Source organism: Thunnus thynnus, chromosome 6 (assembly GCF_963924715.1).
Source record: "Thunnus thynnus chromosome 6, fThuThy2.1, whole genome shotgun sequence".
Classification (NCBI taxonomy): domain Eukaryota; kingdom Metazoa; phylum Chordata; class Actinopteri; order Scombriformes; family Scombridae; genus Thunnus; species Thunnus thynnus.
This window is the reverse complement of record NC_089522.1, coordinates 1444345-1588523: the sequence shown is the minus strand read 5'-3', so window position 1 is coordinate 1588523 and position 144179 is coordinate 1444345. Positions and strand designations below refer to the sequence as shown.

The window sequence follows — 144179 nt, the reverse complement described above, 5'->3', positions numbered from 1 at the left end:
ACATAAAAGCTCTTTGTGCATCTTTGAAACAGAGCTTAAGCACGTTTTCCTCCACTACTGGAGCAGTGGAGTGTTGCTCTGCTGCATTCCCTGAGGGTCTGTGTTTGTTCATTGAGTCAGTAGCCTGGAGTAAGACTGGAGTATTAACCTTGTGATTCATACAGACCTATAATAGTCTGTTGCAAGACGGACACAGCCAATTACTCCTGTCAAACACACTCTGCTAGACTGTATATCAAATGTATGTAACTTACAGCCTGCACATGCAACGGTACCCTCAAATCCCCAATTCCTCCCAGTTCACTGCCGAGGTTTTGGGATTCACAGTTCACAATTAAGTTGGAAAAGTTGTAGAGGACATTATCAGCTGGGTGGGCCTTACTGTGTGAAGTTTGCATGTTCTTCCTGGACCTCACAAAACTTAAAAAAATCACAACATTTTAACTGTTGGGGATACAATACTGAAAAAATTCACACATCAACTTGCTTTTCTTGTGTGTATTGTAAAATATTTTGGTGAAATTTGTTCAAAAATGAAATGAAATAGAAAATGTGTTTACAGTAAAAATTACTGCAATATTACTGCTGATTCACCATTTGACCGATCTGAACACCATTTGAAACACTTGATATTTACCATCCAAAGAATGTCTGTGTCAATTTTTGTACCATATGAATGAAGACTTATGGAGATATAGATGTTAATTGATTTTGCATATTTTGAAAAATAAAGAGTGACAGACTTCAGAATTGACCATAGGTTGCAGTGAGGAAAATCTTTGTCAGTATTCAATGGATGTGCTGAAAAAAATTTCAGCTCTGTAGGAGATATAGGTGATTTATTTTGATTTTTTGAAGTTTCGAATGTGAAGTGTCTGGAAATGTAGATTTGTTGTAGTAAGCCAAGCCAAACAGAGACATGCTAACCGAATTTTGTATGAGTCCATGTGGCCAATTACGACATATGAACTTTTCGTATTTGTGGCACCCCCTAGTGGCAGAATATACCAAGACTGGGTAGAGAAGCACGGACCTAGAATCTGAACATGTGCACCAAATTTGGTTAGAATCGCTTAAGCCAATTTATATTTATGAGTGTTTATGTAAAATTGAACTTACCTGATCCTGATGAAGTTTCAGGATGATTGGCTCAACGGTTTCTGATGAGTTGTTAAAAATGGGATTTTGAGTCACAAAGTTGGACATTTTTAGAGCAGAAGACCCTTTGAACAAAGATGCAGATCAATTGAGTGATGATTGATTATAATGATGAATGAATTTTGACCCTAAGCCAAGCCATTTTCAAGATAATTGCAAAAATGTAAACTTGGTTGTTACAGCGCCACCTTGAGGTCAGTGAGTGATTTTAGATGCCTGAGTAAGTAAGTGCGTGGAACTTGCAACCCACCTGCCACTTTTGGTTTTACGGTTCTTGCTGTACAAACATGCTGCACAAGCTGTACAAGCTTTGCTGATTGGACTGGAATGATTGAAACATCTTTATAAGTTAAGTGTTGTGATATAGGGGAATTTGCAGGGATACAATAATTTGTGACTTGAAAAGAATGTGAGAGGAGAATAAAGTTGGGGGGGTAGCTCCTTGGACCCCCTATCAGGTGCCCTTGAACATGAGCAGTGGCCATGGAGAAAAACAAAAGATATATAATAGCTGAGGGGCAGCAATGTCCTGGTCTTGGCCTGTAGTGGAGGCAGGATATTGGGGTCAGGAGGTCTAATAGGCTGTTCCTCTTCAAGACTGCTGTGAACTGTGTCCGCATCGAGTTTTCTACAATGGGAGAGAAAGACAGATATATAGATTCAGAGAGACAGAGAAGTGTGTGTGTTTGCTGGCATGCAGCACCTGTCAGGCATCTCTTTATTCTGCTCGACTGAAGTCATACAGGCAGAATGTATAAGTAGGAGACTGATACTGTTTCACCTCAGTTGGTCGAACTCATGCACTCATACACACACGTAGCACATTGTATGAAATGCACACACACACACGTAGCACACAAATACCTATTCCCTCAGACCATGTCAGGGAAATTCATACTTTGATTCCCTTACAAAGCAGGTATCAATAGGACAGCGGGCTTTGAGGACAGATTAGATCCTGGAGCGAGAGTCCTTGAAAAAAATGCAAACTGAATATTTTTCTCAGATCTGTGTGATCTTTAGCCGCTGATGTTCTATTAGCATTCAGCAGTGAGGACAGTTTGTACAGCCTCGGCTTTGTGGAGTGGTGGAGAATAGACCTTCACATAATGTTAGATAATGATAATGAGAGTCTGGCTTTTAGCCTGCAAATACAACAACTGAGGTTATGAATTATGTGCAAGAATTATTTGAGGATATAAATCACTCATAATTCAAGTCATAATTCAAAACAATAACTGAGTGTAAACACACATAATTGACAGAGAATTTTATAGATGCTAAAAGAAATTCAAGCTCTTATCCTGCAACTATACACACATATCTTACCTAACACTGAAGTGGTATTTTTGTACCTTCTCTCTGAGCTGGTTTGAGCAGAAAACTCGTACCAAAACAACACCTGAGCACCTACGTTAATTCTAAAGTTGAGATACTGAGTAAGAAGTTATGGTGCTAATTTTGGTGATGATTTTACAGACTTTAGCTGCCAACATCATATGCCAACTTTGTGTTTGCAGAGTGGATATGTGTGAGAACTCAGACTCTGGCTGATCTTCTTTCTGTCCTTTTTATTCTTGTTATAGTCATAAAGCCACAGGATTATGGCAGTTGGATAGTGCCAATTTAAGGATTACTAGGAGGAGGAGAAGGAGCAGGTGAGTGCATGGAAGGAACGTCTACCGGGCGGTGACGTGACCGCAGCATATATCAAAAATTCCCATAAAATATACGCCTACTAAGTACATCTGAACTCGTTTCGTCACCTTAAAACTGTGTTACACACACATCGTCTCCATGTATGTCGCCTTAAAACACGCCTACTAAGTACGTCGCCACCTGTGGGCCATTGCCAATGTGACTTTTTTTTCCAACTTTAAGTGAATTCAATTCATTCAATACATGTTTTATATGTTTATTCATTTTTGTGTACAGTGGGAACTACAGAGTACCTAGCCTGTAATAGGCTCATTGTTTAGATTTAAGTTTAGATGCTGTATCAGATTTTGTTCTCTTGACATTAAAATCAGCTCCAGTTCCAGTGAGGAAGCTCTCCTGTGTTTTAACTTACCCACAACCTGAAAATAGTTTTACTGTAGTAACTATCAAGTTAATTATTAAAGCTATAAGTGACCACATTACATTGTGTTTCATGTGTGTAAAGTTTACATTGGTAAATGTATTTGTTATATTGCTTTTATTCAGTTATTTCCCAGTCAAGTGGCAACAATGCAGTTTTAAATGTATCAACTTGTGTATAATAATTTTGAGTTTATTTTATGTATTTGCTAACTTTCTGGTGCTAACAAGTTACTAATTAATATAATGCTAATGGAGTTTTGATTTATTATTTTGCCTTCCGTCTGAACTTTTCTGTTTAGCACTTACATTGGTATCGAAGTGCAAGACAGCAAATTAAACATCGTCAGACCATCAGTGACGGATTTCATTTTTTGTCTGGATGCTACGCTAAGAGAAACCAGCGTTATAACAGTGTATATACACTGTTATAACATGAGACAAAAGTCATGAGGTATTTGTCCTCAACTTATTTTATCACTCTACATAGCCTATTGTTATTGCACATCATATTAACCTTAACCCTGTGATTCTATACCATTAAATGCACAACAACAGATAAATGCACAGTAGGGGTCACTTAGACTATAAAACAATTGTTAGACTTCTAAAACAACATTGAAGGCGGTATCACATGAGTAAACATGTAGCCTAGATGTTGATCTATTTTCAATATTGAAAAAACAGTGTGTTGACGACACAAAGGGAAGAATGAAAGCAACATTTGGAATATACATTAGTAAAGAAATAAAGTCAACATTACACAAGTTAACCAAATAAAGATGGGAGGCTAGGAAATAAAGTTGCCCTTGAGATATCTTCTACAATAATATAGCATAACCTCATTGTCTAGGTGTAGCTATACGCAAAACATTAACACAAATAGGTGTAAAAACAAACTCACTGCAATATTTAAATATATAGACCCCACAATTCATTGTGTTTGTGCTGCTTATAAAGGCAAATCAGATTTTTTTTATATAGTCTAGCTAAGTCAAAATCAAAAGATCCAGGTCCTTATTTATTTAATTGATGATTGCAACGTTGCAAAGTTGGACGAGTTTGGGTTGTTAGCGACTGACAGTTTAAGCACTTCTATGGCTTGTGATGGTAGAAGTGGTGTGATGGTGTTCTAGTTGAAGATTAGGCTAAAACTTTAAGTTGAAATATTTCCAACTTGCACGGACTTAACCTCATCTCAGTTTTCCTCCACTTGCATCTTTGCATTGATAGAGAATTCTGATGTTTTTTTCTCAGCGATCTCAGTCGTCAACTTTTTGGTTTTCTGTCTGGCTACATGTGTTACCTACAGAATGAGCTTTGGCTCTAGTTAGAAGAGCTCGTTGATGCCAAAGAGGTGCTGCTAGTGCCTTGTGACAGGTGTTTTTACCTGGGCAGTTTTTATATGTTTAGAGTATGACCTGATGAACATCTGAGGACTGAAATATTATTAACACAGTTAATAAAGCCAAGATTCTTTGCATTTTTTCACAGCGTGATGCACATGTCAGTAAGACTTTCTGGTGTAACCCCTCTGACTTTCCTCCATATTCTGTTTTTTTTCCCACAACTTTTTTCCACAATTGTTTTAGATTATTCTCAGAACTCATGTTTCCATGTGGCCCTAATACTCCTCCATATTTGTATTTATATTAAATGTTGCCACAGCATTTGGTAGTTTGATTAAATTTGTTTTGCAGGCAGCTGGAGAAAAACTGCAATGTGATTGTGTACCTGAAACTGACATTACAGCTTTAGTGAAAGGCTACAATTACTGAGCTGTTATTGAATAGAGCTCCGCACTCTCATAAAGGCTCATTTTATCCATCTCCCTTCCTCTAATTGAATTTCCTGCAATATGAAGCACCGCCCAAACACTCATTCCTTCACCACCTCTCCTCACTCACTTGTGCACACACACACACACACACACACACACACACACACACACACACATACACACACACACACACAGGTTTACTTAAGTCACTTTTGATGTATTTACAGACACTTACATTCATTTCCTGGAGACCTACCCTAACCCTAACCTGAACCACCTACCCAAAAATCAGCTTTTTAACAACTGGGGACATGCCCCCCCCCTCAGTAAACACACACACACACACACACACACACATACACACACTCACAGAGAGGCATCCATTAACAGACTAATGCTGTCTATCATAATTAATAATTAGCAGGACACGGCTGCAGCCCTTAGTGGAATCAGTTGCTAATCTGTTCCCATTGACTGAGCTGAGAAAGCAAATTAAGCAGCTAATGAGCACCATGACATCATCCAAATGACTGTGATCAGTCCTCACAGAACAACAGCAGTCAGCACGCTGCCCACTCATACACATTCACACATTTCTCTATAAATGTACATCTTGCATAAGGGACCGTATGAAACTTGTATGCTTAAGAGAGCGTAAGGACATTTTTTGACAGCCCACAAGCCTTTTTCCCATGATTTATATTTAATTTCATCCTCCCCTTGAAAAGTTGTTTGTAGTTTCCCAGTCGGAAAGCAGTCATAAGGCTGGTGTTTTTCTATAGTTTTTTCATTGTCAGCAAATCCTATGAATAGACCAAAACCAGTAATGTGTGACTCCATCTTTCAACAACCTCTCAGTTAATCAGTTCATTGAATTAAACTGAGTATTGGTCATGTCTGCAGTGCTAGAAGAAAGCCATAGAGAGGTACATATGGAGAGAGTTTGTAATACTGATAACAACTCTCATACATCACTGATTGCCCTACTTGTATAAGCCGAGCTATTACCATTAATAGGAATGTCTGTATGTGAGCCCAGAGGAGCAGTTCACCTCCTAAAGCAACTCTAAGAAAGGAAATATATATGTTGTTTGCTATACATAATTGTTTTATGTTTAAAGTACTGAATAATCACATTTTTGGCAATCAAAACAATAAAGTTTCACTGCGTTAACCTCAGGTGTGTGCCCGAATACAAATATGTTATTCGGCAAAGCACAAATAGTGTTTTTTTTTTTTTTGTTTGTTTGTTTTTTACAAATATTTGTTTCATACAAATATTTGATTATTATTATCACCACATTACATACTGAATAACATAATTGACTGCATCTCACTGTCAGTGAGGTTATTTGTTCTCCCGATAATTTGTATAGTCAGGTACATGTGTGCTGAGAGCTGAGCTGATGGTGTAAAGAACACTGCTGTTCCACTTGCAAATGATTGTATGTGTCCTCCCGTCCTCAAGAGATTAGACTTTCGTTGAACTTAAGTTGAACTTAAGTTGAACTTAAATTGAACTGAAGACTTCCGAGTTACTGTGCTGAGTGACTGTTGTTCAGAAAATACCATGTAAGTGCTAAAATACAAATTTAAATTTAATTCTAATTTGTACATTTCTATTTCTGCACAATTTAAATAAACATAAAATTTATACAGTCAGTTCTGGAATAGTTGCAAAGGCGTATTTTTAAGTAGGTTAGTTCATACTGCAGAGAAGTCAATACAGTTCAGACCAAGAACATTTCTTTTCACACATGAGAGGATCTCAGCTTTCATATAATGAGCACACTACACACACACTGTGATCATGACGATGTTTGGAACTGAAACAAGTGATTGTAACATTACATTAGAAAATGAGTGTGACGTTTTATTAAAAACTGCAGAATAATACCACAGATATACTTTAATATAACTGTTAGTTTGAATGGTTATTGGGATTTCATACACACACACACACACACACACACATACAAGGAATTTTCCTTGGTGTTGTGGTGCGTAATAGTCAAAAATATACACAAAATTAAGTAATCCTAAATAACATTGTAAAAAAAAAAGAGAAAGAATTTACAATTTTAAAAAAATGTAATAAATATTGTAAGTGAGAAGAGCTGCTACAGAGAATGAAATGTAATGTACAAAATATTGACCAGGAGTAAACAGTATATACAGTGTGCAATTACTATCATAATAATAATAATAATACAAGTTTGCATTATTGTAATGTGCCATGCATACATGAACCAGAAAAAAACAAAAAGCTAGAGAAGAAGAAGACAATCAGTTCCTGGAAATAATGAGTAAGCTCCTTTTTGTAACTTGTTTCTTTTCCATTTGATTGTATCTTGCACACTCACAGTTAAATGTGAATTGCTTTAACTATGTCAAGCTGAGTGTGCAGCTGAGAGCTAATGTCTGGGTGTTACAAACCTCTGCTGTTTGGGCTAATGTCATAATTACACAGTGGAGACTGGAGCCTGTGAAAGTGGGTCTCTGGGCCATGTGAGGTTAATGACTTCAGAGAGCTTCTGTCAGTCCGCTGTAAAGCCAAGCACTGATGACATTTACATTTCAAAGCTGACTGAGTTAGAAGATTTGCAAATGGGGGGCAGAAAATCCATCCACTCATCCAAATGCACGATGCAGGAGAAGAGTCTGCTCCGCTACTTAGGCTACTTTCTGACTTTTAACCATAAAACCAGTGATGACATCACCAAATATTTATTTGAAATGACTGCCTGGCTTTGGAAAATGCCTCCTGCTTTATTGATATTTAATTGATGGAAATAAAAGACAGTAGTTGGAGTTTGGATAGCGTTTCTCCTGCTCTCACTATGCGTGTAGGTGAACAGCTGTGCAGCAAACTAAACACACTCTCAGTAAAGGTTGTTAAATTACATCCTCATGCCAGGGAAGAAACATCAATCATCGGTTCCCCCAACTCCACAAATCAACTCTAATACTTTTGTTTTTTCTATGAGCCCATGAGTCTCTTGTGCATAAATCTTTGTCCCACTATATTCCAGGGATTAGCACGTTTGTTTTGTTTTGATTTGTTTTTTTTCATTCTGTTCTGTCTGTAAAATACATCATTACATAACTTTAGTGTTTCATCTTTTTGTAACTATTTTCATGTTTCTTTTGCCAATTTAGAAGTGCTAATATAACATGAGATTATCTTATATTAGCACTTCTAAATTGGCAGTGCTAATTGATATCTTTATAAAGTTCCAAAAGTCTTTTTGAAACTAGTAAGATCATATTTTTCATCAGTATGCTGTAATTCAGACAGACAGACATCAGTCTCCTCTAGATGCTCAAATATTTTGAAAACTATAGATTCCTCACTATGAGGTGCTTTACTCTTTATTCCCCAGATACATCGATCTCATTGTTCATCTAAAGAAACAAACACATTATCATAACAGTGCAGAGCTATGCTTCAGTTTTAGGAGCTCTTATGTAAGTGGTAACATGGGAAGAAAAACCTTGAAATCAGCTATTTAGGAAATGAAATACTGTTTGAGTTTTCAGTCTTTATAGTGTCAGATGTCAGACAAACAGAGTGAGTGTGAGAGCTGAGGACTTTCTGGGACAATGTCAAATAAAGTCTGTCCCTGGAGAGAACAGATTCATTATTTCCTCCAGAATTACCTCTAGATTAAATCACATGCATGACCACAGTTCACTGCCATACTCATTCTCATTGTGTGTGTGTGCGTGTGTTTGTGTGTGTGTGTGTGTGTGTGTGTGTGTGTGTGTGTGTGTTTGTGTGTTTGTGTGTGTGCGTGTGTGCGTGTGTTTGTGTGTGTGCGTGTGTGTGTGTGTGTTTGTGTTTGTATGTGTGTGTGTGTGTGTGTTTGTGTGTGTGTGTGGTCCAGGTTTTCCTCATGTTCAACTCCCTTATGAGGACAAAAAACAAGACCCCTTAACATAAAACATTCATTTTAGGCTGAAGACTTGGTTTAAAGGTGCAGTGTATAGAATTTAGTGGCATCTAGTGGAACAGACTTGGCAGAAATGAAATATAATATTCATATGAAAATAGGAATTGTTGTGTTTTTGTTAGCTTAGAATGAGCCCTTTATATCTACATAGGGAGGGAGGCTGCCATGTTGTACCACCATGTTTCTACAGTAGCCCAGAACAGACAAACCAGACACTGGCTCTAGAGAGGTCCTTTCACATTTTTCGTGAGTTTCGCAGCCACCGTAGGTTCTCCTACACGCTTGGAAGAGGGGGGGTTCAATTTGTTGCAATCTGCAACCTCACCACTAGATTCTACTAAATCTTACACACTGTACCTTTAAAGTTATAATATGTAACTATTCTGCATTAAAATGTCTAAAAATGACTAGACCTATGTTATATATTCTGTTCAGTTGTGTACTTACATTATTCCAAATGTTTCCAACAATTTTCAAACCCAGAGAAATCCGTAATTTTAAGGTAAAAGTCTGTTTTATTTGGTTGCCTGTCGATGGCATTATACCCCCTCTACCAAAGAATATAGGCACACAAGATGCATGCGTCGACATTGTGGTTGTCCAATGACAATGGCATCTACCAAAGAGTATACGCATACAAGAAAACATATCAGCGTTGTGCTTGTCCATCACAATGGCGTCCACCAGATAGTGCTCGCAAACAAGATTATACATTGGCGTTGTGGTTATCCACCAGAAACTGTCATAAATTGACTTTTCTTCGGTTTCAAACAACATTTTTGTGATAAACTTCTTAGATCTTGGTCGTTTTAACTATATCTTTTAACCGGATGAAGGATTTTAGTCACAGGACATCTGGATCTTAATTTATCAGAGAAACAAATATTAGCAGCAGCTCAGCTTACACAGAGCCCCTTATAAAGTAAGAAAAAATAAATCCCATTGAAGCCTTGAAATAAACACATTTCTTACACTACCAACAATTAAAAAACAACATATACAAAATAAAAAAACTGCAGATCATGAAGTGATTTACTTCTTCAAAGACTGCCTTAAAAAGATGCGTTATGTGTTGTCAGTGTGTTCTGATTGACACATGAGTAGGATTTGCTTTTGTGTGTAAAATGAACTGCTTGTACTCAGCAGTGTGTTTGCAGAGTTGACTGTGTAAAGAGTTCTGAAGATTTGGACTCAGTATTGAACCGTGCATGTCAAAAAAAAAAATGAAAAAAAAATGTAATAAAAACCACAAAAAAATAAAACTGAGCTCAAAACTAAAAATGCTACTGAAATTATACAATAGGATTTACATGTTAAAGTTGTGAACAACGGGGTAAAACTACAATTCAAACTTTCACTGTGATATATGACCAAATTGATGTAACTTATTTCTGAAAGGTATCTTTAACAAATCCAAAGCCACCAAAAGTCACCAAAATCATTATGATTCATACTCTGGGGATCATAAATATCTACAGTAACTGATAGAAATCCATTTGTTTTAGTATTAATTGACATTTTGACTAAATGAAAATACATATCATACAGGTCTTGGCAGTCCTTAGTAGTCATCCTCTAGGGAACAGGAATATTCACATCACATCTCTTGACAATCAGTAGAAGTACATTTTAAGTTTTTTACTTAAAGTTACATTAATTGATATGACTTATTATCACCCAATAATAATAATAATAATGTAGTATATAATAATAATAATAATAATAATAATAATAATAATAATAATAATAATAATAATAATAATGTAGTATACAATAATAATAATAATAATAATAATGTAGTATATAATAATAATAATAATAATGTAGAATATAATAATAATAGTGTACACAATCTGTAAACTTCCCTTCTCCCAGTGGACACAGACTCACCATTGGTCTTGATTAACCAGAATAAGCCTCTGTCAGCTTACCCCAGAATGTCCTCCCACAGGTTTAACCTCACTGTGGGTCTTATCTGTGTCAGGTGCAACCCGAAGCTGCCCCAGAAAAAAATTCTCTTAGCGGTGCTGTGGGGATTAAAAACACACCCCACAGTCCTTTTCTCAAACCAACCCACCACTGACTTCAGCACCAAGATAGAAAATAAAAACCCACCTTATAATAATAATAAACAAGATTATTTTAGGAGTAGTTTCAGTGCTGTGGTTTGTTCTAAAGCCTGATTGAAACTCCTCCAGGATATTGTTTTATTTAAGAAAGGAGTTTATTTGCACTGAAACTATCTTTTGAAGTATCTTATTAATGAATGGAAGGTTGGATATCGGCCTATAGCTGGTCAGTGCATTACCATTACCAGGTTGGGTCTCTTTAGTAAGGGTTAAACAACTGGAACATCTGGAAGGATGCCTTCAAATCCATCATCTCTTCAAACACAACATATGTTATGTTGTTTTTGAAGAGATGTATTTATAATGTTCAAGACATGACTTGAAACACTGTCCAACACCTGCTTAAAACATGCTGTAGGTACAAAGTCAAAACATGAGGTGGAGGAGTTCAGTTACAGTCTTGCAAAGCTCAGTTAATGTAATAAAGGTGAATTTTCCCAAAGTTACATCATTTTTATATGCTGAGATCATCTGTATTTACATCAGCAGCAATACTGGCTCTAATTGATGTTATTTTGTTATGAAAGAACAATGCGAGTTCTTCACATTTTGATGCAGAGAACCACAGAGGATGGGGGCAGTGTTGAGTAGCTGGTCAATAGCAGAGAATAAGTTCCCAGCATTCTCTGTAACCAGACGTATTGCTTTGTTATAGACAGTCATGGCTTCTTGAACTGTGAGTCTAGTTTTCCTCCATTTTCTTTCAGCTGCCTGACAGATTCTCTTGATCTCATTAATACTCTTATTGTTTAACCACGGGCAGATTCTGTCAGTTGACCTCTTTTTAACTTTTAGTGCAGCGACAAAATTTAAAGCAGATGACAATGCATTGTTGAAATTTCCAACCCTGTCATTTAAAGAGCAGTCACAGCTGTGTGGCTCAAATGATCTCATAATATTAGAAAACATTGTTTCAGTCTTGTCATCTAGGAATCTCTTTTGAACCAAAAAATTCCTTTTAGTCTTTGTTGAGGTTACACACAATGATGGTCAGAAATAGGTCATTCAAATGAGAGCTTATCAGTGTTTAACCCTGTTGTTATTATCCAGTCTAGAGTGTTACCATAGTGATGAATGGCTTCCTTTATGTTGGGTGAGTTCAAAACTGTCTAATAAATTCATGAGCTCCATAGCTTTGGAGTCATTCTTTTTATCAATATGAATATTCAGGTCTCCATTCAGGATTGACCTATCATGTGTAGTGATACCAAGTGATGTAACGATGCACTGATAACTCTGCTTTAAGCTCAATAAAGTGACCTCATGGCAAACAGAGTCGTGTTTCTAGCCGTCCAACATTCACTCTCCTTAACATAAGTTAACATAACTCCGGGTAAATGTTAGAGAGCTACATGGCAGTAAGCAGTTACTCCACAGTTTCAGCAGTTTTCCTTTCATTTCCGTACAGCAGTTTTCTGACAGTCTCCACTTGAGCTGCAGAGTAAATGAAGGCAAACTGTCCATAGAAAAGATGGATAACATGCCATTGAAGCAATATAAAGAAAAACACAGCCTGCTTTATGACAGAATCTGTCAGCTGCTGCATTTTGCCTTCACAGCGCTGCACAGATGTGTGCTTGTGCAGACATATGAGTCTTTCCACATGGAGAGCTATTGGATTAAAGAATGGCTGTTTAGGCAGGTCGACTCTGGAGAAAACGGGTTAGAAAAGCAAGACTGTTAGGTTGCTCTCCAGTAGACCCAGAGCATCATGGGAGATAAAAACTGTTCATGATTATGATTGGGGGGAAGGTGTAGTAGTGATTGTAACAGTAAGACAGAATGCCATATATAGAGAGTAATTGGCTTAATTTACCACTAACATTATAAATTAATAATAATTTTATTTAATTCATGTCTCATTAAGGTAATAAAGGTTTCCTTCATATCTTTTTGAGGCATTAGCATTATTGTAGATGGATCACCAGTTTTAATCACCTGATGTGCAACTAGGCAACAGTCATGAAAGTTGACGCTGAATCCATATTATATATTATATATATATTATATATTATTTGTAATGTTGAATCCTCACTCAACCTTTACAAGCTGACTTACAAAACAGAATAGTCACATATAATATAATACAATACATTATGACAAGATAAGATTAAATAAAATACATGTTTGTTTTTTTTTTACTGTGTTTTATTATGACTTATTCATAGTAAACCCCAAAGAGTTACCTTTTGGAAGACACCAAAATCATTATTGTAATCAAAAGGCTTCAAAAACAGTAACTGCTTCATCCTGGAAACATTTCTGTGTTGATGTTTATTAAGTCTTAAAGCTTTGACATGCCACTTATTAATGGAGTAACGCTACACATACTATAGCCTGGTATTAAAACTGAAAACACAGAGTTAGAACCTGTTATGATTCTCAAACTTTTGATTGATGGTCTTAATACTGGAAGTAATGTCAGGGTCAGATATATATTAGGGTTTCATGGTCAATTTCACAATGGAAGGATTCTCCCAGGCCAACCATCACAAGGCAGGAAATACATAATCAGAGGACACAATTCCCTTGCTCTGGTTCCTGGATGTGGTTGTTATGCCTGCCTATAGCCTGCTTATTTATGTCAAGACATAGAAACACTCCAGACAAAACAGGAACCGCCATTCATTCCCTTTTACAGTCCAGTTCATGCATTAAATCATTATCTCCAGGGCCGTACTTTTTCTACTTTCTCTGTTGTTTCTTCAAACTCTTATGTACTGGCAATAGCAAAAAAAACAGATGATGTTTAAGTCATGATGTAACAAAATAACAAGCAATAATGCATCAAAAGACATCTGCTTTCTCAGCTGCCAGTTACTTCAGTTGTCACTTCTACAAACACTAACCTACAGCAAGCAGCAGCCTACAGATTCACAAATTACCATCCGAGTCGATGTTAGCAGCCCACATGTGCTTTACACAAGACATACCGTTAGGGGCACAATATGTTTAGCTAGCTGTCCAAACATATTAGAAAAGAAAATGCAGCTGTCAAATTTCTGGCACCGCACGCATGAAATGAATTTGAGTTTTGCTTATCAGCCAGTTATCAGGCCTGGGTAGCCACACACACACACACACACACACACACACACACTCCAGCACATGAACACTTAAAGGGGGAGAAACGGTTTGTTCTTCATGGCCCTGAGGTCATATTCTATCAAAACTGGTGACTGATTTTCCAGGGCACTCATATGAGCGTACGCCCACATGTACACAGGAAGGGATGCAAACGGATGGCACTACTAGTAAATCATATTTATCTGGCATTGTTTTCAAAGATCCTCAAAGTGCTCTAATATTATATTACATAAATGAAAATGTTACATATAATTGTAATAGTAAAGAAATTTCACACAGACACCTGGATTATGGCAAATTGATGGCTTCTTTCCAGGGCAGTATCTAGCTTTTCTACTGTTGTCTTTGCTGCTGTGAGCAAGTGTCTTACATTTAAGTCACATGCAAGGAAATCCATCAGTTCTGAGTGTAGACATGTACTAAAAGTGTTGAGGTGTTTAGCTCTGTGTTAAACATGGCTCATTTGAGAAAATACATTCCTCTTACAGTTATTGGGATTTGTATGTCCCACAAAATAGGTGGAAAAGCTGAAAGCTTGGTGACATAAAGTGCATTTTCATCCACCTGTTTTTTAATTTGTGCATTAAAAAAAACAGAGTGGAAATGCCTGAAATTTTAAAAAAAGATGTTGTTAATCAGTTAATCATGATCATAATCATAAATCATGAAGAACATGAAGCTTGTAACTATTGTCACTCAAGTTTCCACTAAAGAGATGAAAACATCAGATCTGTGTGGATTGATGAGGAGACTGTAATGTTCCTCAAATTAATACATGAAACAGTCAGAAATGTATTTCCATCATGTTTTCCACATGGTTTTCAGCTTTCAGCATCTTTTCAGCTTAGACAGCATTCTTTTAATGATGTCATCTCTTTTCTCCCTCTTCTTCTGAAGTAGTTTAATGGCACTGACTGGAGAATTAGCACAATTAGCTGTTTATCTTGGTGCCCCAAACTCCCAGTGTTCATATAACAGCAGTGGATGGAAATGTGCATTATTTCACCTTTTTGTTTTGCTGCTTTTCAGGAAATTTGGGACAAATTGGTGCTACATTTGGAAAGAAACTTGTCTATAGTGACTAATTCTGCTCTCAGTCACAACCAGACAATAAGTTAACAAATACACTTACGAGACATATCTATGTCATCCAGACTGCAACGTCTCTTTTGTGGAGCCGTTCATACTCTGATGTACTACATGTAGCAAATCCACTCATTGCAGCAATACCACTGAAATTAATTGTTTTGGATGAAATTGATTTTGATTTTATAAACATGTTGGTCTGTGAAATGTAATGTAATCCTTGAATGCAGGCGTGATGATAGGTAAGACAAGTGGCCCCGCCAGCCAATCAGACGTAAGATGAGTCAGGCGCTTAGACCCCGCCCTTTAAGGCCGTCCAAAAAAAAATAGATTTTCTATTTTCTATTTTTCTATCGAACATTCCACAAATAGAAAATCAGAAGAACGACTCCAAAATCTTAATACAGTGATCTGATGAACGAAAAATACAATTCTAGAAAACTGAATTCAATTTTTCATTTTTTATATGGAAAGTTGAATATATACATTTCATACGCTGAATCTCTACATTTCAATGTTGGCCATTATCAGTTAAATAATGTTGTTTTATGGTGTGACAACACTGTGGTTAAGGTCTGGTTAGGTTTATGCACAAAAAAACACTTGACTTGGGTTCGGGAAAGATCATGGTTTGGGTTAAAATAAAAAAATAAAGAAAATAAAAACAGCTGAAACAGAAGTGGGCAGTGGTCTTGAGGTGGTCACCAATAGTGCTCTCTGCTGCTTTGATCCTTTTCTTCTCTTTCTTCTCTTTCTTTCTTCTACTTTCTTCTCCTGTCTTCCATCAAACTATCTGGCCAACCACCCGACCCCTCCTCCTCCTAATAAGAAAGTCAGCTCATATAGATGTCATCTGAACTATGTCACTTTAGAAATGTTGATAACATATATATTGTTGAAATGTTGATGTGCTATGTATCAAACATATTGAAACGTAGAAATTCAATGTATCCGTTGTTTGCAGAAATGTACAACATTTTATTCTGGTGACCAGGCTGTCACACTGACCATTAAGATCAATCATCCTATCAACCATGCAGGAGCAGTAAAAATCTCACTTACTGCATCATTAAGCCAACCAGGAGGCAGAATGATGTTTTGAGTTGTTCCTGGGGGGTAATCTTTGCTTCTTGCATCAGAATTCCTAACAAAGTGCAACATAAAGCCACATGATATACAGCACCTCAATTGTATGTATGTTTTTATGGTCTTATTTTTAACTTTTATTCCTGTGAAGCACTATCTGCTATTTGTGTCTCATTGCTTGTCAGTGTTTATATCTCTCACAGCACAAATTCAATCGCCTGACATTATATCCTTAATGAAAGTGTTTGTGTTTGAACTCTGTGACCCTCACTCCAACCCTGGATAGTTTAGAAAATGCGTTTTTCCTTTTGCCATTTGCTCCTGGCCACCTTCACTTCACAAACACACATGCACGATTACACACACATTTGATAAGAAATCCACGAAGGGCGCAGCTGGCCCTCCGCTCATCCAGCTGAGGTTATTAACTTCAACCCTCTCCTCCATCCTCACTCATCACATGTAAGGAATAGTCTGCTGAGCACGTCAAAGCTTTTTCTAAAAGACGGATATATTTTAGTCCATGAAGCTTCAAGGTGGGTCAACATTCAAGAACTTTTTATGCAAATTAAAATGTAGGCCGGCGCAGGATCAGAGAGACTTAATGGAAATGGCAAAGTTCACTGAAATTACCTTGACATTGCCAAAATAATTTCACGCTTGCTTAAGATTAATAAAGACAGAGGTTTAATGCTGCTATATGATCAGATCCGATGTTATCATTAATAGTTTCATTTCACTCCAAAAACCCACTTACATTTCATTTGACTCTTAAATGCCAATGTTGTCACCAGAGGCATTTTCAGTTTGTGTGGGATTCTTTTGTTCCCACCACGAAGCCTGACCTTCCCTTGTCAGTGAGTCAATCTGTCAACATGTCGCTTGGTTTCACTCGTAGAAGCTGAGAAAGTGGACTCAAGGAACAGAAAACAGGCTCTCTGGTGACCTTAACAGCATGGATGGACAAGGTGGCACAAGTGACCTAAAAATGACACAAAGTGTCACCATGAGGCTCACTGGACCACATTGATTGGTTCCAACCTTTCTTGTTCCTTCACATGAAGGCGTATCAGTATTTCCACACATTTCAAATAGCAGCACTGATCTCCTGCTGCTGGAAAATGATCCAAACTGAAAGAAAGGTATTAAAAATGAAATCATAACCTTAGCTTTTGTACAAAATATCACCCTCAAAAGGCCAGAGCATGCAGAATGTGTATCACCTGCTGTTCACACCATCAGAAATCCCTGCAATTCCTGTGCTGAAGAGAAGTGATGGTTGGATGTATAAAGCACAGAGCTTTGACCTCGGAGATCTGAGTTCTTGTCTTGTATCTCACATGTTGTTTGGCTTAGACAGGCTACTAAAACAAAAAAGAAGATCATGATCATTTTCTGAGCTTAGCCAAGTGCTTTGAGTTGCCTAAACCTAAACCATGAAAACATTATGAATGCTTTGGTTGCCAGGACTGGATGTTATAGGAAAACCAATGAAATATGTTGAAGGTGAACATATAAAACTCGAGCTTGCTAGACAGAGTTGTTGGGTACCAACACCTATCAATCTCTACCAACCAAACGTTTTACTTGATTAAGGGTAGAGTCATAGTTGAAGTTAGCTTACTTGGGTCCTTGAAAGTGTACATATCTAACACCCCTGCCATGTTCTTAGTCTTTCTGTCCAGTAGAGGTGTAAATAACAAATTACTTCAGTTCAAAGAGTTGTTGTCTCTGACTTTATAGTTTACTCACCTTTTTTTCTAAGCTAAGCATTCAAATCACAGTTCAAATACACTTTGGTACATACAACAGTGAGTAGATGAGTCACTGTTCAAATGCACTTCAGTCTGTACAACGGTAGGCTAAGTGAATGTGTCACCCTTTAAGAGTACTTCTTTTAAGTGTTCATACAACAGTGAGTAAATGGAGTACCGTTCATACTGCATTGTTGTTTTATGCTGATTCAGACTGTCTTCAGTTCAGTAGTACATTCAGTTTGTTGTTGGCTCAAAACTTCCACATTGCTGATAGTTTAGCAGCCATTTTTCATGACAGTAATCAAATTAAGATTAATTCTGTGAGTTTCTTTGTTTTTTTTATGAACTTTTAACCAGGAAGTGACATACTGTGTATCACTGTGGAGCTCTACTGCTAAAAGCTGCGGGTGATTCAGTCAGTGACAATGGTGATTCAATAGATGCAGTTGACTTCTGAACATCTCTACACTCCAGCATCATTTAGGGCTTATTCTGCCATTATTAGCATCTCCTATTTCAACAAAAGAGGCAGTCTGTTTGCAGTTTAAGGAGACTGTCTTCACCAGATAAACCATCGCATCAGTGATTGGACAAAGTGCTTAAAATGTCAATGATGTTTTCCTTCAAGCAAAGGTGACAGTATGGCATTATCTTAGATGGTGGATGGTCTACCAACAGTCAAGTCCTTTTCCCTAACCTTAACCAAGTAGTGTTAGTTGCCTAAAGTTAAACTTAACCTTAACCACTGATCAGAAAACTCTGTTTTGTAACAATCATACGGGTCATTTTAAAAGGCTTTGACAAAAATAAAAAATAAAAATAATTTACTATGTACTTATGAGGACTAGTTGACTTAAGAGGAAAGTCCAGCTGGAAGGCTCAACTCAGGGCAAGTCCCCACATTTCTTTTCGTATACTTTTGCCATATTTCAGTGTATTCTATAGATTCTATAGATTTCTTATTATCGACATATCCCATGTGTGATGAATTGATCCTGCTAACAAGTATTGACTGAGTGTCCAAAGCCTGATATATCTTATTCCTCTGCACCTCCATTATTGTGCGAACACTATTAATGAGAGCCTACAGCCTTATGAGCAACTCCATGAGGCTAATGGGTGCACAGCAGTGCCTTTAGCAAAATGCTAATGTCAGCATGCTAACAAGCCCTCAATGACAGCATTAACATACTGATGTTTAGCAGGTATGTTTCACTACTGATATGATAATATGATTAAATATGGACTGATCAGTGCTGCTCTGTGGGCTTCATGTGTGAAAAACTCTTATAAGTGCAAGATTCATTTTATCTCTACACACATCTTGGCAGATAATTCCCAGATGATATTGACACTGATTCAACATGTACTCCTGATTCCTATTCCATAGCTATGGTCATATTTTAAATAATGTAGCTGTTCTGTTTATATGATAGTGAACGCTCTATGGTTCACCCCCCAGGCCCAGACTAGAGCTCTTTAACATCCCCCAGGGCCTTAATGTCCAACCCCACCACCAAGCCAAACACATGCATACACACTTAAGAGACCATCACACTAGTCCTTATGGACTGCTGCCATGCTTGTACAGTAGCTAACTTCTAGATGTGTCGCTATGTGAAACAGGTCCCGTTGCTGTACTATAGTGTGACTTAGTGGACAGCTACTGTAGCGAGCCCAAAGATCATTCGAGCAGCAGGAGGTGTTGTACACTAATGTACAAAGATGACACCGGTAGATAAATGATGCTTGACTTTGGGTTGATGCTGGGGTGCTGGATTATGACTGTGTGGAGGCTGAAGAGCAACATAGAGCCTTTGAAAATACATGTACAAAAGAGCAGAGGTTTGTCATTCCTGCCTCATGAAACATGCATGAGGTGAGACAATTTACAATGTGTGTTATTCATGGAATAGCTGAAAGTTGCTGAAAATAATGTAAATTGTGTTCTGTGTTGGATGGTGATCTACCATGACTTTAAACAGCTCAGCCCCTGCAAAGATCACCAGGTGCATTCATAAATCAGCTCACTATGTTTGACACTAACAGGCCCTACCATTAGATCTCTACTTAATGAAACATCCATTTTGTCTGTACTGTTGCCACAGCACTACTACATGGTTCAATAGTGGGTCAATGAAGCCCAATATCAAGAGATTCATACCGAAGCTGCTGACAATAGATATTCTGTGCCAAACACACTTTTGACAATAACAATACAAGTTTTCAATATTTCCATCAGATCTACATTCCTGTTAAGACAGAAAAGCCTTTGAAATTGTTTTAAAATATAGAAAATCTCTATTAAAACTCGTATGATTTAGTGTTGAATTTCCATGAGGGACTTGTGAGAGACAAGAATGGTCAAAATTGAAGCTGTAAACTTCAGGATAACGTTCTCTAAAACCATCCTAAAAATGTTTGGTGACAACTTAATATTTAGTGATAACATTATGCCCTAACATTATCAAAACATTTTCCAAATGTTGCAGTGAGAATGTTCTTCCTCTGTTATCATTTAACATTGTGTGTTGGAATTGTAATGTTTTATAAAAGATCATTCTATAATATGATACCTCATAATGTCCTTAAAACATCCTCAGAAGAGCAGCTAAAGAACGTTGTCATTTAACCTTATAGGAACATTATTTCAAATAATAAACATCCTTAAAACTTTCTTTGAACATTACATTGAAACGTTTTCCTAAAAACATTAACAGAACTCGTAGGTATCGTTAGCCAATGTTGTGGGAACGTTCCCTTCTAGCTGTATGAATTGAATATGTAAATTTTGTGAATGCTAGCTTTAAAGGTATTTAAAGGTAACATATAAATTTTCGCACTAATTTTTTAGCAATATGATTATTCACATTCAAGACACCATGATTTTATAGCTGTGCTATGACATCAGATGGGCTTATTCTACATGTTTTGTACGTCAGTGTACTCTTTTTTCATAAAACGTATGTATGTTTATATCGTACTGTGGAACTGCATAATGATTGATAGGTGTATTTTTATAGACTTTTTCTTTTTTTTACTGGCTCACAAAAATACAAACAGAAAAACTGAAAATACTAAAAATTCTGACAATTAATTAAAAAATAAGTGAGTCCTATCATTTATAACCCTCCCAAACCCTAAAACAATACCAGTCATACATTAGATAGTTATTATTATCCTTCAGTTCTCACTATCTTATAGACATGACATTATTGACATCAGTGTTTTTATCTGACTATTGAATAAAACATGTTTTCTTTTAATAAATGTTACTACTGTTTATTGCTCACTGTGAAGCTTTTGCACAGGTGTATTTAAAAAGACATTATTTCATTTATTGTTGCTGAGGTAAATTTGACATTTAATCAGGTTTGTATTTCAGCCGTATTCTACAGGCAGCAGAAGTTTGTTGTAGTTCTACACTTTTATCAGGAGTTTAAGGCAGCTGACTCTACTGCTGGCATTATACCCAAATCATAGAAATGAAGAGGAGTTCATCTCCATCCATCCCTCTCTTCTTTGTGTTTTTCCCCCATCTGGCTCTCCCTTTCTTGGCCGACTGCTGGGACAAACCCATCCATGCCTGGCTGGTCCTCTCTCTCGGCAGCTCTGTGTTGAATAAAACATGCACGCCACATGCTGCTGCTCTTCGCTACTTGCGAGTCACAGCCACCTTGCCTCCTTCGCGCCTCTCGCATCCCTCTTTCTCTTCACTCTCCTCCCCTTTATCTCAGCAGATGCCTTTCAGTCCATTTCCTCTCTCCGCTTTTCTCCTCCTGCTCCTCCTCCCTTTCAGTGTTCCCTCCTCCCTTTCCTCTCTCTTCTTCTCCCACTTCTCCCGCCCTCCTTCTTCCATCTAATAGCACTCGTTCTCCCAGGTGATCGGCGTTGAACCGAGTGCTTCCCCCTCTCGTACAAGAGCCGTGAGTGGTTGACTGCGCTGAGTGCGCTCCCAAAGCTCTCCAGGCAACATCCCCCCCTCTCTCCAGTCTGTACAGTAGAAGCAGAAGAAGAAGAAGTGTGCAAGACCACACTATTGTCTTTGCTGCTACCGCCAAAATAGCACATAGAGAAGGAGACAATGGGCTTTCATGAAGACAGAATGCGAGTAGAAAGGAAAGACTGTGCAAGAAAGGTAGAATAGAAAGAAGAAAGGATAGGTAAGTTTCTCCTGAAAGCATTTTCTGTCACATCTCGGATGATGACACCCACGGGGCGAGGCATGCCTGTGACGGTAGCAGCCCTCCAGATGGTAGTTAGGGTGAAGCCAGCCCCTCCATCCTTGTTTTAGCAGCACATGGAGCTCTGTCTCTTTTGGGAATACACCAATGGACGATTCCAGCAATATTCGCGGCCTGAGCCCAGAGAAAGGTAAGATAAGCGAGCAGTCCAGAATTCACACTTTACTTGCATGCGTCTTTTGAGAAGTAGGCCAGCTGAGGATGAGGAGCTGCTCATGCTCATCAGAAGTGAAAGAAGAGGAGAGTAGTTTCTACTGACCTCCCAACTCCTTTCCTTCATCTCTCATGACAACAAATTCATTCACTTTTACTTCAGCTCTGTCTTTCGCTTCTGTTCATCTCAGTTGATCTCAGTTTTTGGCAGACCTGCATCGCTACCTTCTTGGCTTTCTCGCACGCAACACAGGCTGAATATTCACTGCTCACCACAGCGCCGGCAAATAAATCTTTCAAAAGAGGCTCCTGCTGAAATTTCCAGGTGGCTTGTGTGTCTGAACACTGGAGTTCTGGCATAGATGTGACTCGGAAATTAAATGTCTATTTGTTTTTTTCTTTGTGGGGCTTAAGCACTTACCAAGACATCACCAGCCCAACGTTTAAAGGTGAGCACCTGGGGGAGAGCCGCTAACAAGCTCCCACCAAAGTACAGTTGCCAAAGTTGCATTATGGCTTTGTCAGCCGTAGCAGCAGAGACAGAATCAGAGACAGCAAGAAGGGAGAACAAATGAAAGGAAAATGTAATCTTTGACAACTCCCCATCAGGGCTTACAAACTCCTCCTCCCCTTTCTCCTCCTCCTCCCTCCCGCACTCGCCAGCATTCCCACAAGCCCCAGTAACCATAGAGTGGGTCATTAGTGGTGGATCACCTCGGCTCGCAGGAGCAGAGCAGCCTGAGATGCAGTGGAGAGCTCTATAATCAGGCTTTCACAAAGCTATACAATGGAGCTCTAATGTTCACACTGCCGCTCCATGGTGAAGTGTGCAGGGTTACAGTGGTGTCAGCTTGTTATCAGCAGTGGTCAGTGAATGTATTTGCATTCTATATAGTAGTTTTCATTGTTACTAGTTTAATCCACCTTTCCTGCGTGCCCATGCATAAGGGAGTCACAGATGTTGATGATGGCCAGATGTGGAAGACAAAAGCAGGTGCATGTGCACAATGCAAGTAATGCAGAAGACAACATCTGATCTTTTAACCATGTTGGATAGTATTTTCGAATGTCTGCGCTGTAAACGTATACATGAGTTGCTCAAGGCATGTTTGCTGCCCGCAGCAGTTGACACACAAAATGTGCATCCTAAAATAAAGTGGATCGATCATATTGGGCTTATATCGTTTATTTTCTGTGTCCTCGGTTCAGATTTGAGTGGGTATGTTTGCTCAAAAGATTTGTGTTTTGTCTCATAGTGGTGCTTCACAATCGCCACGGTCTCGGAACATATGAGACAAACTGGTTTTGAAGTGCCTGTGGGAAGAATGAACATGGAAGCGTCTGTCCATTCTTGATTAAGAGCTGTTTTTGCTGTCTGCTTTTCTCTTTTTAGAACATGACATGTGAGATTACTTTTCTCTGACTCACTTCTTTCTCCGACTGTAGTCTCTCATCTAGTCTCTCCCCTGTGTGTGTGTGTGTGTGTGTGTGTGTGTGTGTATCTCACTCAGTCGCAATGCTTATTCGAATGCACAGATGTGACTGGCTGAGTAGCATCATGTGAGATGATTTACAGCACATGCAATTAGTTTGTGGGATTCCTGGGCTGCTAAACCAGTGTCGTAAAGGCTTGAAAAGCTGCGCCAGTTAAAATAGAAATGTTTTGTCGAAATTTAATAATTCTCAATAATTTATCGGTTATAATGAGCTCACACTCAACGCTGCACTGCCCTGGGTCCTCAGCAATACACCCACCAAGTGTGAAGTTGATCAGAAATGACTGATGAATCTAATTGGCTGTTGCATGTTGCAGCTGTGCGTCTGCACTAACCACCATATTGGAGAGGTCAAGATCCACTAAATGTTCTCTTGTAATGATGTTTTTAACATTTCAGCAAATAAACAAGGACTGAAATCTTAAGGGTTATATATTTAAATACTGGCATTATTCTATATTTTCTTATTGTCAAATCTCACAAAAAAAGGGTTGGTCCATCATCAGTGTTCTCTGACTCCTCTAACCTGTCTGTGACACTCAGCCTAAACCCATTGGTAGACATAAATCTTTAAAAACAGGTCACAAACATATGGTTTCATGTCTTGTTAAGTAAAAATATAAAGTATTTCTACTGATGCATTATTAGTGGAGTAAATGAGCCAGTATCATTACAGGAAGGAGCAATTGGTGAACCTAACCCTCCTGCCTGATTTTATGAGGAACGACCTCGACAGGTTACTTGCCTGCAGGAATATTGGTGAAAATTCACTTCCCACCTTCCCTCCATAGCCTCATTATACCCTTAAGTACCATTACATTTATTGCTAAACCACCTTAGCAGAGTATATAGCCATGACGCAAATTGTAAACTGTGTTACAGATCATAAAGAAGATATTAAGTGCTCTATCGTACTGACAGACAACGTGGGATACTGCCGGCATATGATGAACGCTTTTTCCTGCCATTCGTCAGTCAGTGCCTGTTGCCTCTGGCATGAATGTAATTCTGCAGTCTCTTTAATGAGGCTCAGGTTGCAGGATGAGGCTTTTTGACAGGAATGATAATGACTTTTTTGGATTCATCAGAGGGATTTTGCCAAAAGGCCCCAGGGGCAGGATCACCTGCCACTGTCAAGGAAATCTGCAGCCGTTTGATTTTAACGCTACAGTAGAGGTTGTGGGTAAAAAAACGTGTCAGCCTGATATCACTGGGAATTGGCTGCATAATATTCTGATTCATGTTTCAGTGTTCTGAGTTAGAGGTCGATGGATGTTGGTTTTTCAAGGTCCATACCTGCCATCGGTCGATATATTCATTAGGTGATTTGTGTGCTGACAAATTATGACACAATATTCTTGTCAGGATATGCATCAAAAGTAGCATTGAGACTATCTTTGAAATTTGTAGATTACCCCAGTTGTATCAAATAGGACAGTCTGGCAGACAGCAATGCACATCACAAAGTCATTCAAATCAAAGGGGTTTATCACCATACCAGCAATAATGTGTTGACCAAATTTGACAACAACCTGTCTGGAAGATTTTAAAAAAAAACCTCTGTGCAAACAATTGTTCAATTGAGTGTCCACAATGGAGAGGGTTCATCCTCTGGTGAGCATGCATGTGCTCAGTAAACTTCATACCAACTATTGTCTACAAGTGGAGATTTTGGCCTGGAGCTACACAATATGTGAAGAGGTCAGCAGTTTTTGAGCTTTCTTGTCTTGGGCCAAAGTGTTGATCAAAAGGAATGTTCAGCCCTACAGAAAAGGATGGGGGACATCACCATAATCATTAGGAATCAGCCTCTGGGGACCGTCCGAGGAAATGTAGCCAGTAGTTGTCAACACATCTTGCTCTGGGCTTAAGTGTTGGACCAGACTCCCAAGAAAAGTGACAGCATCAGTCATGTATTCAAATGATACCATGTTTACAGTTAACTGACAAGGACCTCACAATGAGGAGGTTGGGTCAACAAAGGTTCTCTAACCTTAAAGGCAATCTTGACAGCAGCCTGATTAGCAGCATTAGATTGTCATCTCTGGTCAAAAGTTTGAAACCTCTAACCACAGTCCTGAGGTACACCTGGACATCACTGCAGCAAGGTGGGAAGTTAAACCACTGGAGGTCAGTTTTCAGGGGTTTTAAGTCACTCTTTAAAGAGGTATTTGTTTTTATCCTCAAACCACAATCTTTCCCTCACCCTAACCAAGTATATTTTGTGGATAAATCTCATCAAACTTTAGCAATGGTAAATCAGTTAATGATCATATCAATATTTTTGTGACAGTGATTTGTAACTGTTTTGTAAGGCACTGACAAACTATGTTGTCCTGTGCAAGGGGTGCAAAATCAGAAATCTTGTTTTGGACTTGTTTTGTTGGTCAGATGGACAGAAAGATGGACAGATCGAGGACTGACAACCATTTTTATTATTTAAAATGTTTGAATTAATCAGTCAAATGGCAAGAAGAGACAGCAAGAAATCTCAATCATATCAGAGCTGGATGACATTAATGAAAAGCCAGAATCCAAAAGGCAGTACCCACATCTAACTTTCTGTCACTGCAGTCATACTGGACTTTGGCATTATGCCAGAAAAAGAGAGTATAAATGGGCCCAATCACCTCTAGCTCAAAGCATCCTCTGTTATTTTGTGTTTTATACTGAGAATAAAAGAATGTTGTGTCTAGCCTTGTCTTATCCTCCTCTCTCCCTCTATCCACAGATGAGAGACTGCTTTTAGTTTGGGTCACTAACATTAAGAAGCCCTTCCTGACCTAAGGTCCAAATTATTAAAAGGAACACATCAGTCTGAATGCATCCTTATGAAACGTGAACTGGAGAGGAAGGATACATAAGGTTTTGCTAATAGCTTTACTCAGAAGATTTTTAAGTAGAGTTAACAATATAGCTGGAGAAAATCATATTAAATTAAATAATGGTTGTGGAGGTGGGTGTGGTCGGTGTTTAGCTGCAGGAGAGAGAGGTGTGGAGATGGCTCAGGAGAGCAGTGCCAGGTGAGTTAATTGGCACAGCTGGTGCTTGTTAACTAATTGTACTCTGCAGTAGCATGCTGGACCTCAGAGTACTGCTGCACACCACAAAGACAGACAGGCTGGCTGTCAGGATTGTTTGGCAAGGGCCAAAACTATTATTTGGTGAGACTGAGGGACTCCAGAGACAACAGCAGGCGCATGGTGGCTTTATGTTTAATGTTTAGACTGTGTGTATATGCAGCAGAGAATAAAAGGAGGTCTCTGTAACTGATCTGTCGTGTTGGTGTTATATGCCGAGGGAACTCATGGTAGACTTACTACAATGGTATTTGTGTTAAGAAATCTTTGTTCTTAATGCATATTTAGTAGGATTATTTCCTCTGGGAACCATAATCTGGAGGTTTATTGTGTTTGACAACAGATTTACTTTGCAAATGACAATGAGAAGTGACAGATTCTTTTGTGATGCCAAATGAATAGTAGTTATCACCTCTGCTGACTGTCATATCACAGGCGCACAGTTCAGTATGTTTACCAGTGCTACAAACCAACATTTATGTGGCAATCCTCAAAATCCTCTCATTGGCTCACTAGCAACATGAAGTACAGTATGGAGATGCTGGTCATCACTTCAGTCCAGAGTAAGATGACTCCACAACCGCTGCACAGATAACCATGAAATTTGCTGTATATTTGACTGGACTACTGAACAAAATTTTTTGCTCAGAAGTAATTTTACACAAAATATCAGTAAATTTATTGAGCTCATACATACTCCCCAGAGGATGAATGCTTTTCATCTAATTTAGGTCATTTTTCAGCGTGAACTTCAGACTGAATTGCCATTTCATTCCACTTAATTCACCTGATATCATGTTAGCTGATACCTGTTTGGGATATGGGATTACTATATCTTGTTTCACCTAATCGATCAGTGTGAGTGACCTATCAGTTCAACATCGGCAACATTTTAAGTCGTCATAGCAACTGAAGAGCAGCTATTAATAGCAAATAACTTAACATATTTCATTGGTTGAAGAAACATGTTGATTTAAGAGTTGTTTCTGAAAGTTGACTTACAACAACCTGAATACTTGTGTTAATCTTTTCAATTACTTTTTATTGGTGTAGCTAGGGTGCTAGCTATTTGTGTGGGAAGATGACGTCTCCATTCTTACTCCTGTCTACAAAGCTCTGACTGGTGAATAGTTTTTCCTGCCAGAGGAAACGGCTGTCAGTATGGAATTAGGGTACTTTTGTTAGTTTTGAGCAAGAATGAAAAAAGTTGGTATGTAATGAATATTGCAATGTCTAGTTTCTAGCAAAACTAATTTAGGCTTAGGTGGCCCTGTGGGCATTAAATTTTTAAGCCTAGTTCAATTAGTGTCACGCAGCGCTAGTGCAAACAGCGACGTGAGAGTTTGACTTAATATATTCATGAATATGTATGTGAAAGAATCCATTTATGCTTCGGGCTTCAGGATGAAACAAAATCCACATGACGTCCTTTGAAAAGTGTAACATCACTGTTTCCATTTATTGATATTGTCTTTTCATTAAGAAAGGGAACTGCAGTCACTGTGGTCCATCTCAGATATGATCAATACCAGTAATGTGTTAGTTACATATTTACTGGATATTTATCAATACCACTCTGCTATCTATGGGAAACCTTTAACCTCAAATGCTTCTAATTAAATATCAATCAGTAGAGATGAGTGAATTAAGCAAAAGAATTGTTTATTATACAGATGATATTGATGATATATGATCAATCCTGAGCAGCAGCAAGATAAATCCCCCCATGGAGTCCAGACAATGGTGGTGGTGGTGGCTGATGACTTCTACTGAGACTAATAAGGTTGAAGTGATGCACTGATGAATCTGTGAGGACTGGGTGGTGATGGGGAGGTGGTGGGGTGCGCATAACGGCAGTGTGAAAGCACTAAGGCGGAGAGGGAGAAATCATCTCTAAAAAGACGGCGGCAATATGATAGGCTGACGATGAAGGTGTGTCACCGTGCTATTCGTTAGATGAGACCAGCTGACATGAACAGCTGATGTCTTAATTGACTCCCGGGGGAATGACAGCCAGGAAATTATGAGTGAGCATGCATGACGGACGGGAATGACAGATGGGTTGAGAAATAAAACCACAGACCTGAGTATGCAAAAGATCTGAAGTTTCACTAAAGCTCCATGTGATGTACTGTAGATCAGTGTTTACACAAGGATTTGTGTTTATTAAGTTATTTCAATGCTCTGTTGTTGTAAACATTTGTTTTTAAGAATTTGTAAACAAAATGATCAATGATTAATGATAATGAATTATGGCACAAAGTTTCAGCTTCAGTTCAAATAAACGAGGACTGACATTCAAAATCCCATGACAGTTGAACTCGGTGACCCATTTATGTGTGCAGTCATGTGTGTTTCCATCTGTCTTTGTATTTATGTGTGTGTGTGTGTGTGTGTGTGTTTACTGCATTTTGCCATTGTGAAAATGTCACATTAGATCTTGGGTCAGAAGGCAGAAGTGCCAGCGGGCACCTCTGAACAAGAAGCAATGCAGCGTTTTATTGACGTACTTGTCTTTCAATGTTACATCTTGTTTCCCTCATTGTTACATTTGAAAAGGCAGAGATGCTGACACAATATACACACTACAGGTCTACCGGGATGGGTTTGTCAGTACAGATATTGATATTCTGGGACTGACGGTATCAAGCACTACTTCAGCCACATTATCCAAACCACATTTTTTGGAGGTAAAAGTGAAAGTGAACGCACCCAAAATTGTTGGTAATGATCCCTCATTGAGAATGACTACAATACTACACAATTACAGTAGATCACAGTAGTCTGTGCACTCTGATAGGTAAGGTTTGGTGTAGTCATTTTACCGTTTGCCTTTGTTTTCTCTTTCACATATGTTTGACTAGCCTGGGGGTTTGTTCACAACCTGTCTTGCGATGTTCACAGGAATATGATGTGTTCACAGTGAAATATACAGTCAGTCAGTGAGACAGATAACTGGGTTAAAGGGTGGGTTTGTTATTTTTTTGTTTTTTTGAGGTTTTTATATCATTCTGTAGGTTCCCAATAAAGTTCCATATATATTCATACCTGAAAATTCAAATTGTGGTCGAAGTACATATGTTTTAGTGTCAAAATGCCATTTTCCAAAGCCCTTCTAAAAGTTTTTTCCCATGTGACGTGACATAGGTTTCTACTACATATACATAAATAACATATACACACATATATATATATAAATAACATATATTTACAACATGAAATGCCCACTTTACTACACAACACACCCCCTGATGTCACCGTAATGGCATGCTACACAACACACCCCCCGACCCCTAACCCTAATCATGGGTAAGTTCCGATACCCATACTACTTTTTAGTACGCCAGAAAAAGATTTAGTATGTCCCAATACATAGTATGTGAAATACAGTATGCCAAAAGTACCAGGATGTCCTACTACATGCTTTTCTGGCTATTCTGACCCATAATCCTCTGCGTAGTGGAAGATACGTCACATCAACTGAGCCGCAGAGACAGAGCACAGACCAATGACAGTGCATTGGTAGTGCACTGATGGAAACCAGTGCAACAACAGAAGCCACAGTGACAGATGAAGTCGTATGTCCCAATTTTATACACGACTCCAAGCCACTAAAAATGTCAGTTCTGCAAGAAGCTCCCTGGCATGCCATTAGTGCCGACTTTTATGGACCATGTCCAACTGGAGAGTACCGGTATGTCATCAATGATTATACAGGCTACTCAGTTGTTGAGGGCGTAAAGTCAACCTAAGCTAACACAGTCATTCTGGCAATGGACAAGTTTTCTCAATGTTTGGGTTCCCCAGAGTTGTGAAAAATGATAATAGTCCCCAATTCAACAGCGACCAGTTCTCACAGTTTGCAGACCATCTAGGATTCCATCACCGCTGGCCTCAAGCTAATGCTAAAGCTGTAAAATACATGCACACACTGGGCAAAGCTGTTTGTGTGGCCGAAACAGGAACAGGAATACCCTGGAAACAACAGCCGAACAAATTCCTACGCGAGTATCAATCCATACCTCAAATCACAACAGAAAGTTCATCTGCGTACACAAAGATTTCCTCACTCACTCATACTGCAAGTAACAGTTCAGTGAGAGAAAGGGACAGCAAGGATGAAGCCGAGATGAAATCTAATGCAGACTCTCATTGTCATGCTGTATCACACACTCTCACTCCAGGTGACGCTGTGCTTCTTTGTCAGCCCAAGCATAACAAGCTCACCACACCATATAACAGTAAACCATACACTGTGACCAAAGTCAAAGGCTCCATGGTTACACCTGCCAGAGATGGACACTTTATTGTTAGGAATTTCTCATCCTTCAAGAAGATCACTGCAGAGCTATTGGACATCCCACCAGATCCTGATGATGATGATGATTTCAGTACTGCACTAGATGAGTATGATGTTAAGTACAGTAAGAAAGTTTAATATGTAGGAGTAAGTCAAGTGTCAGAATGTCAAAACATTATATTTGTAATTGCTTTTAAAAAAGGGCAATGTGACGTTCACAGGAATATGATGTGTTCACAGTGGAACTACGCCACCTGGTGGAGGTACATAACACACAGTCAACAAGACAGCGATAACTGTGTGTGTACAAGCCTCGGTCAATAAATCATGTTGCTGTCCAGTAAACCGTTGTTTGTCTGGTGCACAACGGAAACATTACATGTCTGATAGTGTTTCTTACTCCATCTGACTTCTTTTTACTGATGTCACCGCGCTTCCATATCTCTTCTTCTGTTTCTTCTTCTTTGAGGTTTAATTGTTTATTTGCAGTTGGCAAACAATGAATTGGTGCATTACCGTCACCAGCTTATATCAAGTGTGGATCAGAATGTCTAGAATTCACAATATTTTAAAAAAATATTGAAATAGAATTTGATAACGCTAATTTCTTGAGGTCTTTTGTAGAATATCTATTAGATCAGAGTGTATTATAAGCTTTCTGAGATTTTGACTCAGATTCTTTCTGCCTCATATTTCTGACAGTGTAGCATAATATGCTGTATTGTTTCTTCTCGCCCACAGTATTCACATCTGCCTGTATTATGTTTACCTATTTTGAGTAGTGTACTGTTTAGTCCAATGTGTCCAAATCTAAGTCTTGATATTATTGTCTCATCTCTCCTATTCCTTCCTGCACACCTCATTTCTCCCACTTTCCTTTGAACTCTGTAAAACCATTGTCCATTCCTCTCTTCCTCTCATTGCTTTCGCCACCTTTCCTTCAATCTCTGCTTAATAATGCTCTTGACCTCTGTCTTGCGGAAGCTAACTGCCAAGTCAATGTGTCTATTTTTTATAGCCTCCTTTGCAACCTTATCTGCCATTTCATTTCCTTCCATTTCCCATACAAATATTATTGTAAGACCCATCATTTGAATTCTGTATAATGTTTGTTGTTCCCCACATCCCAGCAATTAACTTCCAGTATTATTTCCAGTAGGACTGATGGCCAAAACCTACACAAATATAACTCTAGGGTCTACAAATATCTGTACAAAATTCACTGGCAATCCATCAGATGCTTGTTGAGATGTTTCAGGCTGAACTAAGGCAGTGGCATGAGTGGCTGACATTGTTTGATGCTACTTTGTCCTTTCTCTCCTCCCTCTCTGTCACAGTTGAAAACATACAATGTACACAAACATTCACTGAACAATTTGTGTGCTTCATCACTCAAGCTTTCAGGGACATTGGCTGCACCTCCTACTTACTTTGTCTTGCTAATCCATCATCAGCCGAAGTCAAGTGTGTTTGCATGCACTTGCACAAAACACATTGATTCACATGTATATGGAAAGCACACAAATGCACATAAATATAGACACAATGCACCTGTCTCTATATCCAGCATCATCATCTGAATCTCTGATCCATCACAAAAAAGAGGCTTAATCATATTAAATATCACATTTGAGGTTGCAGGAATTTCTTCAGGGGGAATGAGTAAGAAAGTTAATCCGGGTGGCAACACATTGGTCTCACCTCACTGAGCAGGCAGGGATGGGTTGATTCCTGGGTGAAATATCTCCGTAAGCCTCTACACACGCTGGTGTTTCATTAGCGGCTATGTGAGAAGAATGCAGCGGCAGAATATGAGACGTCTTTCATGGCCTCGGGTGCGGCCTTGCTGAAAGGGATGATAACAAAGCAACAGCGCAGAGCTATTATTAAAACGTTCCCCTCTCGGTGGGGACTTATGGCAGGTCGGGATGAACGCTGCAGGCAGTGCTCGGAGCTTCTTTTCTGTCCTTGATTAGAGATGTTTACCTGAGACAGTATTGTCTAAGAGTTACAACAAAAGAAACAAGGAAAGCTCAGGATTAGGCAGAATATTTGTTACGGCGTGAAAACACTGTCAATATTGGAAGGATTACAGGATGGCAAACAGCCCTCACTCAGGTACCAGTTAACTGCTTGTTTGAGTGTGTGTGAACATGATTCATTCAAACACTGTCCTCCCAAGAAATTCATATTCTGTCTGCTGGGGCAAATATGGAAGTGGTCGGGGTCAGACTGTCAGTATCTTTTAACAGTAACCACAATTTCACCCAAAGGTGTTGTTATGCTTCCTGGCAAGTGCTTCTTGGATCGCTTTTAAGATGCCCACTTCACACATTGGCCAGATGTGCTGCAGTGCAAAAGTGGACAGGATTTGAACTTCTCTTTCAAGCTCTCTTTTTTCATTTTTCATGCTAACTTCTTCTGTCACTTTTTGTGAGTACAGCTGAGTTTAACACTATGAATGTCCAAAAGTGTGTGCTGTTGTCCCCTTTTTGTATAATTCATGTCTCGCTCCTCTCTACAACAGCATGCTTTTCACTCTGGCTTTGAGTGAAGGTACAAACATTTTTTTTGCCTTTAGACATAGTTAGACACCACTTTGTACAAACTAGTTTGTTTCAAGCATACCCCAGCCTCAACCTTGAACAATAAGGCTGGCTATATGTTTCTTATTGTCAATAAATCTCATGTGCAGAGCCAAAACAACAATAAACGCCCACTCCAACTTACAAGTATTGTGTGTGTATTCAAAGCCTGATATATAGTATCTTATTCCTCTGTGCCATAGACCTCCATTGTTGTCCAAAAACTATTAAAAACACACCAGTGAGCCACATCGCTGCACTGAATGACATGTTCCTTCATCCCTAAAGATAGAGGATGACCATTTCACCTGAAACTACACACTTTTAAGAAATATTACATTAACCTTCAAAAAAATAGACCTATGGCACTACTTTAGTGGCAAAAGCCATTCTATTTTGTGTGGCTATTGCTGGCCACTTGGCACACAAGTTACATGGTTCACATACACAGTAGTAGAAGCTCACTAGCACATCCTCCTCTGCTGTGGCAGAGTAATGGCCCCATACACCTAGACGCAAAACATTAATGCTGTTCATATTCTACAATTACCTAATGATCTATTCCACATGAGTTGGCAGACTGAAATTACCATATGATGTTTAGTTTAGAGGACTTGTTTTATTCGAGACACGTGAGTGAGATGTGTGCAAAGCTAAGTGATGTGTACTTAAATACTCTTGGCACATATTAAAGAGCCACAAAAGAGTATCTACCACTCATAGCATGTAGTAGAGTCAAGAGCTGCTCTTGAGATTCAGTCTGCTTCTCAGATATGAAATTTCCTCAAAAACCCCTAAAGAGTAATTTTAATGATTTAAGAATTGCAGGGTTCTGTAATTTCTACTTAACCCTATAGCTTTGATCAACTATGCAGCCACTCCACTGAAGGAAGCCCATAAATGCAGCTCAGCTACCTAACAGGCACAAAAAGGCATGATTAGAGAGCTCATTTTGACAAAGCAGCATATGGATAATGTATTCTTATAATTAAACCCTTGATCTAGAACACATTTCTAGCGTTTGCACCCTTTGGCCTTATACATTATTGCAAGTTCATTACTTTCCTTGTGTTAAATTGCTACATGCTGCAGGTGAATATGTACAACCAGCTACAAATTAATTTTTCACTCATCAAGAAACCCAACGTGCAGTGTCAAAGCCTTGATGAACTGCTGCTTAACAGCTGTGAGTTTGATCATGTGATGGGTTCTATTCTTGGGATTTGTGCTGGGGAGTTTTAACCACTGGCTATTGGTTGTTATGCTAATATATTTAACGAGCGTTGCACTGATGATGTCGGGGAGTGCGCTGTGAGCACCTTATCTTGCTGATGAGGAGGCTTCATAAGTGCTGCCCACGCTCTCTTAATCTGGAGCACCGCCTCAGCACAAGAGAGCTTCTTCATGGTTGATAGCCATGTTTGTGGGAAATGCAGTCTTGTGTTTGGAGGGTGTCTGAAATGATTCAAATCGTGTGTTTGTGTGTGAAGAGAGAATTAGAGCATGCACACACACTTGAGTGTTTCTTTGTGGATGATGAAAACAGTGGGCTTCAGTAGAATTTAATCACTCCTCACGGGGTTTATTTTTCTAAATCTACCTTATGGATTTTCTTTGTTTAGCCTGAGAGTCAATACAAGTTGTTGAGCCCTAGTGGGAGTTCTTAACAATACCCATGATGCAGGATGCTGCACGGGTTTGGCACGGTATCATCACTGAGAGTAAAGAGAAGAGGATTTTCCATTGTAGTACTCCATCCACATCTGGCATTAAAAAGTATTGTACTTGGATACATTATTTTAATTCAATTCAAAATACTTTATTTGTCCCTCAAGAGGCAATTTGAGGCAAGCAAGTTTGAAAACAAGTACACATATACACATGAAAACAATCTAAAAAATACAAATATGACAATGTTAGAAATAGTTTAAATACACAGGGATTAATGGCAGTGGCTGGTCTGTATCTGGCCAACAATATCCAACACCACAAAGACACATATTATGTCAACGCAAGCACGAGTGCATTTATTAGTATGTACACAAGGTAAACTGAGCATTTCTTTTGCTGTGGCTGTTCACAAGTCTCATGGCTTCCGGAATAAAACCAAACTTATTTCTGATTGTTTCACATACGTTTAAAGTTTAAAGTAGTGATAGAGGACATATGCAAGGTCGTTGATAATATTATATGCTTTCTTGAGGACTTGTTCAGTATTAAGCTATACTAGGGATCTTTGTGTTTTGCCAATGAGGTTAACAACACCTTGAAATCAGTTCTTATCCTTTTGACAAAGGGATGTGAACCGGCAGATACATTAAAATGTTAAAATACTTTCAATAAAAGAGGAATAAAACATTGTCAGTATTCTATGATCTACTCCAAAGGAGTTTAGTTTATGTGGGCAGTCCTTTTTCACAATAGCATCTGTATTATCACTAAATCTCAATCAGTCATCAAACACAGTTTCCAAGTATTTGTAGGTCAACACTTATTGTTGGAATATTGTCTGTGTCTTTTGGTAAGATTACCATTATTTGGAAAAGGAAAAACGCATGTTAATGCAGGTATAAATGCACGTCTGTTCATGGCAGCGCTTCTGTTGCCCTTGTCAGCCAGCCCCGCCTAACTCATTTCCATCTTGACATCCAATCAAAACGTGGACGCAATTTAGATAATGAGAACACATTTTAATACCCGGTGTAAATGCAAAGACCCATGGTTCAGATGGTCATTATCCAGATAATGTATCCATGTACAGATCACATGTTAATGCCAGTTAAATGGGGCCTCGGTGTAACTGTAACAGTGGCAAAGAAGTGTTAAATAGTTGGTGTGTTCTTTTTTATTTCCTTACTAAACCAATATTCTCTAATGCCTTGAGGCAGAAGAAAGCAACGCATTCTTGTAAATTGACTGATGCATTGGTGAATTGAAACTGCCAAGGCACGTCATTAGCCCTGTGTGTGAACGAAAACTATCAGACCACCGGGACACTTCTCACAGATGACTGACTGTTCCCAGCTCCTCACATATCACAGTGGTCTGCTAGACTATTCACTTCCACAGCTCTCTTCTCTCTAATAGGCTCTTCTTCACTTCTCTACAGTTATTGCTTTGCTGTCTGTAGAAACTCCTGATTTATACCAAGCTGTACCTTGTTTAGGAACAAGCTGAAATAAAGCATTTTGACTGCTTGTAGTTTGTAGAATCTACATGAGGTGATACAAAGTGTAACATGGGTGCATATAAATACAGTAGTTTCTTGTAGTAGTCTCTTACCTTATCTTTAGAGCTTTAAATGAGGTCTTTCCATCAGATGACATCTAGGGCTTAACACGTCTGCAGATAATTATGTTTTTAGTTCTTTAGAAATCTGAATCTCCTGTGTGACATATTTGGCCTTTCAGACAACTACAGATCTAAAAACGATGGGTCTATTTCAGAAAGCAGTTTAACAAACTCTGAGTCAAACCCTGAACTCTGAGTTGATGAACCCTGAGTTTGTTCAATCAACTCTGAGTATTTTCACTCTGAGTTAAGCGTGTGTGTGATGAATGAAAACAGCCATCACCAGTGGAGCTCCGATACTACGAGTCACCACGGCAACAGATAAATAAAAGGCAGAGCCTCCATTTTAATCCAGTGGACGTAGAGAAATTAATGCATGTGTATGCAGACGATGCACATCTATCTTTAAATAAAGAGCCTGAGTCAGAGCGGGAAACGTGTCAATAAGTTAACACAATAAAGTTTTATTCATTGTCCATTAATTCATCATTTATCAGATTTACATTTCCTTCATGATGATAAAGTGGAATCTGACTGTGTATCAGGCTGCAGCTACATTACATTTAAATATATTTGTTCAGCTTTAATCTGACAAAACACAGGAAGCAGCAACTGAAGATGAAAAATATAGTTAAAGATGTAAAACATATATAGATCAAAGACACAGAGATGTGACTGTAGCTCACAGTCTGATCAGTAATAATGTGTTTAGTGATTTGCACTTAAAAAAGATATCAAGGTTAAAATACTGAATATTTTAAAGTTTTAGACATCTATTTGTATCTTGGCTCAACAGCATTCAGTGACTTTAACAAATGTAGTAACTGAAATGCTGTTAAAACATGTTCAGACTATGCTCGCTGTTTAAAATCTCACTCAGCATATTATCATGTAATCTGCAAAATTATAGGAATGATATTGCCTCAATGCAGCCAATCACATCATGAGTGATAGAGGTAATTATTCATTGATCCAATGTAAATAAAGTAAATACTGTTTTGTTTTTATTTAAACTGAGATCACACATTATGTGCAATAAAGATTTCAGCACAGGAGCTGCTCTAACAAACTGACAGCTGTCTTGTGCACAGAGTCACAGAGTTAAAACGACATGCAGAGGTTTGATTCTGAGCTGAGGATGAATTCACGCTGTGGGATATTTGACTGTGAAGCCAAAACCTGCTGTTCAAAGAAATGACTGATGCACATAAAAGCGATAACTTTAGAAAGTCCTTGAGTAACTAAACTAATATCCAACAAGGATTTAGATTCTGACAGACAGTAAAACTCCACTAATGAATGCACTTTGATACAGACTGAATGAACGAGGAAATGAAACAGCGTGTCTTAGTCTGTAAGAGGAGACAGAGAGAAACTCAAGGTTTGTTGAAGAAAACCTGCCAGCGAGCACGTTAGCTTCACAGAATCAGTAACCATGGTAACTGACCCCAAGTTTAAATGAGCTCTCTTTCTGGAACTGAAAACCCAGAGTTTCCCTCATCTCAGCATGAACAAACTCAGAGTTTTCACTAAATCCGCTTTCTGACACAGGGCTGATATCTTTAGTTCTGTGGATGACATCTGTCAGACTTGAGACATCTGTAGACCTAAAGATGATGTCTAACCATCTGTAAGTCTACGGATGACATGTTTAGGTTCTTAAATTATGTCTTTTGGAATTTTACATCAATAACCATCTGACCTAAAGATGATGTCTTGAGGTATTTACGTATTTGGGTTTTTATATTACGTCTTTTGGTCCTTAGATAAAATGTTTAGTTCTTCACCTGTAGACCCAAAGTTGACATCTTTTGGCCTTAAGACACCTGTAGACACTAAAGAAACCTCTTTAAGTCTTTAGGTGACGTCTTTGAGTCTTTAGATGATGCAATTAGGTCCATAGATGACATATTTTGGTCTTTAGAAAACTGTAGTTTTATTGTTTCTTATGACTTAGACACCTGCAGATCTGCAGCATCACGGTGACTAAATGGTCTACGGCTAAGACTAAATGAGGTGTTAAAAGGGGGAATTGAAATGTGGATGTGCAAATTTATGACAATGCATCCTATGTTCACCCTTTTACCACTCTCTTACCAGTTGAGAAGCACTAAAAAACAGAAACGCTCAGCTGGATTTCACCGATGTGCTACATTTCAAATGTTTAAGTTTTTTTTTTCTCCTTTGTCGTGCTTCTCAAACATTTGTTGTCCTGTCAGCTGCATCTGAGCCTGTTTTGACTTCTTGTTATTCTCTGACAGATGAACTATTCTTCAGTGTTTGGATAAGTGTTGCTGTGTGACAGTGACAATTGTCCCTTCAACACACTAAACGAGACTCTAGGAGACTGTTTTGTTCTCTGTACAGGAAAGAGCAACACCAAGATTGCTCTCAGGCCAACGTATATATTTAGTTCAGCTGAGCTAAATTCATCTGCATCATAGAAAATAGTGATAACATCCATACTCAGCCAGCCATTTGGCCATTTTCTCCCTAAAAATGATTATGTGACACCAATCAACAGCTCTTTGTGAGCCAGGAGCTAATGGACTCAGTATTAGTTCCAGTAGGTTAGTTCATTGGACAACATAGCAAAAGAGAGACTAGCTGGGCTGCTACACTGAAGCTGCTGCTTATGTCTGCACATATGTGTGGCCAAAATGTCTGTGCTGGCAATCACAGAGTTCAGCTTTAATGTTAGTTAAACATCAGCATTTAGACATAAGATGAAGCCTTTAGGCCTTTAGAGAACTTTATACCCAAAGGTTGCTTATATATGGAGATATGACATGGAGTCACAGTATTGTGTGAAGTTTGTTGCCTTTAGGAAGGTAAGTATTAGAAATCATGCTACTGTGCTGCAAATTATAACCAAGGCACCATTTGTGAAGCTAAAAATATGAATGGAACTGTTATTTAGTCCATTTTTCTTTGTTGTGTCATAATAATGATGGTAATGAGGCAGTCGGACTGAACTGCCTCTGGGCGTTAGCCATGGTTTTTGTTTGAATTAAAATGCTGAATGGAGCCTAGAAACACCAGACAATGAAGAGTATGACTTTCTTTCTGAGAGCGATGTAATGTGTTTTTGGAGTACAGATATAATTGTGCATTGTTGTTTCCTGTTTCATCATTTCATCTCTCAGAGTAGAGTCGATTTCAACACAGTAGTGACAGCATTGGCAGCTGTGAGGTGGGAGGGAAAGCTCTAAAAATAAAAGAAATACAGAGTAAAAGCAAAAAGTAAACTGAAACATAAACTTCAAAGGAGAAATCAGTGGAATTGTAGTTATTTATTCCAACATCTCTTCCCTCTTTTGTTCCTCGCCTCCATCCTCTTCTCTCACCTCTGTCCATGAGCCTTTCCCTCTAAGAAAGTGATCTCTGGCTTTACACAATCCTTCCCCTGAGGAATCTCTAATAGATCTCTTAAATCCTTTTCTCTTTGATAACCCTGCTGCTCTTAGGTTCACCACCTGCTGGATGCTACTCTTGGTGATTTTTTTCTCGCTTGTATTCTCCGTCTGTTCACCTTTCACCTGTGCAGACATGATGCTCTTTGTTGCCCTTCATTTCTTTATTTGGACTTTTTTCTTTCATTGTCAACTGAAAAGCATGGATGCAGACCCAGAATACAACTCACAACTTTATTACTTTATTCATTATTCACTCAATCTGTTGATTATTACACACCTTATACACCTTCCCATTCCCTTAAAGAAAGTGTGTCCAAACTTTTGACTGGTTCTATATATAATATCAGATCTTCAGTCCCAAACTCAAATGATATTCAATTACAGTGCTGTAAAACAAAGAAAAGCAGCACATTTTCATATTTGAGAGAGTTAAAACAAGAGAATGTTTGGCATTTTAGTTTGATAAACTTATCGATTATCAAAAATGTTGTCAAATAAATCTCTGATTTACTGATTTTCTCACTAACTGACAATTTGAGCACTAAACAGGAACCATGGCATGGTCTGAACATAGCCATATATACATTTAAACAGTTGTATAGTTCCTCCTGTCCACACTGGCTGTGAAAAGATCTGTTCTTTTTAATGTAAGTGATGGGGGACAAAATCCACGGTCCCTGATCTGTATAAAAAATGTATCTTAAAGTTCAGCTAAAGCTAATATGAGGCTTCGGCAGTGTGAATTAGTGGAATCCAGTGGGAATCCTCTAAAGTTAAAATCCTTTTAGTGCAAAATTCTCTTGTGTCTCCCCAGAAAGTGTTTCCTTGCTGAGCTATGGATGGTAACACAAAGAGGGAAAGAGGGAAATGTGAACAAGACTGTGACGTTTGAAGATCCCCACTTGACTTGTCTAACACAGACTGCAGACGCCTCATGTTAGCTTGACTAGAGGTTCTTGACTGGTTCTAAAATGGACCACTAGATACCTGAAGCCAATGTATTTTTTGTTTTTGTTTTTTGAAAGAAACCAAATCCATAAAGGACCTGAAGACAATTAGACCTGGACCCAATAGATCCAATGATAATTAGACTTGATACACAATATGGTGGACAGACCCAAATAGAGAGAGAGAAGACCAACACTGGCAGCAGTGGTGATGCTCTACCGATTAACAAGTACCACAAATCATATCTAATAGAGTCTCTTTGGATCCACGCAGGTATTTCATATATTGTACATGAGATCCACAACAATACCCTATCCGATCCAGTTAGACTGATATGATTTGGACTTTGGGTCATAGTGGTTAAAATGGCTAATTGATGGCTGATACTGGTATCCTTAGATTAAAGCTGCCATTAAATTGAACCTCGCAGTAGTTCAGACAGGCATGGAAGTCGTTTCATAGTCACATGTTCCATATATCATCCAATCATGTGTCTGCATCATATCAGTAATGCTATCCATACAAACATTTGGCTCTCATTCCATCTGCAAATGCTGAACCCTGCACATCCTGCACTCTGCAGCTCCCTACACCTCCCCATCCTCCTACTGTATCAGCATGTAGTTGTAAGGGTCTTCAATATGTCTTCATGTTCATTATATATTGTGTATTTCAGGTTTTTCTGAAGGCAGTTGGTATCAGGCTCGCAACTGATTCACTTCAAATGTTAAATATCTTTAAATTTGATCTTTTAATTACTCAAATTTCATTCATCAAAACCAAATACTTACTGTACTATGAATGTTGTTGTCAATCTGTGCTAATATGAAGTTCATATCTGGTTTCCAGTTTGCAGGAGGTTAGCGTAAGTGTCAATTTGGACATGACGATGTGTGTGTGTGTGTGTGTGTGTGTGTGAACAGGATTTCAAAGAGAAACCATCTGTGCGTGTGAGCATGTTTAGCTTGTTGTGTGTTTACGTGCACATGAGGAGGTTTCAAGGGATTCTGCAGGAGCTAATCTTTTGCACTGACTCCACATTCACACACATGCTGCGATAGCTGTTGTCCCCCTGCAGAGCTGAGCAGCAGGCCTCAGCTTCCTCAGTGTCACTATGCCATCTGGCAGCTTCAAATGGCTTGGTAACTCCACACCAGGGTCCTGCTCTTTCATCCGGTGAGACCAAATCAGCTGAACCAATGGAAACAAGTAGTTCACTGAACCCACTGAAAACACATAACTCCCACAGTCCAAATGTAGCCTGGCAGGAACGACTTCTCCTTAAATAGCTTATATGGCCATACAGGAATCTATATATGTTTAATAATGGTCAATATGTATCTACAAATATAAATATGGCAAATAGCGGATGGAAATACTGGTCATAGTGGATGAAAGAAAATGTCTGTTTATCACTCATTCACACACTGATGGCACAGCCTTCAGGACCAATTCGGGTTCAGTGTCTTGCCCAAGGACACTTTGACATCTGGACTGGAGGAGTCGGGGATCGAACCACCGATCTTCTGATTAGTAGACAACCTGCTCTACCTCCTGAGCCTGAGCCACCCCATATGTAAATTATATCTAGTATATGGAAATTTATTAGATTTTTGGATATCCAGATAAGACTCTATGATTTCTCTTGTTAACATCAGCCTCTCGTTTGAGCTGTTTAAACCTGACAAAAATGATGAAAAAGACAGAAAAGTGAAATGTAAATAGAAGATCCTCACTGCTTAGTGAATATCTTGTTTCCTCATTTATATCTGGCAAGGAAGAGAAGATCTAAAGGAGGAGGCAGGGTGGAGCATTTCTCTCTTTTTTTGTTAAAGTGTGGGTAACAGGAGTGTCTACTCTTGTTTTTGTAATGCATTTAGGATTGCAGAGGTCCTAATACATGATGAGGAAATGTAGGTTGAGTGTATACACACAAGCACACACACACTAATACACACACAGTTCTTTGTAGACACTGTGTTTGCTATCCTCTGCTATGCTATTATTATGAACTGTAACTGTATGAAATAGCTGCTAAATTGTATGAATTCTGGACATTTTGGAGTGTGAATGTGTGTGTGTTTGTCATTAACATGTCATATGTCACTCTGAGCTATGAGGAATGTGTATAAAATAATGCACAAGAATATTTCCATTTAATGGAATGGGGCAGCCATGAAAACATGGTATCTTAGATTTGAATGTTGTGGTTTCATAGCTGTGAAACAAACAAGTGTGTTGAAGTCTGCTGGAGAGATGAACAACATTTTTCCAAAAGATAGATATTCCTTCATTAGGTGTTATGATGATGGTGGTGAAGAGTTCTGTGTAACACTTTGCTCCAAACTCTGACTGTGAATGTCATAGCATATGATTCACATAACTTTCATACTTCAAACCATTCAGTGAGCCATTGTGACCTGTATGGAAGACTTTGTATTCTCAATGTTTCTCTACTCATGTATTCAGGTTTTCAGCCATGGTAGCAGCATGACTCTGGGGACGGTTGATTGATCGGCCTTCCGTTCTTGTCCAGACTAGAATATCTCAGTGACTATTTGATAGATTGCCATAAACATTTTTACAGACATTCATGCCCCCTGGAGGATGAATCCTGATAACTAATGTAAAGGTGTTAAGACTAAACACAAAGACATTTTTCATCTGACATATTTAAGCTAGAGTCTTTTTGCATTCCATGTTCATACGCCCCACATAGCACTGACTGTACAGATGTTAGCTGTGGCTAGCAGGCTGTCTAATACACTTACTGCTGCCCTGAGGGTACTCCCAGAAGACTTTTCTCTATCTGTCTATAAACTACAACTAACGCCATGACAAAAATATTCAGCCCACTGAATGAAAAGATTTTTAACCATTTTCCCCAAGTTGCATCTCTGTTTCCAGTTCAAAAAATAAATGGCATCCCGTCGGCTACCTGATTCTTTTTTATTGTGCTGCAGATAGAATATTTTTTTCATCCAGATGGTTAGAAGAGTCTTTGAGGATTCTGACAATATGGCCAGAACAACAGTAAGTGTTTTTAAACAATCTTCTTACAATCTTGAAACAGATCCACACAGCTAAAACCTTCCATGGAATATAATAAGCAGTAATAATGAGTACGTGTACAAGGGCATTATGAACTCCTCAGACTGAGCTAGTCTGCTCCTAATACGCACGTCCAGTGCCCATGCAGAGGTTGATTTAATATCCTGCTCGAGTTATTTATAGCTGCCAAGAGGCAGCTGATTACTCTTTCTTTCTCTCTCTCTCTTTCTTTCTCTTCTTTTTCCGTCGTTGTTTCTCTCTCTCTCTCTCTCATTCACACACACACACATCCATGCACACATGCAGTGTAAACAGTCAGTGTCTTTTTCAGTCTTTCTCTTTTTGCTCCTTTAGGCTGAGAATTTGTATTTTTTAGAGCTAAATCTCATCAGACTATTGGTGAATCTTTCTCTGGGCAGGATTACACCTTGAGTTTGGAATCTCAGCATGAAGTGAGGTTCTTGCCTGGTTCCACCCACATTATATGGAGGACAGTCCTTGCTGGAGTAATCTCTCACAGTAACTGTCGGAAAAAGTGGATTTCTGTCTGTGCCGTATCACTGTGGAATCAAAAGCAGGGTCCTATGTACCATGTAAATGGTCTTTCATTATTACATTTCATTATTTCTTCTCCCTGCTGGTTCTGATATGTAACTTTCCAGTCTACCAGGAATGGATTTCATTAGTCATTTATCCTGCAGGATGCCAAAATCAGGCCAAATGACAGAGCCATTGTAGAGGTAATATACAGTGAAGCATCATTAGGAGACATATTTCCAGGTCTGTATTTTAATCTGGGGCTCTACTGGAGTATCTTTGCATGATCTACAGTTAAAATCTGCATTCATCTCATACTGACCTGTTACACAGCCCCGCAGTTCAGCCTCTGACTGAAACAGGCCGTTTTAGCTCCTGTCTCTTTAAGGCCCGCCTCCTGGGGAGGCCACTCTGTTCTGATTGGCCAACTTGTCAACAAATCATGTAAAAAACTAAAGTAGTAGGATTTCACTACTTTGTATCATTGTTTACTACTCACTGTTAACTTCTCAGATACGTCTATACATGTCTGAACCGGAATCCAATCCGACTGGACAACACAAACAACACATGGAAAAAACCTTGGCAACAACCTAAGCAACCACGGCTATGGAATGGCGGATATTTGTGAACATGTGTGATGAGCCAATGTCAGCTTGTTCGGAACGTAGCAAAAACTGTTGCAAACGAAGCGTTTAGAGCAGGTTGAAGCCCTGGATTTTGACTTGCAGTCAGCATTTCTACAAACGTTAACTTCAAGTTTTAGCACTATGACCATGTTTAGCACCTGACATCATAACAGTATATTAATAACAGAAAATCACAAAAAGTATGATATGTCCCCAATACCAATTCTGATTCTTTGTACATTTGATCAGGTGTAACTCAGACCTCACAGCTTACCTCACTACTGCTCTTGTTGCTGAATGGACTGTACAGAAGGGATGGAGGTTGCGCTGGCCATGGTGCTGAAATGCTCCAATTAGCATAAGGCAGAATCTCACTTACAAAACCAACTTGTTAGAGCATTTCAGCACCAAGGTCAGTGAAATTTCACTAAGCCTAAAGCACAAGTTCATTTTTTTTTGTTATAGAAAACACAGAGATCTCAGGGTTCCTCTGGGAGCATTCCCACTACTCATCAACAGTAATCAGACTTGAAGGTCACCTGTGTGTCAACTTTAATGGTCATGTACGTGTGCCCTCTCGCTGATTGTCTGACTCCAGAGACAGTTACTACTATCACAAACAGGCAACATGATGTAAGGAGACATTTCTCCCAGTAAAATTAGCCACCTGGGCTTTGGCCTACTTTCCAGTGGCCTACTTATACCTAATGAGCATACATTCATGTTGGTTGTGTGGGGTTACGAATTGATTTCCTGTCCTTAGGACACCAGCTGAAAAACTACATACTGTATATCTGTGTCACGTAGGTCAGTGTGTTGCTGTGTTCCTGTAATTAAAAAACAAAACAAGCATTGAAATTAAAACTTGTACATTTTTAAATATTTGCTTTAAACCATCAAGTCAATAGAATGTTGCAGAGTGATTCCAGTGGTTCACTTGTTGGTGTCTTTATGTGAGCTGACTGTTACATTAAGCTGACTGTATTGGTGTGACACACAATTAGTCAACTTGATAATGGGAATCATTTGTTTTAACTAATTCCTGCATGCCTACTTGAAGTTGTCACAAGCACATGACAGACCTGTAGCTACAATCAAGGACACTGAAGACACGTCCTTGTCACTTTTCTGGAGTTTGGTGACATTGGGGGGATTACATTTTACAACTAAAAAAACATATTACAGGATAAGTATTTTACAGGCTGATTCCAGTAGTCTTAGACTCCATGTTTTGGAATTTGCTCTCTTTTAGGCCGACCCCCTAAAAAAGAATAATTGATTTGTAATATTCCTGGCAATTTGGATAAGGACTTTTTGTTAAGTGATCTTTTAAAATGAAGCTATGTTTAATTGGTTGTTCTGACCCTGATCAAGCCCAAAGATGTGTAGAAGCATCCAGTAATTCACCAGAAACAGGCACAATTCAGAAAAAAAGTCAGAAAAATAAACAGAATGTTTTGTAGTAGATTTTTGGGTGGTCTGGTGGTCCTGACTCCCAGGTTGAGAACCATAGGTTTAGTTCTTACTGGGAAATAAAACTGTTAACCGAATAAATAAAATATGAAAATAAATAAATAAGCAAAACATTTTAGGGTCAATAAGTTTAAAATCCTGGCCATGGCCCAGGGACTTGAATGTTACATGAACATTTTTGGTGAAGTTCAGTTGCAACAACATATCCTGAGTCTAGACACAAAAGCACTGTGTCTCATGGGAGTTGTAGTTGATGATTTGAAACAAAGTAATGGTCATTTATTTTTGTTGAAATGACGAGAGACAATGGCAGTATTAGGTTTTTGTTTTTCATTTTTTAAAAAAAAGCTGAAATAAGCACCTAATGATAAATCACACTGTTACTCTAAGCACAGAAAGCTTGTGGAACTGCGGGGGTTTGACTTTCTATGAGTTAATGTTTATATCGGTCTATATCTCCAAACTCAAAATAGCAGTATTCTGTATCCATTTGAAAACGGCTAATTTGTGGTAGGTTTCACATTTCCTATGTTCCTTATGTACCCGAATGCAACACAGGTGTGGTGGTGGTGTGCACGTGCGTGTGAATAATGGCATCCTGCAAAATGTCCCCTCACGGTCTCACTTGTTTACGCTGGCTGCATATAATGATCAAACTTGTGACTCCACTTTAATAATATTGACACATTTGATACTTTTGAAGTAGTTGAAGTGAATCGGAACTCCGCCTGGATTTCAGTGTTTTTAATGAGACTCTAGAGAGTTCAGTTGTTATGCCACAGATTGCTAACTTCCATGACTCAGCTCATCTTTGGTATCTCAATGATAAGTCATCAAAAATTCATATTTATGCGACATGGTCCAAGGTCCGAAAACGACACAGGAAGCCCAACTTACTGTTTGAAAGCATTTCAAAATGTCAACCTGGCAACAATGTTAGAAAAGCCAAACCCCGAGGCCACGGTGAGTTCACTTTTTTATTTATAATTTTTATCTATTTATTTATTTATTACTTTTTCTTGTTGCTTTATCTCCCCAAAAGCTGCCTCTCCTGACTGTGAATGATGATTGTCAGTTTCTGCAGATGATCCAGTATGATATGTTTTGTTCTCCAAACTGCTTTAAAAATTCTGTCAGTTTAATGTTTCGCTGTTTATTGGCTGAGATAAAACGACGCTGTTACGCAATGCAAGTCAGTTTGGGTGTTGAGCGGGCCTTCCCGTAAATTCGGCACTGTGAATTTTCACCAAGTAACATTTATTTTACATACATTTATTTAAAAGAGAAAAAAATATATCTTTATTCTTGGCTCACTCATCACCCGACTGTCTATGCGCTCTACCTGTTATAGAAGATTTGCAGTTAATGTTTACCAGCTATTAAGTCTGATAAATATTTCGAGATATTCTGAATTGAAGAGAGCATCCCAACACGTTAGTTTTTACTGCAGCTGATGACTGCATGGCATCAGAGCAGGGTGTCTGACACAGACTGGATCACCAATATTTAAGTTCAGACACTCTGTTTAATTATAGATAACATAGTAGGAACGTAAAGCCGCACGTCACACTGTAAACCTCAGCAGTGGGCTGATCACATTAGTGTGACTGTGGTGATCTGAGAAGTTCAGGATAAAGGCAACTTTCAGCATTACTGATGTTGCAGGGTGACATTAATAAATGGTGGGACTAGTTTGTAGACTAAATAGCAGTATTGTTATCTTCTTGCACATGAAGGGCAGTTGGTGGTGTATGGAAGTCAGAAGATGCTCGATATTAAAATTAAATCCTTCAGTCAAATTAAAATTTCACTTTTAATTTGTTTGTGAATTATGGACGATACAATTAAAACTATAATTATATCATATTTGAAAATGCATAATTACTGGAAAAATTTAAATAAATGACTCCATTGATAAACACAGCTGTAAAGGTATTAAAATTGAATGTGAAATTTCACCAGAGCCAAACGTCTGGGAGTATCCTGCCATTATGGAAATAATGGCTTTCATCTGAAATAGGGCTGCAACTAACGATTATTTTATTATCAATTAATCTATTGATTATTTTCTTGATTAATTGATTAGTTGTTTGGTCTATAAAATGTCAGAAAATGGTGAAAAATGTCGATCACTGTTTCCCAAAACCCAAGATGAACTCTTCATTATCTTCTTTTGTCCTGACCAACAGTTTATAGTCATAGAGGACTAAAGACACCAGAAAATATTCACAAGCTGGAAGCAGAGAATTTGGACTTTTTTTTCCTTAAAAATGACTTGAAACAATGAATCAATAATTAAAATAGTTGGCGATTAATTCAATAGTTGGCAACTAATTGATTAATAACTGTTGCAGCTCTAATCTGAAACTAGCTCAAATCAGGTTGTAATTCAAATACACTGCAAATTATTCATCAGCTGAGTTTTCATTGTAATTGATGAAAATGTATCAAGCAACAAAAAAAAAACGCATCTTTTGGGTCTTTGGTGGCTCGATAAAAAATGATTTGAATATGAAAATTCGTTTTTTTACATTTTAATTTAGTTTTAATTTAATTTAGATCATACTCACATGAATGAAAAATGAAGTTGATTAATTGATGTCAATAGGGGCGGTCACACACGTTTCAGTCGGTGTCGTCTGCCTGATATGATGTTTATGATGCATTTTGATAGAACATATTTATCGTTCAGTAGTAATATGGAACTGAATTGACCTGTGTTGACTAGTTTACACTAATGTTTGAATGAGTATGTTATATTCCTGCATCAGTGGAGGACTTTACTTTCACATCAAAAGCTTCTCCTCCCACAAGTTGAAGAGGCACTGAATATAGTTTTATTACATTAAAATGGTTGAATTTGAATTATTTAGTGTTGGCTTTCAGCAGTTCTCTGTTTGACACTGTTAGTGTTACACCAGCCCTGAGACCCTCATAAAAGCCCAGTGTTAGTGCAGAATTAGTCTTTCACTCCATCTGGCATGGAAGTGGCTCACCTCTTGGTGAGACTTTCATTTCCCAGATGATAACGGTTCCTGTAGAGCAGAAATTCCTCAGATTGTGATCGGACATGTGTACCCTGCTCTGACTTCTGCTGTTGCCTTGCTTTTAACTTGGAGCTTATCAGAGACCTCGTCTCTCTCTTTCTGGCTCTCTACACACTGTAAAGGGTTTTGAGCGCTTATTTGGTGATATCATGGCTATCACATGTGAATTAGTTGATCTTAATCCTCCTCATACTTGCAAGTCGTCCTGCTGAGGATATGTTGCACTTATTGCCTATTACAGCATAAATCAGCTTCTTTCTGCTTCTTGCTGCTTTGTATGCAGATTTTTGAGACATTGAATCCTTAGAAATGGCGACATTAAGGGCTGAGCTTCCAGAAAGCCTCATATTACTTTGTGTTTATGTCATAGTGAAAGAAATGGGTGAATTATATTCTTCTGTTAAACTCACATTAAACTTGGTTGTGTTGTGTGAATAGAGCTGATCATTTGGTTGTTTTTAAATCAGGTACAACATGCTAATACTGTCCTGTAGTTAATGAAACCAGTTGGTAACAAACATGTGTGACATAAGATATAAAAACAACATCATTGTGTCTGGTGAGGATCGTCAGTTTACTCTGCAGATCAGACCAAGCACACAATATGATCAACTTCCTGCTGTGATGTCATCCACACAACTTGGATTTGCTCTTGTCTGTGTTGAAATGTTGTATTTTACTGCAGCATGGGCTGATGTTTACACAGGGAGGTTCGCTTATAAAAACCTGAAAGGACATGAGCCTTTCATAAAAATATCTGAGCTACTGTAATGTGTCGCCTACAGTCACAGATTTCATTCACTGAACTTGTAGGCTGTTGAGAAATGCATGTGATGATGCTACATGGTGACAAATCAAATAAACTTAATGTCATTCTGAGCAAGTTTATATTCCAGGGCTGTAATTTTAGTGAGTTGTGTTGATTGATTAATTATGGACATATTTGTGTATTATTTTACAGCCTCTCCTACACAGTGTTGTTGACTCTATATCTGGCACCTGTTTGTCAAACAGTTTGCGTGCTGAGGGATCCAGTGTTAGAGGTCTGACTCTGTTTGACGCAGCTCACCGTGCTCAGACTGCTGCATCCCGCTGTCATCCTCAAACTTGACCTGCTTCAGTCAAGAGTTTAACTTTTTCTAGAGGTTGTGTTGTGACGTTTCAGCTGCCAGAACACATCTGATGAAAGTTATGAACATTTATGATATTTGGAGTACAGTGGTAATGACATTCAAATGAGCGCTGCTGTATTTGCTCGGCTATGTATGATTGAATGATTTACATACACGTTTCTGCAAGCAGACGATCTTTGTTGATCTCAGGCAAGCCGCAGTGACAACAGGAAAACATTTTCTGCCTTTTAGTGGCAAGTTCTTCCAAAATGCTGGAAAATAAAGCCAGAGAAGTAGAGTAGAGTAATTGTCTCTTGTGTTGCTGAGCTGTGTGACGTCTGCACACAGGTGTGTGTATAGCAGCTGTCTGTCCCTCAGAGGAAAAACACTTTCTGACATCAAACAGCCTGTAATGTCCTTGAGTGTAAAAGAAGCTACGTATTCATTAGGGGTCATTTATGTCTTTTTCTTTGGGTCATTCCGTTTCACTCCACACGTTGAGCAAATCTCCTAGACCAGGATTACTGCTTCCCAGGGATTTAGGATTTCTGCTTGCCCAACACATGTTGCACAGTTACAGTTTGTGCGTTGCGCTTCCATGTCTTCTCTGCTTCCCATCGCTGCAGCCGTGCTCTCTCTCTTTCATAAGAAGCCAGCAGTTTTTTGGCGCCGCTGATGGATGCTAGCCAGGGGAAGAAATAAAGAAATCATAGCACAGCATGAAGACAAATTGTAGCTTTGAAAACATACTGCTGCATACATACATCTTTTTTGTCTTTGAGACGGAGGAATATTGAAGAGACGCCAGAGCAATAAGAACATTTGCTGTGGCAGGAACATTACAAGATTATTGACCAACTGTTGAATGAGAGGAAATTCTTTCTGTGGGCTTTTTTCTTCGGATTCTGCTTTGAACCTGGGAAGGAAAACACCAGCATGAGTCGATATGTGAGGATATAAAGGAACATTTACTCAAAAGTACTTGGATTAGGTGGGTTTTTTTTACCTAATTTACTCAAACCTGAGTTTTATTCTTAAATGAAATTTCCTCAGGAATACCTCCTTGACATTTAGGCAACAACTCGTAATCTCAGTTATTTTAAATGAGCACATCCAAGAAGAACAGCTTTTTCCCCATTGGGCCTGTGTCTTCAGCCCTGATGCGTTCGACTGCCGTGGCTGCCACCGGAGACATGCCCGGACCCCCAGCTAAAGGGGCTTTCTCCTCAGAGGGAGAGAAGGACAAACAGGAGGCTGAGTGTAAGAGCCAGCAGCAGGCGTCTCTGTCCTGCGTGGTGGAGGAGTTCTTCTGGATAGGCAGCAGCATTGTGGCCTTCTCCAAGTGGAGGCTCGGCTACATGGGTAAGCTTAGTAGACTGGTCGGATGTTACAGATATCAGCCTTGTGTGTAAATACAAATTCAGATGCTAAAGTGCATCATTTGTACACTTCTGTGTGTTCTGATTAGTTTCCTTTCATGCGGCTGGTCAGAAAAGTCTTCAAGCTGTAGCAGCAATGATGATATTTCATTTTATAGGTTGTTGTAAGTTTGACAGTTTGTTTTAATGAACAGCAGTGATTGAGCAGCATTTTTACATGAGAAAAAAGAAGACTGTTACTTTCAGCTTTATCTGATGGCTTTTGTTGTTATGGCAACCTCAGCCTGTGCTGATGACTCACATCATTCACTAAATCGTAGAGTCTCGTAACGTCAATGAAAGCAAACTTTTGGAAGATGCAACACAACTCTGAGCGTGTTTTCCATCACACAAAAGATAAACACAATGGTTTAACTACTGGCTTAGTTTCATGTGACTTTACTTTAGACAACCATGAGACCATAACCATAAACTGATATTTTGATTGGTGACTGTTTATTACCCACAAACAGCCAGTGTACTAATTGTATGGACTTCAGCTGTAGCTAGCTAGCAGTGTATTTATAGTGTGTGTGATGTGTTTGTGTTGCACTCTGTTCTTCTTTCTTGGTGCTTCATGAATCAGAGCTGTAACAACTTGGGATAAACACACATTTTGTTTGTGTTTGTATTGACTATATAATAATAATAATCATAATAATAATACATATAAAGAATGAAAGATGAAACACTGTCTTTTGGGCACTAACTTATTGTCATACAATAATCTTTTGATTATTTTTATGATGAAATGATTTGTTGTTTAGTATAAGAATAAGACAACAGCTTCATATTTGTTATTTTGACAAAAAGTGGAAGATATGAGAAAAGCAGCAAATCTTCACATATTAGAAGCTAAAAGCAGCAGTCGTTCAGTGTTTTGGCTATAAAATGACTTGAATTTGTCAAACTTCATATATTTTCAGCATTAGAAGTGTTGATGTCCAACAGATAGCAGACTACTCTGGTGTTCAGGGTAAATACTTGTTACATGCTTTGCAACACTTCAACACTTTTTAAAAAGCTTCGTTCATGCGAACAAGCAGACTGAGTTGATTGTTTTGCTCATGGGCATCTCAGGTTTAACCTTTACACCACCGCCCTCACAGTCTTTAACTGTGCTGCTTCAACGTCAGCAAATTGACCATCTGCACCATGGAATCACCTGTGTGTGTGTGGCTGTGTGTGGCTGTGTGTGTGTGTGTGTGTGTGTGTGTGTGTGTGTGTGTGTGTGTGTGTGTGTGTGTGTGTGTGTGTGTGTGTGTGTGTGTGAGTGTGTGTGTGTGTGTGTGTGGCTGCAACATATGGCCTCAAGACAATCCCTCTGGGTTTAACCTGGTGGCCTGACAGCAGACAGTAACTAACTCCGCCTGCTTGGTCCATACTGTGACTCTGGCAGCAGGACAGCAGTCACCCCACCACGTCACTGAGGTGACGCCCACTCATCTTACCTGGACTCAGCCTCCGCTCGCTCTGTTTGGGTTAGGGTTAGGCTCTGCCTTCTACTTTAACCCCATTAACAGCAGCTCAGCTGTGGTCTCCAGCAGTACTGTTAATGCCAGTTAAATACTGGAGTATGGATGTAGGTCATTCTATTACATGACTACTTCCAGGAAGCTGGTCAGGAGATGGAGAGGCCTTCGGGTGTGCTGGTGCTGAATGTAACTGGTCTGGTTTAAACCAGCTATACTCCTCATGAAGCATTGTTGAATGTGCTGTTTAAAAGTCCAAATGAAATGGATCTCGCAAGTGATTGTTAGCTCAGAGTGAGAAGTGTGCAAATGCAGATTCGCCAAGTTCAGACTCTGGGGAGACTGAGAATTAACCATCTAGATGATCTAGTACATCAGAACATAGCAGCATGGTGTAAAACAAAGTTTAAAAAGTAGACTGAAGAAGATTTTCTTGCTGCAAAGTGAAAGTATTTCTAAAACAAAATGATTTTAAGGTTTTAAGTCTCTTTTTTTCTATACAAGATTATCAACATGAGTATGGAAAGTCAATTGATCATTCAGCCACATCCTGAGATATTTGTACAAAGAAACATTTTATTGTTATCCACTCTTTGTTGCAGAGTGGGCATGATTTATTGTTATACATTTGGTTTCTTTTGTGCATATTAGGGTCATTTTATTTGGTAAAAATCAGTAATAATTTAGTTTAGGATGTAAAAGGCAACTAATGATGCTTTTCATCAAAGGACATATATTCTGCACATTTCCAGGTTTATATTTTTGTTCTGGGGGTCTGTTGGAATATATTTGCATGATTTACAGTTATTTATCTTATACCAGCCCTTTATGCAGCCCCTCAGTTCAGCCTCTTTCTGAAACAGGCTGTTTTAGCTTCTGTCTCTTTAAGGCCCACCTCCCGTTCTGATTGGCCAGCTCCCTGAACCTGCCCCTTGCCAGACTTCCAGCCGTAATAAGTTGTGATGAACAGAATCAAAAGCCTTGGACAGTCAACATATACATTAGTGCAACAGCATCATTAATAACAGATGAGGATCCTGTGACAGTTCTGTGTCTGTTACATTTGTGAGTTTGCAGGTTATTCAAGTAGATAAGTGTCAGCACAAAATATGAATCACTTGCAGTCTTAAACATTTGTGCTTTCATGTGACATGTTAACAGTGCTGTTGACTGTTCTCCATGCTGCCATACGATGTTTACAGTTGGAGGAAATAGAGGAGCTTTTATTCCAGCTGTTGTCACTCTTGTTCTCTCATTAATCAACCTTGCAGATATGATGTCAGCTTGTTTTCATCAGTTTTAGCATCCAGCAAGCGTTCAGCATTCCCCCACAATGGGCGTCTTCTCCACATTCACACACAGCTTAAATCTGATGTTGTAACCATGGCAACCGGCCCAGACCCCCACTAGTAAAGAGTGCATGCTTTTTTATGTGTGTTTTGTGCTCCACTTTTGTCTCTCTCAGTCTCTATAAAATGTTGTACATGTGTATGCTGCTGTTGTGGCTTTCTAAGCGGCTTTCTACATTTTTCATCAAACCGTGTTGTTCCTCACCTGTTCCTCCTCGTCAGCTTTCACTCTTGTTTCCTCTTTTCTTTGCTCCCTTTCACCTTCCCTTCCTTGCTGCCTTCCCTCATTTTCTTCTCTCTTTTCAAAGGTATCTTCTTTATAGTTGCTTTTCCCCTCGTATTTACCTTTTTTTCCCTTCCCCATTATCATCCCAAAGCTGGTATCAAGGAGTTTGTATATAAACATGTGTTAATAGTGGTGCTGGTCCTGCCATCAGCCAGCTGTTGAGATGTTTTCATCTTTACCTTGTGGTTCAGATGTTATGTTTTAAAGCAGTCATTAAGAAAAAGATGCAAACATTAAACACCTCTACAAGGTCTGTTACACATGAAATATGTACATTTAGCTGATTTTTCACCATAAAACTGAGCGAGTAAACAGTGCAGGAGGTGACAAGGTTGACTTTGATTAAAATTTTGTGAAGCTCATTAATGGATGATTGGATGCAGCACTTTGCAGCTTATGAAAGTAATACAGCGATTATTCGACAACTGAAAATTTGGTCGGATGAGAGCATATCGACCAACTGGTGGACCAGTTGACCAGGAGACTACAGCCCTAGTCTGAAGACATCTACAGGCTACTTTGTTTTAGTTTCAGTCAGACTTTGGATGCTATTATTTTAGCCACGAGGACGCTTCGCTCTGTGTGTTGATCTCTCCTTTCATCCAGCTGCTTGACGTCGTGCTTTGTCTGCAGTCTGTTATTGTGCACATGCTTACTTGTAAAAAGATGATGAGAAACCTGGTTACATGTATACATGGCAGAGAAATCGGTGTTCGTGTTTGAGTGTTGACATTGCAACTTAGGCCACGTAGCTTTATTGTTTACATTGTGTATGTTGATTCTATCTGCAGCCAATAAATGCCTGTAATATCCTTTGGTACCATCCTGCCATTTGGACATGAATAAGAAAACTCAGATCCAGAGGACACAGGCTTCTAAATCAAGTTTCCTGTCATTTTAATGGCTCTACAGGCAATACAGTGAGAGTGCATCACCTCCTGGAGCCTCAGCACCAACTGTGAACAATTCCCAAACCTACTGGGGTGTTGGTTAATTTATTACACCGGCCTTTGATTATCCAGGCTTAATCAGCCTTCCATAGGCTATCATTAACCTTTGCAATGGATAGAAATGGGTCAAATGCATTTCATCCACCACATACTGCTACATGCATGCCGGTCTTTGCTTTAAGTTCTGTATACCATACCAAATCTTGCTACCATGTGAGCACTCCTTATAAAGTGCTGTGGGAAGATATTTCAAAGATTTAGTTGACTACTCAAGGGGTTTCCCACATACAGCCAGCTACATTGCATGAGCAAACACAGTCTCCTTTTAGCCGGCTGGCAGGGAAATGTGAGCAGAACGTGGCCTCCCTCCCTGCCTCCTGCCATCCATGAGTTATAGTGTTCAAGGCAACCGCTAAACCAGAGTGTGTTCCACGAGCCTCTTGGTTGCACTTTTATTAGATTTAGCCTCTCGCTGCACTGGTGAAATCCAATGTGCGACATGACAGCAGCTAAAAGGGACTCATAACTGCCCTGATGTTTCCTCCTCAGTTTATCTCCACTTAGTCTGGAGAATCCCATTAGTTTCCCTTTAAAATGCCAATAAAGGGAACACACAAAGAGGTGGGTTGACACTGGGGCTCTGGATGAGCACCAGATATAAATGTTGGCCAGGAGACTGTGCTGTGATAGCGTTTAGGAGAGTGTGCAGCTAATCTTAACAGGAGGAGGAGGATGATGATGATAGATCGGTGTCAGGAGGTACTTTTCAGCAATGTGCCATCCTGACCCAAGAGTCTGCACAGCCTGCATGCTCTCATTCCAACCAAACTTTGACAGCAGCTCATTTCATGGATAACTTCCCCTCTTCTCTGGCTGAAGGAGTGCAGATCCTGGGGTCTGTTACAACCACTGGCTATCAGGAGCTGCAATCATCCAGCAGCTACAGTACAGAGGGAACACTTCCCTTGAGATCAGTAAAAAGCTACTCCACAGTCATGTTGCATTTATGTAGCGTGAAATAGTCCAAATGCTCAAATCATTAAGGGTCAATTGGTTATGGATACTATCTTTCTTCATCCTTCTTCACAGTACATTGAAAACCAGTCACTAATAGCATTGATAATTGGTTTCTTCTGGTATTGGGTGTAATGGCTCATGTACAAATTTCCAGAATGGTTATAAAACACAGTCAATGTACAGCTCTCGATGATGTTTCTTTAATCAGTTGTGGTAACATGTAAGGCTGGTTATCATTTGAAAATGTTGATTCCATTGGGATTCAGTTTCTGAATTTCGGTACCAATAGAAAATTATACTTTTTTTATATTGAACAATTTAAACATGTTTATAGTCATGCATTGGGTTAGCACTGTCGGTCGATCTCATTGACTATATATAAATGTGGACGACGTGTCTCCACTTCCTACCGCTATGCAAAAGTGATGCCAAAATATCTTCTTTCCGGGAGCTGCCATCTTGCTTGCAGTAGAGTCAGGTGATGGGATGACGGCCCACAGAACACGCCCCTTCAGCCATTCCACTGCCTGACGGAGGTTTGAGAACGGCTGTCACAGCTGTCAATCATGACGTCAGACCCCCTCTTTATATTGTCAAATGACTAATTAAAAACAAACTTATCAGAAAAATGAGTGCTTGGACATGCATGATAAGAACTACCTAAAATGACAGAAACCATCTTTGGGAAAAAACTTTTTGACGTGTACTTTGATTCTTTAGTTTGGCTCAGGTCCCATCCACTTGGTGGGGGCGGGACTTATGATCTTCACTGCAGCCAGTAAGCAGGGGGTTATCCAGATGTTTTGGCTTCACTTCTGGGGAGCTGTCATGACATCCATATTTATATACAGTCAATGGTCACTGAAATGCACTGAAATATCTTGATAATTATGGTAAGGATTGCTATGAATCTTTGTACTAACATTCACGGTCCCAGGAGGATGAATCTTACTGACTTTGATCAACCGCTGACCTTTGACATTTGTTGTTCAGAGTTATCTTGACAACTATGGGATGGATTGCCATGAAATCTTTTTGGTGATCCTCTGACTTTTCCTCTAGCACCACCAGCAGGTCAGAGTTTTCACTTATGCTGTGATATATCTCAACATTTACTTGACAGAACAACTTTTGTTTGGTATAGACATACGGTACGTTCCTAGATGATGTATTCTAATGTATTTGACTTGTGCTAATGTCTAGCACAACCATGAGGTTAACTGTTTAATTCTTTGACATATCTCTACAACTATTGGATGGATTGCTGTGAAATTTGGTTCACACATTCATGTTCCCATGAAGCTGAATTGTAACAATTTTGATCTCCTGACTGCAACTAGTCCCATCATCAGGTCAAAATTTCATTTGGTCCAGTACTTTGGATTATTATATATTCTGGTCATTCCCATCAGCCTCAGCTGTATTTTGTATTTAGTGCTAATAATTGAATGTTAGCATGCTAACACACTAAACCAGCATGTTGAGCATGGTAACCATTACACCTACCAAACATCATCGTGCATTATGGAAAAGCTTTAAATAGAAATAAAAAAAAAAAATATATATATATATATATATATATATATATATATATATATATATATATATATTTTTTTTTTTTTTTTTTTTTTTTTTTTTGCATTTGCACTTTACCATTTGACATTTTAAATTTCATCTTTTCCATATTCCATTTGACATTTGGCTTTTGGTCTTGGAAAATCAATGAGTCAATGGGAAATGGAAAAGATAAAATCTAAAATGCCAAATGTCAAATGCCAAGTCCGTTCTTCCATCTTTCACATTATCATTTATCAGTTGTATTTGTAATATGTACATTTTGCCATTGTTTTCATCTTATTTAGTGTTTGGCTTGTTTTTGCAGTGGAAAAAATGGTCATAGTTTTAACACTGACTGTCAATGGTTTTTAATTTGAATACTGTAATTATCTGTTAAAAAAAAGGACAACAAGATGTTCCATAATACTATTTTTAAAAATGATTTTTATAATTCATCGTCATGGCAGAATTTCCACATTACATCCATACTGCAGTGGAATTTCTATGCATCTGCAATATATACAATATAGTTAAGAATTGTAAGGTAATATTTTTCACTATTTTTCTCTTCATTTTCTCTTTTTTGAATAAACCCAGTGCATGCAGCAGTTAGGATATGAAATGTATAAATTGATGAGCAAAAGAGGCACAGAGAGAGAGAGAGAGAGAGATTCAGTGTTCACAGTTGCAAAAAGTTTTTCTCTTCAGGAGGTTTTTGCGTAATTTGATTGTGCAGTGACTATAACATGTGGCTCTTTAATGCCAGACTGGTAAGTTGGAAGTATCGTGTGTTCTCTGTTGTGGGTCCAGGTCAGGATATTTGTATATGTGTGAGAGTGATCCAGCCTGCACATGGGATCAATAGGCACCCTGTGATGAAGAGTTAGCCTGTGGGCTGTGGTGGCTGCAGTATTGATTCTCCCAACAAGGATGATTGTCCTTTCTGTGTTTGGTGGGCAAAGTAACAGGAGAGTCAAAGGTCACGTCAGTTCTGCTCTACCAGACTGTAGTGTTCACTGATTCAGCCACTTTGCATTGGCATCTTATTCACTGCATGAGGTTACATGTAACCATGGTATGATTGATGAAGTATGGAAGCTCAGAGCAGCCGTGGCTGTTGTTTTGTAGTGATCACTAACTCCATCAGTACAACAACTCATGATCATGAGAATAACAGCCTTTTTCACATTTAATTTGGAAAAATTACTACATCATGTCATTCTCACCATTGTGCTGCTCTCATGTCCGCTTAACACAAATGCTGTTTTCACTGGCAATTATTAAAAGCCCTCTTTTCTTTGATCACTGTTAACAGTTAGCAGTTGCACACAGTTGTGAGGTGCATCATCGGTAGCTTAGCATCAATCAGAAAAAGATGGCAACGTGGAAGAGAATAGGAATAATAAGTGAATTAAAACTGTATTCCAGTTAAAAATGAGTATGACATGACTCTGTTGTACTGATGGGAATGTTGAGTTTGTATTAACCAGGAAACATGAGATTTCAGGAATAAAGTGCTGCCTATGTTGACCAAATTAATGCCTTTTTGAAACATATTTGATTATATGTGATTAAGCTAATTTGCAGCAAAACATCACAGAAAAGACCAACTATGGTATCTCTTATCATTTTAAAGCAGGACCATGTTTTGTCCCATTTTAAACTGAATGCAGTATGCATCCAAAATATCTGCTGTGTAAGTAAGTAACGCAAATGAGCAGTGATGGATTGCTCTAATTGAGCATTGATTTGGCCAGGCTGTGGTCTCACTGTAGATATCCCACCCCCAGGGCATTGTTAATGTAGTTCAGTCCTGTTCCCCTAACCTCTGCTATTGAGTTCCTGCTCAGAACTATATCAGGAAAGTGCAGAACTCCACAGCACCACTGCCAGTGCAGTGTAAGGCTAACAATATACACAAACAGAAGACTGATTACATCGTGTGTGTAGCTCCCAGCACACAGCGGGCCTTTTGGCCATTAATAGGCTTGGTAAAACATGAGAGGGTCTCTGTAATTTTTGTAAAGACAAGGATTTTGTAATTGTAGACATACATACTCAGCAACTACTCAGCCCCCCCAGAGGTTTTAAATGCATTTTATAGATTATTTCCAAATAGCACAACAAACTGCCAAATGAGGCTGCGGGAAGCTAATGCAAGTTATGTGAATATGAACATTTGAAATGTGTATTGATAGATTAGACTTGTATGGACTCTTTCTAGACTCTTTTTGGTCATTGTAGTTATTTTCAAAAAGCACACCCTGTTGTAAACATAATTCATAATTCATCTCATAAAGCAGCCTTGCATTCCAACATTGTGATGAATCCTATATGTAATGTATATTATGCTGAATACTATGTAAGCCATTAGAGTACAGGTACTGCCACAACCAATTGGAAATTTTGCTCAAAGATGGATGTGTTAAGTTTAAATGTAGAGGTGAGTTAAGGGTTATTCATAAATTTCAAGTAATGGAAGTGACTTGAATAAGAGGTGGGCGATATGGCAAAAATATCATATCACGATTTTTTCAGGCAGGATCACGATCCATGATCTTATCACAATTCTTTTTCATGTTGATTTTTTACATGAACTGAATAATAACTGAACATTACTCAAGATTCAAGATTACAAAAGCTTTATTGTCTATCACATGATAGAAATGTGTCTTAGGTTAGGAGCTCAAAATGAAAGACATAAAATTACATTAAAACACAAACAATTCCATAAATAAATAAGAGCGAGTGTGCAAAGTTGCATTAAAAAGTAGTGACAGTCTATCTGGCTTTATTTAAAATGGATATTGCAGTGGGAAACCAAACTAATGTCATAGCTGAAAAGTGTCGTTTCTGATATCTAGCAGGATGTGCACCGTTAAAAAAAAAGGCACCAACACAGTGCACCAGAGCTGACATCATGCTTGCGGCATGACAGAAGTGCTACCAGTTAGCAGGCAAGCTAACCGCTAAACCATGGTGTTTACCTGTAGCCCAGTTGTTAGTTTAACATGATGTGCAGTAGGTGAGCTTCCTAGCAGGACATTAAAACTGCTATAGATTTCACAAACACACTATGAAGAATCAAATCTGTGAGCTAACTGGTGAGCTCACCATGTCAGTGCTGTTACCCTTTAGCCTCCTGCTAGCAGACTGCACTCCATCATGGAGCTGAACTGATACAACGTGAACTGTGGCATGATACTAATGATCTCTCTGTAAAGGCAGATCATGGAGACATTTTAATTGTTCGCAATCTAATATCATCATGTCGCACACCCCTAACTTGAATACAGTGTTTTAAAAATTGGTCTGAATAATGAGGCTGGAAGAATTTGTTTGCTTTAATTCAACTTTTTTACTCATTGATGCATTAAGATGAAAGAGTCTACACCTCTCTGTGTGTGCGCTCTCAAAGTAGAAAAGGAAACTTGTAGTATATCTATCACTTTCCCAAATCCCCTAAACGCAGCCTTACTCACACAGCAGACAGAAGTCGTGTGTCAGAAATCTGCGTGCTGAGGCGGCCTCATTTCCTGCATGTTGTGGGGAAATAGTTTGATAGGATGTGACAGACACTTTGATAATATGGCTACAACCACAGCCCAGGGGCACATGGCTGCCCACACCAGCCAGTCCAGGACTGATTACCACACTGTGTGGAGGAACTGTCAAATTCTCCCCAAAATAATGGCAAGGGCACACAGAGACTTTGCTGTAGTTTCAGTGTCACTGTTCAGGGTTTTTTGCTCATCTCATTAAAGTCACTGGGTGTGGTTTCATTCCTAGAAGATGTGGCAGGGTTTCTGTTAAGCTTTGGCCACAATATGGATCCTCACATCTAAAAAAGAGCTCCTGGTTTTATTGATTTTTCCTGTTGTTTTTCTGTCATCCTCTACAGTGTGAAGTAGAGATCTTGTTAAAGGGATTTTGGTAGAGAAATTGCCTCTCACTGTCGTCTGTCTTCCCTCCCTTTCTCTTCCTCCCACAAGACAAGCAAATCCCTGTTGGCAGTGACAGGCATATCCAATGCGTTTGCTTTGCATTGGTGTGTGTTCTTGTGAGTGTAAATAACTGTATTTTTCATGAGAGCTCAGATGAAATTTTGTGGAACTACACACATACACTTAAAATCTGTTGAATGAAAACATGATGTGTATGCACATTTCTGTCTGTCACACACTGTTATTTTTTTTTGAAACTGGATAGCACACTCCAGTGGTTTCCCTTTTGACAACTTTCCAAACTTTTTTTCTTCTTCTGTCTGGCTTGTATTCTTGCCTCTAGTGGAGAAATGCATGAGCTCCATGCAGATGGGGACCCAGATGGTGAAGCTCCGCGGTGGCTCCAAGGGACTGGTGCGGTTCTTCTATCTGGACGAACACAAGTCTTGCATCCGCTGGAGGCCCTCGCGCAAGAATGAAAAGGCCAAGAGTGAGTATCTTCTCCCTTCTTGCAGTCATGAGGGAACAGCATTTCAAATCTGTTATTCTCCCCTCCTGTAGTTCAATGTATTCATGGTTTACATGTATGGAAAACTATTCATGCCATATTTTATGACAGGCAGGGCTCATTGAATGCTACCAGGCAAACATATTTCCATTCTGAATTTCCATGTCATCCTTCCAAGAGGCTCAACCTAGTGGGGCTCAACTGAACCTCTTACAATTCATTTTGCCCAAAAGAATACAGATACCGAGTGGATGCAACAGCTACTGTTAATGGGACTAGTACATTTGTGGATTTAATTTCCTAACTTGCATAGAGGCAAGAAACTAAACATTTTAAATACTTATACAATAAGAAAAACACACAAGATGGGGAAAATTAGCTTTTGATACAGGTTTGGATGTTAAGTTGGATCATAATGAGAAGAGGCACTGTTTAAAATTGATTTGGACCAGAATAGCTGGTCAACAACCAAACGTAAGACCCCAACTCAGCTGGTCCAGGGTTGAGTCTGACTAGAATAAGAGGGTAAGCTAAAACACTTTAAGGCTATGATCACCTTACAGGCCCTTGATGTAAAACTGATTGTTTTAGTCAGATCTGATCTTTTTGTGTTGATGGTTCACATTCATGTTTGTAAGTGACCTGTATCAAAATGGCAGCTGCACTCTGACCTTTTGATTGACACCTCACTTGACCCAATAGGAGCTTCCATATCCTGTCCACACCCTACAATAGTCAACAAGTCCGCGTTGAAAGTAGGCGCCTGCCCCCCTCTTCTTTCATATAATGACCAAGTCAGTAGGAACAGATCCTGCCAATGACTGGCACTTCAAAATTCCAAAAATGACCATATGCTGCTTTATTGCTTTTTATAAAGCCACAACATGGAAATTATGTAAATAGAAATAGTTTGCTGCGATTCACTTTTTATATGAACTGCTTTTCCACCATAGCACTTGTTTTGACTTGTTTTATATGCACAAAGTATAGTTTCAAGCACCATAATGTGTTTATGCTTCAGTTACTCTGAAGCAGGGGTATTTGTTGTCTCTAAATGGCCTTTTTTGGAAGACGCCAAGAAATACCCTTAGAAAGACGAGTAAAATATTAATTTTCTGTAGCATGTGCAGTTATGGTTACCGACTCTCGTTCCACCTCCCTACACTTGTATTTTGAGTGTAATTTATTTGCCAGAAAAGAGGCAAAATACACAATAAAGAAAGTTAAAGATAATTTGACTGATAGCATTATTTATTTATTTAATTTTTTTTTCAAATTTTCTATAGATATCACGATAATATCGTCATTGTGAATTCTTTTGGCCACAATAATTGTGTTGTGAAAATCTGATATTGTGGCAGCCCTGGTGTGAACACCACTGAACTGCCACACATGTGCAGATTTAACTGAAATGTGTGCAGGTTGCACTGCATTTGGTTATGATAAAATAAATGTCAACAAATTTGAAACATGCTCGTTTCTCCATTGACCTCCGTCGCTGTTGTTGCTCTCCACCATGTTTATTTGTACCAGGCTGTGAGGTGCAGACACTGAATGATGATGACAGGTGATATGTGCAGAGAAGTGAGACATTCAAAAACCACATGAACTCCGGTTTGACCGTTCTGACAGCGGTCTCACAGCCAGAGATCAGATATGAATCATATCAAGGACCACATATACAAGTGGCCCAGATCTGATATGGAAAAAAAAATTATATATATATATATGTGTGTGTGTGTGTGTGTGTGTGTGTGTGTGTGTGTGTGTGTGTGTATATATATATATATATATATATATGTGTGTGTGTGTGTGTGTGTGTGTGTGTGTGTATCAGCCAGGCTAATACAACACAGTGGCTACACTCTTTCTCACATTATTGGCTAGTCTCTTTCCCTCTTCCCTCTGGGCATGTCATATCTACTTGCAATACATGACAAGGATGGACACAGACACTTGTCTGTCAGAGAGAAAAAGAGATATTTCTTAATAATCCAAAAAATAACCAAACCTGAACCCAACTCGAGCCAACAAAATGAACCAGAGCCAGTCCCAAAAACAAATACTTTGTTGGGGTCCCTGACTAAGGCCTTGTTCAGACTACCAGCCCAAATCCTTTTTTTGGCATAACTAGATTGTATCCAGATTGATTTCAGTAAGTCTGGACTGCAAAAGAACACGTTTGGAGGTAGTTTGAAATGTAATTCCAATCTGATTTCTACAGCTGCATCTCAGTCCGGATGCTCTGACTGCTCAAATAGGATTTCAAAGTGTCTTGTGAATTTTCTACGCTGTAACTCAGAGACTAATGTTAGCGGAGCAGTGAACTCCAGCAGTAAAAAACAAGACCAGCTGACCAACACACACACTGCAGCATCAAACAACTTTATCCAACTTTGAGGTGAAGAAAATAACTCGGTGATCAGTCTGTTTTACCTCAAAAACCCTTCACCTGCTCAGTGTGTTGGACAGCGATGTCTTTCCCCGGAGCTAACGGTGCAGCAGAGAGGCTGCTCTGCTGGAGACACCATGTTAATAACAACACATTGGAGCACTCCACCTCCCCTCATTTTGTTATTGTCATACAGGCAGGAGACTGTAAGATGTTTTCACATGAATTCATTCGTTAATTAATGCAGTTAACTTTTTAAAATTTAAAATGGTTGCAGACCATTTGTCTTAATTGCCAGTTATGTTTCATGTTGTATTTCAGTGGAATAAGGACACCAGTGAATGCTTTGACACACAGTATACTGGAGCAGTCTGAAAATAGAGCCCCCTTTTCTATTCTTCAGTGGAGAATGTGTTTTAAATTGAGAATTGATTCTGAATCAAATCAGCACCCCAGTATCAGGAACATATTGTTCCAGGCCTACTAAATCAACACCGTCATTTGTCACAACCTTTATTTTTCATCTTTTTGTTCCATCTTGGTATAAAATTTAAATCCCTACGGACATTTTTGTCTGTCAAATCATGATTTTTTTCACTTAAGTGCACAACACTCTAAAGGTGCACGCACAAACTATGTATGCCGCACCATGCACATTCTCCAAACGTTGCCACCTTTGTCTCAAAAAAATCCTGGGAAAACCCTGGCATAATGTAGCTGTATTGTGTTTATACCACTTGCTAGTAGCTAGAAACCCACAAATAATTATCACCTGTCTCTGCAGTTCTGCTAAACTTTTACAAAGCATTTAAGCAACTTTCAGCTCATTGTTTTGTACAGCCTACAACTTTCTCATCAACAGGTTTGCAGCAGCAGCAGGTGGCTTTTTTCAGTTTGATAAACCCACCATACACTAGAGTAGCTGGTTAACACAGCAGAGCATTTAGTAGCTTCAAGAGCCTAAAAGAGAGTGAATATTGGACTTCTAATTATGAGGTGGACACAAACACAAATCTAAATGAATGTTAATGTTGCTCAGTATCTTCTGGATGTGTAAAAAGGGAACTGTTTGTTAGCACACATTGTATTTTCAGCTTTTCACACTCTTTCCTAGTGGCTGAAGGAACAAATCAGTTAATTCTGCTTTAAAGTTGAGATCATTTACAACACATTACATACAGTATATATGGTGAATTTGGAATGGAGGCATGAGACTAAGGTAAATATTTTACCATTTTTATCCATTTTTGCTACCCAACAGTGCATATTTCCCAGCTGTCCCTGGCAGGCATTTAGTTCTGTTGGATTTCATTCTTGTAGTCCCTCCGGGCTGGCATTGTATTTGTTATTTAGAATCAGACATTTATTTTCACTGCACAGCATCTGCAACACACAAACAAAAGCATTTCCCGCAGTGTTTTAGAATAGACACAGGCAAAGGGACTGCTTAGCAAAGGCTCCCAGTATGGGTGGGCATCTCATGGTGGCTCAGGGGCTCAGTTTCCTGTTGCTCTCCCCCCTCTTTAGGCCTGGAGTTAATAAGCTTCTTAAGTCGACTTAATTATTCATCAGCTTTAATCTGCCCAAACACTGTCTTACACACACGTGCCACTAATGAAAATGACACACACACTTCATTGGCAGATTGGAATAAAACAAGCACTGTGTTTTGGAAAGGGGGACTTTCTTTAAAGACATTGAAAACTAAATCATGGAATTTATCCTAAACCTTAAACCTTTTTTTACAGCTGGATGAGCACAGCATGAACAATGCTGAGAAAACAGCAACTAATTTCCTCTGAGAAACACCATCGTTTTTTTCTGTGAAGGTACAATAAACTACTTTCACACTTCAGAGTGGGGCCAGTTCTCACAGGGCGTTACTTCGTTTTCTTAATCCACACTTTATTCACATCTGAGATGACGAATATACCAGATCACATTTCTAGAAAATTTCTTTTTAGCTCTACCCCTGCAGATAGTTTGTAATAAGCTTTCAGTCACACTCTAACTGACACTGCCCTGTATGTGCCCCTGCATCCCTCATTTGGTACCTTGACAGGTCTCAGTCAGTGGAGACGAATGCAGAAGTCTGTCTGTTCTCTGCCAGCATATTAGCTGGCACTCGGTGTGGTGTTCTATGCCACTGGCCTCTAGAGGCGTATCACAGAGCACCCATTGGGACAGGAAACACTGCAGGCTTCTGGTCGGCTCACACACTGGCCGGGTGTACTGTATTTCTGGCAGCAGATTTGATCTCTCTGGCCAAAGGAATGGCCAACAACCAAAACAGATTTATATTTTGACCAGTAGAATTGGCCAAAAACGTAAGTACAGAAGTACAATTTGACTAGGAAAAACCAGCCAAGAACAAAAACATAAAAATATAATCTGAACCAAGTAAGACCTTAGTTCAAAGCAGTTGGTCAGAAATATGCTAAAGTTGAGACATCTGGATGTTATTCCTATGAGAAACATTACCATGTCTCAGTAAATTCATGTACAAACTAATGAGTTCACACAGAATTTATCAACTTAGAACACCGTAAGTATAGCTGATACCTCTGACTAGTCTGCTAGTGGACACAAAACAGAAGCACCAAGAGTCACCCTGAACCATCTCGCTTTGAGTAACAGGCCTGTACCAAGTCATTTCTAAAATTCCTATGTAATGTGTGACATTAGTCAGTGGCACATTTGCAGCAAAGGATTGAGACAATTGACAAGAAAGTCAAAGAAACAAAATGCAACATCTGAATCCGACATTCTTTTGAAAAGTGACACAGATAACCAAATCACTTAAAATAAATTGTATGCAAGTGAGCAAGGCATTTTCCTCTGCATTGAAAACTAGTCCCAGCGGCAGTAGTAAGTTTTGGCAGTGCAACATAAAACCCAACAACAATGGCAGCTTACAGACAGAGCTGCAATTGTATCATTTAACCCTCAGCAAGAGAAGGAAAAAAGCATATTCCCCAAACTGTCAGGGTTTTGCGTTTCAGCTATGTTAGCCAAGAGTTTGACAATTCAGGACACTGTCTGCTGTCTGTATGCCACTATTGTTGTTTATTGCTGCAACCAGCCTGGGCTGATCAGCCAATGAGAGCCAGGTGAAACAATGACTTAGTTGTGGGACAATTACCATTATCATCATTAATTATCATCCAAGAGATGTGGAAATGTAGCAATAAATAAATGTGACAATAACAAAATGTGGAAATAAATGCATGAATAATTAAGACTCCCATAAGACAGATGGATCTCAACAACTATTGGATGGATTACCATCAAATTTGGTACAGACATTCATAATCTACTCAGGATGACTGATCATAATTTGGTGATCCTTCGACTTTTCATGTGGCTCCATCTTGAGTTTATCGTTTTAATTGGTCCCATACTTTGGTTTATGACCAAATTCCTTCACAATTAATGACATTCCCATCAGCCTCAGCTGCACTTTGTTTTTAATGCTAATTATCAAATGTTAGCATACTATTACAAAAACTAAGATGGAACACATGGTAAACATTATGTGCTAAACATCTGCATGTTATTGTGTTGTCATTGTGAGAAGGTTAGCATGCTGACTTTAGCATTTAGCTCAACCCACTACCAATATATGCCAGGTCTCAAAAAGATGCTAGTCATCATTTGAAGTATAGAGAAATGGCTGGAAAGCCTCATAACCCCATCGCTATAACAACAGTGCTACACAAATAAAGTTTATCGGTATTATACCATTATTCTTATCCTTGGATAACTTTAGTGTCAAACTTATTACCCTGAAGGCAGCATGAATGTGCTGAGTCATGGCAGTTTGGTTATTAGATTGTGATATTTCAACTGTACAAGTAGAATTTCTTGACTTTTGCACAAGGGCAAAGGTGGGAGAGTCAACAAAATCCCTGGCAGACAAATAGGATGAGATAGAGAAAGGCCCAAGTAGTTCAAATGTTAGGTTTGGGGTATCTTCTCTGGATATGATTGGCTACTGGGGAATGAACCTGGTCCACAGAACTTCCAAAACAGCACGCAGGCTGAACAAGTTATCAGTACTTATGAGCTACTTGCTGTCATGGGGAAAACTAATGAATGACTTGAAGCAGTGTCTTCTGGTGAAATGTCATTACTATCTCATAAATGTTGCATGTCAATAAAGCTCTCTGGACACTGCTCATTGAGTTGAGTCTTTTTAATCCTTTGTATCATTAAGCCTGAACTCAGATAGTGATTGTTTCCTCATTAAACTATCACTATGCCCACAGTAATACACTATTTTGCCAGAGATGGGAATTCTCAAAACCACTGGAATACTAGACTGCTGAGGAAGTTGAGTTGGGTTTAAGTTGGGTTAAACAAGCAAGAGTTTTCTGTTATTAAGTTAAGTTATAACAGCTTATAAGCTAATAACACCTGACAGTCTTTGACACCTGCAGGCCTACTGACTCACTTACCATTTCCTCCAACAGTCTCCATAGACTCCATCCGGGAGGTGTGTGAGGGTAAGCAGTCTGAGATCTTCCAGCGCTACGCCGAGGGCAGCTTCGACCCTAACTGCTGCTTCAGCCTGTACTATGGAGAGCACATGGAGTCCCTGGACCTGGTGTCCGGCACTGGCGAGGAGGCCCGAACCTGGATTACTGGCCTCAAATACCTGATGGCTGGCATCAGTGATGAGGACAGCCTGGCCAAGAGACAGCGCACCCGAGACCAATATCCTTCAGTTATACAGCAGGGGGGACCTTGATTGATAATTGGGCTGGTGATGTGAGGGTGCAAATATCTGTAAATAGTGTATATTTTATGATCTAGAATATCATTATCAGCATTATAGTGGGCTGAAAAAATCTGGCCATTGTATGAGTATGAGTTTTAGTTTAATTTTAAAGCATGACAGGCTAAGTTTATCTGTTACATGGACTCTTTTTTGCCATCAATATAGACTCTTTACCAAAGGCAGTAACAATATTAAATCTTAATGCTAACTTTCCTTAACCCACCTTGGTATCACATGGCTGAAGCAAACTTTTACTGAGGCTGATAAGAACGGTGACGGCAGCTTAAGCATCAGTGAGGTCCTACAGCTCCTGCACAAACTCAACGTCAACCTGCCCCGACAGAAGGTCAAACAGATGTTCAAGGTACAGAAACAACAAGGGCAGAACCACATCAAGGGTGTCCAGATACTGGAGCAAACTGGGAGTTTGGAGATTTAGAGGACAGCCAGTGGTGTAAAAGCAGCATAAAAAAATCCTGACTATTATCATTTTTTTCTAAAGATTGTCTTACAATCATACTGGCTGCATTCAAGTGCTTAAGGCTCTTCACCCAATGCCTGTTCAATCTATGAATTTTTTTCATAACTTCCAGTCTGTTGAGTACAAGACTGTTTTTCCCCCCCCCAAGACTTGAGATGAGTTTTAAGTGTGCAAAGATTGATTTGCAGACAGTCACTGTATATGCAAATGTGACGATTCATTTGGTTTATAATCAGTGTAAAAATTCCCAATTCCAATTGATGTATAAGACTTAATGTGTCATGTTTATCTGTAGCAATTGAAAATGGATTCTGGATGGAGAGAGGTTTATTTTTATTTTCACTATATTGCCTGTATACACACTCTGCAACAATTTATTTTAACCCTCCCATTCAGCATTTATAAGCATAATAGTTTTCTCCAGTGATATACTGTGTAATAAGCATGCATTAGGCCAGGGTTGGGGTTAAAAATTGTTTATAAGTAACAATTATATAATATTTATCAGTTGGCTTACATAAATTTTATAGTGTGTTATAAAATAAATATGATATACAGTGTGATCAAACATCCATTAAGTTTATACACCATGAATGCTTCATAGGAAGTGTTATGGATATTAACCAATATCCTTAAATCTGTTTACAACTACACTTATCAGTGCTTAATGAAGACAGGGGGGGGGGGGCAACTAAACTGCAACAACACTGAAACTGAATTCAACTCTGGCATAACTTCACAATTCATCACAATTAAACCACTGCTGCAAAGGTCATGCTACATTAAATGCCAGCCAGCCAGCCACACTCAACTCAACTATGAAATATTGTAGGTCAGGTCACTTTTATTCATATATCCCCAAATTACAAATTAGCCTTGAAGGGATTTATGCACGAAGATTGTTGAAAAAGAACTGCAACCACTGAATATATAGAGGAATAGAAATATGAAAAGTTTAAACTAATGAAAACTGATACATCTCACCCACACATGCAGTGCAGTTTATGACTGACTGCTGCTGCTTACACAGTCCAGCTCATTAAGACAGTAAATTGGCTTAGTGGGTCACTTGAATCTGCAGTATGTACTTACTTGCTGGCAGATTGTGAATGAGTAGTAAAGACACTTTGACTGATTGCTACTGCTACAGATGTTGGCTAACACGCAGCTCAGCCACTAACTCTCTTCCTCAGCAGTGGGATTAGCATGCTGCCATGTTAAGCGTGTTGTTTTAGCCGTCCTCCTGCAGAGCAGCTAGCCAGCTTGCTATCACTAAGCCCAGTGGCCTGTTGACGGTTACCCATATGGTGCTGCTGGGACACAGATGGCCTCTGGTGTAATGCAGGGTAAACACACAAGAGACTGATCTGGCCATGTGTGTGTGTGTGTGTGGACATTCATGAAGATTTGTGTGTTGACAGTCTCTCGACTAGTTTCTTGGCTTAACCTACTTACAGAACAAGAACCTGTGGATTTGACCTCTTTCCAGTTTGAAGATGGTATCTGATGATTCAGTAGCATAAAAAATCTGATCACATATCAGAGCACATTGCTGCATATTTCTTAATCATGTAAAATGCAGTTCTGTCATACTGAGAGATGTTTCATATATTTTGTACAACCATATATATATATATATATATATATGGTTATATAGGAACTGAATATCTGTGCTGTAACAGAATTAGTTGGTAACATTTGAATGAGATGCCTTTTATTTAACTGACTAAATAAATAAGTAAAGCTCTACATATTGAAGTCCAATAGATGAAATAACTGGTAATAATATTAGTCTGACCTATATTTACTGAATAATATACAAGCTTTTTTACAACTAATAGTATCAGTAACAACCAAACACATTTTAACTTTTATTAATCAGTTCAAAAGATCTTCATTCTTTGTTTACATCTTTGCAGAAACTGTTCTTTTTTCACCAAGCCTTCATTTTTACAGTGTAGAATACATGTTTAGACAAATTTTTAATAATGAGGCAAAACTTGTCAAAATAGTTGCGTCTTAGCAAAACATAGATACAGATTCAAGATGAATAGTTGGAGTCATTTATTAATCCCAAAGGGAAATTGCAGTGTCACAGCAGCCAAGTCACATAAATCACAAAAATAAATGAGGTTGGACGTGGCAAAATACAACAGAAGAAGCCAAATAATATGGAATGACAAAATAAAAACTGAGAATAGACATTTAAACCTTTTAACTATAAAATATATTGAATATACACTGGACATCAAAGTGCAGAGTGATATTCTCTACATTATAGTTTTATTATATTTCTGTATCATGCTAAACACTGGGACACTGCTATTTTACAAAAGATGCATCATCTGGTCATTTACACACACTTACACTTTACACATTTACAAAAGAGAGAAGAAAAAAACACACAAACAAAAAACCTAAAAGATTCCAAATCATCTGTTTACAGAGAAGAAATGTTACATTTCTACAGCTTATTCCAATAAAAGGCTTTTTTTTCTCTTCCCCCAGGCTTTCTCTGGCTAGTCTATATGTTTCATATGTCAACAGCCAACTCAATCTTTGTGCATCATCCATACTTACAAAATCAATGCCATTTTTATTTTACTAAACTAGTATTTCACAGTTTCCAGTAGAAAGGTTGACTGCACTTGACTACTAATTGCAAATGATAGTGCATATAGATGATATAAACTACTGTATAAAATAGGTTTAAGTGTATATTGGTTATAGTGTTGAATATAGTGAGAATACAACACAACGTCAAGGTTTTCCTTTAGTAGAGGTGCTCCTATTCATTCTACTAGACCAAAGATGAAAGGAGAGTTCATGGAAGTTCAGTTAAAATTCAATGTCAACTTAAACAGTTGTCCAAAAACCAAACAAAACCTGTTAAGTCAGTAGACTGTCAGCAGGGAAAACTGTGCTCCTGAAGACTGAAGGATGGACCCAGTAAACCTGAAGGGAGATATCATACTTATAGAATACTGGATCTCTTGATGGTCAGCTCTGCTCAAAGATGCACCTCAGTTATCCACCTTCTTCTTGATGTAGTGCCAATATCTCACCACTTGTAAATTCTGTCACTTCATGCAGGAACATTTTCTTATTCTTCGCTTAAAACACTCTCACTTTTCTGTAAGGTTTGGTACCACAAGTGTTTGAAGGTGTATTCACCAACTTACGCTACTTACAGTAGCGGCTGCAGCATCATTATCGCCTTGCGGTAACACGTCTTCTTCCAGATGGTTATCTGAGGCTGGTGCTGCGTGCACATTGAAATCATGATGGGAAAAAAAAGTCATTTTCTCTCAGTGGAAAACGTAGTCTCCTTGAAGCTTATGACAAACTGCCAAAAACGAGCCGACAAGATGCAGCAGCGACACATCAAGTGTTTGAAACAGCTGTACTGTATTTTGAAACAGACAATAAAATTCAGTAAATAGCAAAGCTGTCTGTTTCATTACATTATATTCATGTAATAAATATATAAATGTCAATTAGATGGTAATCTGCATGAGAAATAAAGGGAAAAAAATCAATTATAATAGTCCTCCTCTTACAGTGATCAATTTGACCTGGACAGACATGATCACTATAAGAGGTTTCCACTGTGCTTCTGAAGTGTAGAAGCTGCTCTGTTCTCAGTAATGATGATGATCATATGGTGAGGAGAATATACATTTTACATTAAATTTGTGTTCATTATATATTTAGTTTTAGTCAGTTATGATGTCCTTTATCTGCACCAGGAGGCCTCGTCTCTCCATCACTCCATTAAAAAAAACAGACTTACAATAACAAACTGAAAATAGAAGCAGAGCAGAAAGCCGAACCTCTCAGCTGTTAGTGACTAATCTGCATTTTGGCCACAGTGTGACTGGCCACTAGATAATTTAATACAGTCATATGAGTTATCTCAATCGGAACAAAATGACTCCAGTTTGCACTGTCCAGTGAATAATATAGCGTGTAATAATTAATTCAACCTAAAATACTTCCACCTACACAAAGGCCTTGTCTACATTTTCCACATGAAAAAAAATCTCATTTAGACTTAATTTCCACTGCTTTTTAACGAGCGTCTGGGCAGTCGGAGAGCAACTCCTCCAGGCATTTTATTTTGATGGAAAGCCAAGTAGACACACATCAGCCCGCACACGCCCAACTGATGTGATTTACTGTGGGCGAAGCCAGACAGGAAGACTACGTCATTGTTGTTTTAGAACCGTGCTCAGTAGAAAACCAAGGTGAACCTGCTGAGTTATTCAGCAGTTTTTACAAATCTGGTTCGGTTCACCCAAATCACAAAAAATGAATAAAAAAGACAACAAAAATCAGAACAAAGGCAAACAAACAAAAACTCAGCATTTACCAGGTTGCCAAGCAACCTCTTCAGCAATTACAATTGCTGATGAAGACAGTGACAGGCACCAGAAAGCTCCATAAATGCTTCTAAGTGGATCTTGAGTTGAGATTTGTCTCACTCATACTGATCCCGAGGTCAAAAATGAACTTTCATGCTCAAGTACATTTAACAAAAGAAAAGGTTTAAAAATGTTGTGTTCAGTCCTTATTGAACCTTGGTTTCACCAAAGAAACAGTCCCCATAAAAGAAACAGTGTTCTGTGGATTATTCAGAGGAAAAGAGACTCACTGATTCTGAAAAGATTTTTACCTCTAGTGTATTGAGGTGTAGTAGAAGTCAAGATATCTCAAAACACGATTGAAACCAAAATGATCATAATGGCTGGAAACTATTAGAAGTAAATGAGAAAATTAGTTTTTTATGTAATTTGGGTGAACTGACCCTTTTTAAAGAGAACAGCTGTTACTTATTACAATTGAAGTTTTATTTTCTAAGCTCTGACCATCCGTTCTGAAGGTTATGACAACCTTGTACTTACTTAAGTACCTGCTGAGATTTCACAATATGGTGACATCACCGGAGATTGCTAACATATGTTGGATATTTACTTTCTTTACCGATGTCGCCGGGTTCTGAGATCTCAGCAGTTACTTTGGAGAGCACAGTGTTATCATGACTGATAGAACCAATACATGGAGCTATGAGAGTAAAACTCGAGTCTCTTTTTACTTCATCTGCCTTTAGTGGCTCAGTAACATCATTTAAAGCATGATGATTGTATATTTTTGACCACAGTACTGTCATAGACCTGCAGTTGAGCTCTTTTCTAAAGTTGTGTATGCAGATACTTCCTTTGACTGTTATTATTTTTAACTGCAATGTTTTTGTGTCATTGCTCATTGTATATCACACAATTCAACTGGAAGAGTTTTATGCTCCATCAGGATCGCTGAACGTCATCCTGACATCCCGTCCTAATCAGAAAGTAAATCGGGAAAATGTGTCTCCACCAATTTATCACCAAACACACGTTCTAACAAAAGTCCCACAGTCATGAGTTGTGTATTAAGTGGCCTGAAGATCATTCTTAGACTTTGTTGACAGAGCAGAGGTGCAGTATGATGCTGGTGCACATGAGTCACAGGAAGCTGGCTGGATGTGATAACAGGAGGTATTACTACACTTTTAAATGAGAGCAAAGAGGCAGACTTCCCTAGCAGAGGTTTTGTTCAATGATTTATTACAGCAGAGACTTGCAGATGTACCTGTAGCAGAGAGCTTTGTAGGAAGAGGAAGCTGCAGTTCTAACTGATGATATAATCCATATTAGCAGTCGAGTTAAAACGCCAAGCACAAGCCTGCTAACAACTTAAGTGCCCTGGTTCATACATAATGAATGGGAATGAATAAGGCTAGATTGATGTTTTCTGTCCAATAAAAGGCTTTAGCTGTGCTTCCACTGCTTTGTATCATCCACCAGGGGCTAAGATGTGTTCCGAATAAGAGGATTGCTTTTGAAAAGAGTTCCTTCACCTCAGAGAATGAATAATGATGCAGGTTAACGGCTGATGTCTTTTCATATGTTTTAACCTTATCAGTTTGTCATCATTGATGCTTATCGTCAGCTCTAAAAGATAACAGCAAAATGAATGTGTATGACTGCAGCCTCACAACAATACAGTGCTTGAATAACTTGATGTATGAGTAATACTGTTTGTATGCATCTGTGCCTTTCACTTGTGTGTTACTCCATCACAACCTCGACCAGTAAGTGACATGTACGCAAAACCAACACTCGAGTCTGATATCAGCAAAAAACATGGTGATGACAGTTAGGAGGCTGAATGTGTTAGTGCTGCAAGTTTTGAGTTAACTTTTTCCCCGGTAAGCAGAGTGGACTGATGGGTTCAGCAGTACCATCTCCGCTACACCCTCACACTCATTGGAGTAGCCATTGCACTCCAATACTGATGTTTGCACTGTGCACAAATGTCCACATGAAAGGTCAATGTAAAACTGGATAAACCTGCCAATTTCTTTCTATAGATGTTGCAGTCAGGTACATTGAATTGGTATTGATGCATCCCCTCCACTATGTATGATGTAAAATGAAATGCTGAATGAGAGATTGCATTGAGCTACAGAAGCTAGTGGAACAGAGGCTAGCCCGGACGTTACATCGTGACTTCGGCTCTCTATTTCAACGGGAAGAGGTTTCAGTCGTGGTCGGACAATTAAATAACAACTTTGTTTGAAGCTTACTGAGGTCTTATGGGGCAAATTGCTAAGTTTAGTGATTAATTCATCCTGTAACAGTAGCACTACCCTCAAGTCAAAATGTTAACTGAATGCGTAAGACATCTCAAAAACATTGCAGCCCCCAGAGTGATTTGAACTTAAACTACTGGTTGTGAAAGCCTCAATCTCTGGTACTGAAATTCTTTTAACTGTGGGAAGGTGGGCAGCTCCGCACTTGTGGGATCATCCATGGGATATGTTTATTCCCAAAAGCATGAAGAAGCAAAATTAAATTGCAATTCAGACATTTTTATATTAACCTCTTTATTAAAGTATTCCCAACACCACACTGAAATGATTTGTTCAGTTAGACATCTGATACAGTCAAATAATAAGCCTGTAAAATCTAATATTCACAAGCAGTGGAAGGAGAAACTCAGTCATGCTGTTCTAAGCCCAGTGTGTATATGCTGAGCTGCTCAGAGGCCAAGCTCCAGCTAGCACACACGTCATTGCCCCACAGTGTGTGGCTGACTCCAGTCTTGCTTGGCAGATGGAGCTGGTCGCAGATGAGACTGCCTCACTAAACTGAAATAAGGATTACATGGGTCATAGCGTCACCCACTGCAGTGCTCTTGTTAACCTGTTGCTGATAGAAAGTTCTACAACCATAGCCTTTTATCAACGGACTCGTCCATCCAGCTCTCTGCAAATGGAATTCTATTTTGATATAGCAAAAGTTTTTCAATGAATGCAATTTTAAGAATTTCTAACTTAGTAACTTTTTGGTGGAAAAACCATGTCTGACACAAATTATTTTTCAAAGCTGCTCTAATCCGATTGGGTAAATTTTGTTGTGTGTCATTTCCCATCTCTTTCCCTCTCATTTCCTGCCCTATCATTACTGCACTGTAAAGGCAAAAAAAAATGTCCAACAAAATACTTAGTAGGGATAGGTCATGATAAGATGCTACTGTACAAAGAGGAAAAACATGCAAAGACAACTACAGCCGACAAAAAGTTTTGTGAGGAACTCGATACTTCGATAAAAATAAATGAAAATGTGCAGTGCAAACTCTGCTAAGTAGAACTGCCATATCATAAGTCTACAACAACTATGCACATCATAGTTGATGAGAGTGAAACACCCCAGCAGAACATGGGGGCCCATCCACAGATCAGCAATTAATGGCTAGCTTTGTCACCAGATAAGTAAGTTTGATGGTAGACGTGCATAGCAAACAACGGCCCTTATCTCAAGGATGATGGCTAAAGACATGCTTCCGATCAGCTTTGTCAAAGGCGAGGGTTTTTGAAGTTTGATGGCATTTGTTGAGCTTGAGTTTACGGTCCAATCAAGAAAATCTATTACCACAAAACTAGAGTGTGTGTGTTTGCGTGAATGTGGGGGGGAATCCTCAAAGAATGGTCGAATATTTCCCAGTATATATTAAATAGTATTTTTTGCTTGAAATGCCCATCCCTAACACATACCTGGAAGCTAAAGCTGTTCCTTGTACCTGGTGTGTAGGAGGCGGACACAGACGACAACCAGGGAACGCTGGGCTTTGAAGAGTTCTGCTCTTTCTACAAGATGATGTCGACCCGCAGGGACCTGTACCTTCTCATGCTCACCTACAGCAACCACAAAGACCACCTCGACACAACCGACCTGGCCCGCTTCCTGGAGACTGAGCAGAAGGTACGCATTCAGGTTGCATTTAAAACATGCAGACTAGTAGTAGTGCAGATGTGTCAATATCTTGCGAGAACAAATTGATATTGTTAACCCTCAATAGAATAGGTCAGATAGAAGTAACAGGAATGTCAGGACAGTCTGAAAACTGACTAAATTTAGTGAATAAAGCTGTAGAGACAACACTGAGATAACAACTACTATAGTGAACAGCGCCCATACTGTAATATTAACATCTCTATGTAGCGCAACCTCCATATATTTTTAATCAATCATGTATGATTGATTATTACAAAGGAAACATTCGCTAATAACACATTTTTGCTACATTTTACAATCAAGAAATAGTTTAGTTGGATCACTGGCCAAGTGGGACACTAAGAGTCAATAGTTACTGGCCTGGAGCTATTTTAAAACACAATCTATAAGTAGAGCAAGGGAACGTAGCTCTAGCACACACAGCTAAACAGTGAGCAGCAGGTCAGCTGCAAATCTGTAAAAAACTACAGTTCATCTCACACTCAAACTGTCTATAATACATGATTTTAAAGACGACTACAGCCCGCGCATGGCGTTTTATACCAGACTGTTGCTAGCATATTTTAAAGATATGTATGATGTGTATACCAATCTCATGTATGTGTGTTACTGTAAGTACAGAGAAGGATATTGTTAACCTAGCTTAGCATAAAGACTGGAAGCGGGGGGGAAAAGCTAGCTTGGCTCTTACAACACCTCTGAAGCTTACTAATTGACATGTTGTATCATATCTTTTTAATCTTTGCACAAACAGAAATGTAAGAATAATATTTTCTAATTATCTAATTTGTGGATTTAGAGGAAGTTACGTGCAGGAGTATTGTCCTGGAGTCTTATCATTACAGTGAGGTTGTGGCCACTGACCAAATCTGGCAACCCAAGCCATAGCGGGACACACTGTGCAGAAGTGCTTGCCAGATGGATAAACTGTTGTTTGTCAAGAAATGGTTTCAGCAAGGAACTCCTCTTAATAACACAAATGGTTGTTTTACATGATTTCTGTCTGTATATGGAATAAATCAATGAGATACAACATGTTTGTGAGCTTTAGAGGAGTTGTTAGGAAGATTTTTTGAAACTTTGGACAGAGCCAAACTAGCAGTTTCTGGTCTTTATGCTAAGCTAGGCTAATCATCTTGTTCTGGTGATAAACTATAAAGTTACCATTACATTTTTAGGTATTGTGAATGTTGAAATAGAACTGTATATAATTTTTTTTTTTTTTTTTTTTAAATCTTGACTTTTTGTGAATTCATAGTCTTTGTCAAAGTGCAACTTTTGCACATATTCTTCTCTCATATATATTTAGGCAACAGAATAGTTGCTCTTTTGAAGGGTTCTTATTTTCAGGAAAAATCTGACATTATGCTCATATGAAAATGAATATTTATGTGTCAATCATCACATTTTACCAATCCAGCAGTAGCCAATCAGTGGCCGTTTAGTGTTCAAGGCCTTCAACAAAGGTTGCAAACTGAGTCAATCAAAATTAAAAGCCCTTCATGGGTAGAAGAAAATAAAGATAGAGAAAAGAAAGTCAGGTAGAAGTTTGTGGTTGTTCTGCCATTTAAAATACTAAATACCCATAAGGGCTCCTTGTTTAGCTTCTGTCAGGTGGGAAGTCAAAAGCGTAACCTACTGGCCATTGTGCCCCTGAAGTGGTGCTCAGTGTGGGGAAATGTAGGCAGTGAGGGCCTTAAAGGGGCATCAGCATTACTACCCTCACAACACTTGTTTGTTGTTAAGGGTTTTCACAATAAACACATCTCCTCGCTAATGATACCATTGCCTGAAAAAGAAAAATGAGCTAATGAGCATAAGTGCTTGTTTTTCTTTAAACACCCAGTGTGTTTTCCTTCAGCTAATTCGCACTCTGGCAATCATTTTTTAAAAGAGAAGGCTCTGTTTGGATAGTAAGATGTCAGCTCCACTCAGATGTGGTGTATTTTTCTCCAATTATACTCAGGGTTTAGTTCTGGCGCTGTGAATGCGATGGCTCCCCTCCTCTTGTTACTGGAGAATAGTGGAAGCAGTTTTGTGAAGCAATATGTTTGAAATGATGCCAAAAGGCAGAAAAGGTGTCTCTGCCGGTATCATTAACTACAGCCTTTGTTGGTCTGATCTGTCTCTTTGTGATTCAAATAAGAACTAAGATTATGTGAAAGACTCCAGTTTGTGTGTCCACGTGTCTGTCTGAGTGTTTCTGATAACTGTTGGACTTACTGGGTTTCTCCAGGAACTGAGAAAAGATTGAAATGTGTTAATGGAAAACAATGGTCTCTATCTGTTCCCATGCAGTCCAAACCAAACCATGTTCCCCAAGCTGTATGTTTGGTTTCAGAAGTGAAGAGAATAAAATGAAGTTTGTTGGACCACATTTGTACAAAGACTTATGGAAACACGATTAGATTGATCATTATGCTTTATCATCTTTCCATATTAGTGGAAAAGGAATATATGAACATACATGTGTTATTAATCAACACACTCTACTGAATATCAAATTTCATTTTATGGGTATACATCTACTCTTAGACTTAAAGATAGATACCATAATTGCACAAACATGAATCGATCAAAGAGCCTTAATGGAGGGTGTAATTACTTGCACTCTAATGTACTACAAATCAGTTTTACTTACCAATCTGCTGCACTGAGTTTCAGTTTTTAACTGAAATATTTGTTTTATTCAATAATTATTTCAAGTTGCTTCTATTTTACAGTTTCTTTAATCATTATGAAGGTCTATGAAATCAACTCTTCCTGCCGGGAAAGGGAAGGATTGTGCCAGTTTTAATGTGAAATAACATGTAGGTAGTGTTTTTCATTGACAGAAGCTTAACAGAGATCCAAGAAATGGCAAAGTAGAAGCAACTGGAAATAATTAGTCAATGGAAACAGTGTTTCAGTAAATGAAGAAAAAGTGAAAGCAGGGGAGTAGTGAGTATGACACGACTCTGTTGTTGTACTGATGGATTATGCTAAATTTATCAAGACGACAGGTAAACATGGAGGGAGGTTTGAGTTTTCATCAACCGGGGAACAGCGGAAATAAGAATAAAGGCCTGTTTCTAATACAGACCTTTATTTTCTCTGGTTTAGGTAACTAAAGCCTGTTATTTGGCAATTTCTGGTAATTTTGATTTTCAGCTTCAGTCACAAAAACACAGCATGGTAATATTAAACCATTGCCATGACCTTGACCACAGATATTCAGGGTCTCTAGAGGTTATATCCTAATCACAAAGTTTTCTCATATGCTGTGATATATCTCAACAAAATTTAGTACAGACATTCATGGTTCCCAGATGATCTATACTAATGCTTTTGATGATCCTCTTTGATCTCCTGACTTTTCATCTAGCTCCACTTTCTGGTCAAAAATTCATTTTGTCCAAGAGTTTAGTTTAGTTTAGACTCTTAGTCTTCTTAAATGTTCAATTCTAGATTTTCAGGGGTATATAAGGATTGTAACAAAATATATACAAACATGTTTTTTATACATTTTAAGTTATTTATTATCTGCTTAATGTTTAACAAAATGCTATAAATAAAAACTGTATATTAATATGATGAGTTCATGCCCTTCTCTTTTTCAAATTATTGTACTCAAATTCAGCAAATCCTCTCTAGTACTGGGTGTGTAAGTGTGCCAGTTAGCAGAGCACTGTCTGCTGCTCAGTCCATTAACGATGGAGATGGGTTAACCTCTGCTGAGTATGTCTGGATTTACTCTCCACGCAGCATTTTCTCATTTGGATTATGGTGGCTTGGTAGCAAACATACCCCATTTAACACAATTTTGGACACTCACCCTACTCATTACTGTATAAGCGGGGTGGAAAATATTTTCTAAAATGGAAATAAGCCTGTGGAAATGATGCCTCACCAGGCTATACCTAGCTACAACCTCTCAAATGGCTGTAGCTGTCATGAACACAGTAACAGTCCTGTGAAAGCCACCCCTTTGAAACATACCCCCCTTTAAATGATCAACACAGATGGGAATCTGATTGACCAATCAGGCGGCTTTAAAGAGCAGCAACCAGACAGACAGTTGGATCCTGCAACTGGGACTGAATGAAACATGACACATAGGAAGCTCTCATGACTGGATTATCAGCCACTTCTCAATAATTCTCCTTAATGTTGAATTTTCTTAACAAAGAATACATTACTTATTATTCTTAGATTTTAGCATACAGAGTAAGTAAGTTTTTAGGTTGTTTGACATGTATTTCTGTACTTTGTAGATGACCAAAGTCACCAAAGACCATTGCCTGGAGATTATCAACAAATTTGAGCCGTGCTCTGAGAACCAGAAGCAAGGGGTTTTGGGTATTGACGGTAAGTGCACTTCAAGCTTCTGTGTTTGGAACTTAACTCTTCTAGTGAAATTGAAAAGGAAGTACTCCATCTTGGTTATCTACATAATAAATACTTTCTTTATGTGCACTGCTATTCAAAGAATTTCCTTTTAGTACTGAATCACAGTGTGGCTTGTATTGATGAAAATGTTTTTCTTGCATGTTGTCCACATGGAGAACATCAGTTCGATCAACTTGGTGAAGCTTTTGCTTTGCTGTGTATCTGTTCAAGGTGTCTGCGGGAATTCACAAGATTGATCGATGCTGCTTTGAAGAATCAGCTTTATTTACTAGTACATTTTATTTCACTCATTTGACTTTGACTCATTTGACTTTTTTCAATGCAACTTACAATTAGTGTGTTCAGTGCTACAGGGTCTTACATTTTTTTCTATTTTTTAAGAATTGAAAACAATACAGACTGTAATATATAGATGCAAACAATAGTAACAGAGTCCATCATAGTGCCTCGTTGGTATTGATTGTTTGTTGGTATATTACGATAGAGTAATGCCAGTCTTTCTTTATTGCTTATAAAACATATAACACAAAATACACACCTGTTTCTCCAGTATCTGTCTTGAAAGAGTCTTATAAAAATACTCAGTAAAAATCAGTAAATACTGCACTGAGGTATTGAGTTAGTCGATCACTTGTACTCACTTTATTAACAACATTTGAATTTTGCCTTATGAAGGACTGAGGACCAAAATGTTGTCAATAAAGTTAATACAAGTGTTCAACAGTGTGTGGGAGTTTCTGGTCCTTTCACAATCCAATACATGAGAAAAACTCCTGCAGATATTCATATACCTCATGAAGGTCGGACAGACAGAAACGCTGTGAACTAATATTCCAGCAGTAAGAGAGACAGTGTGCCAGAGTTTTTCTCATTGTTTTCAAGTTGCACTTTCCTCCAATGCACCTGACAACTTTTTAAAGACTGCAGCTTAATCCAAGAAATCACTGGCCCTAATAATACTGTTATGCAAAAGACTTGGCTGGAAATATGAAGCAGTGCTTGCTCCTGGTGCTGAAGAGTCCTAGCATTGTGCATATTTCATCTCTGCCTACTGCTGCAGTTCTTGAACATATACAGTAGAACTGGATATCTGAGGCTGATGTTTTGGCGTGAAAATAAATGCTATTCCACCTGCTAGTGCCTTAGTGGGAGGTTTGTGATACGTTTAATTTACTTAACAGTTTACACATCTATGATTTAAGAGATGTGTGAAAAATGTAAGATTTTAGGCACTGATCAGAAGAAAAATTGGACAAACCCAGTTTGTGAAAAGCGCTTTGTTTAATGTTCTTTCAGGTTTTACGAATTACATGCGCAGTCCAGCAGGGGACATCTTCAATCCAGAGCACTATAACGTGATCCAGGACATGAGCCAGCCACTGTGCAACTACTTCATCGCTTCCTCACACAACACTTACCTGATGGGTGACCAGCTGATGTCACAGTCCAGGGTGGACATGTACGCCTGGGTGCTACAGGCCGGCTGTCGCTGTGTAGAAGGTACACTATACATTCCCAGAATATAAGCACAGTTTTCAGAGTGATTCAAGCAAAAAACTGCACTCTTTCACTTATGTACAGTACCAGTCAAAAGTTTAAATACACTTTCTCATTTAAGTGAATGGGATGGTGTGTCCAGACTTTTGACTGGTACTGTTTATTTCTTCATGGATCATAACTATAACAATTATATCAAATTTACAAGTCACAGAATACTGCTCAGTGCCTGAGTCATGCAGTTCTGGCAAAATTAGAACAAAACTTTAAGATAATGGAGCTGTGGAAAAAAACCCACTGTAAAATAGCTTTGTATCAGATCTGATACACACACACTGGACACAACAAGTATGAGCCATGTGCAGTGGACATGTGGGGTAATTACAGTCACTATGTCAGCCTGTTCTTCCCTGCTACAGTTTAGAAAAATGCTTGTTGGGGGATTGAAGGAGGGAGGCAGACATGTGGTGGGGGGTGCCTGGCATTATCTACTGTAAAAAGGTCACCACCCACTCATTTACTATCTTTGCCTGAGGATCGAGGGCAACAGAAATCAGAGTGAACTGGGCTCCACACAAGTGTCTTGCACGCATGCTTGGATGAAGGTCGACTTAAAGTTTGGTTACACACACACATACGTGTTCATTAAAATAAAAATTCTGGATTTGAGTTAAAGGGTAACTCAAGCCTTTTGTTTCTCCAGATGGAGCTGGGTGAAATCTGATAAACTGCCTCAAGTGATGTCACTTGATTTGGTTGGGTCTGAAGACTACAAGTTTGAAACTGAAAAAAATCTGGGGGTGTGGATTTAGAAAGAAGTGAGGTTACCAGACCTCTGTAGCCTGCTCCTCATCTCTGCCGGAGGCTAACGGCTCCAGGCTACATTAGCTGCTGCCAGCATAACACGCCCCAATCTCCGACTGAACTGCCGGTGGTCGAGTAGCATTGTGGGTAATGTAGACATCAGGTTTTAATAAGGAAGAAAAATGCGTGGCATAAAAAGGAAAGTCTCTGATTGTGCTGCAACAACTTTGATTATACTTTTACAAACTGTGCATTGAGTCTAACAATGTTAGGAGTGCAATGCTAAATTGGTGGAATGCTTTGAATGAATAACAGAAAGCTGTGGTTCTGCACCTACTACTGTACATTGCGTTCCACACATTGTCCGAAATGTCACAAAAACAAAAAAAATATAATGACAAACAACATAATGATGACCCACATGCCAAAGTAAAAGACAGCAGTAATGTAGAGAACAACAACTGTTCAAACACTAACCCAGTATTACATAATCTTCCATGAAGATGCTAATGACTGACTCCTTTCCTGACCACAGTGGACTGCTGGGACGGTCAAGACGGTGAGCCCATCGTCCACCACGGCTACACCCTCACCTCCAAGATCCTCTTCAAAGACGTCATTGAGACCATCAACAAGTACGCCTTCGTCAAGAACGAGTACGTTGAAACACACACAGACACACAGTCCCTCTCTGTGTTGCCATACTCTCACTTTGACATTTGCTTATATTCACTGGCTTGCACACTCACTCAGTCAGAATGTATGGAGGATTTTAAGGGCTGAAACTAAATATATAAATACATAAATAATTATACAATGAAATGCTGAAATACCATAAATAAACCATAAATAAATAAATCACAAATTATATGAGGCATTAAATATATAAATGTTATATTTATTTGTATATTTATTCATTTGTTTATTCATTTGAATGAAATCTTGCATGCTGTAATGGTTGATATGTTGGCTGTGGCTGAACAGATGCAGACAAATGCCAAATACATTTATATATTTAATGTATCATTTAATTTGTGATTTATTTATTTATGGTGATGATCAAGCATTTATAAGCAATTATATACTTATTCATTTATTTAAGCATTTAATTATATAATTATTTATTTATATATTTAGTTTTGGCCCTTAAAACCCTCCATAAGAATGCTCCAGTAGATCACTTTCAGGTTTCATCTCCCCTCCATTGATGGAAACTGACAGACTGTAAAGCATGTGTGTGCTGATTTAATAAGCATGTGGAAAATAACCCCAGCAATATATGGACATGTATGCTGTCAGGACTCATTACGGTGTTGCATTACACAGGCTGTTGGGTTGTACAGCCACAGAGAAAAATGGGAGAAATGAGGCTTGGAATACAATTCCAGGGTTGGGTGGGTTTAGTACTAGAACCAGAGACGGATTGAACTCATCCTGGGTGCAGTTTTGTTTTTTTGAGGGCTGACAATTCACAAGTTAACGTATGATTCTAACATAATGAGATGTGTTTGTTGCTTATATGATTCAGTAGAATTTCTGCCTCATTAGTGTACAAGTTGTCTTTTATATTTATGAGTCAAACCAAAGGATTCTCATCCAGAACATCAAAAAGAGAGCTCACACCTCAGATCATTAAAGGGAAACTTTGCTGATTTTCAACCAGCATTGTATCATTACAATGTGGGTAGTATATGCAAATGAACAATGTTTAACTTCCCTCCATGTTGCCTGCACCCAGAGCTCCCTGCTCATTTGTCAACAGTGGAGATCTGCCTTAGGTTACAAACTACGTTTCCTCATTTTCTGTAGTGGTGCCTTCAAGGATGGTAAAATGTGGGTCTCCCAAAACACTCCTGTCCCATGCTACGCTAGTGAAACGGAAAAGCAGATTAAAAAATATCACACTACTAAATACTTTAAAATATCAGTATATTTGTAAGAAAATTAGTTTCATGATACAAGGCTGAATATCGCACTGTTGAATCAGACACAACAGAGTCTGGAAGAGGAAGCGACCACCAGCCCGGAGCGACAGCTTAGTTAAGCTGCTAAGTTTATCTGTGATTCATCCAGAAGAGCTGAATCTAACGCAAAAAACAACTAGTTTTACAATATAATGTCTGGGGACGTGTGCAATGCATTCTGGTTGTTGTAGGATTTCCCCCATAAGAGCGGTATGGGGAATCTACAGACTTTTTCTTAGTTTCGTGTGGTTCAGGGACACCTCAGTCTTACATTCATCATATTTATCAAACCTGCAAACTCGTCTCCTTTCAGCAAGATTTGCCATTTTGCATGAAGTTTCATAGAAATGAGAAATGTTCCTGTTCTTACAGACGCAGCGTGCAAAACACGTGCACATCTTTCTTGTCCAGGTGCTCCGTCCAAAAATAAATTGTAGGTGATCTCTACTTCTTGAGGAGGAAGGACTCACAATACAGTAGAATGCTTCCTTTAAAAGAAATGTTTTCTATCTAGAAATAGTAAAATGTTTAAAGCCCAAATAGGCTCTTCGTCAGATATCAAACTTACTCAGCTGTATCACTGAGTAAATTGTGGGACAGACTCCGTAAAATATGAAGCTAACATTGTGTACCTACTCATGGGTACAAGAGCTCCGTCTACAGATGGATTTCCATAAAAAGTGACTTATTTGTTCCATCAAAGTATTTTTACCACTAATGCAAAAAAAGATGTCACTCTGCCCCTGCATTTCCGCTTTTTGTTTTGTATACGATTAAACAGCAAGGGAAAGAGACACTTGTTCCAACTTTGCATCTATTTATACGTCTATTTTCTCCAAAATAATCGAAGGTATGGCAATTTTATTTAATGTGCACTAACTTCTCTGTAGGGATGTGAACCAAAACCCAGTATTAAACAGGTTCCAGAGAAATTTGGTCAAATTGCTCTATAGACACCCTACAACACAAATACAAACCCGTCTAACACATCAATCCAAAATCTCCATCGTTCAGCTGGGATGAGATCTGGTGACTATGAAGGTCAAATCATATGATTCATATCATTTAATACTCATCAAACCATTCAGTGAGCCAGCATGCCCCAGAAGCATCAGGTTTCTCCTTTAATTTGTATAACATATGCAGATACATCCATATCTATAAACACACATAAAACATAAAATCATACTCATAGCCATCCACACACAGACACCCTCCTCCTCCTCACACAGGCTGCATCAGAAGGTGATAATCTCATCGACATGCACACAGTCTGGAGGATGCACAGAAGAGCTCTATTTTTAGAGCCTGCCTCTTCAAGTAAAATGAAGGAGAAACACTCGCTTTGTTAGGATGTTCACCCTTGCTGTGTGTGTTAGAAAACATAATTGTGGACATTATATTCCACAGATAATTGGCTAAAAAGGAGCAGGGTGAAAGGCTGCATTCAACATCAAAGAGAATGATGTGATTTTCCAGGACTCTAAATAAAAACAGGCTCTGTGGCGGACTGACGGGGATGAAAAGCTTCCATCTGACTTAGACTGTGAAGAGTTCTAGTTAGTATGTTGTGACTGAGGAGTCACAGTGCTTCTGAATGTGTCTCCCTTTCAAATGCTAGACCACAGATGCTTCACGGTAATAGGAAATATTGATTTGAAAATACTGACGTTTATCCAGATGTGCTCATTTATTCCATTTTCATCAAGAGATGAACAGTCTTTTTACAAGTTGTATAAAAACTTCATATGACCATCATCTTGCAGAGAGTGAGCATTGTCTTGTAGAGCATTGAGTCAAGAGTCCTCATGTCTAGTGTCTTTTGAAGTGGCTCTAAACCAAAGAATCATAAAACCACGTTGCATTCTTAGTACAGAATCCGTGCAATTCACACATATTTCAGACCAGTGTTGCAGTGCAGACAAGCATTTTGTAAAGTCTGTTGATGTTGATGTGACTGTTGATGATGGTTTACGGGTGGATGTGAGGAACTCTGCATAATGCATATTGCTTACTAAGGCTGCTCTCCCCAATACAAATCATAAAATTGGTGAAACTGTGCTTCTTTCTCGCCGTTCTTTTCATTAACAGATCTAAAGACAGGCAGGAGGCAACAGTATTGACATGTAAACTGATGATTACTGCTTTGCATTTGCTGGAAAAACTAAAGGCTTTCCCAGCAGAAACCCCTACTTAATTAAAAAAAACACATCAATGAGAATTTAGTTCTCAAATTAAGAGAAAACATCTAACAGGAATCTCTGAGGATGAATTGTTAATAATGCATTTCTACATCCTCCTGTGTACTCTGTTGCAAGTATCCTGGAGAAATCAAACTGTGTGTCCTCTGTGTCCTCCTCCACTTTTCAGCCCTGTAACTCCAATCTCTTGTGTGTGATTATCTCCCAGCTACCCAGTCATCCTGTCCATAGAAAACCACTGCAGTGTTCCTCAGCAAAAGAAGATGGCCCAGTATCTGATTGAGATCCTGGGGGACAAACTGGATGTGTCCAACATCAAAGCTGGCGATTCTGGGCAGCTGCCCTCACCAGAAATACTCAAAGGCAAGATCCTTGTCAAGGTAAAGTCAGAGCGTGGGTGTGCTCTAACGCACTTAGACGTACAGTTGTTTAAAAAGCTCACTGTCCTCTTATCTGGAGTTTAAACCTCACACAGCAGACTGCGAAGGCAGGAGATGGTGTGCTGATTGAAGTGAAATGATTAGAAAGTGTGTGAATATGATACATTTAGGAAAAGAGAATGAAAAACAAAACTTGGATGTAGGAAGGAATAAAAAGCTTGAGTTGTTATGGATTGTTCGTGTGTAGTAACAGTGGACTGCAGGCTGGTTCATTCACAGTTGTCTGTGTAATTACAATATCCAAACCCATTGTTTCTACTACTATGATTACAACTTAAGCTCCCTGAAGAAGTGGAATGAGGTACAGCACATATATTATGGGATATCACGCCCCCGTGTGGCCTGATGTAAGACACTTCTATCCACACCTTAAAGGGCAGGTTCACAATCTTTCAAGTCTGTGTTAAAACAACAGTCAGGACCCCAAATGAACATTGAAACATGTTTTTCTTTCTGTAATCATTCCTCCTGTTCATACTGACCATTAGAAGATCCCTTCATAATGACCTTACAATGGAAGTGATGGGGGACAAAAAAGTCTTCATCTGTGCAAAAATGTATTTAAAAGTTTATCTGAAGCTAATATGAAGCTTCAAATGAGTCAAATCAAGTAGATATCTTTCAACGTTACAGTCTTTTTAGTGCCAAAGTCCCTCTTTTTGTTACTATACTTCCACTGCAGCTCAACAGGGAAACACAAAGAGGGAATTTGATGCTAAAAAAGACTGTAAATGTGTCAGATATCCACTTGATATGACTAACTCAGACTGATGAAGCCTCATATAAGCTTCACATCTACTTTTAAATGACTGTGTGGACACACTGTGGATTTTGGCTCCATCACTTATGTAAATTGAAAGCACATTTGAAAGGGATCTTTTAATAGTCAGTATGACCAGGAGGAATGATTACACTGAGGAAAACATTTGGGCTCCTGACTGTCGTTTTAAGACACACTTGAAAAATTGTAAACCTATCCTTTTAAAGGCAAGTCATCCCTCAGTTCCATAGCCACTCTGTTGTCGCAGTTGCTGCAGTTGGTCTCAGTGTAGTTGTAGTGGCAATAAACAGAACATCACATTTACTTTCATTTTCCACCAATTGTACCCTAAAATTCACTCCCAGTGGTCATTGTGAAAGCTCTTTGCTGTTGTAAACCATCTGTCTATGTTGGCAGCCGTGGCAGGAGTTGTAATGCAAACCATTAAAGTAAAGTTAGTTTGAAACATGCCTTTAACTAACAGAAGCAGGAGAGTATCCTGATATGCAGCAGCAGCAGCCCTCTGATAGCAGGGGAGGGAACACTATTGAGGTTAATGAGGCTTTATTGACTCCAGATATTTTCACTAAAGAGAGGGCACTGTGCCAATACCTGGCACTGCACCGACTTCTCAGCCAGCTGCTGCACCAGCACTATTACCTGTGTGTACAGTCAGCAATGTGTTAGTGATGGCACCAATATGAAAGCACTGTGCCCTGCAACACCGTGCACTGTGCGGCCTCGCTGTGGGTGCTCATGTCACACTATCATCGGCCACACAGTGCTGCTGCGGGAAGCCACCTCCATGACACTGTGATGGAGAATTATTGCTAACCATTGGGCAAACGACCTCACTTGTTAATGAAAAATCCATGGCTCAGGCAGTGAGAGGGGGCCCATCTGTTAGCACAACATCAATGACTGAACCTGTACACGCTTCACTGTTGAGTCTCTTCCTCATGTCTCTCTCTTTTCCCCCTTTGAGGCCTGTCAGTGAAAATAATAGAAATTGCAACAGGTACTGTAAATGGCCATGCGTCACCTAATGCTTTATTAGCTACCATATCCTCAGCTGTTTTTTGTTTCCTGATCAAAGATGATGGCAAGACAATGTAGAAAGAAGGGGATTATAGGCTTCAGAACACTTTTCTACACCTTGTCTTCATATCTGATCTGCGTGCTGGCTGGCAAAAAGGAAAAATGAGTTCCTATTTCCTGCCTACTTCACATTTTTGGCTCTATTGACTCTCATGTAATTCCAGCATTATCTTTTATACAGTTACTGGAATAGTAGTGTAACATTTTGGGAAATTATTTGCTTTCTTTCCAAGATTGAGATGAGAAGATACCACTCACACATGTGACAAATCCTCTTTTTTTGAGTTAATAAATTTTACAGCCACATTATTATACTATCAGCTGTTCTTGGTCCCAGTCTGCGGTTTTCATTGTTACCTTTATCCAGGGAAAATGAAGTCACTGCATTCGATGTGAGCTGGTAAAAATGATGCTGTGGGTGGTGAGAGCAAATGCGAGCTGCTACCCATCCAATATAACATTAAAAGAAGAGTTTTAGTATGTACACTAAATTCTTTGAATTCTGTATTACCACCAGTTTCATGCTGTTATCATGAAACAGTTCCAGCACTTACCTCCCCCCAAAACCTCTAATTGTCATTTTTTACATTTCTGTTTGTGTACAGATTAAACAAACAAGATACAATGTGTTAATCAGTGAAATTTAGAGGCGGACAGAGAACCAGGGTTTTTGTTTCCCTCTGTTTCCAGTCTTTATGCTAAGCTAGTCAACCCAGTCCTGTTGAGTCCAACTCAACAGTTAAAGGGGAATTCCACAGATTTTCCACCTCAGCCTGTGTTTACAGGTGTTCTATGTGAAAAAAAGTAGCATAAAGCCTTTTGTATCTCCAGAAGGAGCTGTGTGAAATCTGATAAATTGCCTCAAGTGATGTCACTTGAGTCAGTGTCGACTGGGGCTGAAGACTATGAGTCTGAAAATGGGAAAAAAAAAAAAAAAAACTATGTGGGTGTGGCGTTAGAAAGAAATGAGGTTACCAGACCTCTGTAGCCTCCTCGTCTCTGCCGGAGGCTAGCAGCTCCAGGCTACGTTAACCGCTACTAGCATAACACACCTGGCAAATAGAGTTGAATTTCATTGTGGGTAATTTAGGCTCCAGGTTTTGACAAGGAAGAAGAATGTGTGGAATAAAAAAGATTATATCTCTGGTTTGACTTTGATCTTTCTTTAAAAAACAGTCAATGTTGAAGGAGTGCGATGCTAAAATGAGTACGCTTTAAGCACACGGACTTGAAAGCGGTATCGACCTTCTCCTCTGTCTTGTAAGCGTATTTCCCATCATGTTGAATAATATAAATGACCGTTGCAGTAATTTGTCATAATAATATGGCTGTCTCCACCAGGGGAAGAAACTGCCTCCCAACATCGACGAGAACGCAGAGGAGGGAGACGTGTCAGATGAAGACAGCGCTGATGAGATGGAGGATGACTGCAAGCTGATAAATGGAGATGTATGTCCTCTTACTACTGTGTCTCCTTGTTTATCTCCTCTATCCACCAGAGTTACAGGCAGGCTTTGAATCAAGGTATACGGCAGTTGAAATGTGGATTTTCTATTTTTGTTTGAACTAAGAGACCAACTGATCGAGTGTTCATAGGCTTCTCCTCTCCAGTCTTGTCTTTGTAATACTCTGTTCCTCATGTTTATTGCTATCTCTGCTGTTTCTCTTTGTCTCCGTCTTTTCTTTCTGTTTGGCCATTTGTTCTCATTTTCCTGCTCTCTCTTCCTGTTTGTCCCCTCTTCTTCCTTTCTTCAATGTTTGCTTGCTTCTTTCAAAGTGGAAGGTACTGTATGAAATGCTCATTCTCGACACCCTCAGAAATCTCACTTAGTCATGTGCCATACTCTCTCATCCTGTCTGTGATATTTTAAAGTGGTATTCTGGTACCAAACCTGCACATGGATCAGTGTTTTGTAGGTGGTGGATTAGAGGAAAAAACCAGCCGATCTCTGCTGTTGTCATACTTTAATTTTTTTATTTATTTATAGCCTACAGCACAAAATCACAAGTTTTCTTCAGAGGGCTTTATATTAAAAAAAAATAGATCCTTTATTCTCCAACTCTGAGAGAAAAGCATCAGAGGAGGGTTTCCTCGTCCAGGACGAACAGACATTCAATATATACAGAGGAGACAGAAATAACAATAGTAACATTATGGAAACCCAGCATCAAGGTGCAGTTTCTTAAAGTTTAACCACAGCAGTCTTAACACTAGTGGAAACAGAGCCAGTTGTCAGTAATTAATTAACTATATTCTGCATTGTAGGTTTGTATTTTTAAAAACTTTAGCTGGTAGGAGGTCAGATAGGCAGGTAAGTGGGTTTAGAGGCCAATACTAGCTCATAAAACGTTTCCAGTGAGGTCTCAAAATTGTGAGAGCAGGGACTATCTGGATGTCATGAGTGTTTAGAGGGGCAGTGGTGACCTAAAGCTTAGAGATGCGGGCCAGACTGGCAGGATAAATCTGGGCAGGGAAAGTGAAAAAGCAGTGTTTGCCCTCCGTTATTACCACCATTGATGGAGGGCCATTAACCCCTAACAGCCCAGTGGAGCTGCTCAGTGGCCAGCAGGTCAGACTGTGGTTGAAGAGCTTCCATGTGTGAATGTGAGTGTGGTTAGGGCGTTCATGCAAAAGACAGCAGACTGAAAAATAAAGGTAAAAAAAAGAGAAGAAATAAGTTATGATTCAGGCCATGTGCAGCCTGCTTAAGAGCAACTGTTTCTTCCAGTGTAGACTTCTTCAAACATTTTTTGGTAGCAACAGGTGCAACTGAGACCAGACAGAGCTGTGATTAGGTCAGTAGAGAGATTGTCAACAAAACCCGCCCCAGCGATGAGAGCAGCCAGGACTTCAGACAGTTGATCACCAAGTGCAGTTAGGGTTGATGGACCAATGTGGCAATTGGTTAAAAGTACCAATTTTATTCTTCTTTCATCACCTTTTGCAACTGATGATTTATCAACAAAAGACCTTAATTGGGTCCTAATGAAGTTAAGATGAAGTACTGGCAGCCTGTGTGGGTACTTTTTCTACTTTACTAAGCAAATGCACTTACACAAAAGTCTATAAATGCTGAGGATTTCTAAAAATATCCATATTTTAATGCAAAACCATTGCAAAGAACATCTTTAATAATCAAAATTTGCCTATTATTTCATTTCTCTCAGGGTGGAAAAGTCTGTGAAACAACCTGTAGACCTTTGGAGAGTCTCGAAAGGTGTGCAAGCTGAATAATAAGAATTCTGTTCAGAATAAAGCATTAGCCTTTGCTCAGGTTAAATGTTTTTACCAGTTAAGTATTTATCAATTCTACTAGAAAGAAAAGATGGATAGCACTGACTGCACCACATTCTTCTATTAACATAAGCTCAGTATGTGTAGTTTGAACACATCCGTACTGAGCACTTCGAAATAGAAGTTTTCATGGAGCAAGTTGCTGCCTGAGGTCTGATAACAGACTGAGGTGGTTTATGGATACAATCTGCCACCATGTGGATGAACTGAGCATGTGCATATTACTCCCTGCAGGACATAGACCAGTTCTCTCTCTTCCATTTCTAACATTTCATCTGTAAAGCAGGATGTCTCACTATCATTCACTATCATTCCCTCACATCTGGAATGGGTTACGTCACTAATTCAGGCATTCATCAAATGGTCTGGGAGGTCATGCATTATGTAATATCATGCATTTGCTTTATCTTTGTTCCTCAAGAAACCTGCGTTCTTGTAGGATCCTGCATGTTTTTGTTCTTCTTAGTCAGGTCAGACCAGAGCGAGACGTTTATTCTGCAAGGATTCTTTTACAGTATGACCTCAGACAAAACCAGATGACTTAAAGGGGCAGTTCACTTAAATTACAAAAAATAATAAAAACATTATAATAAGTTAATAAAAAATCTTGAAAACAGTTGAATGTGTAGAGTATTCAGACCAGTGGGCATGCTGCTTGGAAATATGTTACTGTTGTCATTTTTCCAATACTGTGAGCACCACAAACTAAAGTACCTTCACCTCTGAAATCTCAGAGATCTCTCAAAACTTGACAAGTAAGACAAACCTCATGTAAATTGCTAGATATCATTAGAGTGAAGTGATAAAATGAGAATTTTGTGTAATCTGGGTGAACTGACCCTTTTAATGCATTATTTGGCCATAGAAGTTGGAAACCATATACTATACACTATCTTATACACCATCATTGTGTGCCATGTTCTCACATTGCGGGAGGTTCTGCATTATGTAACATAAGAGTTCCTTTAGGATACTGTATGATTTTCTTTTTATTCTGATGAGACCAGACTAAGAAGAAAAAAGAGAGAATTTTGCAAGTTTTCCTTTTATAGTAGGACATTTACTTAGAATATCATACAGAACATTAATTGACTTGATGTATTATTTTGGCAAAAAAGACCCCAATACACTGTGCAGTGACAGTGATCGTGCATGTTTTATTGCATGCTATCGACTGAAAAAAATCCCATAAGGAGACTTGGTGTATAGAGGCCTTAAGACACAACAGTCCATCTGAGTAGCAATCTAAATGTTCCTGACTGCAACATGAAGATTGATCTCAGAGGCTGATGGCTTTGTTATGTGAGAGGAGGTTGAACTGGCGTCCTTCTGCTGCTTCTACCATGATTCTGCTTCACTAAGGACATTTCCAGTGTGATCGGGGTGTTCCTCATTTGCTGTATTCCCTCCTTATTTCATGGCTACTAACTTTTTCTGTTAACTGTTAAACCAGTAAAATGTCCATCACAAATCCAGATTCCCAGGTTGATATTTTCAGATCAATCTTGATTTGTTCAACTATACAACAGAGATTGAGATGCATCTGAGAGGCCAGAACCAAAGAATATTTGCTAAATGATTAATTGATTACCTAAGTTGTTGATATATCGATTCTTTTGTTGACCTGTCTGGGTTGATTTGTTAAAACAGAAGTCATTAGCTAGTATTATATTTCCTGCAGAAAAATAAAAAAAGACAATTGAAAGCAAAAGATAAAAGTTAGAGATGAAGAAAACTGAAGTTAGAGGCCTTACAGGCACAACCTGAAAAATGAGCATAAACTCCCACCAGACTGAAACTGTCCAAAGTTAGCCTTTTCTGTTGCACCATGTATCATCGTCATCTCTCTCTCTGTAACTCTTCACTCCTCCTCCAGACATCAGCCAACAGGAAGCAGGTGGAGAACATGGCCAAGAAAAAGCTGGACAACCTGATGAAAGAGTCCAAGATCCGAGACAGAGAAGACCCAGACAGCTTCACCATCGCAGCCCTCCCTCCTGCCGGGAAGCCCTCAGACAAAACTGGCTCCAAGGTAAACACAGACAGGGAGTCGTGATGGAGCCAAGATGGCACCAATCGCCAAGAACCCACTGTTTCTGAAATGAATTGGGATGGGTAACACAGAGGCTCATTCATCACTTCATGCTGCAAATTGAAGTCAAAAAGACCGCAAGCACACAGGGCAGAGACAAAATGGATGGATGAGGAAATGTAGGATTACTAGTTTATAGTTTATGGTGTGATTAAGAGGTGATGGACTCAAACCACCTTTACTGGCCGGCTGTGGGTGTAAAAGTCAAAATCAGCCTCCCTCCTTTTAACAGAACTCAGCCTTTGAACTGACTGTTCTTCATTTACACACAAAAGTAGACCTGGGACAGGACAGTCACCAATTCAAATTCAATCCAATTCAATAATCCCAACTACTCAAATGGACTACACACTGGGGATGAACTGTATATGAATTATTCTGATATGAACACATGATGCACTCTGATGCAAACCACACCCAAATTTTTGCAGTAATATTATTTTTTCACCCCAGCTGATTTGCAGTTTGCCTCAAAATTCTCACTCCTCATTTTTAGTCATAACTCAGTCTAATATGAACATACAGACATCAAGAGGACAGATTTACAGACCCAAAATGTCTGGAACTAATATTCTCATTTGGTTAAATTTGGAGCATATTTAAAAAGGCTTTAATCTTGGTTTTATAGTCCTATAATCCTTCAGAGTGTGAATTTGTTTATTGGTGAAGAAGAGACAGCCTACCACATTGAGAATCTTGGGTGAAAGAAAACTGTTATGGTGAAGTGACCTCTGATGGATCAGTACAGTAGTCTTGAGCACAATTCCAGAGAGCAACCAGTTTCAGTTACATTTTTGTAAGCTGCATTCATTTGTATTTTTATATTAAAAATAATAGGCAACAGTTTGCTAAAACAGTTACTGTAACACATTTATAATATGATCTTCTGTCAATGTTGTGCTTACACCTTGTTCAGATATTGGCCCCATAGTGGCCAAATAATCTATGAATACTACTTTAAATAGTCAGAATTTGTCTGTTTTTCAGTTTAAAATCCAGGAAAAGTTTCCTTACAAAATATGTTAAGATGCTCCTCTGCCATCAGGGTAAAGGGGACGATGGAACGGACACAGCGGATGAGGCTAACCCCAGCAGCAACAAGCGCACAGGCCGCTCCTTCATGGGGAGCTTCTCTAAACGCAAGGTTTGCCTTCTAGTTTCCTCTCTTTTTACTTTGCTCTCAGCAAATACAAATACAGGTATCACTGACTGTTAGTTAGGAAAACTCACCTGTTGCTGAGCTCCACAAAATTGAAGCAGCAGAGCCACAATACTGCATCCTGCACTAAGCTACTTCTGCTGAAATTCACACTGCACACAAATCTGCCATTTTTTCCTCAGTTGCAATAAACTGTAATAGTCCTTGCAGAATTTGCAGTCAAGTAAGAATAATAATAATAAGAAGAATAAGAATCAAAATAGGAGCAATTACTCAAAGATGACATCTCATGTTTCTCAAAAAAGGATAAGAAAGGACCCCATACTCTATAGAATGACTAGATAGGACATTTTAGGATTTCAGAGAGAGTTTGGAACACTAATTTCCAAAATTCAGCTGAACAACATCAACATAAATGTACCAGGGTTAGCTCAACAGCGAATTTGCACCTGTAGTCAATACACATGAAGAGAAACTCATCTTTACTCTGTGGTATCTTACTTGTGACGCATCATCACCTTTTTGAATAACTGTTACTACTGCAGAAAAAGACGACCAAGCTGAAGAAAACATCAAGCTTTGAAGACACAGATACAGACCAAGAGAGCACCAGCAGCACCTCCCGAGCCCCATTACACCACAGCAAGTATGCCACACACACACACACACACACACACACACACACACACACACACACACACCCACCCCCCTCTGGTGTCTGATGTAGAGGATGTACTGTCTCCACCCACCCACCCACCAGGCCTAACCACTCAACCTAGGGGAAACACTGTATATGCATATACATATAATGATTTATTTCACAGCAAAGGTAAATCTGTTGAATAAATTTCACTCTGGGTTATCCAGAGAAGCAGCTGATCCAGGCTCGTCTCTGTTCTTCATGCCACTGTTTCATACATACATTTATTATCTAAATTTGCAAAAAAGTTCCATCTCATAAAAACAAAAGTTATAGTTCTATAAAAAATAATGGAACACACCCGCCCTAACTTCTGTGTGCTGTACTAAAGTGGTCCAGTAAATGGTCATATCTGTTCCCATGAAACAGAGTGTAAACAAAGGTTGTGAGGGAAAAGTGCTCCATATCAGTGGGTGGTGGCAGTGGATCACTGATTGCAAGCAATCATGAAACAGAACAAGAAGAAAGGTGACCACAACAAACATGTCAGAGGAAATCCACCATCCACCGGCGTGTTGAGAGGGTCAGCAGGCCAAACAATAAACAAGAATCAGCCCACCACAAATGAGATGACTTGTTCAGTTGATCTGTAACATGATCTTTGTTGTTTTGGGGTTTTTTTCATGTGAGTCATTATGTAACCTCTGATCTTTGTTGAACTTACAGAAAGAAGAAGACCATGAAGCTGTCCAGAGCTCTGTCTGACCTGGTCAAATACACTCGGTCTGTGGGCCTCTATGATATTGATGCACAAGGTGTGTACTTCTGCTCACTGGCTTTGCTCACTCAGTTAGACTGCTGACCTTTGTTACCTGGAAAACAGGTACACAGCAATATCTGGGTTGACTACTCTGACGCTTATGATGAGGTATAATTACAAAGTGTAGAGTGCTGATGTCATCACGCCATGAGTTGAACATGTTGCAAGTCAGACATTAGTTTTAATGAATTTCTGCCCAGTGAGGTCAATGCTCAGACTGAACAGAGTAAGTCATGTGACATAGGCACTGTGTATAAAAGCCTGATGATAACTTTCAAATTCACATCAGTAACATAACAAGGACAGGTTTTCATCACTTGAAAAACATATCAGAATATCTCAAGCTGGCTCCCAAATAAACAACAGCACATCTAAAACCCAGTAGCCAGAGTCCTCATGTGTACAGGCAGAGCCCAACAATATTATTTGTCGTTGAAATTGTCTGAAAACACTGAACACACATATGAAATAATACACAAAACACTGGAACCAGGGATCCCCAAACCAAACATAGCTCTTAACATGTTTTACTGAGCTAAAGTCCAACACATTACCTTTTTTGGGCATGACATAAGATGGCTCCCTAGGCCTCTCTGTAGAGCACGGTAGTTAATGATAAAACAATACAGCCAGGTATTTGACTTATTCTGCTGTCACATACTCTACTGCTTAAATCACTTCATTGGCTTCCAGTGCAATGCAAACATTGTACTTCTGGTTTTAAGCACTTGTGACTGCTGCATTGAATTCACTTAAAATAACCTTAATAAGGACTTAAGACATTGTCTCCTAATAGTTTAAGTTTTCAAAAACTCTTGTTAGTGGAAAGCTACTTGATAACCAGTGATGTGAATGTCAGTGTAATGAGTGTCTGTGTGTTTTCCCCGGCAGCCAGCTGCAGCTGGCAGGTATCATCGCTGAGTGAAACCAAAGCCCACCAGGTGATGCAGCAGAAAGCCACTGCCTTCATCCACTTTAACCAGCGACAGCTGTCACGCATCTATCCCTCCTCTTACCGCGTGGACTCCTCCAACTTTAACCCTCAGCCCTTCTGGAACGCTGGCTGCCAGCTTGGTACAACCTCACACCACATGTCAACAACTTTGATATCTCTTTACTTTGTCATGAACCCACAGGGAGTTTGCACACTATTACACACTACTGCTGCTATTATTACACCTGCTTCTGTTAGTCACTTTCTGTCAGTCAGCTGAAGTGCTCATGATGCTTTTGCTCCTCTACTGTAGCTGTTGGCCTCATTAAAATCCAGTTTTCATCCTGTTGACAATAATGATTGAACTGCTTTGGTTTCAGTTGCATTGAACTACCAGTCAGAGGGTCGGGTCCTCCAGCTCAACAGAGCTAAGTTCTACAGCAATGGCAACTGTGGCTACATCATCAAACCTGCATGCATGTGTGAAGGTCAGCACCTAAAAAAGATTCATTCATGTTTAAATTTGCAATGAAGTGTTGTATAACATTATAATATCAACTTTATTCAGGTTCTCTCCTTCTCCCTTTCTGTCTGTATCTAAAATTTACATTTTGTCACCTTTGTAAGCAAGATGATTGATACTGATTACAGATGTCACTCATTTCAATTGGCCTAATGCTGCAGCGGCAATGAAGGGCGATGAAATAATTTATCCAGGTTATCCATCAGGTGGCACATGTGAGCAGTCCAGATGCAGTGTGTGTTTTTCTCACTGTAGGGTAGTCACACACAATGGAGGAACAGAGAAACGCCATGGAACTGTTTGGGAATGAGTCACAGCACTCTGTTATACTTTGTGCCGGGCCTGTACAGTATACTTTCACATTACACAGTCCTAATTTCATAATATTATTTATATTTAATTTCAGCCAGGCAGTTGTCAGTCAGGGTAGAGTTGCAGTGACAATGGATTTGGTAGATTTATCAGCATGGCAGTGGAAATGGAAACCATGATGAAGGATGTTACAAAGAGGGAGCATGTAAAGAATGAACAGGAGTGGACCAAGCACAGCACCCTGGGGGACACCATGGGACAGAGGAGCAGTGGAGGAGGTGCAGCTGTTGATGCTGTACGTGAAGGATCTCAAATAAACCATGTTCTCCCTGTCTGCTAATTGCAGGTGCCTTTAACCCCAACCTGGAGGACCCGCTGCCGGGTCAGATGAAGAAACAGCTGGTGTTGAAGATCATCAGTGGACAGCAGCTGCCCAAACCCAAAGATTCTATGCTTGGAGACAGAGGAGAGGTAGGACATACACACAGTCAGCTCTGATGTTCTTTTGTAAAGGAGCATGTTATAATACATCATTTCAACTGTAAAACATATAGGCATTATGAAATGCCTTAGATGAATCAGATGGTGGTTTTCAGTCAAATTACAGTGGAAACCAGACTGATCCACCCTTGAAAAAACTGACATGCCATGAAGTACCTAAGAAGTATTTGAACTTCACATCAGAACAAGTGTTACAAATTAAGCAATGCATCAACGCCATGTTCTATCTCTGTGTCAGATCATTGATCCCTTCGTGGAAGTGGAGATCATCGGCCTTCCGGTGGACTGCTGCAAGGAGCAGACCAGAGTGGTGGATGATAACGGTGAGTTGATGGAGAGGTGAATTATTCAGGTTCACCTGTCTACATGAAGCACACATACTTAAGGTCTCCCTGTTGCTATAGAAAATGAATCCCCCTCTTTTCTAGACACAGTATATATATGTATTTATGTGTTATGTATTGATAATGTAAGGCTAGCTGACTACTGTGTTAATTGAAATCTCACTCCTCAGTGCTGTTTTCTGTAAACTGAGCTACACATGTTTGCACACGTTTCCAGAGGTGAGCTGTGGTTTGTTGTGTTTTGCCTCTGACATGTGATTGATGTATGTATGTGCAGACTGGTGCAATGCATTGGTTGAATGTGACTCTTGGAGTTGTCTGTATGGCTTCTGATCTGTTACTGATGAGCTCAGCATGAAGAGACGTGCACAGGCAGCACCTCTCAGTCTGCATGCTAACACACACACACACTCACACTCTGAATAATTGATGACTGCTGAGCTTGCTCTCCGACTCTCTCCTGGACCGTCCACACTCTCTGTCCTCTGTCTCTATCACTCTTCTCTCCTCTCCTATTTATCTAACTTTTCCTCTCTTCTTATTCTTTCTCACACTATTCTCTCACTGTCTCTCTTAATTCCCTCCTGTCTTTTCCCTCTTCCTCTGTCCTCTCTATGCTCACTCTTCCCTCACTCCCCTCCCCTTCGTCCCCCTCCTCCTCCCCTCCTCGACCTCTCTTGGGACGGTCTGATAGGGTTCAACCCAATGTGGGAGGAGACTCTGGTGTTCACGGTCCACATGCCAGAGCTGGCCCTGGTGCGTTTCCTTGTGTGGGACCATGACCCCATCGGCCAGGACTTCATTGGCCAGCGCACCATCGCCTTCAACAGCATGATGCCAGGTAAGACATGGTGAAGAACCTGTTCGATGGAACTGGTACGTACCCTCCATCTCACCTGCCTCTTCCATGGATTGTGTTTCTATGGTGACCTCTAAAAGCCTTTTTTTTGCCTTGTATTTCTCATGATTGTGTGACATAATTTCAGACACTGAAATTCAATTTGCAGAGAGAAAGAGAAATAAGAGTGTTAGGTTTAAGGTTAACAAGGTGAAAGTTTATTAAAAGTCAAGCACTGAGAAATGTTGCCTTTCTCTAATTTATCCCAAATGTATATGATGAAGAGGCTTCATCCAATATATTTATTCTAAAATTGATCAGTGCTACACTGTTGACAGGAGTTGTTATATTAAATATTTTTGGAAAATATGCTCATTAACTTCTTTCTGAGAGAGAGATGGTCAGATGGGTACCACTCTCATGTCTGTGTGTTAAGTAAAGAGCTCGAGTCAGGATGTGGTTAGCCTAGCTTAGCATAAGACTGGAAGCAGGGGGAAACAGCTAGTTCAAAAACACTCCTAAAGCCTTCTGATGAATATTTTGTATCTTATTTTTTTTATCTGTGCACAAAGTGAAATGTAAAAGAAACAATTTGTGGTTTTAGGAGGAGTTAGGTGCTGGAAAACAGTTAATCTAGCCACCCAGCACTCCTATGCAGCGTCTCAAGATGTAGACTAATTCTGGCAGCTGATTTATGTGCTGCACTCTAAAGCACCACCACCATTACTGCGGTGTCAGAGTGGAAATGAACACATTTCCACTGTCAGTGAAAACAGATATTTTTGGGTTAATCACGGTAGACAGATGAAAGTAGTCTGTGTGAATGTGGAAGTAGTAACAGCTAGCTACCCCCAGCAGGAATTACTTGCTAGCTTTTGATTTGATCGTTTGTGTGTTTTTGGTCTTGATACATTAAGTTGCAGTCTGTCGAGTTCGAGGCTGAAGCTCTAACAAAAAGGGTCCTTGGAAAAGTCTTATAAAAAAGTTTAACTACACAATAAAAATTGGAGATTCTAAAAACTTAATAGATATTCAAATGGCAAACGGTGTGCAGTGGCTAAACTGATACTTGGCTTGTGGCGTTGAGCGTCTTTTCAGTCTTTCTTTTTAGCTGAGAGTCTCTTTCTGGAGATTTCAGCCCTCAGCATAAAGTGAAAAAGACAACACCTAAATTGCAGTGAACGGACCATAACAGCTGGCAAGCCGAGAGAAAACAAGCATCAGCAGCCGCCAGAAAGCACCAGACAAAGAATTGTAAAAACTTTTTATAGTCTAGTGGGTGTGTTTTGGAAGAAAGTGGATCTTTGGTACTCTTTTGGAGGGAGTGCCTTGATTACTAATTATTTCTTTGTATTAAGGGAAAACTGGCCTTCAGCTAAAAGGAAATATTTTTATTCCTATTGACTGTTTGAGGGATACGTGTTTGCAATTGGATATTCTCTCATTTCTGCTCTCTACCAAGCTAACAAAGTATATGCAACGTGGCTCACCATCTGTAGGTAAATCCTCAGTCTTTAGCGGCCACTGGTCAACAAGCAGCTCAGAATATGATCGAAACATGATGATTTAATGGAGATTTATGAAAGTAAAATATATTTTATGGAGCAGAGGTTTGTGGATTTTACTTTGTTTTTTCCAAAGTTAATTTTTTTTATTGGAGCAGCTGCTAAGACGTCTAGCTGTCTGTTAAAACTGGCTAATATTTCATTGAAAAGTTCATGTTTTTTAGTACTGCTATAAAAAAAACTACTACTAAAAACTACTAAAACATTGTGCTCACTGAGCAGGTTTGGTATTTGTAGCACAAAACACTGATGTATGAGCCTGAACTCACCCCAGAAGCCACATGACACACGATGTGCTTCACAAGCAACCATGTATCCAATCCATACAAACTGACTTTCACAACTAAAACACTAAATGTAGAGGAGAAAGTTGTCATACAGCTTTACAGCCAGCAGACAGGAGTGTCATCAATGTAGGAGTTGAAATCTATGGTAAATCTGTGAATACGACCACCCAGCAGGAGCACATAGAGTAGCACAGGTTCAAGTATGGGTACACTATATCTTACAGTATTAATATTACCTGTTAGCATGTGACCTCTTTGTTAGATAGGATCTAAATCACAGCTTATGGACTTGGTATCAGTGTGGAATAGCATTTAGTTTCACTGCTGGTTGATACAGTTTGTGTTATTTATAGCCATTATTTAGTCTGTTGTGTTCCACTCATCTTGTTGCTGTTTCTGTGATGTGTTTGTGTGCAGGTTATCGCCACGTATACTTGGAGGGTATGGAAGAGGCTTCCATCTTTGTTCATGTAGCTGTGAATGACATTACTGGTAAGGTAGGTAATACTGAGGAAACCAGCTGAAAAGTAAGAAGAATCTGCCGTCTGTGCTCTACAATTGAAATTTCCCCCAAAATTAGAGCTTTTGAAACAGCTTTACTCAATTATGGATTTTAAAAACATGAATGTACCCTGGTAGAACAATACCCTGTGTTAATTAGAGCCCAACCAATATTTTCTTAAGGTAAATATAGAAATGTGTATTTTAGAGTTTAAATAATCTGATAATACATCAGCCAATAAATACACAACATAAACTTTTTGATGATGTTAAGTTTACAGTGTTTTCTGTCAGTCGACCAGAAGGACTGACAGTGATCCTTCTTCCAAACTACTCTTCCACAGTCCTTCTACTGTTCCCTGTGGCAACATTTTGGGGAAAAAAAGACATGAAATGGGAAAAGTTAAGCTCTGACATTTTCACTTGTTAGGTGACCACTCTTAAATTGTCTTCTTCCATTTTTTCTTTCTGTTAAATCATTGGCCCCTAATGCCTACTGATAATGATGCATACCACATCACTTCAACACTCAACACTTCCCCTGTTTCCTGTCTCTTTGCACCATCAGGCTAAAATGCCTAAAACCTGTGTCACATACATTTAGGATTTAATGAAATGTGAGAAAATTGCTCACCTAACATGTTCAATGGACTTTTGCTCCTAGCTGGTGGCACTCTGAAGGATTTCAAGAAACTAAATATATAGGCATCGAGTATAGCCTGTTTTACCTACAATGTATGGCCAAAAGTATATGGACACCCATGACCATATGTGTGCTTTTCCTAAAACCGGGGAAATGTTTTGACATTGTATGCTACAGCATACAGTATTTTAGTCTGCTTCCAACCTTGTATCAACAGTTTGTGTTTGGCCCTTTCCTGTTTCATCATGACAGTGTCCCCATGCACAAAGGCCAGGTCTGTAAAGAAATAGTTTTCCCAGTTTCCCAACACCTTGTGATGAACAGGATGCCAACTGTGAGTCCAAACATCAGCTGGGTGTTGTTATACTTTGAGTGTTCACATACTTTTGGCCATGTAGGGTACAATATATTCATGTTCTTATAATATACAGTGTGTATGTCTGGGCACCACCTCCTACAAGTAACCTTTAATGTCCGGAGGAAACATTAAAGCTTGAATTTAATTCTCAGTTTGGTCAATAAATCAGTCTCAAAACTGTAAGTTCTTGTCTAAGCAGTGACCTCTGTGTTGCTGTGTTCAAAGAAAACAACACAACTTCTTAGGATAAATTAAGACATTTATTAATAGCTAAAGATCTTGAAAATACATGATAAACTATAAAATAACAAATAAAAAGAATAGTTAGGTCTATAAATGATAATAAAATAAAATAATGAAGAAAATTGTGTGATTCAAGGCTAATGTATTGCAATGGGGAATGCTAAGGGAAAGCTAATTCAACTTCTCTAAAGAAATTATCTTTTAATTTTAAAGTTATTCAACATCAACCCTTGATCCCAAAGCTGTGTTAATGAGTTTCATTGCTGCAGAGATGTCGTCTCGATGGGTCCAGGTTTGTGTTGATTCAGCTGCAGTTGAACTGCAGTTATACAGCGGTGTTGTGCAGCCCTGCTCGGGCCACGTTACAGATGAGTCTTTGTGATATAGCAGTGATGAACACCAAGAGGAGTCAAGCCACTTCAGGCTGCTCTGGAAAGAGTCTTTTCAGTTTAATTCCTGGTTGGCTGAATGCTGTCAGCAACCAGGTTGTTATCCAGTTTCAATGTTACTTTCTTCTTCACAGTGGAGTTTCAGTCTGAGTTGAGGATTCAGCCTTTGGCTGACTTCTTGTAATCTTAGTTGAATGCCAAATGAAGTTTAATCTGACTACACTCAAATCTTCAGCAGCATGTCCTTCAAAAATAAAGTGCTGTACATGAAAACACAAGACTTAATGTTACAAATAGAACAAACTCAAACAGAACTTGTTTCAATGAAAGTTTAAAATATGCATATACTAGATCAAAAAACAAACAAAGTTTTGACCAAAATCATGTAATCATGATTTTGGTCAAAACGGGCGGAGCTTTGGGTTTGTTTTTGCACCGAATTGGGGGATTTTAAGGTGTAGTTAACTTCAACTTGAGGTGATAAATAACATTTCTTTCACTGGTTAAATTATTAATAACAATTAAGTTTTGAGTTTTAAATGCAATGTTATACATCAATATCAAAATCATTTAAAAGAAAACAGTTCAGCATGATACATCCATTTCATAATAACTTTCATAATTAGTCTTTCTATCAACATACTAAACATTAAAGAGGCCATATTATACCTTTAAGACAAGTTAACACAGTTCTCTGGGGTCTTAATAAAATCTATCTGACATGCTTTGGTCAAAATACCACAGCACAGCAGCCTGTTCATCCTGTCTAAACAGCCCCGTTCAGAACGGCCGGTTGGAGTGTAAATAAACTTAGAGTTTGCTGTGATTTAATTGCAGTAAATGTAGAAATAACTACATATGATGTCGATTTGTAAAAAGCCTGAATTCATCCTTTGTCAGGTCTGTCCACAAGACAACAAGCAAACAACTGTTAAAATGCTTGTTTTCTGAATGGAGTTCAGATTGATCCAGGCTAGGCTAATATTGTAGCTGCTCCATCTACGCTCAAAATAATGTCAAGACATAAATACAGCAGTGATGTTATTGTTTATACACATAGATATCTACATACTGTGTAACTTTAAAATGATATAAACTCAGCGGCATTTAAGATGTTTATTATTGATGACAGCAGCTGAGGTGGTGGGTGGGTGGGGGTTAAGATAGTGAACCTGATCTGTTGTGATGACGTTGCACAAGAGTTTAGATGGTGGACGTGACTATGGGAGGAAGTCACGTCACGTGAGGACCAAATGGCGGAAGTAACCGTGGTGTCTTGGTTATAACAATAGCAAGATGGCGCCTCATGGGGGTCAGCGTCTCTGCACTCAGCCAATTCAGTGTATCAAACACATGTGTCTGATGGCAGGTGACAAGGTATGGAGAGCCCTTTAATTCAAAACCCTACCCAAACTGTACACCACCTATCCAGTTACCAGACACCACCTATCCAGTCATCCTGCGCTGCCACCCAGTGGACATTGCGCACCACCCAGTCGGCAGTGCACAACATCCAGTTCAACAGCACATGCCACCCAGCTGGATAGCGCCGATTGGACAGAAATTCAATCGCCTCTCTTAAATCGGATGTAGAGTGAGAAAGGCCAAAACAAACTAATAAGCGAAATAAGCGAAGATCTAAGGCGGAGGACATTGGTATTATTAATATTAATGTGTGCCCTCCAGTCTGTTGGTAAGTTGTACCATCATGGATAATCCCAGAACCTGAAGTCGATCTATGCATACTGAATAATAACAAAAGATAGAAATCAGGAGAAATCTCAAAACACTGTCACTGGCTATGCTTGTAGCCTAGATAGATTGGATAGATGGATGGAGGTACACTGATTTAACAATCTGCCTTGTGAATTCTGAAACTTCAATACAACTACCAATTTAACTATTAAAATATGATTGTCTATGAGGTTAAAAGATCAAAATTTAAACACTTAGGTGGTTTTAAAATACCATTGCATAGTTACCATATAAACGTTCATTAACTCTTTACATAAGAAAATTCAAAATCTTATCAGAGGGTAGTAGTGTCACATGTATTAAAAATTGTAATAAAATCTAAAATTAATATCTCCTCAATAGATTATCACGCAACTATCAAAGTTATGCCAAACAACATTACATGATTTATATAATGATTAGACATTTAATTTTCCTGAAATTCAGACTTGGCTCAGATTTGCAGGGAGACTCCATGAATGTCCTCCGGGAATATCAGTTAGACTTTATGACTCTGGTCTGGGGAAAGAGGCCAAAAAGAGGAGAGTTTTCTGTCCATGTTTACTGAGTTGTCAATCCTTTCTCCTGGTTCAGAGGTCATTTGTGCTTTTAGTTCAGGCCACAATTTAGTTATTGGTCAGAAATGATCTCCCCAGAGGCCTGTTCAATCTCCATTTTGTCACAGTGTTTAACTTTTGGTCAGTATCATGTCAACAGACACCATCTTAGCAAAGAGATCAGTTCAGGGTCCAGGGGTGAGGCATTAAACCATGTCTCTGTGGTAATTACTCACCCCCTCAGTTTGAGATTAAATAAAGGCTGTTTTATCCATGAATTGGAAAATAGGCCTTTTGTTCAAATAAATCCCAGCTGAAACACTTGCAGAATGAAATGAAAGTGGCAGTTTCTGTTGATAATAATGTTACCATAGAGTGACTCTGTGTAAAAATGCTGTTATTTCTGTTTCAAAATGTTATTCTTGAGTCATAAATAATGCAGTCGCTGCTATCATCACAGGCTTTAATTTAACTTCACTGTGATTCTTCAATTTCAATGCAGTCAGCTGTTTCCAGTCATGTTGTAAATGGCCTCTCTGTTGTTCACATTGTCCTTGCTTTGAACTTCCTCCTTCTCAGCTGTTACATGTGCTTACTGTTGTATTTTCTCTCTGACCCCTCTCGCCCCGACCAATTATTTCTCTCTTTAATCCTCCCACTCTCTGATTTTCGCTCTCTTCCTCTGTCTGTTTGTAATTTCAGTGGACTCCTCTTTTTCCAAACGCTCCATTTAGAGGCAGGAAATTTTTAAGAGCCCTGAAGCTGCCAATCAAAACTCAGGTGTAGTGAGACCCAGTCAGCATCTTGCATGAGCCACATGCTTTGCCACCTAAGTGACACCCTCTCCTTGCACATACACCCCTCCTGTCAGCCAATTGCAAGCATTAGAAAATAAAAGGCCAACTCATGCCTCACATGAGTTATGAAGGCTTGACCTACCTGCATCTTCATTGATCCCCCAAGTAGATCCAATGTCTTTAACCTCCACACGTGAATAGCTGCTTAGAGAAGAAAGAGATGTGAGTCAGTAAATCTGCCAGGCTGCAGTGACTTCTCTCTGCTCTTTTTTTTTTTGCAGTGTTTTTTCCTCTTAAATTAGTAATTTTTTTTCAGCGTGCTGCACTGCAGGGTTTACAGTTCCAGTTCCTTTGAGAACATCTATGTCTTTTGTTTTTTATCATTTTGTCTGCTTAGGTTTTTTTTCCCAGAAAAGAAATGTTCTTGACTGTAGTTTATTGTTAGATAAACTGACAATACTGTCTATTTAAATTAATGTGCTATATATTAAATCTGTAGCATCCCAGCATATCAGTGTTTGGAACAGTCTGATGTTTTGGGGAATACATGTTTATTATGTTACGGACAGTCTAGACATTAATCTGTCACTTTGTCACCTTGGCACACCCACAAGTTTTTGATCCATTTCTAATTTCTAGATCAGACCATTGCATCCCATGTTGGTTATCTAATATTTGCTGTATTTTATAAATTCCAGTTCTTGTTCTCAATGCTAAGTTGCTAGTTTTTTTTCCCCTACCCTCATAGAGCATACCTAGCAACATCCACTATAGCTGGACGTGTAGCATTGTCTAGTCTTTCCCCTTTTTCTCAACAGTGTGGCTGTAATTTAGTGGCTGCTAATTACCTGACTTTTTGTAAAGTAGCACCAGGAGGCCTTTTTTTCCAAATGCAAATGAGTTAATGACGAGATATCTCAAAAATGAATGATGACATTTCTAATAGCCTCAGCTGTGCTTTGAGCTTTAAACAACATAGCGTGCTAACATGTTAAATAGACACTAAATATTAGCAAGTTAACATTTTAGTGTTTGCATGCTGACGCAGAAATGTTATGTTACCATTCCAATGTTAATATTAAGCTCATAGCACAACTGAAGTACAGCTGAAGCTGACAAAGTGCAGCTGTAGCTGATCGATGTGTCGACTGAAATAGCTGAGGCTGACAAGATGAGTCTCAGGTGTCTTAAATTAGCCACCATACAGATGATTAACCTTTTGATTTAGGCAATGACATGGCCTGTCCTCTGGTGCCACCCCTGGGACAAATGTTACATTACATAGATGAACAGGGGTATAACAATAATATAACGCTTCTTGTCTGCCTCTTTGTAAGACTGCGAACAAGTGTACTTCACATAATGTCGGACTGCTGGCCAAAGGCATCTTAGGCAGCAGAATAAAATTAATTTAGCTGCATCTCTTGGTAGCTTGATAACTGTCATGTTGAGTTCCCTGTGTGGCATTTTTTCTGCAAGATTTAGCCCACCTGCTCCCTTTTTTTCACTCAGCCAAAGACAACTTTTATTTATTGTTGTCTTGTCTTTTTGTCTGCACTGTTGCTTTCACCTCAGTGGTCAACACTCAGACTATTTGGATCTACTTCTTTCACATTGTTTGAAATGTTTGATAACCAGTAATAGCAAAGTTTTTAGGTAATATAATATGATGCCTTGTCTCACTGAAACTCATTTGCTTTGGCATCTCTGTGGACTGGTCTAATGTCATTTGTCAGAGTCTGTCAAAGTGAGTTTTACAGTCATATATGTCATTGTCCGAATGTCTTTGTCATTGTCATCATTATTGACCCTTACCATGCTTTAAAGCACCTAAAGGTATAGGAGACATCCACACAGTGTTAGACTTTTTTAGGTTTGTGTAATTTGAACATTAAACCAGTTAAAATAGTTAAACTTTTTGGAGGAAAGCTTTGCTACTGATCATTTTTCAGTCATTTCTTTACATTGGTTATACCAATTATTCCTGGGAATCTGGATCTTTCCCTTCATCTTAAAGCCACTGTGTATAGAATTTTATGTGGTTATAACATTCATTATTCTGATGGCACATGTGTTTGTAAGCCAATCTACATGAACATGGTGCAGTCTGTGTATTAATTTTCACCCGTTGCTGCAGTGTTCCAGATGTCAGATCCATCCACAGTGTTTTTTGTGGTTCTATCACACCTATTTGTGGTCCTATCACCTTCTATCAGACGATGGTAAAATTGGAAATTTTCAATTCCCATAAACAGTGGTTTAAATTAATTGTATTTAGTTGTGCTCTTCGTATGTTTACCTTTGACAAGTAGCTTCAAGCATGTGTTTACCTAACTAATAATGTACTATTGGGACTACAGCTGCTATATATAAATGTGTAGGTGCTCAAAATGTGTAACAGGCAAACCATTTGAATCCAAGTGGAATTCAAAGCTGGTCAGCATGGATTACAGCTGAATGATCATTTACAATCATGAGTGATCATTCCTATGTGTTATTACAGGAAATGTTTCAGATAAATGTGGATATTGATGGAATTTCTTTGTTACGTTTTAAGCATGTTCAATGTAAAAACTGTCTGTGTTTTTGCAGTAATGTGGTGTCGACCAGTACCAGCTACATTATAGCAAACATTTTTTTTATGACTTCACTGTGACTTATTTATTTTGTTTTATTAAGATTTATCATGTGTTTGTCCTGTTTGATGTGTTTTTGTCAGGCCAGAGCAGCCAGCGGCATAAAAGGGCTGTTTCACAGAAACCCAAAGCAGGCTTCCCTGGACAGCCATGCTGCTGCACAGCACGGCCGTAAGCACCCATTTGGTGCCCACCTCTTGCGCCGCACTGCCAGCGCACCCACCAAAGGCCAGCCCAAAATCAAGAAGGGCTTCGCAGAGATCGGCATCGACACCAAAGACTACAGCTCAGAGGGTGCTAGTGAGGAGCGAGAGTCTGAGGACAAGGCTTCTGCTGCCACCTCTCACCAGCCCACACCACCACAACACCACAACGGGGATTCACTGGCATCACACCAACCCAAGGGCCCCTGGGACCATCCTGACACCAATGGGGCTTTTCACCCAGAGGAGGGTAAAGGTAAGAGCCCACTTTTTGCTCATCGGTATCCCATGAGCGAGCCTCTGAAACGTGCCAGCCGTCTCCGCTTTCATGAACCCGTGGACATGAAGCCAGGGGTGTTTGCCCGTGTGGCGCTTAACAGCTCAGGCAGGGTGGGGATGTCTTCCAACTGCATCACATGTGTGATCGGCTCCAAGGAGAGTCCAGAGGCTGACAGAAAGAGTCAGGTTGAGGAAAGGCAGGGATGCAAGTCCAATATGACAGAAGGGGAGAGACAGGAAAAAAGTAACCGCTCCTCCTCAACCAAAAGACAAGTTCAACCAGAGCCCCCAGCCAAGCCCCAGCCTTTAGCTGCCCAGCCAGACTCACAACAGTCTCCTCCCCACCCCAAGTCCTGCATGGAGTCCCAGTTTCAGTACTCGCCCCAGGCTCTCTTCCAATCTGTCCCCTTCCCCAGATCCAAAGGCAGGCAAACACTGGGTGCCCAGCAAATCCGAACACAACCTGATGCATCACAGAGGAATGCCCGGTCCTGCAGCGTTCCCCGTAGACGCTTCCCCAATACTGTAACACCAGTGCCGAGCCTCACACAAGACTGCAGGACCAATGTCCATTGGCAGCAGGCAACACCCCCTAACTATGGCACTGTTTGCGGCTCAACACTGGCCCCATTTACAAACAGTAATGTAAATGAAGGTCTCTCACTCAGTGACAGCAGCAGCTGTGACAGCTTTGGCAGTCTGAGCAGCTTGGAGTCACCTCCTATGCTGCCTCCACGTTCTGTCCTCGACAGCCGCAAGAGGGCTGTAGGCACCCTGCAGCGTGAGATGAACGCCCTTTTCGCCCAGAAAATGGAGGAGTTGCGCCATAAGTCCCCCTTGTTCTTTGCTGGTAAGATGTATCTGAGGCAGCCTTGGCAATAACCTGCTAGCTGCTGTGTAGTGTCTGTAATGGACCTTTTATGTACTGTAAACCATAGACTTCCAGCTAGTCCCCGTACATCCCCAGACCACTAGTGTTTGGTAGCATATACTGTGCTCTGTACCTGTGCATAAAAAAGTTCTTCCTCCCACGTGTCCCTGATAGTTTAAAGAAATTTGGCCGGTGGTTTTCTATGTTTTTCTTATTGTCAACAAATCTAATGTGCAGAGCCAAACCAACAATGAACTGATCATACTTACAAGTATTTTGTGTGTATCCAAAGCCTGATATATCTTATTCCTCTGTGCTATATACCTCCGTCGTTGTCCAAAAACTATTTAAAACACGTCAATGAGCTGCACTGCTGTGGTTATTGTAGTTATTTAGAAACGAGAGTAAAAACAGCAATAAGATATAAGTAACCCTCAGGAGTGAGGTTCCTAATACAGCAGATGGCACTGTGCATACAGGTTCTGTTTCAGACTTTGCTAGCTTGTTGTGCTACATAATACAACCTGTTGACTTTGTGCTACATTATAAACCAAGATCTTCAGTATAAAGTCAAGAGGTTGCTTATCACTAATTTTACTCTTTCGAGCCGTTTCTAAACTAACTACAGTAGACAAACTCATGGATGAAGGAACATGTCACCCAGTGCAGCGGTGTGACTCATTAACATGTTTTAATAGTTTTTGGACAACAATGGCGTCCTACGGCACAGAGGAAGAAGATATATCAGACTTTGAATACACACACAAGACTTGGAAGTTGGATGAGTTCATTGTTGGTTTGGCTTTGCACATGAGATTTGTTGACAATAAGAAAAATATAGAAATTCACTAAACATCCTTTAAGGTAAAAATTTACATCTTTATTTATTTCTCTCCTTGGTGACCAATTAGAGTTAATTTCTACTTTTTGTAGCTCTCACCTAAACCTTCAAGATATCACTGATTCATATTTCAATTAACTGATTCCAATTTTGCTTCCATTTGTCTTAAATACCTGGTACTACCCACATGCTTGACAGATGAGGGAAGTGGTAAGTTTTTAACCCAAAATTAAAGTAATTTCAACTACAGTATCGTAATGCATATGGTCTAAAACACAACAAAGTCAGAGCACACCCTTATATGACATGCCCCAGACATCACCTGGAAAGCTCTGGAAGTGGAGCTGGAGTTGTTAGCTAGACTATGCTACTTATCAGCCTTTTCTCTAAACTTCTGATTGGCTAAAACATAACAAAAATGTAAAAATAAATCCTAGAAGAAATTTGCATTTGAAAATAGCCAGTCCTCACCCGGGGAGCTAATGTGTATAGTCAAGAGAAATTGATAGATGAATGGGCAATTATTGCAGTCATTACATTGACCAAAAACCTAAAAAGAAGAAAGATAAATACCTTTCAACATAATGCGTCCACTCTGCCATCAAACTACAAACCACAGCCTAACAAGCTAAAGTAAAGGATCTAAAAGCATAGGAGTTTACCACTCAATTCAAGTCTGAAACGTACTGTAGTTTGAGACTCCTTCATGCCCAAGAAATGGAATTTACAAGCCACCTTGATGTCTGCTGCACCCAGGTGAAGACCCCTTCCTCCCCCCTGCATATGACATGTTTCAGGGGAGTCCACTTCCAGCTGAACACCAGCTGTTCTTCCCCAAACCCACTCCCTCCAGCCCCTCTCTTTTTATCATGTGATGACCATCTACTTTTTTTACTCTCACATTTAATCTTGTGGGGAAAACTTGGTCCAAGTATGTTTCAAAAGTTGGATTTAAAATTTCTGACCTCACTTTGAGTCATACAATGCTGGCAGATACTTTTCAGTAAATCATTAATGATTAACTTTCTATCTGAGCAGCTTTACTTCTCATTTCTCTATTCAGTGTGAAACGAATGCTATGATGTTTGTTCTCACATTGATTTGGAGATCAGTCTCTCTTGTTAAAATGCTTTTCTTTTCTGTAAGCTGTTTCCTTGCCTCCATTCTCCCTCTCTTTTCCAGTGTTTTGCTAAACTCCTTTTTTCCTTTCTTTCCCTTTTGCACGCTCTCTCTGTTCCTAGTGCAGAATTGAGGGGATGACCAGAGCCAGGTAAACTGCTGAATGCACGCAACCTTTAAATGCAACCTTCACCTTCACTTCACCCATCAATCTCTATCTCATCTGCCGGCTTCTCCATGTCACCGCTGGGTTTTTTTTGTTCTATCAGGGTTAGTTGGGGTTTCAAATCCATATTGTTCTCCATTTTCACATTCTTGAAACTGTGAAAGTAACAAGAACACCATATCAGCTTTTTATTTTTTTCAGTCTGTTCACATCATGTCTTACAATAGGGGTGCAGGTCCAAATAGTGTAAAAGTTTCCTAATTTGACTCCACTGCAACCAAATGGATGACAAAATCCTTGACTTTGTGTCACCTTTATGTATTATGGCCAGTACTTTGTTTTGAAACTTCAATTGGCGGAGTCTTATTTTTGTAGTTTTTACAGCACATCCTATCAGTAATAATAACATTGAAGCCTACTCACAACATTAATTGCTGAGGTCTGGGAAGACGGCAACATCACTAAAAAGATGACTGATGGGTTAAGAAACATCAGTGAATCAGAAACAGCAGTGAGATTATGATGAGGCAGGTTTTTAACAAAGTTATTTGGAAGAGAAAATGAAGGTGAACAGTAAAATTGTAACCGTAACCACCGATTATAAACATCCACTGCCATTTACAGACTGGCTCTCCAGTTCAACTTTGACGTACCATTCTTAATTATGGGGCGGCTGTGGCTCAGGAAGTAGAGTGAGTCGCTGTTTAATCCCTGGCTCATCCTGTCCACATGTCGGAGAGGATAAAAGTACTATATAAATGCAGTCCATTCACCATTTTACTTGCTGTAGTGGTGGGCACACAGTTTTCAAGTGTCTTCACTTTTAGTTTCACTTACATAATGACATAAAGTGATTTAGATGATATGGCTAAAGTGCTGGCTTGTCAGTAGGGGTGGGAATCTAATAATCTTAATAAATAAATAAAAGCAGGCACTATTTTTAGTCTCTTACTAGAGTACACTATGTGCCAAACCATTCACTGGTGTCCTCAGTCCACTGAAATGCAGTATGAAACTTAACTGGCAACTAGCAAAGCAAGGGACCTCTGTCTGTCTGTCTGTCTGTCTGTCTGTCTGTATGTATGTCCTGCGCATATCTCAAGAACTGTTCATTCAATCTACTTCATACTTGGCGGATGTATTGCTGGGGACTCAACAAAGTGCAGTGTCGAGTGTGAAGTTCTTTGGATGAGCATTTTCTCGAGAAATATATAAAAATACCTCATAAACAATGTTGATTTGCCTCTTCTAACCATGGAGTATTGAGAAATTGGCCCTTTCTGAAGAGGGATGTTTTGAACACCATCAGCAGAGAAAAGTGTCTTTTTGATTTTAAAAAAGTTAACTGCATTAATTTGTCTTCTGCTTGTATGAGAATAACGAAATGAAAGTGTATTTTACTGTGCAACGTCAATGGTTAAATGTCTTTTGTAAAAACAGAAGTTGGTGTGTTCTCTCTGGAGTAAGGGGAGGGGGAGGCAGAGTGCTGTGTTGGTAATAATGTCATGCCTCTCCGCTGCGTTAGATCTGGGGAAAGCCATTGTCGTCTAAGACACTGAACAGATGCAGGGTTTTTGAAGTAAAATGGACTGCACCAAGTTATTTTCTTCACCCCAGAGTCGGTTTAAATTTTTAAATGCTGCAGTGTGTGTTGGTCAGCCGGTCTCGGCTGTTAGTGCTGGAGTTCACTGCTCCACAAACATTAGTCTCTCAGTGATAGCTCATAAAATGTTCACAATATACTTCACATTCGTCACAAGAAGATAGTTGTTTAGTCATTAAATCAAAAATGTGCCTAAACGTTTGCCTTTTCTGAAGATGAACTACAAGATAACTCTAGCATGTGCATGCTGTAGCCTGTCCAGGTGCTGCACCGCCCTCACAATTCAGTTCAGCCTTTTTTCGTTCCGTCAACATGATGTTGTTAACTGACATTTTAAAAATTGATTTTTGGTATTTGTGAATCTATCCAGAAGCGTAGAAGATGAGAATTGCGATTCTTATGTGAATTGTTGAATTTTAGTGATGTTGTCACATTCACAGATCTCAGAACTTGGATGGTAGAATGTCATTGTAACTAATAGAAATTATGGTCAAACTAGAGAAATAAGATTTAGGTTGTAATAAACTGAAATTGCCTTTTAATGTTTGAACATGAAAGTTCATACTTGACATTAGAAACAGTTTGACCAAATAATCTTAATAAGATGTTCATACACCACCACCCACCATCCATATCTCTTGCATGGCTCAATCTTTTTCCTCATGGATCAAAACCAACCCGCTAAACAACGTAGATCTGTATTTGAACTCTAGGTGCTAAACATTTGTCATTCCTAAGATTCAACATCAGTCCTTATTTTCTGAGCCATTCTCTTTGTTAAACATGTAATAAAATGTATTTTGTCAATGCAGAGTTTCAAAATAACTTCCCAACAAAATTTATTTTAGAAAAACTATCGTTTTTATTTTTGGTAGTTTGGTAACAACAAATGTCAACATGTCCCATTTACTAAAGGCCTACCCCTGCCTTCACATTAAAATGTATTTATTGTAAAGTATGCAGGAAGCAATGATTTAATATGAGCAGTAGCTTTACACATCAGAATTAGCTCACCACAGCAAAAAACAGCAGAACAGCAAACTGCATTTAGCCAAATGTGGATCAAACTTGTCCGTTTGGTGCATCCCTAGTTGTCAGTTGTCACTACAGTCAAAATGCTTTCAGTGACCACCAAACAGATTCATGAGAGTGGTAAAGTTCTGTATTGTCTTTCTTTCCATAGATTGTTCCACAGTGCAGAGACCAGCTCTCCCTCTTCCATTTCTTGCAATAAACTCTGGAGATGCCAGGAACACACGCTTCATCCGCTCTCTCTCCACTCCAGAAGACAGCCTGTCTTCACCTCATTCCTCACCACCACTGCACTCACCATCCACAGCAATAAATGCAGACTCCCCCTTGACCATTCCTTCAAATGGGAAGGTAGATAGCTCTATCAAAGTGAGCGGACACCCTAACAAGCTCCCTACATTTTCCACAACCAGCTCACTCCCTTTGGCGACCCCTACTGAGCAAACGGTCCCATTACAGTGCAGCCAAGACACCCAAACCAATAGAAGCACTCATTCATCCATGGAGCCCATGCCAAACCAGAGGGGAACCCTAGAAACTCTTACAGAAAAGAAAAATGATACAGCAGAGTTGAAGTCTGACCACAGAGGGGAGTCTCCTGCTGTAGCTGTGTCCACTGGAACCCCTGCAGTTCCTGCAGCTCAGACATCCCATGCCAGGAGAGCACTTTTCAGCAATCTTTCATCACACGCACCAGTGAGAAGAACAAAAAGTGAGGGCCACGTTCGGGTGGCTGTAGCCTCAGCTGGGCAGGCCCAGTCAGCAGTACCAGAGGTCTGTACAGATGCCACCATGAATGACCGCCTTTGGAGCAAGCTGGAGCCAGGCAGCCACCGGGACAGCATGTCCTCTTCCTCTAGCATTTCTTCTAGTGACACCGTCATTGACCTGTCCCTGCCTAACCTGGCCAGGAAGAGCCTCACCAACCTGCCCACAGCCAGCAGCACCTGTGACCCTCACTGGGTCAACTGCCATCACTCAGCTCTAGTCTCTTACGATGCCCTACGAGTAAGCAAGAGCAAGTCAAACCCCAATCTTCAGCAAAGTGAGTGTCCCAATGATGAGCTTAATCCCCGCCCTCTGCAACCCCCCCAGGACTCAGTGGACTCTCCCAGCAGACTGACTCAAAGGAGACACACCTGGAGCCGGCTCTACATGGAAGGGCTCAAGCAGTCATCAGCCAGAAGGCCCTCCTCTGCATCTACCATCCCAACTGCTACAACAGCTACAGCCTCCATGTCCAAAAGCCTTGGGGATCTGACCTCTGAGGATATTTCCTGTAACTTTGATAGCAAGTACCGCAGCATCAGCCGCAGCTTCATTGTTAGGCCAACCAGGGACCAGCTGCGCAGGGGCAGCCCACAGAAGTCCCGGCCACTCAGCGATCTGACAGAGCAACTACGGAAGCTGACTGATGTGGAGCCCTTGACCGCTAGTGACTTCGCCCCTGAAAACAAGCCTCAAGAGTCTCAAGAGGAATTCATGGATGAGACCCTGGTGCGGAGGACGTCCTCGAGGAGCCAAAGCAGGGTGCGGTACATTGCAAACAGGGCCAAGAAGGCCCAAGAAAGACAAAGGCTCCAGGGCCTGGTCCAGGGCAGAAGTGCAAGCTTTAGCCTTACTAGTAGCTTTGGCAGTGGAAGTAATGCTAGCCCCATTGAGGAGCGGGGGAACCCCGAAGGGGCTTGTTGCGTGGCCCGGAGTCCCTGCACCAGCCTGGACCTGCTGAGTCAGCTCACCCCTCTAGGATCCCCCTCTCCTAGACAGTCCCAGTTATCCCCAGAGCCCGATAACAGTGAAGTCTTTTTTATGCTCAAACTCTAAGAACTGGCTGACTTGGAACCGAGTATGAGAGACACAGCTTGAAACTTGTTTGGAATACAGTCCAGTTTTTCTCAAGTAGAAATCTTTTTTTAGAAAAAGTCACATATCTTGCAGAATATCTCGCAGAAAAATGGTTCACAATGTACATTATTTCAACAGTCTCGCAGAAAACTCTGTTCCTCTGAAAAAGTAACCTATGAACAATCACTTCTGCATCTTGAGGTTGTGCAAGATTCATTTTTTTTAACACTCGCATTCAGAAAACATTGTCAAGAAGCTATGGGAGAGCTAAAAGCAGCAACTACAGCTCTGTCATCACCAAATGTTAGATAAATGCCAGAATGTATTTAGTGAAAAATACCAGGAGTTTTTATATGACTCTTTATGTTGATTGTGATCTGCTCATGTTTGAGTATTTTTTGGAACTACATGAGTATACAGTAGCAATAGATCACAACCAGAGGACAGGATTTTAAATGATCCATTCTTTTCATTTACTTGAACTGTAATGGTATATTTTAAGTAAGTTGAAAATTAGATAGTCTACATAATGTCAAGGCGTTATTATCATCAGTAGCCCATACATCCACTAGCAATATTTTGAAAATGATGGCATGGTATCACATTAAACATAATGTACAGTTTGATGCTAAAAGCTATGGCTTGTCTCATGTCTTTACTGAAAAAATAGAAAAAAATTATTCCTACAATGCAGGATGCAATGCAGGAGGAAAGGTCTTCATTTTTAGTATTCTTTGTGTAGTGCTTACATTGTATATTGACCAAGCTGCCAATATTTTGCTAATATCCTGATCTGTGGCATGTCACAGCACTGAGATCCTGTACTTGAAAACATTGGTAGACTACTCCACACCGAGTTTAGAACATTTTATTTGACTGCATGTGTTTTATGCACTGTAATATTTATCCCAATGCTGTGCTTTATTTTACAAAGATTTTTTATATGAAGATTTGTTAATATCCCAAACTTCTTTTTTGGATTGTTTGATGGTGCTCACAAGAGCATCATATCTGAATCCTTGTGTTCCCATTGGTCCGTGGTACTAAAACAAGATGGAAATGATCTGTATCAAAGCACGTTTATTTGTCGATCTGCTGTTTGCACTGCCATGCCAGTTGTTTGTGCAAAATTTTAGGGACAATATTTAAGTCAAAAAATGTATAATTATGACCTGAATAAATCTCAAATGAATATTAATGCAAGGTTTCACAGCTCATTTACTTCATGTACACTTCATCAATCAACAGCTGTCTTAGTTCAGAGACAAAGATGAGTCGTTAACAAACCAGTTCAAATGAGCATATACAAGCCGACATGTAAAAAAAAAAGCTTTGGCCTTGGTTTTGGCAGGGTTTGCTTGCTGCTCTAATTATGGACTCTGCTTGGGTCTGTGTTTACCATCCGTCACCTTTCTCAACCTCTCTGGCACCAACCCACCAGACCCCCTGCAGGAAGGGAGAATGTTCCAGAACAAAGACTTAAGGCTGCAGAAGAGACAACAATCTCAACCAGTCATTAAAGCAGAGAAAAACATCTTTTTTAGTATCACTTAGCAGCCAAGATATGATTTTTTTGGGCTACAGAACTATTTACTTTGACTTTCTTAGTCTCTAGAGTGTGCTATATGGAATAAAACCGTGTCATACTTTAACAGGTTTTGTAAATTCCTCCAAAATATTCTCAAGTATTTGGAAAAGAGTTCTTGGCACAATTAAAATCTCTTTGAAACAGCACAAACACTCTGGACACAAACTATCCATTGAAACCTAATATAATCACAATGATAGAAAGAGCATCATATCTGAATCCTTGTGTTCCCATTGGTCCGTGGTACTAAAACAAGATGGAAATGATCTGTATCAAAGCACGTTTATTTGTCGACCTGCTGTTTGCACTGCCATGCCAGTTGTTTGTGCAAAATTTTAGGGACAATATTTAAGTCAAACAATGTATAATTATGACCTGAATAAATCTCAAATGAATATTAATGCAAGGTTTCACAGCTCATTTACTTCATGTACACTTCATCAATCAACAGCTGTCTTAGTTCAGAGACAAAGATGAGTCGTTAACAAACCAGTTCAAATGAGCATATACAAGCCGACATGTAAAAAAAAAAGCTTTGGCCTTGGTTTTGGCAGGGTTTGCTTGCTGCTCTAATTATGGACTCTGCTTGGGTCTGTGTTTACCATCCGTCACCTTTCTCAACCTCTCTGGCACCAACCCACCAGACCCCCTGCAGGAAGGGAGAATGTTCCAGAACAAAGACTTAAGGCTGCAGAAGAGACAACAATCTCAACCAGTCATTAAAGCAGAGAAAAACATCTTTTTTAGTATCACTTAGCAGCCAAGATATGATTTTTTTGGGCTACAGAACTATTTACTTTGACTTTCTTAGTCTCTAGAGTGTGCTATATGGAATAAAACCGTGTCATACTTTAACAGGTTTTGTAAATTCCTCCAAAATATTCTCAAGTATTTGGAAAAGAGTTCTTGGCACAATTAAAATCTCTTTGAAACAGCACAAACACTCTGGACACAAACTATCCATTGAAACCTAATATAATCACAATGATAGAAATGGATTTATGCATACCTTTGAGGAAGCTAATAAAAATGTCTCAGTTCAGAATCAGTTCTCTGACAACCCCCCTGGAGTACTTGTCAATTCTGCAATAAATATGTAAGCACATAATCCGCATTGTACCAGATGTGGACAACAACAACTGGATCAAATTTACTTAAAACATTAAACTAACCGCAAAGCTCTAATCCTAAATCTTAAAATCTAAGAAGTGTTGCCACCATTCCATGTTTTCTCAGGACACGGATTTGTCAGTCAAAGGCTTGTCCATTGTCAAGTCTATGGTTACCAAAACTGACGGCCACCTCTGGTGAGCTGTCAGACACTGCCAGGCCTCTTATTCAGCTCTGTAAGACTTTCTGAAGCTTGACATGCTCATTTTAGCACCACAGACTCCACTCCAGCCAGCACACAAACACAAAAGACAGCTTCATTAGGATTCCAAGAAAACCGCCGAGTCCCTCTTAAAGCCGTATTTATCTAGACAATTTGGCATGACTTGGCCTCTCAACTGAAACCTCCAAGTCCTGTTTAGCACTTCAGGCCTGAGAGAATGTTTTTGTCTCAGAGAGTGAACGTGGCCCCTCGTTTTTAGATGAGTTCACTGCCTTCAAAGGTTTTATGGAAATAAATCCATTTGGTTTGTGGGCTTATGCTAAAACTTTTAGGAATTTTTCTAAGACAAAGAAACAAGACAGCGTTTTGTGTATATTATTACCAAGATATTATTTGTAGCAGATTATGTAATCTTTGAGTTTTGGAGGTTGGTTTTAACTGATGCTGGACAATGGTGCAAATTGCTTAGTTTGCTTACATTTGTATTTACTGCCCTGACCTCAACTGTAAGATGGCTACAACAACTTGATATTTGATCACATGTTCCCACAGTTACTGTATAATACTTATGTTGAGGAGTCCCTCAGGTTTACTCAGGAGGGAGAGGAAATGTTCTCCAGAACAAAATCTCTTCCTCTGACTCTGTGGGATCTCCAATCCATCCACCTGTAAGATCATTGCCCCCCTCCCACTTCCCCAAACCACTTGATCAACTCCCCTTCCCTTTTTGTAGATCCTATCATGTAATATTACAAAAGCAAGTGTGGTAACCGTCAGAACTTCTGACCTCCAAAACCACTGGCATGATAAGTTAGATAGTAGTATATTGTAATTTATTTTATTTCTTAGCATTAGTTTGTGTGATGAGAGAAATAAAATCACAGTATGCCACCACCTGAAGCACAAAATCCCCATAACTCACACAAGCCTTAACATGTAGGTGTGGCAATAATTCTATAGTAGAATACATCTGGCTTCAATAATTTATATCTCTCTTCAGACTTTATTCTGCCAAAACCTCAACCTCAACAGTCATGGGTTTTATCTCTCTTTGAGGCCCTATCTCCTCCCTCTATGTCCTCCCCCATATAAACCCCCACTATGCTCTGCTGCGCACAACCCTTCCCACTGCCCACTTGTAAGATTTCTTTGTGAATTTCTTACACATTTTCCTGGAGTTGTCCCTCATTCATAAGTCAAGGTTTTTATCCACACTGCATGTGAGGTAAGGACACTTTTATTGTAGGTATTTTCCTGTGATGTTTATCATAATTAAGCATATTTTCTCATACAAATTAATGATGATGTGTATTGTAAATGCTGTATGTTTTTGGTCAGTCTGAATTTGACAGATAAATCCAGAGAAAAGTATTAATCTGTTATTTTCAGGCTTGTGGCAACATGAAAGGCTGCATAACTTTAGTCTTCTGTGTGGCAACCCTCAGTGCATGGGCATTCACTGCAGGTAAGACACACACACCACCAAGGCGAACACCACATATGTTACTGCAATCTATAATAATGTCCTGGCTAAAGAGATATCAAATGATTTTATTACAAAATAAGTTAAACTATCTGGCTTATAGCCATCAAAAAAGGCGTATCAGACAAAATGTTTTACCAAATTTGAAACATGCAAGCTACAATTTGCAATGTGAGATCATTTCCTCTTCCAGTAATCTTGACACGTTTCACTGATCAAAATAAGTGCGATTAGCGCAGCCAATCCATGAGCACGAGAGTCCTGTACAGTTTGCAAACGTATCTGCTATTTGTAAGTGTTAATCATTTGTGAAATGTGACACTGCCACAGTTATAATCTGCATGTAAGCAGTGCTTTCACTGTGCTTTCGTGGAATGTGCAGCAGTGGACGCTCAGGAAACAAAAACACAAGCCACTGCTCAAAGTGACTTGTTTACTTCCCACCCTTTGTTATGTTTTAAAGGATCAGTAATCAGAATGGTATTGAACTACTTTTGGAGCCAATTATGCCACCGTAACTAACAACTGAGCTGAAAATGATTTTTAGTTCAGGTTTTAGTTTCTAGTAAGCAGAACTGCTGTGGTCACAGAAATTATTAAGTGACTTGATATTTCCTTTTGTTTCTTTGTTATGGGACAACTGTTGCCAGTTGAAAATGGAGTGAATTTCGTCTGCATGCTGTAATTTGGCAAAGCAGTTTGTTCAGGAGTTGGGACTATTTATTTGAGCCCAGCTATCCCTAGGAATTGTGTTCATATTGGACAATTTCACCCCTCCAGGTTTGCGTCCAGTGCCAACATTTAGTACCAATGCAATGTCAAGGTGTGCAGGTTGGTGTGGTGGATGGGTGTGTAGTGCATCTGCCTTTCATGTAGGAGACTTGAGTTAGTGTCCCGTCACAAACCTGTTTGCTTTAAAAAAAAAAAAACAACCACAATCTTTCTCTAACCTTAAACATACCATATTTGCCAAGTTTTGGTGCTAAAATCAAGACTTTTGAGAGGAAGGGAACTCTCAGGCTGGCTCTACCAAACCTGAAGTTAAAAGCTGGTTAGTTATAGAGTCCACCAAACCACAATGGCTTGTGACTGGCTGACTTGTCTAGTAGTCACAGTAACCCAAAGCTCGAGGCTTTGTTAGTGAAGTTTTACAGTACAAAATAGTCACTCTGGAAATCAGTGTGACCTTGACAAAAGTCAAAAATAAGCACTGTTTGCACACCTTTATCTTTTGTCCAAATTTTGTTTCTTGCCTTGAGAAAGACCAACTGTGGTCAAAGTGTTGGTTATACAATGAAAATCACTGAAACTTTGTGTGCGGTCATATTTTCTTGTATTGTAAATAAGTAAGTAAAGTTTATTTATTATAGCACCTTTCACAGAGCAAGGTCATAAAGTGCTTCACAAGAGTAAAATTGTTAAAGAAATCAGACCATGAAAATAGTATAATAATCTATGCCATTGCTATGACCAGCACCCAGTCTTTGGTGTGCATGTATCAGGTAGTTGCTGCTGATTCTACAAATTCTGTTTCTGTCAAACAATTTCACCAACTAGTCAACTTACATTCTGAAAAACTGTGGTGCTTAATGGCTCCACCTAATAAGGTTTCACTCAACCAATGAGATCATTTCCTCTGCCAGAGCAGCCCTGCTTCTGCAAGCTGTCTGCATAGCTAAAGCCCCAGCTTTCCACCAGCGGGCTCTGGCAGACCTACAAGAAGAGGTCACGCTCCCAAATCATTCCTCACATTTGACTCTTTCCCCACTGGCACTGCTGGACTGCTGGAGTCTTATCAAAGCACAGAGGGGGCACCATCCACTGTGGCAGCATCCCATTTCTCACCAGTGGAGGGGCTAACGCCTTGCTGTGGTCTAGAAAGCACTGTGATAAATCAATTAACCATGTGGAGAGAAGACTCTGCAGGCAGGCGGTGAACTGACAGGCATCTCCGCAGATCATAAGACCTGCCATCCTCTCTAGAGGAGGCTGACAGAGTGTCATGGGCTTTATGTGACCCAACCAGGCTGGGTTTTTCTATTGCATGCAATTATGAAGAACTTGAACCCCTGGCACCTCCACTCAACCCCCCTTCCTTTCTCTGACTGACCCTGGCAGGGCATGTTAGGTCCTGCTGGACACACTGGGAATGCCATTGGTCACAGTTACGGCAAAAGGAAAACAACTCTGTGTCAGGGGAGGGGGTGTGATGGTGGGAGGGGGGGTTTCATCCCCTGCTCTGATTACATGGTGAAAGGGGGGTTGAAGAACTGCACCGGAGCACATCCTTAAGGACATCCTTGGGGCCCTGTGGGGAATGTGTTCCCCCACAGGGCCCCAGATACCCCCCTCGTTGTACCTTGCAACTGTCCACTCAGTGTTGAGCCCTTTTCTGCAGGTCCCTTGAAAAGCAACCGACAACAAGACTTCCATTGTCCCTCAGTGGTTGTTTGGCTTATTTACTGCTGTGGTGGAGAGAAAAACACATGAAGGGGAATCAAAGAAACAATATGCTTCATTAGACTTTCAGAGGCTGCTCCACACATAAGCTTGTAGACATGAAACCTGACCACTAATCAGCCAAAGAACTAAATCCTCTCATCTTTGTGCTGATACTCATGCTTGATTACTTTGACTTTCTTCATTACAGGAATCCAAAATTTACTGATGTGTTTGATTTTCCACTCTAGATGCCAAGGAGTTATCCATCACCACTATAAAGGTATTCTTTTTCTCCCTCTCTTGACCAGAACGCCAAGGTGGGAATGGCCTTTTGCAGCTGTGAAACAGTCTTATTGGCTCAACAGACACTTTCTTAAATGACACTCACAGTTCATTACAAGTCAGGTCTTATTTTTGTAGCTTTGACCTTTATTCCTGTCAGTAATAATCACATTGTACTGTTATGCACTGGTGATTTTCCTGATATCTGGTACTACATTGAAATAAAAAAGAAGTCTGACAGCAAGAAACACGAGCAGTCAGACGATCAGACAGATTGTAAACAGATCTCCACATTAGTCAAACTTGAGGTGGAAGAGAAAAAAAGTATGAACAGTAAATGCTACTATACCTATCCAACCTTATCACAGGATGTGAATAAGTAAGAAAGCTCAGCTCCACTGTTGCTTTTTCTGTGGTGATCTCAACATTACCAATGTAGTAACCACCTCAAGTGTGAATATAATTTTGAGTCCTTCAGATATACACAAGCAAGCATGAGCACACAAGCAGGTATGTGAGCAAGGCCACGCATGTTACAGCTGCATATCTACGTATATCAGCCTTGCCAGGTGCAGAAAATAAATAATCATACAAACACTCCAGAATTATTGTATTTCAGGGCAAATAGTCTGACATTCACATTGAGACTGCAGAATACCCAAAGTTTGCAATATAGATGAATCTGTGCCAAAAATGCATCCTTGTATAAAGGCAAACAGGCTACAGGTATAGCATTTTTTCAAATAACCAAACCGAACAAAACTTCGGCTTGTAAATCAAGCCAAACATAAACCATACCAAATCAAACTTAAAGCATACCATACCATACCATACTATACCATACCAAACCAAACTTAAACCATACCAACCCAAACCATACCAAACTGCACAACATTTTTACTATTATGGGAAAAAACTGACACAATGATGTCAAAATGATATCACATTTACAGGTTTTAAGTATTATTAATTGTGCATTTTACAAATATGATATGTCATTCATGCAGCAATACTGATGCATACGTGTTGGTAAAAAGCATGTCTCAGGCCTTTCAGACCACCTTCAACTTTGACCTAGTGTATTTATCGTATTTGTGCACAGTTTTTCTGGACAATGAGGGCTTGCCAGCAACATTTCAGGTCCAATCACTTACAGCTTGACATCTGAATAGAGTGGTTAAAATAATGCAGATAATCTGTTGGTTTGTTTACAACATATCCGATGGACAAAACTAAGAATTAAGTAAAAAAAATGAATTATTCTAAATTATCAGTTATTTAATGCAACTGCACATGGCTAGCACACTGCACCTTCTCTATCTAAGTTTGTAATGAATGCAGAATTGTGTAAATCCAAAGTAAAACATGAAAATCACCTAAATGTAGCAGTGCATTTTTCACCAGCAGTGATTTCTTTATACTCCAGTTTTTTTTCTTTTTAGATTCATATCCTCCTAATATTTGATGCACTGTATTACCCTTGATCCCCCACAGTCCCCATTTAAATGAGAATGTTTGTTCTGTTTCCTCAGCAAGAACCATACACCATGACCAAAGGCTCTGGAGGAGAGCTAGAGGGCTACTGCATCGACCTGATATCTGAGCTCTCCAAGAAGCTGGGTTTCAGGTACAAACTGCACCTGGTGAAGGACAACCGCTACGGAGCCATGGACTCCAGTGGCAACTGGAATGGCATGATTGGTGAGGTCATCAGAGGGGTAAGTCACTGATGGAGGAGGGTCAGACCGTACACACAAAATGGGATGCAGTGACTAACAGTGACAGAGTATGTAGTGTGACATACTGTACGTAATGTCATACGACTTATTGTGTGCATGTTTCTCGACCATGAGCCTGTTTTTTAAGCTCCAAACTGCCAACACTGCATGAGTGAATTAGGAAGTTCTTAGAATTTATGTGTGCCAATTCCATCTACCAGGAGGCTGACCTGGCTGTGGCCTCGCTGACCCTCACTGCAGTCAGAGAGCAGTTTGTGGACATGACCACTCCCTTCATGCAAACAGGCATCGGCTTTATCCTGCACAAAGATGTGGCCTCTGAAGAAAGCACCTTCAGCCTCTTGTCACCCTTCTCCACCGACATGTGGGTGGGTCTCCTCATCGCATTCTTGCTGACTGGTCTCTGCATATTCCTGGTGGGCAGGTAAGTACAGTACAGTACATGACAGTGCTTGACCTCAGCATTCCACTTTGAATATGTGAAATGCATGTTTTTATCTATTTAGCTTCATGATTTTCCACACATTCATTGTAGAATATAACATGCCTCAAAACTCATGTGGTACAGTGTGAGACAGACTGACACCAAGATTTTATTAGAAATGGTATGGAAATGGCACCGAACAGGACCGCAAGGCCCTGCAAAGAGTAGTTTGATTGGCTGAACATACAATAGGCGGTGCTCCACACTGCCTGAAGTATATTTATACCAGACGTGGCAAGGATAAGGCTAGGAGAACCATTGAGGATCCCAATCTCCCAGATAACGGCCTTTTCTCCCTGCTGCTGTCAGAGAGAAGGTACCGGATACATCAGGCCAGCACTGAGAGGCACCCTCAGGCCCCTAGGATCCTAAATGAGGTCACTGCCTAAGACTGCACATAGGTCAACTTTAGTAGTGTTTTTGTTTTTCTTCTCCCAGGATCAGTCCCACTGAATGGGCAGAGCCGGGCACAGAGGACTACAACTTCACGTTGCTGCACAGCTTCTGGTACATCACTGGAGCTCTCACCCTGCAAGGTAATCCAGCAGCCAGCTAAACTGTATCCATCCATCCAGCACTACTATGCAGTGTCTTAGGCTACAGTGCAGGTTGGTCTGAGTACAGGTTTTGGCATTAGACCTCAGGAAGCTGCGCACATCAAGAAATAGTCCTAAATCTAATCTAATCCTAAACCACAAACTATGTTTTTTACATTTCAGGATTAAACAAAAGCGGTACAACATACATATCAGTGAGCTTTAGATGTGTTGGTAGGTATTTTTTTGGACAAAGCCAGGCAAGCTGATTCCCCTTGCTTTTGGTCTTTATGCTAAGCTAGGACTCGAGCTCAGTACTTAAGAGTACTCTACTGATGTAGCATTGGAATCCTGTAATATTGTCAGACTCACGATGGACAGTCACACTTCCTCTTCCATGTCAAAACCTGATGCCCACTTTACCCACAATGCAATGTACCAACAGGTCAGTCAAACATTTGGGTGTGTTGTGCCAGTAGCAGTTAATGTATCCAAAATGTTGAACTAATCTTTTAATTCTGCACATGATTACTCAAAATTGAACCCTGACTTTATTGGTTTGAACTGAGCCTGAGTTTAAATAAATAACAACATCATTTCAGCTTTAAAAGGAGAGTGTTTACAGTCTCACTGCTGCCCTAGTCATTCAACACTTTGTACTGAAAAGCACAGCCATTTGTCTGCTGTCTGTGCCCTCCCAGGTGCTGGTCCTCACCCTAAAGCCCTGTCTGGATGTGTAGTCAGTGCCATCTGGTGGCTGTTTGCTGTACTGCTGCTGGCCTGCTACTTTGCCAACTTCAACTCCATGCTGCATTCTAATAATAAACACGTCTCCATCAAGAGCTTTGAAGACCTTGCCAACCAGGATGTGATAGATTATGGCACAGTGGAAGCTGGTTCCACCATGCTTTTCTTTAAGGTACAGTCAGTAGTTGCTAACTAGGGTTTATGGGCACAACAACTGGTTCATAATACCTGAGACGGGTTGATAAAACTGAATGTGCTCCTGATATCTTGTACACTCAGAATACAGTGTTGAGGAAGATTAAATTATTATGATTTTTATTCTTTTCTCTCCCCCAGAATTCCAACAACCCTGTCTACCGGCGCATCTACCAGCACATGGAGCGTAAGAAGAGCTATGTGTCCAGCATGGAGGAGGGTGTTCGCCGTGCCCAGGAGGGAAACTTTGCCTTCATCGGTGAAGCAGTGTCCTTGGACTTGGCAGTGGCTCGCTACTGTAAACTGACCCGCTCCCAGGAAGTCATTGCTATGAGAGCCTACACTATTGCAGCACCTCTGGGTGAGTCAGGGTGTCGGGATGTTTTTTTTTTTTTCCTTGAAAGACAGATTTTTCAGAACACTTATCACAGATCACTCCTCAGTGAATCAATGAGGCCTGTATTGTGACAAATTGTCTTCTGTTACTTCAGGCCACAAATTGTGTATTTTTTTTATGTGATTATATTTTATTTCAAATTATTCTGATGTCATAAATTTTTGTTGAGACAATTCCTGGTGAATTCAAGGTGACGATATGTTCAAGGTGTATATGTATATGTCTACATGTTCTTTCAGTGTCCTCGGGTCAGAACTCCTTGACATCTACTACATGGAGGCACCAAAGACATACATTTTCATATTCATACACACAGTGTCTTCAACACTGTACTAATCAATATATATATATATATATATTTTATCAGTAATGGATAAATTTGTAATGTGAGAGGTGTTGCTTATAGTACAAAACACAGATAATTATCAATAACTCTGCAGTTCCCCTCAGCTTTATGGAGGTTTTTATCCTCTCTTAGTTCTTAGCAGCAGGAAGCTGTTTTCAGTGGAAAAGCTCCAAAAACTCACTACACACTACTTGTTCAGCACCAAACATCAGACACACAAAGTTAGGAACTAGCTGGTGAATACAGTTAAGCATTTAGCAGCTAAGGAGCCAGATATTTCCCTCAGGAACTCATAGAGCTTAAACTACAGCTACAAGGAAAGTGAATATTGGACTAATATTCATCAGGTGGGCACAAAAACAATTCCAAATAAATGCTAATGTTGCTCTGTGTCTGCTTGATGTGCAAATAGACAACTGTTTGCTAACACATTATCCATATCAACTTTATAGGGTGATGAGTGTCCAAAACAATGATTCATGTACCTTAGTTGGAGATTTAAGTCAGTTTTTTTGGTTTTTTGGTTGTTGCCAAATTGCTCCTGATGGCTGTGCCATTGGTGTGTGAATGATTACTTCCTACTGATGCGCAGGTTGGCACCTTGCATGGTAGCCCCTGCCATCAGCATATGAATGTGTGTGTAAATGTGGCTTGTAGTGTAAAAAGCGCTTTGAGTGGTCGGACGACTAGAAAGGCGCTTTATAAGTACAGTTCATTTACCATTTACCATTTGTTGTTATGCTTTGTTTTGATGCAAGGGCCTTAACCTTCAAAATCTGCTTTCCCAAAAGTATGTGGACACCCATGTCCACAGATTTTCCCAATTTGCTGTGGAAGAACTTGACTGGGGTGCAAGGAATACCTGCGCATTGAGTCCTTTGGGAGCTCTGACTCAATTGACTTCATCCCCATCCAGCACCTTTGGGAACTGTTGGAGCTCACTAATGCTCTTGTGGCTGAATGGGAGCAAATCCCTGCAGAGGTACTAAAGGTCTCCTCCTTGCTCTTCCAGGTTCTCCATGGGTTAAAAACCTAACCATTGCCATCCTCCAGCTCAGTGAATCCGGTGAGCTGACATACCTGCGGGAGAAGTGGTGGGCCAGCAGCTGTATGGGAGATGATGGGGCTCACACCTCTGAGGCCCTGCAGCCCCATGACCTGCGGGGTCTCTTCATCCTCCTTGGCATGGGACTGGGTGTTGGGCTGCTGCTGGCCCTGCTGGAGCTCTTATCCAAGGCCCACAACCAAGCTAAGGATGGCAAGGTAGGAGTGGAACAGTATCGCACAGTGTGATCACATCCTAGACTGTTTGGTCACATTATGATATTTTTTCTCTTCTGTCACAGAAATCATGCTGTTCTGTGTTGACATCAGAGCTGAATCGGCGGTTTGGCAGTGGAGGGGAGAGCGCAGAGCAGGACACTACAGACAAAAGCAAAGCCTAAAAGAAATGCTTACATGTTCGATTTTGACAGGATAGTGTCAAAGATGAGGATAAGCTGAGTGTTTTCTTCCTGTTCCATCAAACAATTTAGCTTTCTGTGTTTCCATGGTAACAGTCATATGTTGTGTAGTTATTCAGTGTGTTTCATATTTTTCCAGAACAGCATGGTGACCACATGAATCATCATCATCAACCAGCAGCTACAGTGTATTAAGCAACAAACTAAGGGACTTACAACTTCAGACTGTCTGCAAATATACTAATCCTAAGATTTGTTTACTGTTGAAGATCAAGAGATTTTTTTTCCCATCAAAGGTTATCAAATGTCCACATCCCCCCCCCCCCCCCCCCACTAATTTAACTGTATCTCTTCTTGAATCATAATAGTGTAATAACATTTTTTTACAGCTTGTATCCTCCAAATAAATCCCCTTATATCCCAAATGCTCTCTTGTCTCAAAGTACATACAATATAATACTACTTTCCACCATTCTGGGAAATTGGTCTTTGACTACATCTTTAGTAAAACATTTTTAATACGTGGAACATTAAAAACAACAACAATATATAAAACAACAAACACCAGCATTACTAACAAGCACACTACAGGATGTTAGAAAAGTAGTAAAAAAAACAACAACTTTGATTTCATGTTTACAGCTGCACAAGTACATATTTTTATTTAAACAATGGATTAAATGATGTGTAATGTGAAAGAGATCACTCATAGTGACAAACCAATACCAACTCTGCAGTTCCTCTCAGCTCTAATGAGCTTTTTTTAAACCTTTTTTACCTCATTGTTTGGTTTTGCGGAACAAAAGATCTGCTTAATGAAGCTTGTTTCCAGCAGCAACATACAGCTGTTTTCAGTGAAGGAGCTCAGATAAACCCACTGTACACTACCTGCCCAGCACCAAACAGCAGACAGACAAAGTTGGCGACAAGCTGGTGAACATAGTGGAGTATTAAGCAGCTAAAGAGCCAGATATTTGCCTCTGGGGTTGCTGGAGAGCAAAACAGAAAGGAGAGTGAATATTGGACTTGATATGTCAATATCATATTCAGCTTCTTTTGCTGCCTCCAAGTTGTAAATCCCAAACAAAACAATGAACACAGTTTTAAATTTAAATTGGATCATTTCCACTCAGAAAAGCCCAAGTGAATAAGAAACATACATTAAGTCTCACCAGCAAGATTTTATTTCGGCTTGTCAGAAAAGTCTTTGAAGCAACATTTAGACTTTAGCAGAGCAAAGAATATTATCCATTTTGTTTACCTGCTTATTCCAATTCCATGTCATGATCCCCAAACAAAACTCATGCAAATAAGAAAATACAAACTGAACACGTATGGAAGAAGAGATGAGTGTTAGACCCAGGATACTGTCAATAACATATTCATGCACTCTCTAGGCATATTATAACAGTGTGTTTGAAACAGATGGAGAGAAGATTATGCAGGAATGATTTCAAAGGTTTATAAAACCATTTTTAGGTTTGTGAAAACTTGCATTGGAATCCATTGTAACCAACAGGAACTCTAGCAGACCACAGCCTCTATGATCTGTAAACTTACAACTTTAATAGTGGACTTCGAGCCTACAGTGGGTGAGTATTAGATACTCCAAAGATAGATTTTGGATGGAGTTGACTCCTTAACACCAGCATTATTGTTGTTATTGGACTTCTTTGCAACATTAAGTGTTTCAAAGACCTGAGCTTTGAGGTCACTTTAGACACTGTGGGTCTCTTGAGCATGAGCATGGACACATATGTGAGGGTGGTATAATCAAAGATTCTTTTTATTTAAAGTGTGAGTTTGTGTTGAACCTTGTGGGATGTTTTCTTTCTCAACATCATCCAGGATAAAGATCTGGATGAAGAGACTGAATTCTGAAGCAAAATCAAGGCCAAGCAATGATTCACCGTAAAGATGGGTCAGTGTGAGTGGAGTGAGTCAATAGTAAAAAGAAAATAACCACAACATGCTGACATTATTTTCCACCTATAAATGTACCTGTTTCCTGTATGAAAACACACTTGGTGTATATATCATGTATTCCAGCCTTACAGCAGGAACAGTAAATCATTTGTTGCTGCATCATGATGAAGATACAGTTCACGCATTGACTAGAGTGAATGAAAACATATAGACGGGTGACAGATTAAAAAAAACAACATAAAGTCTCTCAGTAAGGTGTTGGGCCACCACATGCTGCCAGAAGAACTTCAATGTTCCTTGGTTTTGATTGAACACCATTCTTCAAAAAAATATTCCCTAATTTGGTGTTTTGATTATGGTGGTGTTGAGTGCTGAACTCGTCGGTCCAGAATCTCCCATAAGTGTTCAGTTGGTTTAAGATCTGGTGACTGTGAAGGCCATAGCATATGATTCACATCATTTTCAATCTCATCAAACCATTCAGTGACCCCTCGTGTCCTGTGAATTGGGGCATTGTCATCCTGGAAGAGACCACTCCCATCAGGATAGAAATGTTTCATCATAGGATAAAGCTGATCACTCACAACTTCTTAGTATTGATTAGCAGTGACCCTTCCCTCTAAGGGGACAAGTGGACCCAAACCATGCCAGCAAAATGCCCCCCGAGGCATAACAGAGCCACCAGATCCCCTCACTGTAGGGGTCAAGCATTCAGACCTGGACCCGTTTTTCATTTAGTTTGTCACCCATCTGTATGTACACCTCATGTTTCTATGTACAGCTTATATGTTATAAGCTGTTATACCCCTGCTTTGGCACATGGAGGTGCTATTGGATTTGTATTTGTATGAAGCTCAGTAGGTTTGTCTCATGATCACTTCAATGAGCTGGTGGAGCAAACTCCACACAGTTCTCTCAGTATAAATTAAAGGACAGGTTCACAATTTTTCAAGTCTGTCTTAAAACAACAGTCAGGAGCCCAACAGTGAAACATGTTTTATTTGCCATAATCATTCCTCCTGTCCATACTGACCATTAGAAGATCCCTTCATAATGGAGGACAAAATCCACAGTCCTCCTTCTGTGTAAAAATGTATTTAAAAGTTTATCTGAAGCTAATATGAAGCTTCAGCTACAAACTTTTAAGTACATTTAATTTTGTAATTTGAATGAACATTTGAATATTGTCCATTGTACAGTGGGATCTGACTTTTAAAATTAAATGTCAAACAGCTTTTTCATTTTCATTTTAATATGGTCATAGAAAGCCCATACATGTATTTGAAAATGAAAATGCAAATTGGATTATTGCATTTTCATTTCAATTTTTACTCAAATAATACATACATATGTGGAAAATTCTAATTGTGGAATAATTGTGGAATTACATTTTCATTTTCAAGTTTACAGTGTCATTTTAATATAGTACCCAATAGGCTTCCACAGTTTTAAGACAGACTAGAAAAATTGTCAACCTATCCTCTAAGTACATTTACAGAAGCAATACTGGCTTCAATATTAGAGTTAGTAAATAAGTTTAATATTTGGAATGGCATGAGGAAAAAGCATATTTCATAGTGTTCCAAGTATGAATCAATAGTTGGCAGCAGTAGTATTGTGGTGAATAGTCTGACTTACTGACCCACTGGCAGTGGGTGAGGCAGGATAACCAGCCCTAACCCAAACTTACTTATGTATTCAGTTGGTTTGTGGTCATTTGATTAAAGAACACTACTGAATTCATGCATGAAGATTAGACATAGCCTGTGAAAACAGTTGGATCGTGTCTTCTGTGGCTCTAGAGCTTTGTCAAGTCTGAAAAAATATTCCTGATTATGTCACCATCTCGGCTTTGTTTTGAGAGGTCAAGTGAGTTACAAGCTGGAGGTGTTGGGGTTTGAAAGATGCTAGTGAGTTGCACTGTGTGTGGTGTAGCATCCAATTTATTTTGAGTTTGACCCATAGGGATTAAAAGTCAGGATACTGCAGGCTTTTTTGACCACTTTTTTTTGTCTTTCACAAGTCCCCTAACTTTATGGAAGAATAGTATCAGTAGTTTAACATTGTAATTACAAATTTGTTTAGGAAGATACACCTTTTAAGCACATTATCAAATTAATTGATCAGGCCATAAAGGCTGGTTATTACCTGTAAAATTTGACATGGTGCATATTCCCAAATAAATTTAGTTTTTAGCTATATTCTCACAAACAGATGGGCCAATAGCAGTCCATAGCTAACTTTTGCCTTGGCCCCCCTTGTGGGATCAAGAAAAAAAACACAGTCACTGTCAAGTTTATTTTTGATGCTTTGACCATCATTTCTAAAAGTTAGGATAACATTTTACTGACCAAAGTAATTGCCTGGACCTTGGAACACTGGGAACACTGGAACATAACTAAAAATTGGTCAAACAGGATACGAGCAGGTCAGGCCATCAAACAGCTTGTAAACAAACCAACAATATTACAGGTTAGCTACCACTGTATTTGGAAGGCTAACTGAGAGTAATGTCACTAATAATCCCTCGCTGTGCAAGGATTATTAGTGACACTTACACTTGGTCAAATGGAACTGGAAATGTAACCTGCTGAATTGCATAGTTGGGCAAAGACTGGATTTTACCGCAGACTATAACTACGAAAAATTTGACTTGTTCTCTTCTGTGTACAGAAGTTAAATCATTACTTCCAAATTATTAACATTCAAGTCAGTTTCACTCAAACCAAGTAGTTCCTCCATTATCAATTACTTAAAGATCCCCTCCAGACATCTAGGAAGGCATATAAAAATACTGTGTATCTGATATAGTTTTTCCACAAAAAAATGTATAATTACCTCGTTAAAATCCTTAAAATGCCATCTACTACTTTTCCCTGATTAAAAATTACAGAATCTATGAATATGCTTTTTTTTCATTTCAGTAGTTTAACAGCTGGACACAAGATGTTTCCAACTTCACTGAAAGGTCAGTGTACATATGTGCACTGGAGGCTTCAAGTTTCCACATCCCACTTGTGTAAATTGCATACTGGACCTTCCAAACTAGTTGTGATGTCACTAATCATGCTTGTAGGCTCACCCCTTAAAGCACAGAGAGACTTTCCACTTTCAACAGATGAATGTGAAAAAAACCTGTGTTCTGCACATACATCATTCTGCACAGTGAAGCTCAGACATCCAACAGAGGAACAAGGAAAAACTTTGAAGGACTTCAAAATTTTAACTGCGTTATTAGGTCAGTTGGGTTAACAGTGTGAAGGAGTGGTTTTGTTAATGATGGATGAGACCTAAGTTTTTAATAACAGTTGGTTTTCCTGTTATCTGGCCCTGGCAGTAGCAGTTTAAAATAGTTCCAGAACAAAGAATGTTGTTGTTGTCTCATTTTATTGGGCAAAATGAATACCCCAAAAATGTATCATTTTGAAAAGTTGATCAACTTTGCATTCTGCACATATGTAAAAAGGTGGATAAAATGTGCTTAAAGAAGCAAATAGTTGCTGCATCCTTAGAACCTCCAAACATCAACAATATTCTCTTACAGTAACCAACCCAGTATGTTCATTGGTAAAAACGTCCTCTAGCTGTGTGAAATGACCTGCACTTGAACCTGCTAATCAGCCTCAGGACTCATTGATTTAGCACCAACAGGAGAAGCTGACAGGATGAGGCTGAGGAGGCAGGCAGGGGGTAGAGGGATAGAAAGCCCGAGTGAAGCCATGAGAGAGACAGAGAGAGGTAGAAAAAGACGTGTATTGATTTGGTCGCAGGCAGCTCCTGACAGCTGTGCTAAGATAGCACGTACTCCTTCAACCACAGTCTGCAGCTTGGCCGACAGGGAAGTGCCTAAGCAGATTAAGCTGTAAATCCCACAGATTTCCTGCCGCCCCCCAAGTGCCTCCAACCCCCACCATCCCATCCCCCCACCACTAGACACATCACCCCTTTTCCAAATTAAAAAGCTTGTTTATTAATATATTTGATTGGTGATATGAGAATGGTGATGAAGTTCACTGAGTTGATTTCTAAGTGTCAACCCTCTAGTTGTAAAGGCATGAAAATGGTGGGTTTTTTCATTAAATCTTCTAGTCGGCATGTCTCTTTATTTATTTTCCATGCTCCAGACACTTGGCTGCCATGTAAATTATTACACATAAAGAGGTGTGAGCTGTTTGCTTCTGGATGTTCTCTGTTATTAAATCAGTAAATTCCCCACTGAGAATGTCAAATAGAGTGAAATTTGGTTCCAGGATATATGAGGCAAAGGCAGGTTGCCATTGGTTGTGAGGACGGCTGACTCTCATTCCCTTGCTGAGGACCAAAGGGACTCTGTCCGTATCTAGCAGCCTCATTGAAGCCAAGACATGAAGAAAAGACAGTGGGCCTTATGCAAGAACATTTTCATACTTTTTTCCAAAACATCTCATAGATGTTTTTTCTGTGAGGTTTACTTGTACAAGTGCTCCAAGTCACGTCAACTCCCCTTGCGACTGTTCATGACTCGTGCAACAGGTCTGGAGCCCTTGTAAATTTTGTCTGTACCTCAGAAAAAAACTCTACACAAGAAAATTGGTGAATGCCACGTCTTCTCTAAAATCGCTCATATGTGCCTCTTAAGAATGACTCTGAATGAGGATGAGACAAAGAATACCAGGACACAAAGAGGAGTGCTGTTTTTTTCTGCTGAGTCTGTTATTTCCTATATCAGGACACCTTGAAGTGCATTATCAAGCGTACACCACTGTTGCTATGGTTACCTGCACTGTAATATACTTTGCCCATTGATTTAGAACATTGGCTAAATTGTTGACCTAAACAATTCCTGTGGTGTGGTCGTGATTTCAATGGATACCTGCCAGCCAATCATAGATGAGTGTTTTCTGTGGCCATGATATATTTTATTAACTGCAGTTATTAAAAAGTTCAAGCTGAGAACTGGATATTTGCCAATTCTTCAGCCACACATGCAAAGAACACTCGTTTCCAACATGATCCCTGATGTCAAAAAACAGGACAGACAGTAACGCATAATATCAGTAACACAAATAATTCTCTAAAACAGTAGGCAATACAAATCTAAAAACAACCTTAAAATAAAAACAACTGACATGTAACTTAATAAGAGTCATTAATATTTTGAGCTTGTGAAATGGTTTGTGAATGTGTAATAAAGTTTTGTAGCTGTAGAAATATTTTGTGCATGTGTAATTAAAAGTTGTGCAGGATTTTTTTCAACAGTGAGGTTTCACAAAGTCTGAGAGACAGACATACTAATTTCCTACTTGTGTGTGCAACACTAAAGTTACAATTACAAACTGCAAGTTATGAGTACAAATTTTGACCCTGTTTTTACAGCTGAATCTGATTGGTCAAAGAGTCAATCTGTCCAATCAGAGGGCAGATGGTTCCGTTGCGTTCATCCCCCTGCAGGTCGTGAAAGATGGACGACAATGCGGGTTTTCCCACGATCAAGGTGTATTTAATTGTACTTGAGGATGCTGTAGATATTAATGGTAAACATTTAATGTGTATTTAGCTTGTAGTTTGCTGTCATTGTAAGGCAATACAGTTGTCCAAATGTATATTTTTTAAGTTCAGGAAGGCTGTTTTATGTATGTGTGTAGCTTCAAGCATCAACGCTGGCAGGAACTTTTCAATCTGAAGGCAAAGCAAGAATGATGACATGTACCGTAATTACACATAGTTACACATGAACACTGGCACACTTCTTAGTATTTACAATTTTGTGGATTTAGGACAGTCTGGCTCCCGTGGGATTACAGAAGCTTCGTTGTAAATTTGAAGGTAGTATCAGGTTTATGTTGGCTTGCTTACTAAGATAAAGTTGGTGTTAGCTATTAGCTAAGCCAGTAAATTAGCAGGAAGTTGATTATATTTTCTGTCCTGCAATTGGTTTGCATTTTAATCTCATTCTATTTGTTGGCACAGGTAGAGCTGATGGTGAATTCCCGACGGTCCAGTGGAAGTGTGAGCAGTGGACAGGAGCACAGCAGGGGCTGTGAAAAATAGGGCAGAGGGTGTCGATGATCCCGGAGGATCCTGCTCCGTGTGTTGGTCAGAAATGCAGGGAAATACCCACAGCTGTGGAGAGTAAATGCTACAACCAATTACTAGAGACCATTCCAACGCTGCTGCATATGGAGGCTCATATATTGCAGGAGGGAGTGTTGCACAGAGGATCAGGAGTGACACCCAGGTAACAGCTGACCTGCCAGACACAGCGGAGGATAACAGACAGTATTTGCAGAGCGGTGTGGAACTCTCGGTCCAGGTCACACACTTGTCATCCCAAATTGCTGTTTTTGGAGAATCTGATATCCGGAGTGTCACAGAAAGCAGTTTTATCTGTATGAGGATGTAGCTTCCATTTCAATGTTTTAATCGTAAATAGCTTTAGGTGCTTTATACTGTAAATATGTTATATGTAATATATGTAATATTTTTTGTGCAATTGTCATGGCAGGGGGATGAATGCAACGGAACCATCTGCCCTCTGATTGGGCAGATTGACTCTGCATTTGACCAATCAGATTGAGATATAAAAACAGGGTCAAAATTCATACTCTTGTACTTGTAGCTTGTAACTTCAGTGTTGCATACACAGGTATGTCTCTCAGACTTTGTGAAACCTCACTGTTGAAAAAAATCCTGCACAAATTTTAATTACACAAAATATTTCTACCGCTACAAAAACTTTTTAGACGTGAAAATTTAGCACAAAACGTTTTCACACATGCACAAAATATTTATACAGCTGCAAAACTTTATAACACATTCAGAAACTCTTTGACAAGCTCAACATATTTATGACCATTATTGGATACCATAGAGTTTCAGTTGTTCCACCCTGAGCTGCACTGGCAACAGGCCCACCTTCTTGAATTTGTTACCTCCTGCATGAGTTCTGGGAGGTACATGTAGTAAATAACAAATTATGTTATTTTGCA

General features: G+C 39.4%; 3 protein-coding genes across 3 annotated transcripts; all 3 read left to right on the top strand.

Moving 5' to 3' along the window:
- Window positions 1–52506: 52506 nt before the first annotated feature.
- On the top strand, window positions 52507–124239 carry plch2a (phospholipase C, eta 2a). The gene is made up of 22 exons (XM_067591203.1): window positions 52507–52839; window positions 63814–63960; window positions 70843–71086; window positions 71385–71514; window positions 79767–79937; window positions 84224–84317; window positions 85656–85859; window positions 87196–87316; window positions 91034–91205; window positions 94465–94572; window positions 98295–98450; window positions 99556–99654; window positions 100215–100315; window positions 101036–101124; window positions 102021–102203; window positions 102444–102551; window positions 103245–103369; window positions 103638–103722; window positions 104438–104584; window positions 106851–106930; window positions 114375–114750; window positions 120557–124239. The coding sequence occupies exons 1-22, from the start codon at window positions 52581–52583 to the stop codon at window positions 122227–122229; spliced, it is 4872 nt and encodes a 1623-aa protein (XP_067447304.1). The 5' UTR covers window positions 52507–52580; the 3' UTR covers window positions 122230–124239.
- LOC137183959 (uncharacterized) lies at window positions 114757–117711 on the top strand. Its single transcript, XM_067591202.1, has one exon. The coding sequence runs from the start codon at window positions 114783–114785 to the stop codon at window positions 115653–115655; it is 873 nt and encodes a 290-aa protein (XP_067447303.1). The 5' UTR covers window positions 114757–114782; the 3' UTR covers window positions 115656–117711.
- A 2043-nt stretch (window positions 124240–126282) lies between the features above and the next one.
- On the top strand, window positions 126283–135521 carry LOC137183958 (probable glutamate receptor). Its single transcript, XM_067591200.1, has 10 exons — window positions 126283–126396; window positions 126561–126636; window positions 129345–129376; window positions 130911–131096; window positions 131318–131541; window positions 132040–132137; window positions 132839–133056; window positions 133221–133440; window positions 134835–135085; window positions 135169–135521. Exons 2-10 carry the CDS (start codon window positions 126573–126575, stop codon window positions 135265–135267), a joined length of 1392 nt encoding a protein of 463 aa, XP_067447301.1. The 5' UTR covers window positions 126283–126396; window positions 126561–126572; the 3' UTR covers window positions 135268–135521.
- The last annotated feature ends 8658 nt before the right edge of the window (window positions 135522–144179 follow it).

Excerpts from the sequence above, each read along its gene's own strand:
- plch2a (XM_067591203.1), top strand. The coding sequence starts at position 52,581 with ATGAGCACATCCAAGAAGAACAGCTTTTTCCCCATTGGGCCTGTGTCT. Across the intron at positions 63,961-70,842 it reads CAAGAATGAAAAGGCCAAGA|TCTCCATAGACTCCATCCGG; the intron begins GTGAGTATCTTC and ends TTCCTCCAACAG. Across the intron at positions 114,751-120,556 it reads TCACCCAGAGGAGGGTAAAG|ATTGTTCCACAGTGCAGAGA; the intron begins GTAAGAGCCCAC and ends TTCTTTCCATAG.
- LOC137183959 (XM_067591202.1), top strand. The coding sequence starts at position 114,783 with ATGAGCGAGCCTCTGAAACGTGCCAGCCGTCTCCGCTTTCATGAACCC.
- LOC137183958 (XM_067591200.1), top strand. The coding sequence starts at position 126,573 with ATGAAAGGCTGCATAACTTTAGTCTTCTGTGTGGCAACCCTCAGTGCA. Across the intron at positions 133,057-133,220 it reads CCACCATGCTTTTCTTTAAG|AATTCCAACAACCCTGTCTA; the intron begins GTACAGTCAGTA and ends TCTCTCCCCCAG. Across the intron at positions 135,086-135,168 it reads ACCAAGCTAAGGATGGCAAG|AAATCATGCTGTTCTGTGTT; the intron begins GTAGGAGTGGAA and ends CTTCTGTCACAG.